The 126,111-nt window shown below is 43.9% G+C and overlaps 2 protein-coding genes across 4 annotated transcripts; one reads left to right on the forward strand and one right to left on the reverse strand.

Annotated features, from left to right (window-relative positions):
• Positions 1-20,333: 20,333 nt before the first annotated feature.
• On the forward strand, positions 20,334-61,675 carry LOC308463291 (uncharacterized protein; the record flags this gene model as incomplete). Its single annotated transcript, XM_080981553.1, has 3 exons — positions 20,334-20,354; positions 57,475-59,516; positions 61,670-61,675. Exons 2-3 carry the CDS (start codon positions 58,107-58,109, stop codon positions 61,673-61,675), a joined length of 1,416 nt encoding a protein of 471 aa, XP_080837679.1. The 5' UTR covers positions 20,334-20,354; positions 57,475-58,106.
• Positions 35,377-101,610, reverse strand: AGPS (alkylglycerone phosphate synthase). Of its 3 annotated transcripts, none has more exons than XM_080971067.1 (20): positions 101,453-101,610; positions 74,427-74,516; positions 72,076-72,166; positions 69,873-69,993; positions 69,692-69,766; positions 67,382-67,453; positions 66,988-67,067; positions 65,780-65,860; positions 62,225-62,350; positions 61,816-61,924; positions 54,896-55,023; positions 53,605-53,656; positions 51,610-51,686; positions 50,234-50,346; positions 46,762-46,831; positions 45,378-45,439; positions 43,629-43,718; positions 42,343-42,442; positions 41,654-41,711; positions 35,377-35,526 (listed from the first exon to the last, which is right to left on the reverse strand). In XM_080971067.1, exons 1-20 carry the CDS (start codon positions 101,593-101,595, stop codon positions 35,405-35,407), a joined length of 1,860 nt encoding a protein of 619 aa, XP_080827193.1. In that variant the 5' UTR covers positions 101,596-101,610; the 3' UTR covers positions 35,377-35,404. The 3 variants fall into 3 exon arrangements, with proteins under 3 accessions (XP_080827193.1, XP_080827194.1, XP_080827192.1); XM_080971068.1 differs by having other exon boundaries at positions 101,449-101,510; XM_080971066.1 differs by lacking the exon at positions 101,453-101,610 and adding an exon at positions 86,803-87,068.
• Between the last annotated feature and the right edge of the window lie 24,501 nt (positions 101,611-126,111).

Consider the following 126,111-nt stretch of genomic DNA (forward strand, 5'->3'; position numbering starts at 1 on the left):
ACCCCCGGACCTTCGAGGCCCAGGACCCAGTGTACGCAAAGAATTTTGGGGCAGGCCCAGCATGGGTACCCGCCACAATCACCAGGGTCACTGGCCCCGTGTCGTACGAGGTGCTAACGGATGGGGGGCAATGCTGGCGCCGCCACTGCGACCAGATACGGCGACGATTCCCGGGAGAAAACCAGGAGGAGGACAGGTCAGAGGAGTCCCAAGGGAACAGCGGGGCAGTGAGGCCCATAGAGCAGGAGGGGCCAGCAGGAGAGGCAGAATCAGTAAATACAGAGAGGACCCGTGAGGCCGAAAGGACACCGGAACCAGAACCACGACTGAGCGAGCCGGTTGCACCAGACCAAACAGCCGCATCACAGCCAGCATCCTTGGAACACGAGCCAGAACCCGGAGCCCGGACCAGGGAACACCCCAGGCCACAACGCACACGTAGGCCGCCGGCATACCTTGAGGACTATGAATGCGACCTCCCGGGCAGGACTGGAACTTAGAGGGGAGGGGTGTTATGTACTGAGTTGAATAGGATCCAAACTGTAGCAGTCTGATTGGTCCTAGAACAATAGGATCCAAAAGGCAGCAGTCTGATTGGTCCTAGAACAATAGGATTCAGAATGCAGCAGTCTGATTGGTCCTAGAACAATGCAGCAGTATGATTGGTTGGCAGGAACCACCCAATCCTGCTCCAGATAGAAGTGAATCCACAACCTGATTGGCTTACAGTAGAATTCCAGAATTAGCCAATCATGTGCAGCCCATTGTGTAAATAATGTATATAAAGCAGATACTGTGAGGGGACATTTATTCATTCCTCCTCACCACTATGAGCTGAATAAAGAGCATGAAATCACTTTGCGACTCTGAGTATATTTCAACCACTTTAGCTAATGGGGCCTCCTGCTGCTGCCATGCCGCCGGAGCACGATTTCTGTTCTCATCCTGAAGCAAAGTTCTTAACCCGAGGTACTATTTCTGGGTTAGCGGAGTCTGCAGCCTGAAGCGTCTGTAACCCGAGGTACCACTGTACAGGTGTTATTAAACCTCAAATCAGAAGTGGATGTACTGACTGTGTACAGCTGAGGAACTGGACTGATGCTGAACCTGAGACTAGTGAGACTTGCACCATGCAGGGAACTCCATGATTACATTTCTACTTGCTTTTGGAGTGGGGAGGTCAGGTACTCTGAGTTGTATCCAGCGAATGCCAACTCGGAGAAGACCATGTGAAATTAGTGGTTCTGGGTTAGCCATTTACTTCAATGGTTCTACACTGGGTATGACTAACATTGGCTAAAACCCTCTGTGTAGGTCCAAAGGCTACCTTCATGACCATGTATATCTTTTCTTTTGGCAAGGCACTCTGAGTAGACTGACTGCAGTGTCTGCTTTATTGGAAGGCATTGAAGGAAGTGATATGCTTAGAGTCTTCCTGACCCTTCAAGCATCAGGCAGGCAGCATCGTACAGTTTGATTTACTGAATGAAGACTGGGGGGGGGGGGCACTTCAGGCTTCTGATATATCTGCTCCCTGATATATCCATTAGTTCCACTGGAGCCATTGTGGTTTCTGAAAGGGCAACACACACCTACGTTTTATTAAAGGGCAACACACAAAATGGACACACTTCAAATCTGTCGAACTGCCATTATGAGCAGTCAGATAATATAGATCACGGTGAAAAGGTTTATAGTGATTGCAGCATGAAGTTGATCAAAGTTTCTGGGCAGATTACTTTAAAAAAAAAAAAAAAGAGGTATGGGGGAAGCCAGCCCCTTTCCACAGAGTTGCCATTTTTCAAAAAGTAAAACTAACACCCCCAAAGTTGGTTGAGTGTGTTTTTTAAGGAAACCACCAAAATTGTTGAGCATACATCTGGGTTTTCCCTGACATTTTGCCGATCTGGCAAAATCCCCCCCGACGCCATTTTTACACCCGAAAACAACCAGGACATGCCAGGAATTTTCCTAACGTATGGCAAGCCTAGCAAAACATTAGTGAAATCTATGAGACTCCCCAAAGACTCAAATATTGATATATACATAGCATATACACAGTTATGTACTGAGTTGAATAGAATCCAAAAGGCAGCAGTCTGATTGGTCCTAGAACAATAGGATCCAGAATGGAGCAGTCTGGTTGGTCCACAGGAGCCACCCAATCCAGCTCCAGGTGGAAGGGAATCCGCACCCTGATTGGCCTACAGGAGAATCCCAGAATTAGCCAATCACGTGGGGCCCATTGTGTAAATAATGTATATGAGGCAGACATTCTGGGGGAACTTCCATTCCTCCTCACCACTATGAGCTGAATAAAGAGCATGAAATCCACTCTCGACTCCGAGTATATTTCATATACACAACCTAGAATCATAGAATTGCAGTGTTGGAAGGGACCCTGAGGATCATCTAGTCCAGCCCCCTGCAGTGCAGGAATATGGTTATCTTCAGGGTACAAAGTGGCTCAGGTGTATTTCAGGATAATCTCTATGGAAATGTGGAGTAGTGGCTACTAACTGAATTAACCATTATGTTAAGCACGCTGCCAAGATCATCAAACCAGTCTTTGTGTGGAAAATGCTCTGGTAAACAACAATGGCGGGCTTGTGGAATTCAAAGATACAGACACAAGTATTAGTAACATAGGCTGCCCTCTTCCTTTTCCAAAACACTATTGTGCCTCATCTCAGGCTCATTTTTCTTAACCACAAAAGCTTTAACATTACCACAAAAAAAAAAATAAAAAAATTTAAAAAAGCATTTCATAACAGTTTAGCTTCAGCAGGATTGTGAATAATAATAAAGCAACAAGTGAAACGTTATCAATTCTAATTCCATTTCTCAGTGGAAAGCTTCTAGTAACAGCTAATAACTAAAGTCAGACCAATCAACTCAGTGACAACATCGCTGAAATATGCAATGCAACATACTTTCAGATTCCCCCCCCCGCCCCTTTTTTCTTAATGGAATCTACATGTTGCAATCCCCTCACTTCATGGTTGTAAAATTTTACAGCCCACTGTGCCTGTTGAGAATTCAGGTGTTTAACCATTGCAGTCTGCCTCAGCTGAAATCTAAAGTAACAGCTAATGCTATCCATGTGCTAAAATATATGAATATTTCAATCAGGCAAGCCAGTAACTTTTTCATAAATGCAGGCATACATAATGCACACAGTGCCTCACCGCTGCTGTCAATGTCACGATGTAATTTTGGCGCGCGTGTTCCCTTGCTTCACATCACAACATCAGGCCCATCTGGATGAATGGACAGGGATGGAAATATATTAGCAACAAGAAGGAAAGAGCTCTTCTGTTTCTACAATGCATAAGAAAGAGGGTGGGGTAGAGAAAGAGCAGTGTTGGTGAAGAAAAGCATACAAGCATTATCGTGCAAGCTGCCAGGGAGCGGGGCTGCTACAGTATACTAAACTCATATGCCTTTTAAAAGGCTCTGGAGCTTTCGTACTCTGCCCAGCGACTAAAAGACGGAGACATTTTACAGCGTTTACACATAAATTACTTTCCAGTCCAATTTAAACCCACACATACCTCTTTAAAAGGCACTGGCAGAATGGAAAGGGATAAGAGTATTTAAAGTATTCGCTTAAATAACACGTTTATTTATTTGCTTATTGCGCTGGGTTTTCCTGCAAAGCACATTTTTGAGAATGGAAGTAATAAGAAACATGGCCCTCTGACAACTTGACCCACTCTATACTGTTAAGCTGTGAAAGTGCAGGGGTAAAGTTCCTGGTCTGTTCAGCTTCACACGAATTCAACCAGGTTTCTCTTGAATTTGGGACCAAAGGTATTGAAAGCAATGGGGATAAAATAGCTGGAACTGGGGGTAACTTGGTTCCTACGTTTGGTGGGTCTGTGTGCTTTTTAACACTCAGCTGCGCTCGAATTGGCTCTGACACATGGCCGCTCAGAAGTTCAATGGTCAGAAGTACTCCGAGGCAAGTGTGTATAGATTTGCAAAGTTAAAGCACCAATGTAGACTTAGGGGGTACATCAGCCTTAAACTGGCTGCTTAGATGTAACTGAGCGATGCCTCAGTAACACAGGGAAGCAAGTAATGTGTCCGACCATCACTCTTCTGTTACAAAAGTTGACATGCATTCAAATTCATACTCCTCCCCATCTTTGCAGCTTCATAAATACACAAACCTATTGTATTTCCATGTTTAGAACATAACATTCTTCGTGGGTGACAAAATTGGAGTTCTGGAAAACACCATCACATGAGCCACTGTCCCCCCACTTCATTCCCCCCCATTTTTATTTATTTATTTTGACAATGCAATGATCATAAATAAATAAGAATAAAAATGTGCACCCCACCGCAGAGACCATTCGATTGTAACTACCCAACCTCCCAAAATTTCAACACCTCTTGCGATGGTTTGACCCCTTTCCATTTTAACAGTACAAATTCTACAAACACCTTCCATATCTCCTCAAAATCATTTCACCTGCGTATTCCCCGTCTTACCTTAATGGCACATGTTAATTTATAATTAGTAGCTATATCCCACACCTCTTTATACCATTCTTCTATTTTATATTCTGATTGCTCCTTCCACTTCCTAGCTATCATAATCCATGCAGCTGTCAATCAATTTGTGAGCAAGTCCTTCATAGCCCGCGAACCTACCACCCCATCGTAAATTGATAATAATGCTACCTCTGGACTTTCGGTCAGCTTTAACCCAGTGATTTCTGTGTTCCACCCTCCTTCAAATCCAGGAATTCCACCTTTGCTGATTGGTTGGTCCAAGGCGGGAAAACTTGCATTGTGTTGACTTGCTATTGGGTAGCCCCTCATAGTGAGTAACTGTAGTGCAGTGTCCAGGTGTTTGGGGATGCCAACCAGTGCCAAACTGGAAAAAGTCACTCCATGTCACTAATACTACTGAAATCTAGAAGAAACCTTAGACTGTGCACCCGCTCTTTCAGAGGAAGGGCAACCCCCGTCTAGAACAGCCCACCTTCCTATTTTCTGGATGTGGGAACCACCAATTCACAGTACCTCCATCTTCCCAGTACCAATGCAAAGAGGAGGATAAGGCTGTTTTCCAGTTGACTCAACACAGCAGTTTCATTTAGCCGCCTGCAGAAATCTGGCAGCATTGAGTTTTCTATACAAATGTACATGCATGCCTCTTGCCTGGATACCAAATGGAGTTGATGGCATTGTCTAAGTCTTAATGTGCCTCTTGTTTCCTTTAAACAGCCCAGAAATAAAGCTATCTGTTATCAACTATATTAAAAAAGCAATATGGATTCATAGATGAACTAAATATTACCAGGCACATGAGGTCAGGCATGCCTTACATCTGCTGCCACACTAGTTTAAAACATTTATGAAATGAAATGAGTGATGGAGAAGGGGAGGTGAAGCAGACAGAGAACATTTGGCCTGTGTATTCAGAGCCAATAAGCGTTTCTGCATCTTGCCTGCTTCGTCCTCATTGCCATATTCAGAAAGTGCTGTGGTGGCCAGAAGGTGTGATTCAATTTGTTTTTAAATTCAGTTTTGCCACCCTGTAAATGCTGTCATTGCTGCATGCTCCATAAAATATAAGCAACGAGTCGGCAGGCATGTGCAGAGATTCCCCCCTGGGATCAGTAAATATGAGATTGACCCCCACTTCCCACAAAAAATAAATAAAAAATACATATGAAAGCAATCCCTTCCCCACACTCACGCATGTACTTCCCCTTCAAAGTGCATGTAATGTTTAGAGAAATTTCTGTGTATCTAGCTGTATAAACCTCTTAAAATTATTGCAGAAATATTAACATCTAAGTAAGGGACGCGGGTGGCGCTGTAGGTTAAACCACAGAGCCTAGGACTTGCTGATCAGAAGGTCAGCGATTTGAATCCCCATCACCGGGTGAGCTCCCGTTGCTCGGTCCCTGCTCCTGCCTACCTAGCAGTTCGAAAGCACGTCAAAGTGCAAGTAGATAAATAGGTACCGCTCCGGCGGGAAGGTAAACGGCGTTTCCGTGCGCTGCTCTGGTTTGCCAGAAGCGGCTTAGTCATGCTGGCCACATGACCCAGAAGCTGTCTGCGGACAAATGCCGGCTCCCTCGGCCTATAGAGCGAGATGAGCGCTGCAACCCCAGAGTCGGTCACGACTGGACCTAATGGTCAGGGATCCCTTTACCTTATTAACATCTAAGAACCCTCACTTGTGGTGTGTATGTTTGTACGTGTATAATATGTGTATAATACAGTGGTACCTCAGGTTAAGAACTTAATTTGTTCCGGAGGTCCGTTCTTAACCTGAAACTGTTCTTAACCTGAGGTACCACTTTAGCTAATGTGGCCTCCTGCTGCGGCCGCGTGATTTCTGTTCTCATCCTGAAGCAAAGTTCTTAACCTGAGGTACTATTTCTGGGTTAGCAGAGTCTGTAACCTGAAGTGTCTGTAACCCGAGATACCACTGTACAGGTGTTATTAAACCTCAAATCAGAAGTGGATGTACTGACTGTGTACAGATGAGGAACTAGACTGATGCTGAACCTGAGACTAGTGGTCAGGGGAGACTGCATCTTGCCCTGAGCCTGATTTGCCCGAGAAGTCAGTTATCTTCTGCTCTGCTGTGCCTGTCCAGTGGCACAGAGTGGTGTGCCAGGTGGGAAGCCATAGATGTTGGTTTTGGTTGTTTATTTGGTAACAGTAAAATAAGAATTCCCTAGATGCCTCGATCCAGGTTTGGGGTAAATGTTGTCTTGGTGAGAGAAGCCCAACAGCAATTTAAAATCACAAAACATACAGAAAAGTACAGCATGGAAATATAGGCCGTTAGACTTTTAAAATGCTCCTTTTTAAGTCACTCCTAAAGCTTCCCCTTTAGCATAGAAATAGACCATACACAGTTCGGCAAGTTAAAAATGGTTCACTTACAAACTGTTCAAAGGTTAGATTCATGTGCTTTTCCATACAGCAGCAAGAAAACACAAGCAGTAAAACGTAGCTTTCAACACATAGATGACTTGCTAAAACCACATGGTCTAGGTTTAGAGCAATAAGCCTAGATGTCCTTTCCGGTCAGATTCACATGGTGGAAAAGAGGGAGAGCAAAGGCTTTGCTAACCCTTCCTCTCAAGGTGAGGAGGCACCACCTAATTAAGTCTGGCAAAACAGCTTACTCTATTGTCTGAACAAACCCCTTCATGCATAAACTAGAGCTAAGAATGCTGGTTATATGAGGTTGATTCATCCCACAACAGAAAGGAGAAGAAACACTCCTCCTCAGGTCAGAGGGTTGGGCTTTTAAAGATTCAGACTCTTCAGACAGGGAGGTGGGTGGCAGAAGTAGACTGGGTGAAGTGACTCCTAAGGTCTCAGGCCATGCCTTCGTTGGGGCAACTTGCTTTCTTGGAGCTTTCCATGGTGCTTTCCTTGATCAGTAGACAGAACCTTTTTGACACTGTCAGTCAATGAAGTAAGAGGTTCTCCAGTTGAGAGTTTGCTGAATGATGGAGAGCACAAACCAACCAGATCCGCTTACGACCAAGCTTGACCTCTACCCAATGCACAGTACCGCCCTGACAGCCAGTGTTAACATTTGTAGAATCGCCTCCAATGGCCTGCAGGCTTTTATCAATGCCTTTCTCCTCCACGAAATCTACAAGATTAATAGCAATAACTTCAGCTGGTTTTTCCTCTCTTTGAGTCTTTCTCTGGAGTGAAGGAGTAGATATAACTCCCACCTGGCTCACTGTACGCAGAATAATGCTGTTCTGTAATGATGCTGCGGAACTGCTGATCCGAATTATCTGCTTTCAGCCTAACTTTAGTTCTGTCTTCATTGCCATCAAGGAAGATGCAGTCCATTTCACCCTTCTAACAAAGCTCATCAAATTCCTGATCCAGGGATTTAATAACTTTTTATTGAGCCCTCTTGACTTCATTGTGATCAACTACAAATCTCTTGTCGTCTTCAGTGATCACGAAAGAATGCATAAAGGCGGCAGTGGTAAGGGCAGCTGTGGCATGCAGGCCAGCTCTGTATCTGTTGCTCTGCATAGCAATATTATGTATTTCTAGTTTGCTGTACTCTGTCTTTTTTTCATTGAAGTGGTACTTGGTTTTCCTAATGCCAATTCGTAACTTCTATCATTTCTGTCCTGGGCATCATCTATTTGTTCTTCATTTTCATCAGCAGAGAAAACTATTCCATTTGAGGGTATTGAAGCATCCTGCTAACCTCTCTGCTTAGATTCAGCAAAGTGTCTTCTTGCTGCTTCTGCTTTTTGACTTGTTCGTTATGTTCAGGCAGATCTAGCAAGCCAATCTGATATGGTTCAATAAAACAAGTCTTCTCTCTCTGACCTTTAATGAAAGCAAGTTCCTTCGCAGGGATCTTTGTCTCCTTAGGGCATGTGCAGTTAACGTGAGTTTCCTTTTCTCATAGAATCATAGAATCATAGAGTTGGAAGAGACCACAAGGGCCATCGAGTCCAACCCCCTGCCAAGCAGGAAACACCATCAGAGCACTCCTGACATATGGTTGTCAAGCCTCTGCTTAAAGACCTCCAAAGAAGGAGACTCCACCACACTCCTTGGCAGAAAATTCCACTGTCAAACAGCTCTTACTGTCAGGAAGTTCTTCCTAATGTTTAGGTGGAATCTTCTTTCTTGTAGTTTGGATCCATTGCTCCGTGTCCGCTTCTCTGGAGCAGCAGAAAACAACCTTTCTCCCTCCTCTATGTGACATCCTTTTATATATTTGAACATGGCTATCATATCACCCCTTAACTTCCTCTTCTCCAGGCTAAACATGCCCAGCTCCCTTAGCCGTTCCTCATAAGGCATCGTTTCCAGGCCTTTGACCATTTTGGTTGCCCTCCTCTGGACATGTTCCAGTTTGTCAGTGTCCTTCTTGAATTGTGGTGCCCAGAACTGGACACAGTACTCCAGGTGAGGTCTGACCAGAGCAGAATACAGTGGCACTATTACTTCCCTTGATCCAAATGCTATACTCCTATTGATGCAGCCCAGAATTGCATTGGCTTTTTTAGCTGCCGCCTCACAATTCTCAACCAGCTTCTGCAAGGCAGCCAAATTCAGAGCAGAGAAAAATTTCACACTGGGAATTGAGAATGTCAAAAAGCCTGTCCAGTTTTGAGCTGAAAACTTCTTTGACATCTAGCTTTCCTCTACCTGGAGATATGTTTTCAGCTTGTTCGCAGCTCTCTGGGATCTTCTTTAAAAATGTGACTCGTGAATTTACAATGGAGGCAACGAAAGAACGGTTGGTTCGTTCAGGGCCGTCTTAAACATATCCTGTGCCATGGTGCAAACATCCCTCCGCCGCCCCCCGTTTCCCAGAGTTGTCGACCTTTTTTAGGGGTGGAACCACTGGACTTACTCCCAAGTAAGCAGGTGTAAGATTGCAGCCTTGTGTGCTGCTTCTCCTGCATTCTCCCTGTTCCTTCTCCTCACTTTCCTCAAAATGTGAACTCCTTGTGCCTAATTGGGGGGGGGTGGATCTACTGACAGGGTTAGGGTTAGGGAGCTCACCTCGTCATGGGGATTTGAACCACTGACGTTCCAATTGGCAAGCCCAAATTAAACGACAGGATTGTTATCTCACAGGTAAACCGGCCCCAAGTTGTTAAGAGCTTTATATACTAATAGTAACACCTTGAACCTGATGGCGGTTCAAGGAGGAGGAGGAGCAGGAGCCGTGTGTGTGTGTTTGTGTATCTGCACTCCAGGAGGGGGGAGAGAAAGAGAGGAAAGGGGGGAACCCACAAACCCACACCACCCAACTCCAAAGCAAGGGAGGGGGCGGTGGAAAATGTCCTCTGCCTCCTCTACCGCCGCGATCCCTGGCGTGGCGGCGGCAGCGATCAAGCAGGAAAACGTGCTGGAGGACATGCTGTCCGGCGTCAGGGCACCCGCTTCCATCCTAAGCCTCTGCAGGGATCGCTCTCCTCCCGCGGAGGCTTGGGAAGGAAGCTGCACGCCCACCAGCCATATAGTTTGTGGGGTGCAGCTGGTGGGTGTGCAGGGAAAGGGGAGGCAAAGCCGCGCAGCTCCCCCACTCACTGGGGCACCCTTGAGAGGCGGCGCCCTGGCGTGACGAACCACTAAGACCAATGGGAAAGACAGCTCTGGGTTCGTTCCCACTTTTCAAGCACTTTGGGGTAAATGTCCTTTGCAAGACTGACTGCTGGGTAGTTTCTGACATCCTTACCACTTTGTTCTCATAGCAGTAGCCCACACCTCATAATGTCTCACAGAGCCGGGAATTCAGAAGGCAACAACTCTCTGCCAGTTCCAATTAGGATGCTCATATGCGTGAATGTCTCCAGTCTTGTCGTCTGTTTAGAAGCCACTGTAAGTGAATTCCCACTGGTCAGGGTGGTAGTAGCAGTAGTAATTTTTAACACACGGATGAAAATTCTTCAACCTGTGAAAGAAGCAAATGCAGCTACAGCACAACATTAGTGAACTCTGTGAGTGTGTACGCAATTGTAATATACAATTTAATATGAAATATGTATAATATATAAATAAAAAATAATATTAATGTACTGCAGATACATGGCAATCATTTTTCATGATTTTTATGCAACTTTACAAATATCCACAAAACATTCACAAAAACATAATAATAAGACAAGTTTAAAATTATTGGAATTTCCACAAAGGTGTAAACAAGTCAATATTTTTTATGTAGTTACTTACCAAGCAAAAGCTAATTATATTAGTTTAACCCAAATGTTTTTTGTATGCCTGAGTCATATTCCGACTTTTTAACAACCCTCATTTGGGGAATTTGAAAGCTGAAAAGTTCAACATGCTCTCTTGCCTCGTGGGGAACTGCTGCAAATGGGGCAGAACAGGTGTGGTGGTTGAGTCATTTGCCACTTCAGCACAATTTGAGAATTGCATTACAGTGTCATAGGCAACTTTTCAAGGTACCGTATTTTTCGCTCTATAACACGCACCCGAACATAACACGCACGTAGTTTTTAGAGGAGGAAAACAAGAAAAAAAATATTCTAAATGAAATAGTGGATATATGATTTTTGTGGTTCATGCTGTGGCCACAGACATGTGATCTGACAGTGGGTTTGGATTAGCCCAATGCAAAAATCTTGAGGATCCATGTGGATCCATGCTTTGTAACCACGGAGGAGGGAAGGAAGGGGAACCATGGATCCTCTGCTCACGACTGCAGCAGATCCCCCCCGCCACCCGCAGGCATTCGCTCCATAACACGCACAGACATTTCCCCTTACTTTCTAGGAGGAAAAAAGTGAGTGTTATGGTGCAAAAAATACGGTATTTTGGGGCACACCTCCTGCATTTTTCAGTGAAGCTGCTTGGGACATCCCGGGCTTTGATGGAGCATGCCATCTTATTACCATTTTAACATATGACCTAGCTTTGAGGCTTGGGTTAAGCAACCTGTTTGTTTGCCAAAGCTTAATCCTGCTGGGAAATAATTTCATCTGCATATACATCAATTAAAAGAAGAACTATACATCAATTAAAAGTTAAGATACCTTAACCATGTCCCAACATTGCATAGGCAACCTTTTAAAGAAGTTGCAGGCCTATCTGTCAGGAAGCTTTTGCACTGCCACCCCAGAGACGAAATACCCTAATTGTGATTTGAATTAATTCAACAAGGGTGGTTCCTCTGTGTGTGTGTGAGAGAAATATATATCGCAGATATGGCCTCAATGGAACATGGGATAAAAAGTTATCACCGTGAGCTGGGATCCAAAAAAGCAACTTTAGGACCAAACTAGATGTTACATGCAGTTGTATCCTCTTATTCCTCTCTTCTGTTATAAGAATTTTAAAGTCTCAAATATAGAATAAATATTCATAAATGCACACATATCTAAATATATGAACCACGTGTCTGAAATAGTATGGGAGAGCAATCCTTAAACCATTTTGACTTTCCCAGTGACCTCAAATACTCCTCTGCAGTAAGGGAAGGCAAATGGGGAAAACCTTCCCATTGTCTTTTCGCTTACAAATCCTGTCTTAAGGGCATATTTGTGTATTAGTAGGGTGAGCCTGTGACCTGGATTCAGGAACTAAAGTATTAACCATCACAAAAGAATGGCCAGACTGCCCAGGTAATGCAATCAGTGACCATTAACAGGTATCCTGGCAGACAGGATTTCTGCTGTAGACCACCTCCTTCTGTGATGTATGTATGGTGGGGGTTTTTTTGGGGGGGGTCTTGGGCTACAGGGTGGGCAATTTCAAAAGTCTATATTAGGGTTTGCGCACCATTGTTCAGGGCTCTCCTCCCTCCTGCGTGTGGTGAGTGGGGACCCTGTTGCAACAGTTCCTTGAATAAAGGTCAGGCTTACTAGCCGCTTTGCTTCTCAATATACTCTCATTGGCCTCTGTTTTCTACTACCAATAGGGAAACCACTTAAGGACTCTATACGGGCTCCATACCCCATAAGGGAAAGGGAGCAGTTTTTCTTATAACACTTCCTTTTAAATGAAAAGCAGCCACAGGAGGCTCAGAGTGGGCTAGGAGGAGTTGGGGTCAGGAAAGGCTTACACTAACTCTGGGGAGTTATCAAAAATATTGACGTACTTAAGACCACTATTATTTTCTATTTTCTTTCTTCCTTCTTCTCTCCCTGCCTCTTTAAGAATTTGTATGAATCGTGTTCGGCACAGATTATTTTTTTTGGTCTCATTTTTTAGAGTGTTCCAACTACAGCTCTGGCAGTCAGGTAGAGCCAGCAACACCCTCTGGCACCAATAGATACTTCATCACAGTGCTTTGGGTGTTGATGGCAAATGGTATTCGGAATATTCTTTCTCATCCAAGTACCTCATTCTCTCCTCCACCTGCACCTGGGTTTCTCAGAAGCTGTTTTAAGCATGCACAGAAAGACAAGGCATGACTAAGACAAACTCATAATATGCTATGAGCAACAGAGATTGGCTATGGTTGTTCCTTGTCAAGTATATTTGTGGTAGTAAATCTGGGCATGACAAAACAAAGGAATGTGAAATGCCCCACAGAACCACATAGAAGAGGCACAAAGTGCACCCACCAAACCTTTATTCATCTAGTGTTGACAAAATCCTCTTCTTTTAAACCTTGAGTATCCATATGACTTTATCTCAAATTGTTGCGTTCTTGTGCTTTCTCACTGCTACTGCTTTCTGAGGAAAAAGAAGCTTTCGGCAGTGCAAGGGCTGCATAATTTCCTGTGTGAAATAGCCATGGAACTATTGCCTTGCTTGGTGTGACAGAGTGGTTGGTGACTTTAGTGTCGTCTTAAACACTGCACACCTCTCTGCTCATATCATCACCTGCCACCAATTCCCCAGTGACGCTGACAAGGGAAAATATAAGGGGTGAGATGAGTGAAACAGGCCTGTCTTGTCTTAAGCACTGTCTTACCAACTTCACGGGTGGCATGTCTGTTTCTTTTCTCTTTTGGTAAGGCGTAACACTAACTTTATGAACCAATTTTTTTAAGGAAAGCAAAACCCCTTTATTAAGGAGCTGAAAACCACAAACCACCGACCCTCATGTGAAATTCACAGAAAAGAAGGTTTTCAGGCTCTGAAAGGTCAGAAAGGTGCAATGCAGAGAAGGCGGCACCCAACCCTTCTACTTTAGTTAGAAATCATTCATTGGATGCCTGCATGAGGCTATGTAAACTCAGGTGAACTGCCTCAGGGGCAGGCAAAAACAATGGGAGAAAACAGGTGAGAGAAGACAGGCCTGGCTTAGAATAACAAGCTCTATCTCCCTGCTGCTTATTTTCTTTTACTTATTTTTTTTTTATCTCAGGCAACTCCTCTGCGCAGGCAGGAAGAGATTCACTTGGCTCCTAACTTTCTTTTCAACAACTCGACAGAATTTCTTCCATGGAAATGGAAGACTCTTCCATGGAAATGGAAGACTCTTCCATTTCTCCCTTCCCTCTACAACCACTTGTGTCCCCTTCTGCTCCTGGGGTTGAGGGACCCTTTGGAATAGTGATGTTTATGAAAAGGAGGGAGAATGAGTAATTTACCTTCCAAGGCAATATGTTTCCCAGTGCCTCAAGGACAGGTAAAAATGGTTAAAAGAGAAACAACTTGAGCCAGCACCTACTTTCTTCTCATCCCTGCCACCTAGTTTTGCCCTAGGAGGTTTCTATTTGGGTAAATAGTTTCTCCTTGCACAGTATAATGGGATAGTGGTTGTTGCTGCCTCCCAACTGTGCCCTGCTTACCTGGTGTGGGCAGATATTTGCTTGATAACTGAGCAACAAGTACGTATGGATGGCAACAAAAAGCTCTGTGTGGTTTTCTGGCACCAACACAAGTATGTGATGTGCAACAACAACAACCCACACCTCCATTATGTCGAAGCAACCAAACACAAGTGCCATGCCCCACAGGCTAGCTGCCTAGTGAAATCAGAGATGCAAAGAGCTTCTTCCAGTTCTTTTATTTAAATCAACAGAATACAAACAGAGAGAATTATGCTCTCTCAATTTCAAGACACTGCTCAGAGTGCCTGCTCCACACTCCCTGCTTGCATTACGTCCTAGCTTCCCAACCCCTTCTTACTACCTAGCTGAGCCAGTGTGGTGTAGTGGTTAATCTCGTAATCTGGGGAACCGGGTTCACTTCCCCGCTCCTCCACATGCAGCTGCTGGGTGACCTTGGGCCAGTCAAACTTCTTTGAAGTCTCTCAGCCCCACTCACCTCACAGAGTGTTTGTTGTGGGGGAGGAAGGGAAAGGAGAATGTTAGCCGCTTTGAGACTCCTTAAAGGGAGTGAAAGGCGGGATATCAAATCCAAACTACTATTCTTCTTCTTCTTCTTCTTCTTCTTCTTCTTCTTCTTCTTCTTCTTCTTCTTCCACCTATGGTGGCCGGCAATGGAATCTTTCTGTTTCTGTTTGGCTCTCTGCTCTAACATAGGAAGGAATTGCCTGGTCCTCAGAGAAAGGAGGTTCCATCAGGCTTTCAAGTGACTTAGTGTCCACTGTCTGCTGTACTGTTCCTGCCACTTCAGAGTCCTGTCTCTGTTCAGGACCAGAGCCTTTGCTAGCTTGCTCCTGTTCCCAACCCCTTGCTTCTTCTTCTTCTGAGGAGTGTCCTCTTCACCACCACCACCACCATAATATCGTCATCTTCCACCTGCCCAGAAGCCTCTTGAGATGGAGGTCTCCACCAGTCCTCCTGCTCATCAGGCCAGTCCCTGACAACAAGTGGCTCTAGCTCTGCTCATGCTCACTACAGTTCTAACATCTGCTACTGCTGCTACTTGCCAATTGGAAGGTTGGCGTTTCGAATCCCAGCTCCTGCCCACCCAGCAGTTCAAAAGCACGGCAGTGCAAGAAGATAAATAGGTACCACTGTAGCGGGAAATTAAACGCCATTTCTGTGCGCTCTGGTTTCCATCATGGTGTTCCATTGAGCCAGAAGTGGTTTAGTCATGCTGGCCACATTGACCCGGAAAGCTGTCTGTGGACAAACACCAGCTCCCTCAGTCTGAAAGCAATATGACCGCCGCATTCCATATTCACCTTTGACTGGACTTAACCATCCAGGGGTCCTTTACCCCCCCTTTTTACCTTGTGTGCAGGCTACAAATATTTCCCCTGCCATGTGATAAGGGAAGTGCTGTCGTACGCTGAAACATGAGGAATTCTGGACGAAATGTAGGCATGCCTCATTTTATTGCGCTTTGCTTTATCACGCTTTGCAGACATTGCTCCTGGTGAGGATGTGGGTATAGCTGCAGGTAGCCCAGCTGCTTCCAGAGGAAGGAAGACCCAGCCCACCCTCTTCTGTCCATGGGAGTGGAGCTGGTTAGAGATGGAGCCAGGTTATATATATGTGTGTGTGTGAGAGAGAGACATTGCAGACACCATTGGATTCATTAATGAACCCAAAGAAGGTTCCTGTGACTTTAACAGCTACAGAACTTCAGCAAGCACAGTGTCTCTCCTTACAGTGTATGGAGTGGCTGCAGAAATCCCACAGCTAAGCCTCCCCACAAAGAACAATAAATACGTGGATACCTTGTCTAGTTTCAGTTCAGGATGACTAGGCTTACAAAGAGCAACCAAGGAGTCATGTGGCCAGTGGCGGAGCTTCATGCTCCAGCATCGGGGGGCGGAGAGCAGGTGGGGGCAGGGTGGCAGCCGCGATGGCACCCTGCCGGGATCGCGCTGCCGGGGGCGGTGCGCTCCCCTCGCACTCCTCTTCCTCCGCCAGTGCATGTGGCATCTTAAAAATGGCTGCCGCAGACTCACTAAAGAGACACCAAACTCTCTCATAATGGATTGAGTATGAGTTTACCTCAGCAACCAGCCTCGCTGCAGAAATTGCAGCTGGAATAAAAACGAAGCAAATGGCCTAGCAGAACGAATGTGATAAATCTCCCATAAAATACAACTTTCTGGCGAACACCGACGAGCCTGTTCCCTGAACTGCAGGAAGCTTGTGGATTGCTATTCCAGATGAAACACTGTTTCACCCATCCGTTGTTTCTCAGGGGAATTTAGCAGACTGATGTCAGCCAAGGAGGTTTAGCATAAAAGGCCACATTGAAAGTGCTGAAAATGAATTTTGGGTGTTACAGAATTGACATTTATAGGAGACATTCTTTCTGCTAAAGGTGTAAAACCAGAGAGAACAGGAAAAAAAATGTCTGCAAACATGATGCCACGTCCACAGTCAAAGAAGGGTGTTTGGATATTTTTTTGGGGGGAGGGGTGAATTATCTTGGAAAATTCTGCAATCCTTTGAATGAATCCTTTATTCTGCAATCCTTTGAATGAATCCTTTATTCTGCAATCCTTTGAATGACAGTGCTTTACAGAAGCAACAAACAATGCTCAAATGGCAGAAGTAGCATTTGGAGGCGACATAGACAGCAGGAAACATTTTGCTCATTGTCGATGCACTTTCAAGAGCTGTTCCCCCACATTGCAGTGGGGGACCTTAGGGACAGAAATACAAGTTGGGAGTTGCAGCTGGGAAGTCCCTGGCAGATGGCCATCAAACTACTGCTTGGGGATGTCCAGTGAGGGACAGTCAACCACCTTCTGAGCTTGTTTGTTCCACTGCCAGGCAGCTCTTGCCATCAGAGGGTTTTCCCTCGATGTTTTGTCAGAATCTCTACCACAAACAGGCTATGAGATTCTGTGCATCACTTTTTCACTGACCCTAGCCCAAGTGTTTGCACTAGACTTCCGGGGTGGCGCCATCGGCAATGGCGGACTCCCTCTGAACTGGAGGGACTAGCTCCGTGTGAAACGGGTCTTCTCCGCTACGGCGAAGCGGGGACCCTTTTAAAAATCACAGGCGGATTAAGCAAGTGACCATGGGACTCGGCGGGCACCTTTAGCGCCCCCCCAACTCGCAAAGGAACCCACTAACGGGCTCCGAAGTGAAGAGGGGGAAGTGGCGCGGTGCTGTGAGTCAACTGCTATTTCCGTGGAGCGAAGCCGCATAGCCGTTGCCGGAGAGCGCTGCCTTTTTCCTGGGACAATTTGGACTCTAAAATAAGCACCCGTGAGTACTTAAACTTTGAACAACTGGACCTTAAATAAGGACTTGCGAGCAGAAAGGAATTGGATTTTAAAAATTTATTTTAATTTGGTACTGAACGGGAAGGTCTAAACAGGAAGTCAGCCTTCCGTTCTTTTGTAGACAGAATAAAGCAAAGACAACGTAAACTAGAGCTCAGAAAATCGCCTTTAAAGGATTGGATTTCATCATTTAAAATTGTGGAACCCCCCTTCGACAGCAGGAGAAGAAGGGGGATCTTTTTCGGACTGTTTAAAGTGAGTTTAAAGTAAAGCAACTTTCCTCCGTCCTGATCCTGGAGCGGGGTGTCAGGACTGACGTTTGAAGCTCATTGACCAGAGACAAACGTTTTTGACAGATAGCTAAAAGAAGAGAAACATAGTGATTCCATTGTTTCCCTTCGCATTTTAAAGGAACAAATATTGACAAAATATCTCAAAAAGGGAAACTTTGTTGCAAGAACAAATAGAAGTTTTCCCCCTAGAGGGAGACTGTGAAACTGTAACCAATTCCAGGGAGCCGGCAGCTGTTACAGATTACAATCGTGGGAACAGACATTTGACCTTGCAGGACAATGTATTCAGAAGCTCTGTTGTGTGCTTTCTATAAAACAAATGCCCTACTGGAACAGTTACATGAGAAGATGAATTTGATGGCGACTTCGACTAGAAATTTTGAACAGGCAGTGGGAAATTTTGAACAGACAGTGGGAAAATATGTGGAGCCCACCCAGGAATTAAATCAGGAGTGTGTCCTGACAGAACAGGCCCAACAGGAATATGAGCTTTCGGATTTGACAAATGAACTTGGAAAAAGCCAGATTTGGAAAGAAAAAGTTTGGTTTGGCTTGGAAATGGGGGGCTGGATTGACCCCCCCTATGCTGGGATGTTTGGACTTTTCAAATCTGGCAATGGGCCGTGAGATGTTTGGGATTGCGGGGGCTCTTAATTTTGGAGGGTTTTTGAAACATGCTTTTAAATACCATATGGAATTTAGTGTTGAATATGGAAAAGGGGCTGATCTGTCGAGAAGGGTCAAAAATATTGCCAAGCTGGAGTTACCACGAGCAGGAGACAAGGGAAAATACAGTTACAAATATGAAGAAGAGCTGCGGAAGGGACATGGAAGAAACTAGAGGGCCTCGGATATAAGGTTGCCAGGTTAATGGGCTAGATCGATGGGATAATAAGGACTGACAAAACCCGGAACCAGGAGGAAGGGACGCTGGATGAAGATTGGATCTGTTTGTATTTCTTTTTTTACCATTAGGACTGTTTTATAAAATTGATGAATGTTAGAAAAATGTTGGAATGAAATTACTCGGCTTTAGTAAAGATGTTTAAAGAATTATGAAAGAATATTATGGTTATAAGAAGTTGGTAAGGATAAGATTTAAGCTTTAAGTTTCAAGGTTGTTTTTTTTATAGAAAGATAAGATTAAAACAGTTTAAGGTAATGTAATGACAGAATATTATGAAATATGGAAAGGATTTGCTGGGATAATAACTAGGATACAAAGAAAGGGAGGAGGAGGAGGTCAAAGAAAGAAGGTAATGACAGTTGAGGATATGAGAATAATGAATTTGTTTTTAAATGTTCTTAAATGTTTGCGGTGTATTTTTGGTTTTTTCTGTTTTTTTTATTTTTGAATTTGTATTCGTATTGTTGGAAGGGGCTTGTTTTTCTCTTTCTCTACTTTGTTAACCATTTTTATTTTGTATTTTCTTCTTTTTTATTTTTATTTTGTAACATTTTGAAAATTTCAATAAATCTCTTATAAAAAACAAACAAACTTCCCAGCATGTTGCTCAAGGGGTGGTATTGCCTATGCCAAATTACACCATGTGAACCAGGTTTCTACCCTCCAATCATGTGGTATATTCTTTATTTAGATTTTTAGCTGCCATAAGCTTTGCTGCTGGTATAAGGTTGACTAGTATTTCTTGATCGCTTTCCGAGATCGCATCCTTCAAATAACCGCGGTTAGAACTGAGTAGGGGATGTATGGAGTATCCTAACCTATCTGAGATGTTGGTCTATACCAAGTTCCAAAATGTTTGTATTTGAAGGCAGTTCCAGAAGACGTGTATATAGTCTGCTTTACTTAATCCCTATCTCCAACATTTGCCTGACTCCAGTCCATATATGACGTTAAATTTACGAGTTGTCAATACCATTGGCCAAAGTTCCTAAAGTAATTCTCCTTTAAATCTGCTGAAATTATGTAGGTTGAGAAATTGTCCCCAATCCAGTCCCTTTGTTTCCTAGTCATTCTTTGACTCATTGCTGTTTGTCGTGTATGTATCCTCATTCTGTTAACACAACTCCTATATTCCATAGCTCCATAGCAGCAAAGTTGTTGACTATGATAATTATAACACAAAGCCAGTGACGGTCTTTTGCAGATCCAATATCTTGCTCTCTCCTTGCCTGCAGGTGCAGCTTTAGTACTTCAGAGATCTGTAGTGGACATCACTCCAGTGTGCTAACATTTTGTGTATAGTGGCTGAGAGCCAAACTTTAAAATGAGATACCCAGCTGTCTGGAATACTTGCATGCCTAACTTTTTTTGACCCACTCTTTAAAGCTTTGTGTCCGAGCACTCTTTTGGGGGGGATGGGGGGGGACTCCAGAGCTTTCCTCGCAAAAACCTGCTCTTTTGAGCTGAAGCACAACAAACGGAAATTTGAGTTTTCCACAGGGTTGCTGTTTGCTCCAATTCAGCTTTAAAGAGCTGAACTGTTTTTGTGGGGAAAGCTCTGGAGGTGAAAAGGAAAAGGAAAAGGAAAGTGTTTGGACACAGAGCTTTTAGACTACGCTTGGAAAGCACGGAGGAAAGTTCAGTGTGGATACGCCCTAAGTTCTTCTTCACTTAAAATCAGGACTGTTTTTTGCACCTTAATCAAGGCTGCAAAATCACAGACATGCCCATTCAGATAAGTGGTTATTTGAGTCATGTACATAGTGTTCCCTTCCTGAAACTGATTGTCTCAGGACTGCTTCTCCTTGCTTCAAGCAGACTTACGCATGAAGACGGACAGGAGAGAGAATGCATTGCATAGCTGCATAATACATATAAGTGAAAGTGTGTGTGTGTGTTGTGTTGTGAGGTGAGGTGAGGTGTGAAGCAATACATTGACTTTCACATCACCTGTATTTGACAAGTGAGATCAAACACACCCCTCAAGCCAATAATAATCCCTAATTTAGCATGCAAACTGCTTCCTGAGCAGCCTGGCAGCATGCCCTGCCGTATTTTCCTATGACCTAAATGCCTGTTGCGTAAGTGATGAATTTCCAAAACTACTTGGGTAGGGAGTGAAGTGGGGGAGGGGGCACGCTCACAACCTTGAGCAGTGCAACCACAAAATCACAATTGCCAATACTGTGATAATTGTGACCTTTTGTTTGCCTCTTCCAGAGACTGATATCGTTGGCAAAATAGCCAGGAGAGCCATTTGCATGCCTGCACTAGTGGATCTGTTTATCAGTGGTCTATGCGCAGAGAGTACATTTAAAAGGGCTGCCCATGAGCGGCCACCATAGAGACTGCGACAGGACTATTTGATTAAACCTTTATCTTGCTATCCAGACAAATGTTGTCTTTTAAAAGCTGCTCACATCAATTAAAAAGAAAAAGAAAAGAAAGGCCCTGGCCTCAGACTTACATACTAAAAAGACAAGACACAGAGAGGCAGGGTTTGGTGAGGAGACAGTGGACAGTGTTAGAATAAAATCCTGATTTGTATGCCATTCGTCGCCTTTGAGGCAATTTGTGTAATTCTTCTCTCCATATCTGAATGAAAAGCAGCTGCCAACTCCCTTTCAACTTGCTCTAACTCTAAAAATGAAGGTGCGGAAAAGGTGTTTGTTGCAGAGTTAAAAGACTTATCTCAGGTTGTGCTATATTCCATCTTTCAACATTCCTCTTCAAATTCCACAAGGCTCGGTGTAGTGTATTATGGACTGTGAAATGCGCATGCTCCTCCCTAAAGTCTTTCAACATCCCTGTTAAGTTTTCATCCCTGTAAGCAGTCAAACGACACCAGTGCTGACAGTCTGCTTTGGGAGCAAAGCTGCGAGAAAGCTGCTTTCTAAAAGTGGAATAAATGAAAAAATGGAGTGAAAACACAGGCCTCCTGTAAGTACTGTGCAGCCCCAGTCACAATCTTAATCTCCCCTTTGCTCTGCATCTAGTGTGCTCCCATTGCTGGTTTGGGAAGTTGTGTATACACACACACACACAGAGTGTTAGCCACAATCCATATTTATCCTGGATCTATCCTGCCATTTTTTAAAAAGGAAATACTACTGCATTTCAGATGCCCCCCAATACCAGCTTTGATCCAAATCGAGAAAAAGATTGGCCTAGCAGCCTTTGTGTATGTAGCTTTAAAGGTAAAGGAAACCCTAACCATTAGGTCCAGTCGTGGCCGACTCTGGGGTTGCGGCGCTCATCTCGCTTTATTGGCTGAGGGAGCCGGCGTACAGCTTCCGGGTCATGTGGCCAGCATGACTAAGCCGCTTCTGGTGGACCAGAGCAGCACACGGAAACACCGTTTTCCTTCCCACCGGAGCGGTACCTATTTATCTACTTGCACTTTGACGTGCTTTCGAACTGCTTTTAATAAGACTCTTTTATTAAGCGTTTAATAAGACTCTGGGTGAAGATGTTGTTGTAGTTAGTGCAGCTTCAAGCACCGTGAGAATTTCGCCAACAGACTCTTCGTGGTTAACTGGAGGTATCTGAGGCATGCGAAAACTAATTTGAGGTAAGCTGAAGGATCAAAGCACTTAGAATTAGTCGACTCCAAAAACCACTCCCAGACAGCTAATCCCTTTCCACGCTCTTTGTTGTTGTTGTTTAGTCGTGTCCGACTCTTCGTGACCCCATGGACCAGAGCACGCCAGGCACTCCTGTCTTCCACTGCCTCCCGCAGTTTGGTCAAACTCATGTTGGTAGTTTTGAGAACACTGTCCAGCCATCTCGTCCTCTGTTGTCCCCTTCTCCTTGTGCCCTCCATCTTTCCCAACATCAGGGTCTTTTCCAGGGAGTCTTCTCTTCTCACGAGGTGGCCAAAGTATTGGAACCTCAGCTTCAGGATCTGTCTTTCCAGTGAGCACTCAGGGCTGACTTCCTTAAGAATAGATAGGTTTGATCTTCTTGCAGTCCATGGGACTCTCAAGAGTCTCCTCCAGCACCATAATTCAAAAGCACGCTCTACCACCTCCCAACTGTGAACCATCAGCCAACCCGGCCAGCTTTCATTCCTTGCAGTCCTCATTTTCTGCTTGCTTTTAACATTCCACACAGGATTTCCTGCCCCAACACCTCCAAACCCAAACTGCGTACATGGCACATTGCACTCCTTCCAGAAAACAAATGCATCAAAATGGCTCGAAAAATCACATTTAAGCAAAATATGAGAAAACACATACTCTATCTGCAAAACCAATGCTTTAAGAAACACTCGCTTTTTTTTAAGGCAGGCCTGCAAGTCCCACTGCCCCACTAGGGGAAAATATGAAAAGCCTTTATCTAAAAAACAACAACCCAGGCTTAACAGTTCACGCGACTAAGTAAGTACAGTACTAGGAAAAAAGTATGTATCTAATGTCTTCTTACCAAAAGGCTAACCGTCAAACTCCTACTGTCATTGTTGCTTAATATGAAAAGCCATTCTACATATTGTAGACAAAAAGGCAGATCTGCATCAACACACAATTTCATAAAAAGGACTAATCTTTGTCACTCTTATTGAAATACCGTATTTTTTGCACCATAACACTCACTATTTTCCTCCTAGAAAGTAAGGAGAAATGTCTGTGCGTGTTATGGAGCGAATGCCTACGGATGGCGGGGGGATCTGCTGCAGTCGTCAGCAGAGGATCCATGGTTCCCCTTCCATCCCTCCTCTGTGGCTCACTTTGAAACAGCAAAGCGGGAGAAGAGCCGCTGAGTGGGGAGGAGAGGGACAGAGAGCCTGCTTGCTTTAAAGGAGCAAAGCAGGAGAGGAGAGGAGCCTTCTCCTCTTATACCCCTCTTCTGCATTATTAACAGCATTCTTCTCCACCCACCCCACGCGTGTTCCTTGTCCCTTGAGTGCTTTTCCTTCCCTCCCCACTTAAAACGTGGTTACAAAGCACGGATCCACATGGATCCTCAGGATTTTTGCATTGGGCTACCCCAAACTCACATGTCTGTGGCCACAGCATGAACCACAAAAATCATACATCCACTGTTTCGTTTAGAATATTTTTTTTCTTGTTTTCCTCCTCTAAAAACTATGTGCGTGTTATGGTCGGGTGCGTGTTATAGAGCGAAAAATATGGTAATTAAGGCATAGAATCTCTACTGTAAAGCAGTTGTAGGGGCATATGACAAAGAATTTAAAATGACTGCCATCGGTTGTGATAGCATACCTGTCAACTGCTCCAATAAAACTGGGGCACCTCAGTTTTGGGCAGCATGCTCTCAGCATGGAGCCCCAAAACGCACAATCACAGAGCCAAAACATGTGTGATATTGTGTGACCTTGTGTGATATCTCGGAGCCCCAAAACACATGTTTTGAGGCTCCATGATATCACATGGGAGAGGGGCCATGTCCCAGATCTAAAGGTAAGCATGTTGAAGGGTATGTAACAGTTTAGACCCTTTCCAGTTTACCATACAAAGCTAACACTGAATTTAGGGCGCTCTGGGTGGTTTCCCTGCACAAGGCACCAAGCCATGGGGAAGCAAGACTGAGAAGATCCATAATTGAGAAGATCCATTTGGTGAGATTACCACCCCTGACACAGCTGGACACTTATGCCCAGAAAACCATTACCCCTCACCTAAAGCTGATATGTCTCCTACTGGCCTTTTAAAAAATAGTCCTCATTGCTGGTACCGTCAAAAGAACACACACACATTTGTATAACAAATTTAATAAAAAGTGAAGCATACAGTTTTAAAAACACATACGTTTATTTTCTGCAATTGGCCCACTAGAAAAAGCCAAGCCACCGCAGACTGGATCCCAAATCACTTTTATTAATAAATCTTTTAGTATGCTGTTCCTCTTAATTTATTCTATAGTCAGCCAGCTTGCCTGCCTTCCTAAAGTGGAAGCAAAGGAGGAACAAAGGAAGGGGATGAGTCCCCTGTTACAGCTGGAAATGTTTACTGCCAGTTCATGCTCAGACTGATGTGATACAGTGGTCTGAAAATAAATTAAATTCTAATGTCCGTTTTCAGGAAGCATAGAAAAAGAGAAGAAAAACAAAAAAGAATTACTGCTTCCAGAAAAGTAGGTGAAGGTAAAATATAGAGCAGGCTAGGCAGGCCCCCACACTTGGGATGTGAAGTCCACAGCTGTTAAAGAGTCAGCATGAATGGAGAAAAACTATTGAAGTGCAGAGAATGAAATAAATGGAAAAAAACACCATAAGTGAAAGGGTTTTGGAAAACCAGCAGCTATTTTCAAAAACTGAGATTTCCAAAGCTTTCAGACACCACTATCTTAAGCTTCTAAAAAGAAGGAAGCAGGCTTGCAGTTCTTTTGTTGACAGGGCCTTCAACCAAGGATTCCACATATATAGTGATGGTGCTCAATCAGTAATTTAGTGCTAGTCAAATTTTAAAGACTTGAAAAGCACACGAGAAGGCCCAGCATTTCCAATATATATCAGTAGCAACTTTTGTTCTTTTATTTCAATTTCTTATGCCTCACCAAAAAAAGTGCAAATGTATCATCAAAACAAAATGGATTTACACACATACACACAAAAAATGTGCATAAGCTACATGATTTGGAAATAGCTACTATAATTTAAATAGAAAACTGGAACCAGGTGACCTGTGAGTCAGCTGTTGATGGGCAACTTCAAAGCCCTTGCTACTCTCTTTTCAGGGGGTTCTTTGGTTTGCACATCAAAATAAGCCAAACTATGGCATACTGCAGGGTTGGGTAGCCTCAGGCCCAGGGCTAAATGCAGCCCTCCAAGCCTCCCTACTTGGCCCTTAGGCCACACCCCCTCCACAGCCACACCCATTTCCCCAGGCCATACCCCTCACTAGCTCTGGTTTGCACCCTTGTTTTTGCCTGGCTGGAATCTGTCTTTGGACCCTGGCAATGCCTCTTGCTGGTCTTAATGGAGGACAGATATGTAAGTGTGGGAGTGTGTGTAGAAACTAGCCTAGCATAAAAGATATGTTCATTTTTCTGGTTTTATATTATAAACTGCCCCATGATCCTCGGACGAAGGGCGGTGTGAAAATTTACATAACAACAACAATACAAAATTGATTCATTCCTCTGCCTATTTTCCCCTCTGACCCACCCAGCCATAGGTGCCAACTCCCCGGTCCCACGGAATTCCCCATAAAGTAAGGTTACCAGATTTTTTTCAATGAATCTGGGGACACTTTTCAACTTCCTACTAAATAGATGGATTTTGTCAGGGGACTCGATTTGTAAATCCGGGGACTGTCCCTGGGAAACGGGGACGTCTGGTAACCTTACCATAAAGGGCACGGGCACCCACAAATTTTGTTGCCAGGGCCATGCACACTGCATGGTACCCATGGTCACGGGGCCAGGCTGGCACTCCTGCCACCCAGCACCACGGAAGTTGCCCAGAAGAGAATGTGGCCCATGGGCTGAAAGAAAGGTTTTCCATCCCTGGCACACAGGGACCTACATGAATGTGCAGGCTCCCCGAGAGATGCCAACAGCCACTTTTATCCTCCCTGGTCTTTTTTGACTCCTGTGTTAATCACAGGCTGTGGTCAAAAATAAAGCAATAATAATAATAAAGATTTTATTAAAGCTTTTTCATAATACAGCAAGATAAAAAACTATCTAAACAAAAACAAGAACAGAGAAAGTGCAGAGTCCTCTCTCAAAGGTAGCTCTTAATTGTGGACCCCCCCCCCCCCAGCTCTCATCTGTTGGCTGCTATAGCCCTGTTTAGAGAACCTTTTAATGTTTAATAGGTTATTGTATTTTAGTGTTTTGTTGGAAGCCACCCAGAGTGGCTGGGGAAACCCAGCCAGATGGGCGGGGTATAAATAATAAATTATTATTATTATTGTTGTTGTTGTTGTTGTTGTTGTTCTTATTATAAGTGTGAAAGTGTTATTATTAGTGTGGAAGTTGCCCCATGTCGTTTGACTCTTTTTAAGTTATAGTTCTCTTTTCTCCCAGAAAAAAACAACCATTCAATACTTGCTTTCAAAGTTTAAAAGGAACATACGACTTTTGCTTGCTGTACTTGCTCTCGTCAGGTTGAATGTAGAAGAGAGGCAGGTGATACTTACCTTACTGAAACATATTTACAAGAATTTGTATCCGGGAACGGACTGATATTTACGGATTGGCTCTGAGGCAGGCAGCAGCAGAGCACAAAACGCTGCTCTCACAGTTAAAACTCAGTTAAAACTCACACAGCTGATAACTGAACTGAAAAAAATGCCTGTGTGTGCATGTGTGTGTGTGATCACAAAATTCTATACTACAGCATTAACCCTTTGCATAGTATTTTGGATGCACCATTCCAACATATAGGTCTCCTATCCCTGACCTACGCAGTCACTAGAGTTCCCTCTCCTGCTCTTTTTGGTTCTCCTTTCCCCTCGTTTGTGTAAGCACCCCCTCCTTTCAGTCTCTCATAAACATGCATCAGTTATACCAGCGGCACTGTTGTCGGAAGATAGCAGAAGACAAATGGCCTGATCAGAGAGACACGGTTTATGGACTTTTTACATTTGCAAGTGTTGTAATTGAAAGGTTGCCATGCTTATTGTGTGCTATTTGGGTGTTTTCTGTATCAAAACTCAATAAAAAACAATTAAGAGGGGGGAAATGTACTAATCACATTTTGAAAGCTATTGCTGCTGAGGGAGTTGGGGTTCCCTGGATCTCTCTATCCTAATGAAGTTTGCGACATGAAACCCTCGTCATTCTTGCCTTTGGGATAAAGGTCAATTGCTGTATTTGGCCCAGGTTGTTGCCTCTGGCTCCCTAGGGCTCCATCTGTTCAGGATTGATGAATTGCACTCGCATCGTGTTCCGTGTCAACATCAAGTGTCTGTTTTCCTTCACCCATTCCTGTGTTGCTCCTTCCAGACAAACACATTACAATTATCCAACTGTCTGTTCTGGATCTCGCCAGTCATTTCCCAGTGTAGTTATTTGGTGAGGTTTGAAGTTTAAACTGATATATTCAGTAGTTTATATACTATCAGCTAATAGGCACAACCGGAGCGGGACAGCACTCATACTTATTGGGATGGATTGATCCTGAACATCTTAGCAGCTTCAGTAATATAGTACTGAGCAGTGTTGCCTCCAGGATCTTGCCACCCGTATTTATCTACTTGCACTTTGACATGCTTTCAAACTGCTAGGTTGGCAGGAGCAGGGACCAAGCAACGGGAGCTCACCCCGTCACGGGGATTCGAACCGCCGACCTTCTGATGAGCAAGTCCTAGGTTCTGTGGTTTAACCTACAGCGCCACCCGTGTCCCTTGTATACTCTTAGGCTGCATCTAATCCTCGAGGATATTCTGTGTGAAATGGGAATGTTAGATTTGGGCTCGCCCGCAGAGGCTGATGGACCCTGATAGATTCCGTCAAGCCTTGCGGGACCTTGCTCCCCCTGGCGACTCATTGACTGAGCTTGTTGAGGGCTGGAATACCCAGCTCCTGGCAGCCATAGATGAGATCGCACCTAAGCGCCCTCTGCGACTCCGCAGAAACCGGGCTCCCTGGTTTACCGAGGAGCTTCGGAAAATGAAGCGGGACCTCAGACGGCTAGAGCGAGTATGGCGGGGTGCCCGTGACGGAGCCTCAAGAACATCTTATAGGGTTTTTATGAAAACCTATGAGATGGCGGTGAAGGCTGCTAAGAAGTCTTACTTCTCGGCCTCCATTGCATCCGCTAGCTCTCGCCCGGCGCAATTATTTAGTATAATTAGGTCTTTAACGTCCCTTGAAGGACAGCCAAATTTAAATAACAATCTGACACACAGCTGTGAGGCATTTGCGAGCTTTTTTGCGGAGAAGGTCCTGTTGCTCCGCCATGACCTCCCTGCCAATTTGGATACAATAAAGGAACTGGAGGCCCCTCGACTGTCCTCGGGTCCAGTATTGGACCACTTTGATCGGATATCCCCAGCCGATGTGGACAGACTCCTCCGAGCTGGAAAGCCCACCACCTGTCCTCTTGACCCGTGCCCGTCTTGGCTGATTAGAGCGTGTCCAGACGAGGTGCGGGCCCCCCTGGGGGATATCATCAATTTGTCCCTTGGCACCGGGATATTTCCAGGGGAATTGAAGGAGGCAGTGGTGCGCCCGCTCTTAAAGAAAACATCATTAGATCCCTTAGATCTATCCAATTACCGCCCGGTTTCGAATCTTCCATTCCTGGGTAAGGTGATTGAGAGAGCGGTTGCTGAACAGCTTGGTAGGTTTCTGGATGAAACATCGGCTCTGGGTCCATTCCAGTCTGGCTTCCGCGCTGGTCATGGGACCGAGACGGCTCTGGTCGCCCTAACAGATGATCTCCGCAGGCAGCTGGATCGAGGCGGGTCGGGGCTGCTGATTCTTCTAGACCTGTCAGCAGCCTTCGACATGGTTGATCACGAACTCCTGGACCACCGCCTTGCCGACGTGGGGATCCAGGGCACAGTCCTTCAATGGCTGCGCTCGTTTCTCTCCGGTCGGGGACAGAGGGTGGCGCTTGGGGGGGAATTGCCATCCCACCACTCCTTGGTGTGTGGAGTGCCTCAGGGTGCGATACTCTCCCCGATGCTTTTTAACATCTTTATGCGCCCCCTCGCCCAGCTTGTCCGGAGTTTTGGGCTGGGCTGCCATCAGTATGCTGATGACACCCAACTCTATCTGTTGATGGATGGCCACCCTGACTCGGCCCCAGACACACTGACCAGATGTTTGGAAGCTGTGGCTGGATGGTTACGTGGAAGCCGGTTGAAGTTAAATCCCTCGAAGACAGAGGTCCTCTGGCTGGGACGGGACGATATGGGATTGGGGGGGGCAACTCCCATCTCTTGCGGGGGTGCAATTAGTGCCAGCACCGTCCGTTAAGAGTTTGGGTGTAATCTTCGATACCTCCCTCTCTATGGAGGCGCAGATTACAGCTATAACAAAGGCGGCATTTTTTCATCTCCGCCAAGCTAAGCAGTTGGCCCCTTATCTCTCTCGCCCTGACCTAGCCACTGTGATCCACGCGACGGTCACCTCCAGACTGGATTATTGTAACTCGCTCTACGTGGGGCTGCCCTTGAGACTGACCCAGAAACTCCAGCGGGTGCAGAATGCCGCGGCGAGACTCCTTATGGGGTCTTCGCTGCGAGATCACATTCATCCGGTACTATACCAGCTGCACTGGCTCCCGGTGGAGTACAGGATCAGGTTTAAGGTGCTGGTTTTAACCTTTAAAGCCCTATACGGCCTAGGACCCTCGTACCTACGGGACCGCCTCTCCTGGTATGCCCCACAGAGGAACCTACGGTCTGCAAATAAAAACATCCTGAAGGTCCCAGGCCTCAGAGAGGTTAGGCTGGCCTCAACTAGAGCCAGGGCTTTCTTGGCTGCGGCTCCAATCTGGTGGAACGCTCTGTCACAAGAGACTAGGGCCCTGCGGGACCTGACATCTTTCCGCAAGGCCTGCAAGACAGAGTTGTTCCACCAGGCCTTTGGTCAGGGCCCAGCCTGACTCCCTCCTCTGGCAACCTGCACAGAACTTTGCTTAACGGTTGCCATTAATTTGATTTTAATTAATTTTTATAATGAAATGTTTTAGAATGTTGGATTATTTGATTGTTTGATTATTTGTTTGTTGTTAGCCGCCCTGAGCCTGGCTTTGGCTGGGGAGGGCGGGATATAAATAAAATTTATTATTAATTATTATTATTATTATTATTATTATTATTATTAGAGGGATGGGCCTTCTGCTGGTTTTGAGGCCTTTGTCCACTACACAACAACCTCCATTGCCTGTCCTGCTACTGAGTAGCAAAGATAAAAAAAGTGCAGGGACATAATAATCACACAGGCTGCATATAAGTGCTGGCCTGCCTGAACTAGGAGGAAGATATTAGAGAGGCTGATACAGTCAAACCTTGGCTCCTGAATGCCTCCGTTACCATACATTTCGGCTCCCACACACCGAAAACCCAGAAGTGTTCCTGTTTTCGAACGTTTTTCAGAAGCCGAACGTCCAATGCGGCTTCCACTTGAGTGCAGGAAGCTCCTGCAGCCAATCGGAAGCCGTGCTTCAGTTGTCGAACATTTCAGAAGCCAAACGGGCTTCGGGAAAGGATTAAGTTTGACAACCGAGGTTTGACTGCGCAGGTCACACACTATTCCCCTTTTTGTGTCCACCCCAAACAACTGCAGGTTTGCTTGGCGAGCCCACACTGCTAAGCCAAACCACCCCAGATCATATGTGCCCATCCATCTCACACACAAAAATCAAGTTTAATGCCAAAAACAGCATAGTTCATAGGATGTATTCCATTGTTGCACCAAAACGTACCAGGCTAATATAGATCCCTGGGGCTGCTATAGGGTAGGCAAAAAAGAAAATCTGAGAAATCCAACCACTCTTGAGGCTGCCTCATCAACCAAGATATTTAGTGACCACCAGTTGCTGGTCACTCTTAAAACCTGAAAACAGCTGTCTTCGTCCATGGTTACGCCTGGTCTAACCTCCTCCTTTCCTCCCCCAAAACTGAGCTTATATCTACCCAGTTAATGTTACAGAACCACGTCCTTAAGCTTTTTTATTTCCGTAAGATGCCCAAAGCTTCAGGTGCTGCTGTAGTCTCTCTGGTTACTTGGCAATGAATCAAAAACAACCAGCCATTTGAAAAAGTATTACCGTATTTTTTGCACCATAACACTCACTTTTTTCCTCCTAGAAAGTAAGGGGAAATGTCTGTGCGTGTTATGGAGGAAATGCCTACGGGTGGCATGCCTACGGATTTTACTCCTCTAAAAACTACGTGCATGTTATGGTCGGGTGCGTGTTATAGAGCGAAAAATACGGTAATTTAATCGGCTTAAGGAGAAATTTCAGGAACATTTTGTTTGATTAATAAGCTTTTATAATCTCAACATTATAACTGTGGTTGTACAATTACCTGTTCAGTATATGATAAACATGGTTTCCCGCTATGAGCCAAAAGCTCAATTGTATTTTTTTTAGTTGGTTAGTATTCTAGTGGACAAGACTGGTGAATTTCATCTAGGGCCCCAAAGTTGTTATGTTACAGAAGTCTTCGCGTGTGCAATAATAATAACAAAAATGCAGCTGTGGCAGACTCCGATTTGGACTGAGATTGCAGTGGTAGCAGAAGGGGTTAGCTCTCTACTGTGTTGCAGTCCAGACCTACATTGCCCACTCCACTGCCATTAAAAACTAACACTATGATTCTCGTGCATAGACACACTTAACGTAACCTGGTTTGGTCCTTAGAATAAGAGGCACCCTCAGTGTAAAACAATTCCTAAGAAGGAAACCCAACTTTCCCACAGATTTCTGAACCAAAAAACCTATGGACTGGCAAGAACCTTGCATCTAACCTTCTAACCCCATTGCAAAAAGATGTAACAGTCAGTAACATGTTTTACAGGTGTGAACTCTGCCAAAATAGAAAATGGGTTTTAGCCAGGACCTAAAGAGCTTTTTAAAAGCACACAACACAGCTCACGTAGCACCCGTGGGATTCTAGATTCTCTTCCCCTTCACAACACCACAAACTGCTATTGAAACTCCTAACAGATTTAAACAGATTGCAATTCTCCATGCATGCAAGCACCACTCAAGGCCTCAGGTGTGTGGAATAAGTTTCCTGGTTCTTTGGATCCTGCCCATTACTGTGGCATTGGAGTAAAACAGTAAATGAAAATATGGCCAACTATGCCATATTTCAAACGGAATTATGCTCTGCCCAGATATCACACTGACAGTTCACCTACAACGCTCAAATTTTAAACAGAAGATTAAAAAATCCTAGGAATCCAAAGAGTTACACTATGTACGTCCTGTGGGATTTGAGTCGCCCCTTATTTGAAGACACTCACAGCATTGCGCTGGGAATTCAGATTTGCCAATCAGCATGTAGTGGTGTGTTGTTGTTTTTACACATCCCCTACTTAAAGCAACCAAGAAAGGCTCTGCTTCACCATCTTAGCATTCAATGAGAAGTTCCAATGGTTTTAGCAAGAACACAGAATCTCTAGGTCACCCCTCTCGTTTGCTTCTGGTCAGATGGAAAGGCGGGCATGGAAAGCAGGGCTGCATTTTGCATGCCAGATCCTCCCTACCATGAGGCACTGCAATACTGCAGATATCTTGAACCTTCAGCAAAATGAATGGTCAGGAGGGTTCAGATTATGGCCAGGCATCCCAAAGCCAAGTGTGTGCCTCTAAAATAGCTTTATACCTGTCTCCATTTTTGGTCAACCTTTAGCACCACACTGGATGCTGATCTGGAGGGTTCTATGCCATCTCTTCCCAGATGTCACTCCTGAAGGCCAGAAGAATGCTGGCGTTGTGTATGGTTGCACATATATGGTCCTTTGGAAGCCTAGCCAAGAGTGAGTGGTTCAAGTCTTACAACGTCAGTCAAAAGATGCTAGGATGTTGCAACTCACCATTAGAGAAAGCTAAATGGATGTTCTTGCGCATCCTTCACCAATACTTTTGGCCCTGTTGGTGCGTCATGAATACACTGTAAATAGCTTTCCATTTGAAAATTTTCACTTTTTAATGAGCATCTCAGTCTTCTGAATTAGCACTCACACACTTGCATATGTTTTACAGGTGCTCTTGCTAACGCTCCAAACAATTTAACCATTTCAACAAGGAAGAAAACGAAATAAGGTCTAGCAAAATAGATGTAAGTAAAGCAATTTACAATATGTTCACAGTAATCTGCATTGTATCTCCCCCCCCCCCCGAAACCTATCCACTTCTTGCAGCTCCCCCCAGTTACTTCATTAGATAGGACAGTGTGAACAAGACACAAGTTTATACTTCATGATTTGAACACTCCTTGTCATCTATTTATCTATAAACTTATGAAAAATATCCCCATAGGGCATTTCCCTGTGCAATTTTCTGTAACAAAGGGTTAGGAAACCTATAATAATTAAGTAAATCAATTAAGCACCATAAGTGAAACTACACATTTGGAAATTGAATAAACTTGGTCAGAGCAAGCAAAAATAATCAGGAAATTAAACTTTTGCTATCAAAAAGGCAATTTTATTCCCTGAAACAAACATCTGATCCTAGATATGGTGCTCATTAGGCACATGAAAACACTCTTTTTCCTATCAAAAACAAAACTGAGTACCCTGGTGTAACCAGACTGATGCCAATGAGGATACCTTGTACATGGTTAAGAAACAAAAATCTTAATGTTGTGCTCAGTCTTAATGTTTACTATAGGTACAGACTTTAGTAGAGAGCAATTGTTCAGGCCTATCACGCTGCAATTTTTTTTTAAAAAAAACCTCTTGTGGATTAATTTTTTAAAAGGACTATCTGGATTGCTTTCATGAGTTCTGGTAAGACAAATATCAAACTGACAATCGTCATGAGGAGATATTATGCATTGGGTCTGTTTTGAAGGTGCTTTAGGGCATGAATGCAGTAGCTATGATTTGACTATACACTGCTTTGAGTTGACATGCTGGGTTAAGATTAAACAGCAAAAATTTAGTGGTCAGATTAGAACAGGATGTTTAACAGATCTATTCAGACTTCACATTTGTTACCAATTGCTAGCAGACATTAACATAAACGTTATTTTGGGGGGCGAGTGTCACAATTTCAGATATTTTTGTTTAAAGTTTTTTCAGATGTATATATAGAATAAGAACTGGTGCCTAAAAATGAAGGTATTTATAGACAGAATGAATTTTAACAATTCTAAGGTAGGTTTCATTCTAATGCTTTCTGATACTGTTTAGAAAAGCATGACATTTTATTTTTGTGGACTAAATGATTACACTCATAGCTAGCAGTCAAAATTTAAAACAGACTGTTTCAGAATTGAAATGGCCAAAACGCCAAATTACACTTCTGGTGAAACAGAATTAACAGGACCATTTGTCTACTTGGAAAATTTTGCCCTGTAAAAGAATCAGCAGGGCAAAATTATGAAAGCACTACACTTTGTTTAACAAAGATCAAGTGTGTTTTTCTGTATTTAAAAATAAATGTTTGCTTTTTGGAGTCAGTAAGTATTGTTCAGAACATTAAGTTACAAATGCTATTGAGACTACACTTTGTGAACTAATGCTTTCAGTAATACCAGATAGGGGGAACTAGGAATCCAAAATTATTTTCGGGTTTTGTTTTTTTTAAAAAAATTGCAGCATGGTATAAATTTCATTGCCTGTTTGTTTAAAATTTCAATAGAAAAGCTGTTTTATAGAAATATAAACCCATTTTTCATGCGCTTCTCAGGAGTGCTGCTTTGTCAAGAACGTCTCCTATGACAGAAACATTTAGTATCCGCCTTGGCTATTCTTGCACTATAGCAGGGGAAGCCATCCAAACAGGTTATCAGTTAGATTGACATTAGTATACTTTGGGCTGGTTGTGTGTGAGAAACGTTTTGGAGTACTCTGTGGGAAGTGTGCTATGAGTAAATTGTATGATCACATTTAACTGAAGAAAATTAAAGATGTAAGGAGTAAACAGCTTTCAAATTGGGTCCACGCTATATCTGGATACTGGGATAGCCATGAGACTCATAAACGATCGCTTTTTTTTTTGGGGGGGGGTAATTTCACTTTGGATAGTAACCAGGCTTATAAAAGGTTCCTGTTTCCAAAGACGTTATTGGGGTCCACAAATTGTTTGACAGATTTCAGCATCCCATAGCCAACATCTGAGATGCTCTCTTTCAGCCACTGCTTCCGTAACTTGCCCACTGGAAAGAAAAAGGGAAGGGGGAAAAAAAAAGTCTTTAATATTCACCATAATAGCAGGAGCCAATCAATCTTGTGACCATGAATGAACAAACACTGGGTGATAAATGCTTTTATTCAAAAATGAGAAATGTTTTGCTTTATTTGATTTATTGAGCCCACCAGACTATCAAGCTCATTAAGCTCGATGTACTCCCAGAGGAAGCCTGTGTTCCACGCTGCCTACTCTCTTTACAAAGTATGAAATTTAGATAAAGTTTAGGCCAAGATGGTGCGTCACATTAAAAATTAAATTAAAGCTGCATATATTTTGAACACTGTGAGCAGGATATATTGAGATACGGCAAAGGAAACACCAATCCTAAGGCTTACTCTTTTTTTATGTATACAAAAATATGTAGGCTTTCATACAAAGAGGCTTTTTAAATGTTGAGCACTTAAACATGCACAAAGTGGATGCAGCTGCAGGAAGTTACTAAAAAATAATAATCAAAAAAATCTGGCTAACAAGCCAGGAAGCACGTTTCTCACAAAAGTGGGTGGTTGAACTTAAGGCTGCAATCCTATAGCCATTTACCTGGAAGGATGTCTCCACTGAGCTCAATGGAACTTACGCCTGAGTAAACATATATACGATTGTGCTGTTAACTATGTGTACAACGAAGATCGCCATGACAGTTGCCAGGACTTTTGTGCGACTTAGTACTCATATTGCCTAGGATATCATAACTCAGTTTTCTGACTTCAACGATAATCTATTTATTTTATTAATTAAAATTATACCCCACCCTTTCTCCCCAAAGAGCCCAAGGGCGACCAATAGCAAGTGATGAAACAATAAAAACAATTCAAATACAGTTGTGGATCTACAACATTCAAACATAAAAGTACAGATTTTTATTATTATTAACCATCAGTTGTGTCTTTTAATGGCTGTTAATTACTTAAGTATTTTAATTATTGACTGAATAAGTCAAGGCAGACACCCGTTTGTATTTGCTAGCTTCAACCAGGGCTCCTTTGGGAGGAAGGCTGCGATATAAATGTAACAAACAAACAAAGGCCATGATCCATTTGTATAAGGCAATATGCCACAGCCCCTGCCTCTTCCAGTATTTGCAACTAAATTCAACCCATCTTGCATGGCCCATTCTACCTAAAGTGTCGTTCAAATAATTAATGATGGGGATTACCAAAGGAGAGCAGAGCATTTTTGTTTCTTCTCTCTGAGGAATACAAACCGTGTTGCAGAGCTGACTGAACAGCGTAGGCTAGGAGGAAAAAAAAGCCTGATCTGTTTTCTAAGTATTTGGCAAAAGCACAAGCCCATTATTGGCATCAAATTGATATGGCAACCTCAAACATATAAGCAGCGTGGTTTGGAGAGAGTATGGAAAATGCACGTTTCGTGAGACAAAGATGGGCCTTTTCCTGTGACCATATTCCTATTCTCGATTTGGCAAGGCTGACATTCCAAGGACGGCAGAGATCTCTCATGTCCAACCACCCACATTCCAGTTAGAGCTAAAGAGACAATGAATAGTCTATGCTATTATCTGCTATTATCCGTAATATTGTTTCGGCGAACGTATCCTGTGGTTATGGATGTAATTGTCTCAAGAAGACCAAAAACAACTGGTCCAACAAGATGGAGCACATTAAAGCCACAGCAGGATGTCCGACAGCTAGTATGCCTGTCTTCCCCCACCTCCAGTAATAATGCAATTCCACGAGGGACTGAACTGATCTCTCAGCCGCTGCACCAAACAGCCATTGCATATTTAATGAAGTCGCTCACCAAGTGCTTGAAAACAGAAGGTGCTCGGAGTGCATCATTAGTTCTGTCAGAGTGATAATTTACACATCTATCTTGTCACATTTTCTATGCTTTATACTTTTGCAATAATAAATCTAACATACATTTGATTAGCGAACCGGAAAGCCGGGGGGGGGGGGAGGAGAAGCCGTACAGCGGACACTGGTGGTCCTTTATGAACGCATTTGATGATAAAAAAAAAATTAACCCCTTTGTTCCATAAAGTTACAAAAGCTGCATGTCCTTAGCGCTCACCGCAACTATGGCTAACCAAGGTTTCGTTTAAAAAAGGAGCAACACCATTTTGTCTTCCTTGAGGAACAAAGAAAGAATATTTGAATCAGATGGCTCGCCGGTGTTTCCGGCCTGCACGGAGACTTTCTCATTCCTACCTGAACATGCCAAGGATTCTTGCATGCACAGCAAGTGCTCTACCACTGAGCTAGAGATATACAAACTTCCTGTCCACCTGGCTGCATAAATCCATGACTTCTCAGTGAATACGTTCTACTAGCAAACTCCCTTGGACCATTCTGGGATAGCTGATATGTGATGGCTATTTCACAGATCCAAAGTATCTGTTCATGCAGCAGTCACTGGGTGCTTGACATACGCAAGTGTCAACCAGCATGAAGGATTCATGCTCTGTGCCTTTAATCTAGATCTGCTTCTGTCTTGTAGGCTTTTCGCCTGAAAGTCAACCTGTAGCATAGTAATTGAGTATTTTTTTGCAATAATTAGTGTAGAGCCTATCATGACTGACAGGCTGCATTTAGGCTTATTTGCAGTCCTGACTAGTTATCCATTGCAATACTTGCTTTCACCTGCCTTCCCTGCCTCTTAATATCACTAGCTGGTCTGCTCTGATGTCATAGTTAGGTGACTTGAGACTCTAAACTACAATTGCAGGTTGAAAATGCACAACCACCATTTGTCCAATTAACCCATAAATATCACCTAAATGGGGGGCAATGGCTTTTAACCACAACCTTGTGTGCACAAATCAGCTGAGCAATCTGTTCAGTGGAAACAGGCACAAAATGATGACGCCTAAGACATTTTAATCCAGGCATGTCCAAAGTCCTCTTTGGGGACCAAATTCGGCCTGCCAGTCTGTTTAATCCAGCCCCTGTGGCAGTTTATTTCCTGGGGTAAAATCCTAAAAAAAACACCTCAACAACTTCAATCCTTAAAAAAGGTCAACAACTTTGGCCGGCCCTCATGGCCCATCACTTCATCAAATCTGGCCCTCTTTGAAAAAAGTTTGGACACCACTGTTAATCACTAACAGTATTTAAGAACCTTGAACTTTTGGTAGATTTTTGAGAGTCTTTTCACCACACATGGTGTTTTCCTTCTGGGCACTTATACCCGTAATACTCCAGGATCATCAATTGGAAATTGTGCTATCACATTCTGCTATGCTTAGCATAATCTGAGCGGTGCAATTCAACACCAAACTCTTCCAGCTTGCCAGATGTTACAACGCACACACACTGTTCTAGGCATTGTCCCAATCCCTTCCCCAAGCCAATTTTGGGAAGGGGCAGGGAGGAGAGGACTATTGCAGAAGCAGAAGTCCTTGCTCAGGGATTCCACTGATGGGACTGCTTAGGTGAATCCCCAGCACATATCTGTAGACTGGTACCAGCGACTGGCAACGCTGAGTAGCCTGTGGTTTGAAATAAGACTTGCTAATGCAAGCCTTAGACATAGAAAGGTTCGCAATCCACACTCCCCTATTTTTCTGGCATTTTGGAGAATAGTGATGAGGGCATGGAAGGGAAGAAGAAAAAGTCCAGACTGGCTCTACATGGGAGGGTGGAAAGTACACCCTAGTTGCCCCAATCGATGAAAATATTCTCCCACTGGATGGAGAGGAGAACATATCAGCGCCTGGACCCTTGGATGGAAAAAGGTGAGGAGAATTTCGCTGAACATTTTGATTCAAGCCCTTAGTTGACACTGCATATCCATTACGCCATGTTCTCTCTATCATTAGCTCTTGTTGAAGGCTGGCATTCAATGAGTTTTAGGTTAAACGAGCTACCTATATACTTAACCTTTTTACTGTTTACTTCATTGGTTTATTTGTGAAGTTTTTTTTTTGAAGCGACTTCTCTTAAGTGTCTCAAGTTTTGTTTCCACAGCAGGTGGCTGCTCCTCAGGAACATGTCCCTTAGAGTGAACAGTTGCTGCATGCGGAAATGGTAACTATTTAAGTTTCTAGAATAAACTCTGCTGTATAAACTATTCGGTCCCTTCCTTAAAACAACAAACACCATGAAGATTGAATTAAACAGGCTTTATATTCCTTATAGCCCCAAGTCTCAGACTACATCTGTTTTGTTTGATACACAAAACCGGAGTTAAAATAGCTCCATTTATCACAACATGATTGTAGGCAGACTAACCAGGCTGTCTGTTTCCAGATAGTGAAAGCAACTGTTATTAATCACAATTATAGGGCAAACACTGAAGAGGAATTGCATCAATATTCTTCCTCACAGAGGAACTAAAAAGCAATGCTGGGAATGTCATGGGAAGGCCTGAAGGTCAGTAAATAATAATAATTTTTTTTAAAAGGATACAACCAGTTTAATCCTGAACAGTAAACTCCAGGAACATTAAGATACACAGGAGGAATTTAACACACAGTATTAGATCAGATCACCACAGAAAAGCCATTGGCAAAGCAGGGGAATGGGAGTTTCAAGCTTGCTTCGTCATGTGATCTACGCCATAGAAGACGATTGCCACCATTGATTTATTAATTGCCTTCTAAACAACCATCTCAAGGCGATTTACAAGATGGAGGGGGAAAGCACCCAAGGTGCCGGGATTGTAGCCATTGACTTCATAATTCCTTGTACAGTGGTACCTCGGTTTTCGAATGTAATCCCTTCTGGAAGACAGTTTGACTTCCGAAACATTTGAAAACCGAGGCACAAAGGGCGGTCTGCCAAGTCAACAGAGAAAAGTGTGAAAAACAACAGATACGCAGCGGAAGCATTTACTTCCGGGTTTTCGGCGTTCGAAAACCAAAATGTTCGGCAACAGAGATGTCCGAAAATCGAGGTACCACTGTACACCATTCTAGTAAATTCTCCCACGTTCAGTTTTTGCAACGGTATTGCATGCCATATTTCTATCAGGACAGGCAACCGTAAGACATTTTGTATATACTTATATATTTATCCTGATTCTTAGAATCATAGGATTGTAGAGTTGGAAGGGACCACATAGATCATCTAGTCCAACCCCCTTGCAATGCAGGAATCTTTCACCCAACATGGGGCTTGAACCCATGACCCTGAGATTAAGAGTCTCACGCTCTACTGACTAAGCTATACTGTTCTCAAACACGTGTACAGAAATTCTCAAGGCTCAGCCCATTGGGTCTCATGTTTCTGGGGTGTGGTGCTCTCTGCTGTAGTGGTCAGGCTGTAGCCTTGAAGGGCCAGAGGAACCAGTGAGACAGCAGGGGCAAGACACCCACATGGCCTAACCCCAAAATGAATACTGCAGCCTTGGAACAGTCAGTGACGGCTTAGGCAGCTCAGGGTATACTACTACCTTCCTTCCAAGACACTTCCTTCCCACTACACCCTCGCTAGTCACACGGACAGCACAGGGTTGATAGAGAACTGTCAGACCACTGGTTTTAGCATATTGCAGTTATAATGATGGCATATAGGAAAGGAGGGAGACTAGTGCCAACTAGCTACCGATGCTACCATATCAACTTGTGCTCAGAAACCATTAGGGAGTCCATGCAGATCCAGAAGCACTGGCTTAATGTGCTCCTGAGCCACCTTCCTGATGCAAAAAGGTTTTCATCGGCAGCCCCTTGGCTGGCGCGCAGGAGAATATTTCTTCTGACAACCACTTAAAATAGGCGTTACCTAGAGTTGGAAGTATCGGTCTATTTCTAATCACTTAGTTTCACAGATTTGTTCAGTCATATGTCTGCTCCATCCCGTTTTCTACTACTTAACTGTGTCGCAACATTTGGAGAAGTGTGCAATCTGAAGGATAGCTATGTGTTATGGCTCTGGGTATTAGGGCATGAAATGCAAATCAGATCAGTTCGCTTTAAAACATGGACTGAACCAAACTCAGGATCATCACAGAAGTTAACCACGTCAAAACCTTGAAAGTCGTGTTCATAATAAGTCTCCCAAAGCTCTCCTGCATAACACGAGTAGCACCACAATGCTAGGTTTAACCGCACAATGCTAGGTTAACCACAATGCTAGGTTTAACAAAAACTGGTATCAAACACTGCTTATGTAAGCAACTGGAAACATTACCTCCATGATGATGTGACAGGCTTCCTCCATTAGCAAGGATTTCATCTCTAGCTGACATCTAAAGAATGCAAATAACTTAATTAGTCACTAAGCTCAATGTTGATGTAGCAATCTGGACAATTACACACCTTTCACTCGTTTTAAATACTAGCAAACAAACAACACAATGCAATCGAGATTATTTACACATTCTGCCAAGTTTAGAATCGGCTTGCGTATTGCAAAATAGTTGTATCCCACCCTCCTATTGGGGGATAGGTTTCCACCGCACGTTACTGGAAGTCTACATAAATGAAGGAGGTACAACTCCTCTCAAAGGCTGGCAAAGATAAGGAAGCATCTCAGCTTGGAATATTGACTTATACAGGGTTGGAGCCATCTACAAAAAGGGCTCCTTCTGTTCGTGGAATTGAGGAAAGGGGTGGGGTGGGGGACAACAATTCCACACACTTCTCCTTGCTGACCTTGTTCTGTAGGTTTCCCCAGCCCTCTGGAGCAGCTTCTCGGGGTTGGGGGGGGGGAGCAATCGGCAGAAAGTGTTCCCCACTTTTTCCTGGTGGGAGGATCTCATGAGCGGAACCTCTGACCACAAGGTGTCTGCCTCTAACTTGCAGTTTTACTTGTTATAGTGAATGAGTTACTACAGCCAAGTATTACATAACATGAAAGCGACAAAGAGTTACAATTACCTCTATTTCTTCATAAACGTGAACAGGGTCGTTTAATCCTCTGTAGTTAAAGCCCAAATAGAAATAGACACAGGCGCCAGCATCGTAGGTCTGCGTCACCCTGTGAGTTGGTTTTTTTATATATAAAAATGGTATTTGTTAGATCAAGTACTACACTGTTCTATACATAATAACATAAGCCGACCCTGCTGGATTAGGCCCATTGAGTTCAGCATCCTGTTCTCACCGTAGTTTACAAGATGGCCGGGGGGGGGGGTAGCCTGCAAGGTGAACATCAGCACAAGGGCACCCGTCCATCTGCGATTCCCGGCAACTGGTATTCAGAGGCCCATCACCTCCTACTATGGAGGCACAACATAGCCCTTGTGGCTAGCAGTTGCTGATAACCTTTGCTGAATGCTCTTTCCAAGATATCTAGTTGGGTGCCCATCACCGGTAGGCGCAAGCTCCATGATTTAACTATGCACTTGCTTTTATCTTCCAACATTCAGCTTCACCACATGCCCAAGAGTTCTAGTGTAATGAGGGAGAAAAACCTTTCTAGATCTGCTTTCTCTGTGCCACGTATCATGTTATGAACTCCAATCCCCAGGACCGTTTTGCCCTTGTCTGAACCTTTTTCAACTCTACAATATACTTTTTGAGGTGCAGTGACCAGAAAGGCACAAAAGCTGCCTCTTAAAAAACGGAACCCACAATTTCGTTTCAACACATTAAAATACTCAAGGTGCAAGAAGGGGAAGGACTATGCTTGAAGTTTAATTGTACACTCCTGATGAAGACCACTATGGACCATAGCTGTCAACATTTCCCTTTTCTTGTGAGGAATCCTATTCGGAATAAGGGAATTTCCCTTTAAAAAAGGGAAACGTTGACAGCTATGCTATGGACAATGGGAATATGAGATAGTTTTACTAGGTAAAAATAGCTATCAGCACTCACTAATAGGGCTAAAAGGGGGGAAAATAGCAATGCAATGAGAAATACAATTCTGATATATATTTTTTACCTAGGTAGACTTCTGCTTCACCAATGCCATAATGTACATGCTGTTACACTTTGGTATTTGCATATGTACAGGGAAAAAATGATAAGCCACCAATCCTGGCATTGGGTAGCGGGAGAGGGTGGATCTATCAGACAGTATGGTCGTGGTGTCCCAAAACCAAGATCTGGCCCTTTCCCCCCAACCACCTCAAATCAAAAGAATATCAAGACTGCTATTGCCCTTAATTTAGACTGATTTCATTCAATTTCATAGGCAGCTGAAATTTAATGTGTCTTACCGACAGGAAATGAAAGGTGGGAACTGAACGCCTCTTTCTTTGCATTCTCTTACTATTCTTTCCTTCACATTTCGGCAAAGGTCTAAAACCCTGAAACAAAATATAACAGAGAAGTACACTTATTTTGTGTACATATTTATTAGAGAGTTATGTGAGATTTATATTGCATTTCAGTAGTGTTTTGTTTTTTAAACAATTTATGTTAAATTGAAGCACATTTTGTTTCGTTAAAAGAAATGATTCTAAGTTTAAGTCTGTTGTGCAATTTTATCTGTCAGCACTGTAAGTTTATATGTGTTAAGGAGCCAAGGTTAAATTCAGCTTGTTTGCTTTAAAACACAGGTTGCCAGAAAAGAATAAAGTTTAGTAGGATTCTAAATGCAATGTTTAGACATACTAACGTTTGCAATGCAAAAAGAAAATGGCTGAGTATACAGAGGAAAAGAAATGCAAAAAGTCACATAGTTCTCCAGGACTAATGGTCTGCTCCTGGTGGAGAAAGAGTTTTGAACACAGTGCTGATGTGTGTGTGTGTGTGTGTGTGTGTGCGCGCGCGCGCACACTGTATTTCCTTGTTTCTTGAAAACATTTCCTTCTTTGTTACAGCTGTGGCATCTATTGCAATATTTTGCCCAACAGCTCACCAATTAGGAATCCTCTTCTAGTTAGGTGTATCTACTGCATAATCTGACAAAGCAGATACCGTATATTTCTGCCAAGCTCCTCCTAACGTTAATCCTGCAACAGATAACATGGCCCACACTTACTTTGTAAATGCTCCTATATAAGATGTCGATATAGGGACACAGGTGGCACTGTGGGTTAAACCACAGAGCCAAGGACTTGCCGATCAGAAGGTTGGCGGTTCGAATCCCAATGATGGGGTGAGCTCCCGTTGCTTGGTCCCTGCTCCTGCCAACCTAGCAGTTCGAAAGCACATCAAAGTGCAAGTAGATAAACAGCTACCGCTCCAACGGGAAGGTAAACAGCGTTTCCGTGCGCTGCTCTGGTTCGCCAGAAGCAGCTTAGTCATGCTGGCCACATGACCTGGAAGCTGTACGCTGGCTCCCTCGGCCAATAAAGCGAGATGAGCGCCGCAACCCCAGAGTCGGCCACGACTGGACCTAATGGTCAGGGGTCCCTTTACCTTTAAGATGTTGATGGGCATGGCTTGCAAACTGTTTGCATGGGATGCAAGTATTTCACGTGAACTAAATCTACATTTGTTGTTTCAAAACTGCCATGATCCTGAAGGAAGTCAAAGTTATGTAATGTACGGTACAGATACAGAGAAGCTTCTCACAAATGGAAGGCCCAATCCAGAAAATTGTGTTTATGCATGTTGTAGGACATGAAAGTTGTATTTGGAAAATGATAACAGTTAAGAACAATTATGCATGTGGAACATGAAGCTCTATATACTATCTGAACCCAACGGCCTCCTAGAATTGTAGGACTAGATTTGGATGGTCTTCGGAAAACAGTTATGTATACAGGAAGCCATTCACTTGCTTATCAGCTGACAGAAATTAGCTGTTTTCTCAATATATTCTTGGATAAAAATCAGTGGCTTGTTTAATTCAACAAGAACCCTCATTAGAAATTCTACTTCTAAAGTAGGTCACACATGGCCAGAAAAATGTATAATCTCACCTTACTAATTTTGGAAAACTTTAGTGACCCTTTTCATATGGTGCACAGCTTTTACAACTTCAGACAATGCAAAAACAGAAAATGCACTGGTTTTACCTGTCCCAGGGAACAGACGTTTCAAACGATTCTCCTATTATATAATGATCCATGCCCAGGTCCTATAGAGGAGATCATTTGCAGATTAGAACTCCTAAAGTTATGTATCTATAGGCCTCGAACCTGCTATTTTGTATAATTACAGAACCCAAAACTTTCAAGTGTATTAATATGTCAAAGAGACCTAGCATACTCCCAGGACCTACTGCGTAAATTTGTTTATTCTACCAACTACCGTATTTTTCGCCCTATAGGACGCACCGGCCCATAGGACGCACCTAGATTATTTGGGGGGGGGGGGGAATAAAGGGAAAAAAATTATTTCCCCCCCCCAGGCGCAGGGCTGGGGCGGGGGATGCCCGAGCTTCCCCCGACCCCTGCCCCCAGAACGGGTGCCAGAGCGATGCCAAAGCTGCGCGCAGCTTCGGCATCGCTCTGGGAGCTTGCGGGGCTGGGGGGATAGCTTCCTGAAGCCTAGAGAGCGAGAGGGGTCGGTGCGCACCGACCCCTCTCGCTCTCCAGGCTTCAGCGAAAGCCTGCATTCGCCCCATAGGACGCACACACATTTCCCCTTCATTTTTGGAGGGGAAAAAGTGCGTCCTATAGGGCGAAAAATACGGTACTTCAAATTGCTATGGTCTTTTCAGCCTTTAGACATCAGGAACACAGCTGACATGTTATCAGGTCAAGTCATGGTTTTTTTTAATCAGGAAGAGCTTTGCCACTGAGAGATTTGCCACAGTCCCTAAAGCAGACTAAGTGATGCACTGGGCTTTGAGAAGGAGGCGTAAGGCTCTGCCAGGATCCTAGAGCCCCCCTACCTCCTTCCCCAAACTGGAAAAGCACTAATTGGGCTTTGGGAGGGACGACTCTAGGACCCTGTCTTCCCCTCACCTCTCCTTGATAACAGCGCAATGGTGGGGTCAGATCTGCTGCCAAAAGCAAATGGCCTCACCTCATTGCTGGCCTGTTCCTGAACAGTGCCTACTGACCTTCATATATCTACCTAATGAGATGATCAGGGCTAGGTAGCTGAGAGATCTTTCTTCAAGCTGTTTTGGGGTGGGGTGGGGGAAGAGAACGTGGATAGACCTGGATTCAAACTTCCTCCCCATCTAATCCTTCCCAAACTAAAGCTGACCAATTCATTTGTCATGGGGTCGGTGTGCATCCTGTAGGCAAAATTCTGCAACTGCACAAATTTTTAGGAAGTGTAACAAGAAAGCAGAGCAGCCCAATATGCATGTTGTTGTTTTGTATATGAAAAAACTCTGAACCATTAAAATATGCAACACCTTCCCCCCCTCCTTGTCTCATATACACAACAGCACAGTACATAATGGGAAACTGAGTTTAAAAAAAAAAAAAAAAATAAGATACCTACCCGAAGGTAAGCAATGACAAACGTTAGCATGTATCCTCTCTGTCCATTGTCTTCTCCAGCTGCCAGACCACTATAATTTAAGGACAGTAAAATATCATAATACATCAGTTGTTCCTAAAGCATGAAATGGTTTACAGCAAGGTTGTTTCCAATCAAGAATTTAGGCAGGTAAATTAAGTTCTGTTTAAAATGCCCCATTTCAATTGATTTTTATGGAAGCTGCTCTGGGAGCCATTTTGGCTGAAGACTGGGGTACAAATGCTCTAAATAAATACATATTAAGTTTAAGTGTGTGTGTATTTGAGAAGCTGACCCAAAAAAAATAACAGAGTGGCAGGACTGCCTAAACTCATTTTCTCTGAAGAAAAAATAAAATACAAGGCATGTAGGAACAAAATAGCAAAGTGACAGGCAATCATATCTCATTTACTTTTATTATTTTAAAATTCAAGTAGCAACAATCACCTATACCCTTCTGATTCTTGCTAGTTTGGTAGGTTTAAAGAACAGGCACACCTAATTTAGATTTTGTCCAGCTTCCCTTCATAATCCTCATTTAGTTTTAAAAATAGAGCTCAGGCCTCCTGGAGATCCGAAAGAGACAAGAGGGAGGGATTTTTGCTACCTGGCAGTATGAAATAAGACTACCTTCTTCTTTCTTTCTTTGGCGATCTCTCATAGCCAAGTAAGATTGTCTTTCCATACACACTGTTTTAACAATGAAGCCGTAAGTGACTGTGGAGGCCAATTCTGGATCCACATGTCCTTCCACAGTGGGGACATTGGTTTCCAGGCGGAAGTTGATTGCGGTGTGGATTTGCCATGCATGCCTTCCTTTTAGCACATTTCTCCCTTGCGTCCTGAGTTCAAGTGTCTTCAAAGCCCATGACACCTTTGGTAAAGGCTGTTCTCCAATTGGAGCGCTTGCAGGCAAGTATTTCCCAATTGTTGGTGTTTATACTACATTTTTTAAGATTTGCCTTGAGACAGTCTTTAAACCTCTTTTGTTGACCACCAGCATTACGCTTTCCATTTTTAAGTTCGGAATAGAGTAGTTGCTTTGGAAGACGATAATCAGGTATCTGCACAACATGACCAGTCCAATGAAGTTGATGTTGAAGAATCATTGCTTCTACACTGGTGATCTTTGCTTATTCCAGTACACTGGTATTATTTCGCCTGTCTTCCCAAGTGATGTGTACAAATTTTCGGAGACACCGTTGATGGAATCTTTTGAGGAGTTGGAGATGGCGGTTATAAGTGGTCCATGTTTCACAAGCATACAGTTAGGTTGGTAGTACAAAATGTTTTGTAAACAAGCATTTTGGTTTCCCTGCGAATGTCCCGGTCCTCAAACACTCTGCACTTCAGTCAGAAGAAAGCCGCACTCGCAGAGCTCAGGCGATGCTGGATTTCAGTATCAATGTTGGCCCTTGTGGAAAGATAGCTGCCCAGGTAGGAGAAGTGATCAACATTTTCCAGCGTTACACCATTGAGTTGAATTTGTGGCGCTGCAGAGGGGTTATTTTGTACTTGTTGGTGCAGCACTTTGGTTTTTTGGATGCTGAGTGATAGGCCAAGATTTTCGTAAGCTTCTGCAAATATATTTAGGATGGTTTGGCAGTCATCCTCTGAGCTTGCACACACTATGTTGTCATCAGCATACTGAAGCTCTATGACGGAAGTTACGGTAACCTTACTCTTTGCTTTCAGCCTGCTCAGATATAGCAGCGTGCGATAGAAATTGTGAGAGAAATGTCCGCTATTTTCATCAGCATTTTCTTTTAAGAGCTTTTCTCAAATACCAAATGAAATGAATGAAAAACAGCAGGCAGCTTCAACTCAGAGACCTCAGGGGCCAAGGAGAACACTTCTATGCAAACAGCATGTAGGCATGGTGTTTGTTACATGCCTGTTTCCCTCAAGTGAGGGGCCCCCCAGTGAAAACCGAAATGGCAGCTTAGCCTGGCTGTGCTGCTGGCTATATAGGCACTTCACCTGTAAGCTGACATTTGTGCTTTCAGTTTCACTGGCACATTTGAGGCAGAGAAAACTCTGAAACCCAACCAGGCATGTGCAGCCTGGCAGTATTCTAGCTAGCCATGGGCAGCAGCTGACAGCTGGGGCAACATGGTGGGGTATTCTTGGATAAGCTGACAACACTTTATCCCCTTGTTCTTCTGGCAGAAGAGCAAAGGGGCAGCAAGTACAAGGAAAACACCCTCTAGGTGAACAAGCTGAGTTTTGGGGTTAGTAGCCAAAACAGCTAACAGTGGCTGTCTGTTCCAGTTCTCCTCGTCTTCTAGCTTCAAGGTTAGCAAATAACAATAATAATAATAATAATAATAATAATAATAATAATAATTTATTATTTGTACCCCGCCCATCTGGCTAGGCCACCCCAGCCACTCTGGGCGGCTTCCAAAAAAAATATTAAAATACTCTAATACATCAAACATTAAAAGCTTCCCTAAACAGAAGAAAAGGATGATGGGGCAGAGATGTTTGACCAAGAATGCCAGACAGCTCCTACTTTTTAAGCTGCCAGGCTGTAATTGCTTAATGTTCACAAAGTATCTATATTTCAGAAGGTGTTTTACTTCTGTCCCCTATCAGCCTGCCCCTTAAATCTCAGTTCACTGCTTCTTGAAAGGACATTTTGCTGAGAATGGGAAGTTGAGCGTTGTAACATGTCATTCAGATATTAGGTTAGTGAACCTGTAACGCAGAACATTTGCAAAGTGTCTGTTTTTCCCCATTAAACACAGTGATCTAAGTAATAATTTGCTTAAATGGGAAATAAAGTTGTGGCCCAGACAAATATCTTCACCGTGGTTTCATTGATTAGTCCTGTAATCAATCAAACCAGATGGACACAAACCACCCTATCATTACTCAGCTTGTTATTAAAGTGAAATGTTTTCTGTTCCTTTGTAACAGCACAGAGCAATCAGTGACAGGAGGTGGAATACATATAATTAATCAAGTTCTGTTGATTAAATACAATTTCCTTTTTAAAACAGGCTGGCCTGAGTCACAGCTTTAGTCAATAATGCACAGTATTAAGGTATAATGCTCAAAACAATGCTCTCCTTCAGTGTGTTAAGATTTGTTTGTTTAGTGTCACAAAAGTCCCTTTCGTGTGCTACAGAGAAAAGGAAACAGCCCTGACCTCAACTGGACTATGGCAAAATGGATTCAATTTCGTATCACAGTTAAGTCCCTACAAACATTTCTGCTCAAGCAAATTCAAATGACTCTTGTGTTTTCAGGTACATTTTTATGCACTAACCTCTTAGTTAATGTCTACAATTTCATTCTCACTTTCCAAAATGGTTTTGTATTATTGAAAAAATGCATGATACCTCATGATTTCCATAAATTTTCATAAAAGGCCTCTGGTTTTCAGCTCTACAAAGATTTTGGACTTTTCAACACATTGCTTAACTATTAAGATATGAAGGTTTCATACCCAAATTTTGCAGCAATATCGTAAACTTGCTTTTCATGCTGAAGAACCTTCTCTCTGTCTCCCTCAAAAAGTAAGGTGGTGACACATAGCATATTGGGATCAAATCCTTTGAACTGTGGAAAGACAGGCATCTCCATTATATGAAGGTAGTACAAGAAGATGCCATTATTCATGTTGATCCACCATTTTAAGTTATTTACAATATATTCATGTTCCTAACTTATTTTGAACACAATACTTCTAAAGCAGATTCACAAGCATTTTAGCATAAACAGGAGGCATATTTCAAGGTAACATGGCACAAATTTGAAAGGGCAATACTTAAGAGAAACGCTCAAGAGGATGCCGTCAAGAGAACCAATCTGAAAATTCACTTTTACAAATGCAAGGGGGGGGGGGGAGAGCAACCAAAGTGTTGTAAAGCATCCATTATTTTCTATTCTGTAACCATTTACAACTACTGCCATGTTGGTGTTTCTGATAATAAGTGAATCTTTATTCTCTGAACACGAAATTTCATTTTGAAACTTTCCAAGTTCAACAAACTTCTGCTGCTAAAATTATGGAGGATACAGAATTAATATGTTGGCATCAAGATTAGCAGGAACAGCCTATTGGCGTGTAAGGTTTCGCTTTTTTTTCTCCCCCACCCCTAATGGTAGAGGCCAACAAGTCAATGAAGAGATGTCTTGCACACGCAAAAATATTTCTCATTCAGATAAATGCAGGAACTCTGACACTAGAAGTTCCCACCTCTCTTCCCCACCTGTGTTGTGCTACTAGGTAAAGGGAAAGGGACCCCTGACTATTAGGTCCAGTCGAGACGACCCTGGGGTTGCAGCATTCATCTCGCTTTATTGGCCGAGGGAGCCGGCGTACAGCTTCCAGGTCAGGTGGCCAGCATGACTAAGCCGCTTCTGGCGAACCAGAGCAGCGCACGGAAACACCGTTTACCTTCCCGCTGGAGTGGCACCTATTTATCTACTTGCACTTTGATGTGCTTTCAAACTGCTAGGTTGGCAGGAGCAGGGACTGAGCAACGGGAGCTCACCCCGTCGCGGGGATTTGAACCGCCGACCTTCTGATTGGCAAGTCCTAGGCTCTGTGGTTTAACCCACAGCGCCACCCGTGTCCCGTTGTACTACTACTCTCAACTAAAACAGCTGGCAGATGCTGTTCTGCCATTTGCACTCTTAGACTCTGCACTAGTGTAAACATTAAGTACACTTCTTTTTTTTAAATCCAGGTTAAGATTTGGTGTGGGGGAAGAAGAGAAGACCTAACATGCAATTTTATACAGTGTGCTTTTGCAGGCACGTGGGTCCAAAGCTTTTAGAATCTGAATTAATTAGAGGCCGAGGATAAAAATTAAATACCTTTGTGATGTAGAATTTTTTCAACCCGTCCAGAAGCGATGTAAAAATTGAAGAAACCTGTGGTTTAAGAGCATGTCCTTGGCAAGAGTTAGGAAAAAGGAAAAAAAATGTAAGACAACTATATTAATGGAGTTCAGAATTTTATTTGGAAATGTGACTGAAAAGCTGGAGCTTAAAGTTTTTTTATTAGTAAGTGCTCCATTTCTTAGCAAAATAAACTTACTACTAACACTGTTGCAAGGGACTTATGGGAACCCTGCACGTTTAGGCATAAATGCAAGAAATCTGAAAACTCGGTGAAATCTGTCAAGTCTAATTCTTTGCCTGCTTACAAAAGTATATCAAAATAGGAGTCTGTGATTCTCTTTCCTACAGAATGACTACCTCTGCACTACAGAGAACAGATGTATTTGCTACTCCCCAGTCCCGTCCATAAAGTCAGGTAGATTCCCTATTTTTGTTTGTTTAGAAGCCACTTCTATATTCATGCATTCAAAAGTTAATTTGGCTGCTTATTTTACAGATTACAAACACACACACACACCGATGGGAGAAACCTAGCGCTGAAGTTCTGTTTGTGGATCAGCTTTTCATCTAGTGGAGACGTTCACGTAAGACATTTTACACAACTACTTCTGTAACAATCTTAGACTTTGACTCAATGCTATCTATAGTAGAAGTGCTAGGAGATGTTTACCTAGTCTCAGATTATTTTTGCCTACATTATCTAGCTTTTGCTGACAAGTCAGAATGGGGTGGGAGATGGTATTTCACGCCCCCAATGCAACAAAGAACCCTTGTTCACTAAGGCTGCTCCCACAACTCTAGAACAATCAAATGCTCTTCTTCATTAACTGCAGCCCTAAGTCAACTTCCTCAGTCAAGCTCTGTCTGCCCAAAAACGTTCTAATTTTCTTAAAGAGAATAAACCAACAAAGTAGTGGCAGAAGGAAAGAGATGTAAGAATCACAAGATGGTTCTTTTTATTATTTCAACAAGCTTTAGGGGGAGACTGCTAGTACAATGACTGCTGCTGCACTTTATGGGGGTCTATTTTTTGTCTTGCTTTTAAGCTTTCTCTCTTTAGGGACACCATCCAATCAAAGAAACTGAAAAATAATGTGAATTTTAATTGATTAAACCTACGAAAGTATGCATACTAATAAACAGAATGGAAAAACTAAGTACGCTCTGTTTTCAGATGATGCGTGTGTGGAGAAACATTTCTTCTTGTGCGAGAGAAGGTAGGAATGCCTCTAAGATAAATGAGACTATATATGTTTTAAATCACTTAAAAATGTGTTGTCTAATTAAGGTGCCCCTGATCAGTTGATCAAGAGGTTTTTAATTAAAGGGGGGGGGAAATCAATAAATTAAGACACTACAATCTTAATTTTGAAGAATGGTTTTGACTGCATTTGGATTTTATGTGAGTCACTGAGAGCCCAGTGCAGTCAGCAGAAAGACAGAAAATAATCAAAGTATCCATACTGCATAATCAACTCCATCTGACGTCAGTGATGAATGGCACAAAGGAATGAACTGAAAACATTGGAATTAGTAACCAACTGCAGATCATGCCCTCGTCCCTTTAAATTCTGATTTCAAATGTTGGGTTAGAATTAACCAAGTCTAGATTCAAAGAGGTCAAGGTCTTTGACTTTTTTCCTTGACAGCTGACAAACCAACTTATTTGCAAAAGCTGTTTGCTAGGCAGCAGGGGATGCTCAAGAACCACAAGTCCAAAACTGCCTTAGCCATGCAGAACTACCTGAGCAGGTCTCTAGATATTGGTCACTACAATGAACCATGGTTACTGGCACCAAAGCTGGGAGAGGCAAAAACTGGAGAATGACAAGGGAGTATGGGAAAGAAGGGGCACATTTTTAATTTTCAATCCCCTATCGCCAAGGTCACAGAATACCCGCTATCAGACCACAAGGTTCGGCGCAGGTTTACAAAAGCAAATCATGAGCAAAATTAGTAAAAACTTACCAAATTGAAATTGATTATTGTCCATAAGGCGAATGGATGCAGGAGCACATCGCTATAAAGAGACAAGTTGCATGTGAATAAAGAACACCGATAGAAAGTAAAGCAATTGTGTAATTTTTTTTAGAAAAATCTGGCATGGGATGAAATACAGTCAAATACTGAACCTCTATAAAGGAGTTACATCATGCTGTAAAAAAACACATTCGGTAATCTTAACACAGAGGCCCAGACTGATTAAGATTAATGTGGTTTGCAAAATTTGCATTGTATTACATTAGGTCAACATCTGGCCTTTGATAGCATACCCCTGTTTGTAGTCTGTCCAGCCTCAAATACATACATTTAAGATATAGAACCAGCTCTCTATGGATCAATGCTATGTAAGGTTTTAGAAACTACTTGGAACAATGGGGGAAATATTCAAGTTTAGTGGGGGGAGAGTTGGCGCACCTTCTAGGACCTACTAATAATGCCCTGTCATTGTTAAAAAGAGTGTGTTCCCCATGTCAATTATAAAATAGAAGAAATTGTAAGCAAATGGTTTTATATATATATATGTTGGGTTGTTGACAATGTTAGTCATACTAAGAGGATACCCACTGAAATTAATGGATATGACTACACTCTGAGTAGAACTTAGCTGGATACAACCATTAACTGAGAAAGACGGAACAGAACTTATATGCAGTGCAAAAGATAATTGTGTGCAGACAGATGCACACACATTTTGTGTATACCCAAGAAACTAGGTATTCTAACAAAGGGGGTGGGGGGAAACAAACAAAGACTGACCTATGGAAAAGGTACAGAATAAGGGAATTATTTATTGGACTGACTGGGGAATATAATAAAGAAGAGGGAGAAGGATGTAAAGGGCAACATTTTTACAATGAGTCATTTGTTAAATAAGGACACTGAATACTTTAACTGGCCCAGATCTCACCCTGAACTCAGTATGCTAGCAATACAGTTTCCCAAGCCCTTTTATGCTAATTTGTAAATGTTTTCAAGTTTGAAGCAATAGCTGCTGCCTAATTACAGCGGGGGGGGGGGGGGATACTAAATCCAGGAAAGCAAACCAGAGAAATATAAAATCTTAACATTCGATTTAGCAATCTCCCAGAAGCTTAGTGGGACATTTCCCCTTTAAGCATATTGCCCAGCCTCAAGAAAAAGACAGCAGAGCAGAGCATTAGCATGCCATCTAGTGAAAGCATTTTGATACTACTCTTCTTTATATAAATAAATAAAAAGTGCAATAAAACACAACTTGAAGATAAGGTTACTTTACCTGCTTTGCTACTTCTCTTAAACAGGCCACCCCTTTCTCAAAGTTTGGAAATACTATAGACCCATACTTTTGGTATTCAGGGATTGGTCGAATTTTTATTGTAACTTCTGTTACCACTCCAAGGGTTCCTTTATAAAAAGAGGGAAATGGTCATTTTGCTATCGTCAAAAGATTTACAAAAATCATTTTGTGATTTAATAGGCAAAATTAAGAATCCCATCTTTGTTTATTTTGAAAACCATGCCCAATTCTTTAACAAATATTTCCTATTCCAGAACCTCCAAACGGCAGTGTTCAGTTAGCGCAGTAATGTTCAGTTAATGCAGTATTTATCAAACTGCGAGGATTAGCTTTCTAATTGTAGAAATAAAATTCGTAAGATTAAATATTGATGTAATTTCAAAGTTCCATCATAATGTGAAGAAAGCTTTGCTCTTTCAATGTAGTGTAGTTAAAACTATGATATAAGCAGTGCTTTTTTCTGGGGGGATGCATACCCCTAAACATTTTGTGAATCTATGTTTGGCCTCATTGAGGGGAAGTATTTCAATATGAGTAGGAAAATGAGAGTACCCCCTAAACATTTTTTTAAGAAAAAAAAGCACTGGAAATAAGCACCAAGGGCAAGTTATAACTAGTGTGCTAGGTGTTTTTCTTCCAAAAGGACCAATATAGAAAGAAATTGTTTTGCACTGTTTAGTATCAAGCAAAACATCAAAAGAGGCTTTCTCATATTTTGACAGCACCTGCCAATCATTTAAACAGAACAGGAAAAAAAAGTACTGGGAAACAAGGCAGCGTGTGCCCAGCAATCAAGTGGAAGTGTGCTGAACAGAAAGAAACTGCAAGCAAACCAGCAGCTCTGTAACTATGGCTGCCTTGTATGTTTGGTAGTCAAAATAGTCTGGGTTCTAATCTATAACTAAGTCAATCCATGGTTTGGCACCATGCCCGAGCTACTGCATGTAGTAAATAAAATGGGTCAATGCACTACAACACAGAGTGCCTCAGAATTTCTTCATAGAAATGTATTGTGCATCACTGTGTATCAGCATCAATTGAAGCCCAGTGCAATGGCTTCTGGGGAGGTCAGGAGAAGGGGCTGGGAGAGAAGGAATTGTTCTGTCCAGCAAGCTGATACGCTTGCTCAGACGGGATAGGCTTGCACAGATTTTGTAAAATGACAATGTAGACTAAAAAAAGGGCAATTTCACATTATCTGTCACGTGTCCATCACTTTTCCCTTATTCCAAATGAGAACTCTAAAACGGTTTTAATAAATTAGTTTAACGCTTCAGCAAACACAGCGCACCAGAGTTATACTGTCCCTACTTAATCCCGACAGAGAATTTTCATCTCTGTACTCTTGTAATCCAACATTTAGCTGGATGTCCACTGCAAATGAAGCACCTCTAGGAAACTAGGTACTCTGTACTGTAATGCCCTATTGAATAACAGGGACGTGATGGCGCTGTGGTCTAAGCCACTGAGCCTCTTGGGTTTGCTGATCGGAAGGTTGGCAGTTCGAATCCCTGCGATGGGATGAGCCCCCGCTGCTCTGTCCCAGCTCCTGCCAACCTAGCAGTTCAAAAGCAAACCAGCACAAGGAGATAAATAGGTACTGCTGTGGTGGGAAGGTAAATGGTGTTTCCATGTGCTCTAGCTTTAGTCACGGAGTCCCGTTGCGCCAAAAGTGGTTGAGTCATGCTGGCCACATGACCCAGAAAAGCTGTCTGAGAGCTTGCAGGGCAGCAGTTGAAGAAGGAGCAAAAAGGGTTTTCTTGTGTGTGTGTGTTTCTTTGTGGCTGATTAGCTGCTCTCCCTGTGCAAAGGTCAGAGGCCTAGTGGCGCGCGCAGTTTGATACATCTTTTAGATTTAGGGGAGCTAGTCTCAAACGTTTGTTGAGGGAGACCTAGGAGTTATTTGTCCTGTCTTCACGCTTTTTATGATGGAGGACTGCTGTAGCCACCCCCAACGACACGTTCTCAAGATGGAGGGGGAGGGAACAGCTGCAGTCGCCTGCGGTTCCTGCGCAATGTTTGCCATCTTGCCAAAGGTTGCAGGCAGCTTTACCTGCAGCAATTGCATGTTGATTGCCCTCTTAAAAGACAAAGTCCAGCAACTGGAAGAACGTGTAGCTACGCTCCAAAGAATTAGAGAGCTGGAGCTCTTCTTGGAAGCAACAGAGCACACCGTCTCCACCAAGGAGGAGACAGGGGACTCCCCTGAGAAGGAGGCTAGTTCACCAACACAGGAGCCAGATATATGGAGAAACGTGACTCAAAGAAGAAGGAGGCCCAGGGTTCGCTCTGATTGTTTAGAAATACACAATCGCTTTGAGGTCCTCTCCCCTAGCATGGAAGACGAAGAACAGACTCCATTTGAGGATCTCCCCCTCATTACAGTTGATCAGGTAAATGAAGACGAGCAGCAAAGTCAGTCCTCAGGGAATGTGCAGGCGACCTTAGAACGGACAGCTCACGGAAGAACCCCGACCAAACCTAAGAGGAGGCGTGTAGTGGTGATAGGGGATTCCCTACTGAGGGGAACAGAAGCAGTGATCTGTGGGCCTGACAAGATGTCTCGGGAAGTGTGCTGTCTCCCCGGGGCTAAGATCCAAGATGTAACTGAACGACTGCAAGGAATCATAAAACCCACTGACAAATACCCCTTCCTCTTGGTTCATGTGGGAACCAATGACACTGCAAGCAATAGCCTCCAGAAGATCAAAAGAGACTACGAGGCTCTGGGCAGGAAATTGAAGCAATTAAATGCACAAATTGTCATCTCATCTGTCCTCCCAGTTGAACGAAGTGGCCCAGGGAGAGAGGGAAAAATAGTGGAAGTGAACAGCTGGCTTCGCAAATGGTGTAAACAGGAATGGTTTGGATTCTTAGATCACGGACTGCAGTTTCTTGAAGATGGACTTCTGGCAAGCGATGGGCTGCACCTCACAACGGTTGGGAGGAATGTTTTTGCCAAAAATCTCAGAAACCTCATCAGGAGGGCTTTAAACTGACTAATGTGGGGGAGGGAAACAGTGCTCCTGAAAGTAGGAGTCTATCAATTGATGAAGATGATCATCCAAATGTCATAGACCAAATGGAGCAAACAGCACGCAGACCTAGTGGTGGGAGGAAAAAATCCTTAAATAAGAGACACGGGGGAATGATTAATGGACTTCAATGTCTGTAAACTAATGCGCAAAGCATGGGAAATAAACAAGATGAGCTTGAGCTCTTGGTACAGCAAACTAAATATGACATAATAGGCATCACTGAAACCTGGTGGGATAAGTCCCACGATTGGAATGTAATAATGGAGGGATACAATCTATTTCAGAGAAATAGACCAGACAAGAAAGGAGGAGGAGTGGCGTTATATGTCAGGGATGTGTATACCTGTGAAGAGATCCAAGATTTAGAACCTCAAAGCCAAAGTGAGAGCATTTGGGTCAAAATTAAGGGAGAGAAGAATAACAGTGACCTCATTGTGGGAGTTTACTATAGATCCCCAAGCCAAACGGAGGACATAGATGATGCCTTCCTGGAACAGATGGCCAAGCATGCAAAAGGAAGGGAGATAGTAGTAATGGGGGACTTCAATTACCCGGATATTTGTTGGATGTCAAACTCAGCCAACAGCATAAGGTCAAACAGATTCCTCACTGGCCTTGCAGACAACTTCATTGTCCAGAAAGTGGGAGAAGCAACAAGAGGAACAGCCATTTTAGATCTGGTCCTAACCAATGTTGATGACCTGGTTAGTGGGGTAGAAGTGGAAGGATCATTAGGCGCGAGTGATCATGCTCTTCTGAAGTTTACTATACAGCGGAAAGGAGCAGCCAAGCATACTAGGACTCAAATTCTTGACTTTAAGAAAGCCGACTTCATAAAACTTAGGGAAGTGCTGGGTGAGATCCCATGGACAGTAATACTAAAAGGAAAGGGAGTTCATGATGGCTGGGAGTTTGTTAAGAGGGAGATAGTAAAAGCACAACTTCAGGCAATACCAATGAGACGGAAACATGGAAGGTGCCTAAAGAAGCCAGGGTGGCTATCTAAAGAACTTTTAACTGAGTTACGATTAAAAAAGGATGTGTACAAAAAATGGAAAAGGGGGGAAACCACCAAAGAGGAATTCAAACAAATAGCCAGCACGTGTAGACACAAAGTCAGAAAAGCTAAAACACAGAATGAACTCAGGCTTGCTAGACAGGTTAAAAGCAACAAAAAAGGCTTTTATGGGTATGTTCGTAGCAAAAGGAAGAACAAAGAAACAGTGGGGTCACTCAGAGGAGAAGATGGTGAAATGCAAACAGGGGACACAGAAAGGGCTGAACTCCTCAATGCCTTCTTTGCCTCAGTCTTCTCCGATAAAGAAAACAATGCCCGACCTGAAGAATTTGGAGCAAATGATTCAGCAGAGGAAACACAGCCCAGAATAACTAAGGAGATAGTACATGAATACTTGGCTAGTTTAGATGTATTCAAGTCTCCAGGGCCAGATGAACTGCATCCAAGAGTATTAAAAGAACTGGCAGATGTGATCTCAGAACCACTGGCAATCATCTTTGAGAATTCCTGGAGAACAGGCGAAGTCCAGGCAGACTGGAGGAGGGCAAATGTTGTCCCTATTTTCAAAAAGGGGAAAAGAGAGGACCCAAATAATTACCACCCAGTCAGTCTGATATCAATACCAGGGAAGATTCTGGAGCAGATCATTAAGCAAACAGTCTGTGAGCACCTAGAAAGGAATGCTGTGATCACCAATAGTCAGCATGGATTTCTGAAAAATAAGTCATGTCAGACTAACCTGATCTCGTTTTTTGACAGAATTACAAGCCTGGTAGATGAAGGGAACGCAGTGGATGTAGCCTACCTTGATTTCAGCAAGGCATTTGACAAGGTGCCCCATGATATTCTTGTAAAGAAGCTGGTAAAATGCGGTCTTGACTATGCTACCACTCAGTGGATTTGTAACTGGCTGACTGACCAAACCCAAAGGGTGCTCATCAATGGTTCCTCTTCATCCTGGAGAAGAGTGACTAGTGGGGTGCCACAGGGTTCTGTCTTGGGCCCGGTCTTATTCAACATCTTTATCAACGACTTGGATGATGGACTCAAGGGCATCCTGATCAAATTTGCAGATGACACCAAACTGGGAGGGGTGGCTAACACCCCAGAGGACAGGATCACACTTCAAAACGACCTTGACAGATTAGAGAACTGGGCCAAAACAAACAAGATGAATTTTAACAGGGAGAAATGTAAAGTATTGCACTTGGGCAAAAAAAATGAGAGGCACAAATACAAGATGGGTGACACCTGGCTTGAGAGCAGTACATGTGAAAAGGATCTAGGAGTCTTGGTTGACCACAAACTTGACATGAGCCAACAGTGTGACGCGGCAGCTAAAAAAGCCAATGCAATTCTGGGCTGCATCAATAGGAGTATAGCATCTAGATCAAGGGCAGTAATAGTGCCACTGTATTCTGCTCTGGTCAGACCTCACCTGGAGTACTGTGTCCAGTTCTGGGCACCACAGTTCAAGAAGGACACTGACAAACTGGAACGTGTCCAGAGGAGGGCAACCAAAATGGTCAAAGGCCTGGAAACGATGCCTTATGAGGAACGGCTAAGGGAGCTGGGCATGTTTAGCCTGGAGAAGAGGAGGTTAAGGGGTGATATGACAGCCATGTTCAAATATATAAAAGGATGTCACATAGAGGAGGGAGAAAGGTTGTTTTCTGCTGCTCCAGAGAAGCGGACACGGAGCAATGGATCCAAACTACAAGAAAGAAGATTCCACCTAAACATTAGGAAGAACTTCCTGACAGTAAGAGCTGTTCGACAGTGGAATTTGCTGCCAAGGAGTGCGGTGGAGTCTCCTTCTTTGGAGGTCTTTAAGCATAGGCTTGACAACCATATGTCAGGAGTGCTCTGATGGTGTTTCCTGCTTGGTAGGGGGTTGGACTCGATGGCCCTTGTGGTCTCTTCCAACTCTATGATTCTATGATTCTATGAAATGCTAGCTCCATTGGCCTGAAAGCAGAGATCACCATCGGACACCACGGTCGAATTTGGCTGGAATTAATCATCCAGGGGTGTTTCACCTTTGGCCTATTGCATACACAGGGCTACCTTGTTACAAAATGCTGTGGTGTTCCATTTGTTTTAGTTTTTTCACCTTACATAGAACACAGAGTTTCTATGATCAGAAAATCCAAGCTATAATGACTTTTAAGAGGAGTGGCTAAAGCAAAAAGCACCCTAGATATGCTTACTCAAAGTTCCACTGTGCTTAGTGGGGCTTACTCAATACAGTAGTACCTCGGGTTAAGTACTTAATTCGTTCCGGAGGCCCATTCTTAACCTGAAACTGTTCTTAACCTGAAGCACCACTTTAGCTAATGGGGCCTCCCAATGCCACCGTGTGATTTCTGTTCTCATCCTGAGGTAAAGTTCTTAACCTGAGGTACTGTTTCTGGGTTACCGGAGTCTGTAACCTGAAACGTATGTAACCTGAAGCGTATGTAACCTGAGGTACCACTGTAGTGTGTTTAGAAATGCAGTCTAAGATGCAGGAGAGTTAGTGTTAAGCAAGAGGCATTACTAATCTGGCACTGCTCCAAGAAAAAGGCACCAGCCTCTTCCTTAGCAGTACAAATTATTACATCACACCAAAATAGGTCTACAGCTATATGTACTGTGTTGAAATTGCACTGCATCTAACGGCATCAACCGTAGAAATCTTATTCTTTATGGCAAAAGGAATAAGCCCTATCAAATCCAATGTCTTCCAGTTGTTTTGGACTCCTTCCATTAGCTGCAGCCTGCATGGCCAATGGTCAGGGATGAGAGGAGTTGTGGCTCAAAACAACTGCACACAAAAACTGCAATTCTATTTTGATGCATACCTTCAGATCCTAAAATGAAATGATGGATGTCAGGTCCTGTTGACATACGCGGTCCTTGACAGCTTTTCTGTATCACACCTCTTGGGGTTACCATTTTTATATGAACCACCTGTATAATAAAATATATTTGCCTAAAAATTACATACGAATTGAAACATACAAAAGCATGTGAGCATACCAAAACCATCATTAGCCTAAACCCAAATATACCACTATTGATCAAAACATTTAATATTCAACTTTGCCTCTCTAAGACTAGACTGGGGTTTTTTTTTAAAAAAAAACTATCTTTGGAATTTCAGAACAACCTAAGTTTCCACTAACTGACAAAAAGATTAGAACTAGAACAAGCATCAAACACCGATGAACAGTAATGAGATCATTTGCTGGGGGGGGGGGGAATTATTACCAGGTCTTCAATGTTTCCGTAAATGTTTTTCTTCATGCCTGATGCTCGCGTTGCCACCCAGCCTCCAAGTGTACTGAATTCCATTGAATCTGGTTCGTGGCCCATACAGTAACCGCTTTCACCCAGCTAAACACATGAAAAGACGACAGCATTCATGTAACAAACAGCTTTCTAAGGAAATGAAACTTGAACTCCAGAATTTGGTTTTGTAGATGCGTGTCTTTCCAGAGACGGGCAGGAAAGCCTGCTGTCTTGCACCAATAAAATAAAATCTGCTTTCATTAACATGGTTACTCCAAACAGAACCGTACTTTTTGCTACCAAGTTTTCACCACATAATCACCCTCCGGTATACAGGGGCCTACAATCATGCAGAAGTACACAGACGATTCACCCATGAGACAATTCGTTAGCATTAGCTGTGATTGCTGCATCATTTGGGGGGGGGGAGGCTGGACTAGATTACTGTTCCGAGTCCCTTCCAACTCTACGATTCTATCATGGCAGTACTTTTAACACCGCCCTTATTGCAAAAACAGTTGCAAAGCCACATACCTCAAGCTGATGTTGTACAATGCCCATGACTACACAATCAGAAGAGGGTGAAAAACAGCCAAAGATTATTGTATGATCTGGACACAGGTCTCAGTAGCATGTATTAAATGTAGCTGTTAGCTTTGCCTTATTTATCCCCACAGTTCAAAATACCTAAATATGATCCCTTATTAAGAACATTTGATGAGACACAATTTTAGCTTGAAGACTACAGCTCAAAAGATTTCACTTAAAAGACAATACAGCAAGCACTTCGTTATGGTTCTGGTAATATGCAGCTGGGTCTCTAGAAATCCTGAGCAACCAATTATATTCCATTCGTTCAAGAAGAGGCAACTTAATATACAACCATCTGGCTGGGATTTCTATGTGCAATACTACAGTATATTTGCTATGCAGATGAGGAATTTCTACACATTTGTCACTGGTTTCATTTTTCTTTATTAGTTGGGCTTTGCCATCTGCACTGCCTCAAAAATGGAATGAAATGCCTTTATACATTGACCCCCAAAGCTCTCCCAATGAAACTGCTCAGCAGAACAGTCTTTTATGTCAACTGGCACAGGAACTGGTCACATGGGCTTGTGTTTGAAACCACATTATGTGCTGAAAACATCTGAGAGATGGATTATTCAAGAATGCCCTATGGGGTGGAATAGCTCCCAAGTGTTTTCTGGTACAACTTCTATTAGTAAAATAATAATAAGAGTAATATGCAATTGTGTCCATCCACCAGAACACACCATTAGTTAAATTGAATCACACACTGTGCCCCCTAAATAATCTGCTCTGGAGTATTGTGGGGACAGTATGGAGCAGATTTTCAGGGTGCAGGAGTGGGGAGAGGAAGAGCAAGTCCACGCATGCAGTGTTGCTGCTCTGCGTCTGGAATTGCTTAAACGCAATATATATATCTGCCCATTTCTTCTGCTTTATTACATGCTACAGTATGGTCACCATGACATTTCAACGATGCAGGGATTGGCATTCCCTATCTTAAAGATCTGATAATACAGCAAGTCTTGAGCTCTTAAAATGTAAACCACAAGACTGTGTGCTAGCACAGTTTTACTTATAAATGTATACTATATACTGCCCTCTCATAAAACATCAAGAAGCATCCCCTCCAAACAGCCACATTATATGAGGGTTATGTTTAAATCACTAGCAGGGTATATGAATTTATTATTAGAATATGAAACGTAAGCTTTAAAAAATAAAATAAAAACCACTCCAAACCCCTAGCATCCTCTGGACAGATTGCAAGCATAGGCACTGCTGGAGCTTCTGTGGACTAACACTGTCAAATGTCAAATTCCCTTGCTATGCAAATTCTTTTGAACAAGATCACATATTTCTGCAGAGGAACACCTACAGGACCACATGACCCACTCACAATACTTGAGTATATACTCTTGAACATGCTTCATATGTTTACCAAAGTGCTGTGAATATGTTCTGATTATATAAAAATATACACTGAGTAACAATCTTTGTGATCCAGAAGAAGCCCCCCCCCCCAAGAGAAATGGCAGGAATTGCTTTGGTTTTAAAGAAAAAAAGCTGCAGCAAAAGAAGCTATTATGCCTTATTCTAGTGGGACAAGAGTCTGTGGCATTTCAAGAATGGAACAGTTAGTGAAACATCCGAAGTTACTAGCCTGGAAAAATGTCATTTAAATTAAGAGAATATGCTCTGTGCATTTTAATTCCAACCTTTTTTAAAAAAAGCTACAGCTCTGGAAAGGTTAAAATACTACATCAAACAGTAAGAGGATATAAAAATAAAAAGTATGAAAGGCCATCTCATCAGAAAGTGCTGTGTTCGTAGTTTGCAACAAAAATCATTTCTTTGGAAAAAGCTACAGAACCCTTTTAAAGGAGGACCACTCATCTACAGAAAGTCTATTACTAAGTATTGCAAGTAGTTAACGATTCAAACATATTTTAAAGTATGTAGGACTTGAGAATGCTTTTAGACAAGTTCCACAGCAGTGCTCCCCAAATGTGTTTCTGGACTACAATTCCCATCATCCCTGACCACCGGTCCTGCTAGCTGGGGATGATGGGAGTTGTAGTCCAAAATCCGCTGGAGAACCAATTTTGGGAAACCCTGATCTACAGCAATCCTTTGTCACCTTCCCTTTAAGAGCGATGTGAAACAGGGCTGTATTCTTGCCCCAACTTTGACATATTCTTCTCCCCGTAGCTCTCATATGCCTTCAGCTCAACTGAAGACAGTGTGTACATCCATTCATGGAGCGACAGGGCTCTATTCAACCTGGCCTGCCTCCACACCAAAACGAAAGCGTGGCGGGTCCTTATCTATGAGGGGTTTTTTTGTAACAGCCTTGACAACACACTCTCAGGAAGCTCTACGGAGTCTCACCAACCATTTTGTCCCAGCCTGAATGGAGTTCAACCTTACCACCAGCCTGATGACGGCCAACATCCTGGGTCAGGATGTCGCCTGCACTCCACTGGTGACCACATGCTTGAGGTGGTAGGCGGTTTTGTCTACCTGGGCTCCACCATAACCAGCAACCTCTCCATCAACACCAAGCTGGATAGGTGTACTGGCAAGGCAGCTACAGCAGTGGCTCACCTCTCCAAAAGCATCTGGGAGAATGTGATGCTAACAACCAATCCCAAGATGGTCCCACCAGGCTTGTGTGTTGGGCATGCTGCTTTCTGGCAGTGAGCCAAGGGAAACTTACACCTGTCAGGAGCGATGCCTCAATGCCTTCCACATGCGCCACATCAGGAAGATTTGAGGCATCACGTGCCAGGACCAAGTCTCAAACAAAGACGTGCTCTCCCAAGCTCATTTTCCCAGCATGTTCACACTACTATCTGAGCAACATCTACCCTGGCGCGGTCATGTCTGCAAGACACGAACCGGTATAATGATTAAGACAGAGCTGACTCAATAACCTGGAAAATATACACAGTACATTTGGCAATGTAAAAACCGAAAGTAATTTTCAAAGGAGTAAGATACCTGTCTTTCCAAGTCTTGTCCAACAATGCCAGCTTCAACATGAGCGGTTAAATTTTTCTCATCTATCCAGTGAATCCTGTTCTATTACAAAGAAACCAAAGTAAGACTTGTGAAACAATTTGACAGTTGACAAAAACAACAGCGTTTAGCCAATTCCACACACTTACCTGAAAGTAAGCCCCATTAAACACAATAGGGCTTACTTCCAAGCAGACATGTATAGGATTGTGCCTTCAGGGGCTGGAAATAGGAAGGTGTAAACATACATATTTTTTGCCTGTCTAAACTATTACTGTTTCACACAGGAACTAAAATTGTAATGATGTAGGCCCAATAGCCTAAAGCAAAAATATCCACAGGGAACTGAGGCCCATGGATTCATATAAGAACTATGCATCAATTTACCAATGCAATCAATATGGTCTTAGCAAATTGTTTGCAGATGAAGTACTCAGAGTAGTAAAGGATACAAGAAGATTAACAGGTGATTTTTTTTCCCTTACTCAATCCTGCTAGAGGCTAGATTTTTTAAAAAGGAACAAGATGTGCTTGTGCCTACTTCAGATATTAATTGCTGAACCTTATCCTGTTTTCTACTGGGGCACCTCGCCCTAGTTGAGTGTTGCACTATGAACTGGGATTGGGCAAGTATGGCAAACGCCACACCAGAAGGGGATATTATACAGAAGTTTTAAGAGAAAGGATTCTGGACAAACTGATGATCAGTAATGACATCTTTATGCTGCACGAATTCACTGAAATAAAGATGGTTGACCTTGATTTGTATACAGAAGGACCACAGTGTTTCTTCCCACCCCCTCCAAACTTAGCTGTTAAGTTATTCGAAAGCTGAAAGCTCTATTTCATGCTTTATGAAATCAATTAGCTATCTAACCCAGTGGCAGTCTTTATGCTCCCAACAGACAGCCAATGTGACATAATGCTTAGAGTGCTGGGCTTGGGACTTGAGAAAGCCAGGCTCAAAATCTTCACTCTGCTACCAAGCATGCTGATCCTACAAAATACTTAACTTTTTGGATAGGAACCAAAAATAGCCAAGGCCTTATAAAGATGTCCATTGTCACCTTCCCCACAGTCTTTGTTACCGTGTGAGGGAAGTCAGCTTAAGTTATGTTTTTGGTATTTGAAATACTTTTTACAATCTGACATTCTACACAGTTTTGCCTGAAAATGCTTTTTCCACATACCATTTGTGAGGTGTCCAATGAAACAATCGTTCTTTTCTCCTCAGCAGGACACTCAAGAGCATTAGAAACATTTGTTCCTCCTGCAGATACAAGAAACGCATTGACATTATTTTTCGTTCACGTGCCTTCGTGCTAGTTCTCAGATACTTAACTATGGGGCTCAAATCATTTTAAAAATAATAAACAGTGCTACATTTGAACTTGGGAGGAGGCTTCCTCAAGCAAAAGGCAACATAGCAAGGGAGTCTGCTCTTCAAAATAAAAATAAAAATAAAAATAAATCCCACTGGGCATACAAAAGCCATTAGCTATATCTGAAGCAGCACTTTGGATTCTGGCCACTGAAAACAAGACAATTATTCTCCTTAAGGCATAAAATTGCTATGTAACTTACCACCATATGGTATAATACAAACATTATGCTTGCAGGCTATTTCCACAATTTTAACCACATCATCATGGCACTCTATAAACAGAAGTATAAATAGAGAATTAACATATATTAAGACAGTGATCTCTGTTAAAATTTAAATGTACTAAAGTATTTCACAGTGGCTTGCTGTTACATTCATGTCAGAGGCCACAACTATACTAGAGTTAAGGAAGTGATGTCTCAATGTTTTGGACACTTTCACTATGAGATGAAAAGGAGTCTCTGCACCACCAATATTGGGACTCAGGGAAGAACTATATGCAATACTGGCTGGCAAAAATGGATTGAGCCCAGATCATCTATTTGGTTCTGAATTTTTCACATGTTCCTCTTAAACACTGAACCAAAGTTGCTTACACTTTGCCTTTTTTAAAAACAAAACAAAACACAAAAAGCTAAAACTATCAAAAAGAACCTTACAACAAAATTACAATTCAAGTAACAGCAAATTACAGACTTAGCAGATGCTCAAAAAAGCAAGGCCGTGAAAATAGAAGTAACACAGGAGGAAAGTAAAACCAACAGCCAGCCAAAAGCCTTTCTACAAAGTCAGGCTTCAGCTTGGCACCTGAAGGTCCAAGATGATAGTGCATAATGGGTTCTTCTGGAAAAGTCATTCCGTAAGGTTGATGCCACAACTGAAAAACGCCTGCTTCTAGCAAAAACTGCATGAACTTTGGTGAGGGATTGCAAGGCAGGACCTCAGACACTGAACAGAGTGCACAAAGGAAAGGCATTCTATAAGATATTCCAGTCCCCAACAGGGCATTCAAGCAGCAAGAATCAGCATTCAAGCCCCAAAATCAATAGGCAACTGGTCTGGTCCCACTCTGTAATATGCTCTGATTGTTGGTGGGTGTTAGTCCATCTGGTGGCAGGAATCTGCACTAACTGAAGCTTCCAAAAGCTTTTCAAGGCCAGCCTGGTGTTAAGTGCTTTATAGTACTCAGGTCTGGAGGTTACTGAAAAGCAACCCTGGCCAGATTCAGCTTCTGGAGGAAGGGACATTGTTGGTGCACCAGCCCAAGCTGGTAAAAACTCTAGTGCTTGAAGTAGTTATGGATGCACCAAGTGTTATGAGATGGAGGTGCAAATAAGTACTGTACTCTCCCATCGCCCCCAGCCATGCCACTATCCGTGTATTGGACGACCCAAGTTTTTTGACGTGATTTTTGAGTCAAAAAACCTTGTCCAATACACGGAAAAATACGGTATATCCTACAGACAACAAAGTATGGGCTGGATTCAACCAATGAATCATCCCAGGAGCAGGAGCTTGCACAAGGACTCCACTGGCTTTGGAGAGGTCATGAGAACCCCCAGAATGAGGGGGCAAGGAGAGAGGGGATTATTTTGCCTGGAAATCTGAAAAGCTTACATAGCACTACATTCCTCCCTATATATTTCTGCTAGTTTGAAACAAGTTGAAAATAAACTAGCAAGAACAGTCAATAGGAAAGGTGTCCATGTCTTGATTTAGAGCAGTGGCCTGAATCCATCTAAAGTGGGTCATGAAACTCTCCAGTTGGTTTCGACTAACTTGCTATGTTGGTTTCAATGGAGCATAAATGAAGCAGCTTTGGTTTCTCTGGAAAATGCTCAGAAAGCACCCTAGCAAATATTCTGGTATTAACAACTAGAAATAAAAATAAAGGCTACTGAGCCAAGTCTTCCCAGCATCTAAGTTGCACAGCTGGAAGGAGCCAGCTGGGTAAAGGCCAGTAAATCACAGAAACTGTAAACAAGAACCAATGTAATGCATTCTGAACAGCAAATTACGTGTACTTGAAATTGCTAGCATGGCTCAGGTTTCTTTCTTTAGCAAGAATCCGTTGCCCGTGAAAATCTGGTTGAAAGCTTACCATATGAGAACTTTATTTCATCTTCAGAAAATTAAAGGTTTGCACACACTGAAAAAAGCTTCCAAGTCTTTCACGCGTTTGTATATTTTGATCCTGTGCCCATGTTGCATCTACCTTTCAAATTTTGACACGGTTTTCTTTCACTTTGGAGGAAAGTGACCAAACAAGTAAAGCAGAGCCTCTGTTTTGCAAAGGCTTTTTCACCAGGCTGCATAAGCGGCATTCTTGGCAGACTTCCAAACAGCATTCCTGGACCAAGTACTGGATGAGATTCTGTACTCTGCCAACATCTGCAAGTGCTTTCCAATATCAAGTTCATCCCCCGCCCCCAGATTTGTATTTTGCTATATTGGACTTCAGGGTGGGGGAAAGCCTTTGAAGAATGAGAAAAACATTCTAAAGAGCTTACCTGGCCATACAACTACATCAGGAACTCGTTGAAACATTCCTTCCCTGAGCTTATATAGTTCATGTAAGCAATGACCTAAAGTACAAAAGGGGGGGGCGATGTTTACAAAGATGTCAAGTTAAAAAATAAACATACAGTTAAAATGCACTGTGTGTGTGTGTGTGTGTGTGTGTGTTCTTACCATGAGCTCTGAATATCCTAGCTTCTGCTTCTTGGGTATATGATATTTTAGCAGCTTGGAGGTCTTTGATAAATTCTTCATTTGCAATAGAAGGAGGCACATCACTAAGATTCAAGGATGCCTTCAATGTAAAAGAAAAACACAGCACACATATTCAGAAGAATAAACTCCCGCAGAGAGGCAAGGTACTTCTACAAGAAGAGAAATGCCAAGCTCTTGGGAAACCAATTCGTTTTTGTGTTGTCCCTTTTCAAACTATTTATTTCTCTGTATTACTGCACTTATATAGCACCTTTCTAACAAGGCAGCCAGGGCGATACACAATTCTGAAATACTAACACCAAAAAGTGCTAGAGAATGCAGTCTTCTTAAGTTGACTGGAAGCTGATGGCAATAGCTTCCTGGCCTGGCCTTCCTTGTTTCAGCCATTCCTCGGGTCACAAAGGTTTTAAATAGTCCTAGGGAAGGTGCAGGAAGGACAAACCATTGATGGTTCTTACCAGAGGCCAAAGGTAAAGTATGACTCAAACCCATTTACTGGTGTTGAAATTGGGTAAAACCCTTTACCTTTCTTGTGGTCAGCGTTCAGCTCATTCAACATCACTGTTATATTTCAAAGGACTTTTATTTCCTGCTACCTGTGTCAACACCTGGGTTGCCCAAACCAATGGTGTTAAAAGAAAAGGAGGGTACCATGTCTATCTCACTTGCTTTCTCCCTGCTTCATTTCTGCCTGCCTGAGCTACAGCCAGCTGAGAGGCACTAGCATCAGACAGATTTCTACTGAAAAAGGGATATTCTTCCGCATGGTGCTTCTACTCTAGCCGTCAAGTATCACTGACCTCTAAAATATTGGTCTGAAGTAGATTACACTTAATGAATGGAAGGTAAAGGCTCTAAGAACTGAAAGTTTTAATTGTATTTATCCAACTCACTTCCATTTAACTCTAGTAGAAATGCAAGTCCTTTTTAGGAGATCCTTAGCTCAGGCTATACTTTATTACATTCTCCTCCTTGGGAAAGACATCTACTTCTCCATTTAGGTTTGCCCCAAACGCTTTAACAATTGCACTGCAAAGCAATTGTTCTAGACAAGTTCTACTGCAATACTTAGAAATGCAGTTTAGCGTAAGAATGCAGGCAAAACAGTGGGGCAGGATTATACCTCAACAGCAACCAAGTTGTATCATGTCAGCTTGCTTCCCAAACTTCCAGCTGACAACCAGGACACACTTTCCCCTGGATTTAAAAGCATGCTTTACAATCCAATCTCTTGTAGGAGATTTAATATACATTTAAATTTGTGCCAATGTTACTAGCTAAAAATAAATACGTCCTCACCTTCGGTAATAAAATTGCTAACCTGTTGCATGCGTGGTTTGTGGCACTTGTGGACAAGAGTAGGTGGTGCCTGTATCCCAGCTATGGCATGGAGAGGACTTCTCTGCCTCCCCCCATGCTAGCTGAGTCAAACTGTCCCAAAGTAAAAGGACTTGACTTGTGGCACACTTGCTAAAAACGATGGAGACCAGTGGTACAGGGAACAATTTCAATGCTTCACAGCTAACTAGGGCATCTGGAATTAGCAGGTACCTGTGCTGGAATTTTATTAACTTAAAAGTGTGCCTGCCCATCTATATTTGATCACTTAATTGACCAAGTATCTGGAGGGCAGGTGTAAAGGTACTGATCAAATGACTAAACAATTAGTGACCAAGAAACCTTGCAGAAACATAGTATTAGTATGTTAGCTATTCAATATTTATCCCAGCTTTTTTATCCACAGAGCAACTGAGAACTAGTAAATCGTAACATTATAAAAAATAGATTAAAAAAATAAAAATATAAAATACAGAAGCAAAACACTAAAAGTCTGTTGAAAGAAAAGGATTTTCAACCTGTGTCAAAAAGGAAGCAATGTAACATTACTAAGAAAGGTTACAGAGGAAAGAAACCTAATCAAATCAGATTAACTAAGGTGCTTCATTTTTAGACACAGATTCACACTGAACCATATAGTAAGGAACCACAGGGCATTGGTAGCAAGCTTGGGAAAGGCCTCTGCCCAAGTTCTCGGATATCAGATAGTACAAAAAGGACAATGGCAATGGATCAGAGGTTAAACCTTATTCCAACTGCATGCAAAGGAATCTTAGAAGTCGCACTGAGTTATACCAAATTAGATGTTCATTTATATACTTACTCTAGAAGTACTTTTATGCTCCAGACTTCCGCTCATATATTTCTCCATCCAGTCTACTAAAAAAGGCAACACCGTACCACCTAGCCGATACCTGAATTCGAAAGTATTTTAGTCAGTTCTTTCTAGCCTGAAGCTAGTACAAATCTAGTATTTTATTTGTTCAAATATACACAAAGAGTATGTAATTTCTGGAAGGCTGGGACTGAGGATCCAGGAAATTATAGATGTGTCAGTCTCGCCTATCCAGCTAAGTTGCAAAGAGTTTTAATATGAGCCATTCTTAAGCAGAAAGAAGAATCAGCCTTGTGGGTGAAGTGCCAGAACAGCTTCTGCAAAGGAAAGTATCGCTCAACAACCTTTCATAATCCCGAGTCAAATAAACACCCAATTTTGTACAGTTATATACTTCTGAATTGTCCAAATGCTTTCTGAAAGCCCATCAAAGATGAAGAAAACATAGTAGTAGGTGACAAGAACCCTATTACAGATAGCAGTTAATTAAAATCTTGAGCAGAGAGTAGGGTTGCTGTTTTTGATAGTAACACAAAGTTTGGTATTAGGAACAGTGCTATTTAACTTATTCATAAATTATCTGGTGATTTGCGACATAAACTACTTGTTGCCTGAGAAGGTAGTTAACAGAGCAAAGTCTGAAGCATATTAAGGAGTTCTCACATATTTCTCTGGTCTGGGTAAATAAACAACAAAATGGCTGAATGGGACTGAAATAAAAAGCCACAATTGCATTCATTCATGGCATGCTCACTTTTAGAATATTGTGTACAGTTCAGGATGCCCCAAAGACAGCATCTAAAGAGAATTAGTGCAGAGCTGCCAAATACAGGACAAATACAAGGATCAGAAGTTGAAGCCTATTTCCTTCAAGTTTTCAGGGATTAATCTGAGGGAAAGGCACCTAAATTAGACTGAAAAATTAAACAGTAGCTGAAGAGAAGTTATTCCTTCAAAAACTAGAAGTCATCATATTAACTGACATCAAGTTTACTACAGGAGGAATTACAAATACTGTATTTCCAGAAAAGAAGAATCCAAGCACTGCAGTACTTTAATAAAAGCGGTGTGGCTAAATTTTGAATACGGCATGAGGTTCTTTTGAAGAAAAGATGACTAGGAGACTTCAGCTGGGGAAGAGAAGACAAGGCGAACAGGGGTTAGAGCATCTTTCCTATACGAAAGAGCTGCAGCATTTGTGGCTTTTTATTTCAGAAAAAAAGACATGGATGTAGTTTTTAAAGATAAAAGTTATGCAAACTGTGAAGCAAGTAAATAGAAATAAGTTTGGCCATCTCTAATAATACTAGACCTTTGGTTTACCCAATGAAATTAATTGGGCGATAACAGGATTCACAAAATATGCAGTACACCTTTTACGTGCTCATGAAAGTCACCATCGCATGATCTGGCAACAGCCAGTGGCTTAAATGGTTTTAGCAAAGTATTAGACAAATGAATTCAGGATTAGCAAACCGAAAAAGCTGATGAAAGTCACCATCCTACGATGTGGCAACAGCCAGTGGTTTAAGTAGTTTTATAGAGGATGATTAGACAAATTCATGGAGAAGTCTCCTCTTATAAAAAAGGTATGAGAACTGATGCCAAAAAAGCATCTCCATGTTCAGTGATCATCCTTGCCAAGTAGGGTTACAGGGTTTTTGGAAGCATCTATACAGCTGTTATACGAAATGGGATGTTGGATGAGATGAGCTCTTGGTTTGATTCAGTAGGGTCCCTCTTACGTTCACATAAAGAATAATTAACTCATCTGTATACATAATAAGGGTAGGATTCCGACAAATCCTCTGGTGCTTGTAGTTAACTAACCTGTGGCTCTACAGACATGACTGAAGCACAGCTCTCATCATCCATGACTTTTGGCCATGGTGGCCGGGGTTGATGGGAGCTGGAAGTGCAGCAGCAACTTGCATCTTGGCTCATGTAGGATGAAGCAACAGACGTGCATAAGGGAATAGATCACCTATGGGATTGGAGTTATGCTGGGACAGGGGTCAGACAACGTCCCGAGTATCTGAGTCTGGGTGACAAAGCCAAGCCTCAAAAAACTACAGTCTAGTAGAAGTGGCCAGACACGCACTCCAATCCCCCCGCCCTTTCTACAAATCCACGTAACAATCAGGGTAACAGCTTTGGCTTTAGTCTGCCACCGATGAACTATTCACATAAAGGTAACCAACAGACCACATACCTGACAGGGGCAACCCACCCAAAAGCCAATGATATTACTTCACCTATTATTTAATATCCATTTCGTGCTTTTAAATTCCTCCTGCCCCCCATCTCTTAGAAATATTATGTATCTACAAGGATGTTACCTTTTCCCTGTGAATTCTGCTTGTCCCTTCTTATTGATGATGAATTTTGAGTCATTGTAACCCCATCCGTTCCACTTAAAAACTTCTTGCCTAAAAGGGAAAGGAGGATAAAAAGAATATGACTTGTTAGTTCACTATGTTGTTTGCTCATTTTTGTCAACGTTATAATTCTAAGATACTGTCCATTCTGACGAAACATTACATCGGCTTGCATGATTATATAACTGATGTACAAAGCTGTATGTAGCCCCTTAGCTGCTTATAAACACTCATTTTTGTTACATTAATGCTTCTGTATACCAAAAATGACAGCAATGCTTCTGAACACCAGTTGCTGGAAGCTGATGGGGAGAGACAGCGCTCTTGCGCTTGAAGGTTTCCCACAGGTCTGGATGCCACTCTTGAGAATAGGATGCTTAATGTTCTTTATGTGCTTATGTTAATGACATTCTGAAGGAGGACATTATCCAGAACCTGATTTACTTAATGAAATACCCAGAGTTACGACATAGGTGTGTAGGTATGTTGACATGTGACAGCTGAAACTGTGAAGCACCACATGCTATTGTTGTAAATGAAGGGAAGATTTTTGTTTGTCAGCAACTTGCTCCCACAAATTAGAAGAGTCTTAAGAAGGGGACAGGTGAAGCTAGAATGAAATTTGTAGATGCAACATCTGCATCCTGAAGCGAGGCTAACTTTGCAACAGAGTGCTGGGTATATGCCAGGGATGAGGAACCTTTCAGTTTGAAGATTACATTTCCTTCTGGGCAGGCAAAATTGCAGGCACACGCGGGTGGAGCAATGAATATAAACTTTACCTATGTACAGTAGACTAGCTTCTGCACAAATTCACACAACCCTCTCTCACCCGCCATCCAGGAAACCAAGATGCATTATTGAAGTGCACAGACTCATTCCAGCCAGGGAAAAATCACTCTAGGCGGGTGTGAAGCAAGGCTGATGAAAAATATGGCTAGAAAAGTCTCAAGGGCCAGACCAAGGCCCCGAGGGCCACATTTGCCCCCAGAGCCTGAGTTTCCCACCCTTTAGGTGTGCAGAAAGACCCGTTGTGAGAATTTGCTAGAGCAAATGTTCAATAAAGGCAATCCTAACCTAGCTAAAATAAACTAGAATTGCAACTGTGTCTGGTGGTTTAACTTTGATAAGAATAAAACAAAAACTCAAGTGCACTACACATCTGGTGTGACAGTGACAGCTTGCTCCTTCGATGTATTCCTCTACAGTGTTAAGAAAATCACCCCCAAAATGTTTCCACAGAACCACGCTTAGAAAAATTCAAACTGTGAGAACAGCATGTTAAAACAGGATGTTAAGTAATTCTAAAACACTCCTCCATCCAAAACATACAGCTTTATGATTTGCGCTGCCAAATTTAAAAGAGCACTACTCATATTTCTTTACAAAGCAACAAAACTTACAACATATGCATCCCCCCCCCCCATTTGAGAGAGGAGACATTCAGGGGAGAAGGATCAAAAGTCTGGGAAGATTATTTGTTCACAATCCAACAACGGATGTTATCAGGAAATGTTATAAAGAGGGAGCTATGGCACACAAAGCACCACCCACAAGGTGGCAATATTTCCATGTATTTGAATGAGGCAGGCAATCCTTTTGTAAGATCTTCATATCAAAGCAAGCAGATATTACAAAAAAGCCATGTAACTAGTGTTCAACTTCATTCATCCGCAAAAGGTTAGAAAGTGTCTTTCAGCCACATTAAATGTGTGCTTCTTACATGCCAATTGTCATTTGGATTTCTTTTCTGGACCCTACCACTTCATACAGATTAAGTCAGGGAATAGTGTTAGAAACTCATATATAAACTAGATGCCAAATGGCTCCTTAAACCAAAGTTGCAATCGCCAAAACAAAATTTCTAGTTGCCATTTTGGGGCACAATGGCTTTAAAATCTTATTTTTCAAATGATGGGCTGACTGGGATTGATTCTCAGTTAAAAATCTAGCTAGTTCAGATGACAACTGTGAGCTACGTTAAGAGCTTTGAGAACTTAAAGAAGAAAAGTCACTTGATTCAGGGACAGTCCACATATATATTGGCCTATTCAAACCTCTTTTCCTTAATGATGACTTCTGCTGAGGCTAAACAGAAAAAGCAATTTGATTCCAGAAATTCATTCTGATTGCGCAGATAAAATATAACTGATAGAATTCTACAGGATGGGGTATTGGTGTGTATGAAAACAGTCCAGATCCACTGATCCCCAGATAGTGGAAATGTCAGGCACCATCCTTGCATGATGGGGGCCGTTCATTCTGACATCAAGAATGCCCCCCCCCCATTTGTCAAAATTTGCAGTGAAATTTGGGTCACCACAAATACATCTCATACTCTCTAGCCAGTCTGATGAAGCAGTTAGAATGTGGGACTGGAACCAGGCAGACAAAGCATTCGAAGGTCACTCAGCTAGGACACTCACTGAATGAACAGTCTCTCAGCCTAAGCTTCCTCACATGGTGGTTGTGAGGATAAAAGTGGAGAGGGGAAGAAATATGTATTGGCCACCTTGAGCTCCTTGGAAGAAAGGTAGTCTATAAAGGTAATACTGAAAGGAATACTAAAAGAAAATAAATGAACGAATACTGCTGCAAGAAGCCATCCTATCTAAAGACATCTTCTTACCATATCCTTTTCAGAGATTTCCCCACTCTATTAATCGTGCCATTGAATCTCACATTCCTAAATTAAAATGTGTGACTGGTGTCCCCTAAGGTTTAAGGTACACATTGACAATTGGCTTCAACTCTGGTGATGTTAGTGGGAAGCTGTCCGTTTGAAAAAAAAATGCATGGTTGAATTAGTAATCTAGCCAATGGAAATAATACAAAACAAATATGGAAATTGGAACAGATTGTTGTCTAGTCATTTAGTCGTGTCCGACTCTTCGTGACCCTGTGGACCAGAGCACACCAGGCACTCCTGTCTTCCACTGCCTCCCGCAGTTTGGTCAAACTCATGTTTCAAGAACAATACTAGTTAACTACCACAACTGTAATTTTAGATACATATATTTTTAGATAATTATTTGAGCAGATTAATAGTTTTCAGTACCTTCATATCCCCCCCCCCAATCTTTAAAATCTAAATCATAGGTAAAATCGAGTTTCATGTAGAACTTCCCTCTACTCTCTGCAGCTGACTGGGCAGGCACACAAGGGAACTGCAAGGGGAAGGAGATGAAGGGGAAGTCCCATTGTTCAAGCAAAGTGCATCCCGCTGGCAGACAGATGTGTATACTATGGAATTGTTTGAGCTTAATATATAAATACAAGAATAAAATAAGGAGAGCTTTTAGAAGTTTCCACCCCTCAAATTGAGTATGTGAAGTATAGTCCCAGCTAAATCGAAAACAAACCATCACGGATTGCCTTCTGGACAGAGAAATACTGACTCCCATTAATTAATCTGAGAATTTCTAACCTACCCATGCAATGCATACACCACAGTGGTGGTAGCTTAAAATAATTAACACCTCAATTCTCAAAAACACATTTAAAAGCACATAAAAACAAATTAATTTAAATGACATCCATTCCAAACACCCACACCAGCAGACTGAATGAACTTCCTTCCTCCTTGCTAATCCAAGTCATTTTCATTACTATCTTATTTATCGTATTTATATCCCTTCATCCTTCCAAATGAGCCCAGGTTGGGAAACATGTCACTGATAAATTAACACACAATTAAAATATCTAAGCACATCTACTTATAAAAACAATTCCAAATCTGATGCCACCTTTATTTAAAAAGACACACAATTTCATGGTGTGTCTACCACCCACATCATTAATTACTTGAATCTGATAACTATCATAAATACAGATGTTACACCATAGCTTAACAAACAACTTAACACAGTGGTTCTCAAAAGGTGTGGTGAGCCCCACTGGAGTAGCAGGAGAGGATGGCGTGTGCGGGAGGAAGATTAAAGAATAAAAAAAAAAAATTTGAACACTCCAGTGTACTGTATAGTATCAAAATCACTTTCTTTATTTGCAGAATATGGATAGATATCTTTTTGAAATGAGAGCATGAGCATCAAGTGATACTGAAAGCAATCCTAGTTGTGATCCAGAATCACCATTCAAACAGAGTACTGGAGAAGACTAGTTTAATTCAACGCCAGTAGCAGGTCTAAGCAGACCTCCAAAAAAGAAAGTTAGTCAACAATATGTGGATAGCTATTCAAGTCTCAGATTCACATGGATTGAAGATGAAAATGTCCCTCAATCTATGTGTCTGATCTGCGGTGAGAAGCTTTCCAATTCCAATATGGCCCCCAAACATACGAAAATGCAGTGTTTCAGTATTTTGAAAGGCAGTTGGAACAGTGGAAATGCCAACGATCATATTTCGAAAAATGAGTAAAGTCTCAGGTAAGATGCAAATTATATCTTACCAACTGGCTGAATTGATTGCTCAACAGACAAAGCACATACAGCAGCTGAAAAACTGATTAAGCCTGTCTGTTGCTTGATTGTGAAAAATTTGTTTGATAAGGATGCTGAATAAGAAGTTATGGAAATTCCTTTGTCTGGTGATAAAATTAATGGAAGAATAGTTAATGTCAAAAAATACTGAGGCACTTCTGTGAATTGCAGCAATACAGGACTGACACTGAATGAGGAGGAGGAAATGGCCTACATTTTGAGCGATCACAATTTGAAAATGAAACACAGAAATATGTCACTGAACTCTTTTTGGATATACAACCAGAAACAATATCCACAACTCTCTTGAAGAGCATTGGCTATTCTTCTATAACTCTCCATGATATATTGCCGTGAACAAACATTTACAACTCTAACAAATATGGAAGATCAGAAAAGAGAAAGAAGAGGAGGAGTTTGGATTTGATATCCCGCTTTATCACTACCCGAAGGAGTCTCAAAGCAGCTAACAGTCTCCTTTCCCTTCCTCCCCCACAACACACACTCTGTGAGGTGAGTGGGGCTGACAGATTTCAGAGAAGTGTGACTGGCCCAAGGTCACCCAGCAGCTGCATGTGGAGGAGCGGGGAAGCGAACCCAGTTCACCAGATTACGAGTCTACCGCTCTTAACCACTGCACCACAGAAAGGCTTCATCGTGTTGATAAGGAGATGACAGTTCATTCGTCTCAAATTAGACCTAATATAACAGAGATTACCTGGAAAAAGAAAGCTCACACCTCTCACGGATTACTTAAGAGATGTATGCAAAAGGCACTATCTCTCAAAGTTTTAGCAAAAAACAGTGCTGGAGGGCTCAGGCCAAAGGCTGAAATATAATAATTAGTAGTAGTAGTAGTAGAAGAAGAAGAATAATCAGAGTTGCAGAGCTGCAAGGGTCCTCAAGGGTCATCTAGGCCAAGCCCTACAATGGAGGAATCTGAACTAAAGCAACCATGACAGATGGCCATCCAACCTCTGCTTAAAAACCTCCAAGGAAGGGGATTCACAACCTCCCAAGGGAGTCCATTCCACTGTTAAACAGCCCTTACTATCAGAAAGTCATTCCTGATGTTTAGTTGGAAGCTCCTCCCTTACAACTTGCAGCCATTGGTTCAGGTCTTACCCTCCGGAGCAGGAGAAAACAATCTTGCTCCATCTTCCATGTGACAGCCCTTTAGATACTTGAAGATGGCTGTTTAATTTCCTCTCTTCCAGGCTAAACATCCCCAATTCCCTCAACCATTCCTCATAAGCAGCATTTGAAATTCGCCAGAGGCATGTTGCACCTGGCTATCAGCCACTTGCGACCAAGTGAAGATGCCTGGGTGCCAGAATGGCACCTGATGCCTCCACCATGTGGAGGTGCATGCCTGGGTATCCTTGGAACTTGCCTGTTTTCACATGCTAACAACACATCCTGTAGTATTCTATTTGTGATATTTTATCTGCACAGAGCAAATTTCAAGAATCAAGAAGTCGTGTTGAAAAATACAACTTTCAAGCCTCCTGGCCCCAAAATGGCAACTAGACATTCCGTTTTGGCGACTTCCAAATGGTTTAAGGAGCCATTTGCCACCTAACTGATATATCAGAGTTTATACTGTTCATAAGTCTTGGTTTGCAGAGTCTTGATCATCTTCGTCACTCTCCTTTGCACACATTCCAGCTTGTCAATGTCCTTAAATTGTGGTGTCCAGAACTAGACACAGTACTCCAGGTGTAGTCTGACCAAGGCAGAATTTGTTGTTTAGTTGTGTCTGACTCTTTGTGACCCAATGGACCAGAGCCCGCCAGGCAGAATAGAGTGTTACTATTACTTCCCTTGATCTGAACATTAGACTTCTGCTGATGCAGTTTAGCATTAGCTTTTTTTGTTTTGCTGCTGCATCATACTTTTGACTCATGTTAAGCTTGTGTCTACCAAGACCCCTAGATCCTTTTCACATGTACTGCTAGTAAGCCAGGTGTCCCCCATCTTATATTTGTGCAGCTGGTTCTTCCTGTCTAAGTGAAGAGCCTTACATTTGTCCCTATTGAATTTCATTTTGTTAATTTGGGCCCAGTTCTCCAATCTGTTATGGTCATATTGAATCCCGATTCTGTCTGCAGCTCCAGTTTGGTGTCATCTGCAAATGTGATGAGCATCCCCTCAATTCCTTTATCCAAGTTCTTTATAAAGATGCTGAACAACAACAGGCCCAGGACAGAATCTTGTGGCACTCCGCTTGTCACTTTTTTCCAGGATAAGGAACAGTTATTGAGCACTCTTTGGGATTGGTCAGTCAACCAGCTATAAATCCACCTAAGAGTTACCTCATCCAAACCACATTTTACCAGCTTCTCTACAAGAATATGATGGGGAACTTTGTCTTACTGAAAGCAAGGTGCACAACATCCATAGCATTCCCATGATCTACCAGGCTTGTAGCTTTATCCAGAGAGAGAAGGAAAGAGATTCATCTTGCATGACTTGTTTTTGAGAAACCATGCTGGTTCTTAGTAATCACAGCATCCGTGAATCTCAATTCTTTTAAAGTAGCTAGGTGTGCCCTTTTATCTTGGGTTGCAGCTTATAATAATAATAATTTTGCTGCCATCTCACACTTTTCCCCAATGTCCCAGGGCAGGTTACAACAATTAAGACAGTATCAAAAACTTAAACTGTAAACAACTTACAACCCCAGAAATCTAGTGGGTTTCAGGACTTCCGGTGAGACCTCGTGGCTGGTTAGTCATCTCTGTCAAGACCCTTGGCAGAGATAATTAAGTGGTGATTAGTGATGGCTACTGCATCTTATTATATCCGAGGGACAAAGATAACAGGAATTAACTTCCAAATGTTCTGGATGGATTACTCCCTGCCGTGCGCCCAAGAAATCTTTGAGGAACGTGGATGAGTGACGGGGGAATGGAAAAAACATAACCTTGCCCAAACCCCACAATAACCCTGGAGTTCAGTCCCTAGGGCAAAGACCAGCAAATCCTCCTTTCTTCAATTATTTTTGAAACTCCTATAAATCACTACTGAGACTTTCTCTTGTTGGTTAAAATGTTCATTTGAAATATGATCTGACAGTTGGCTTAAGAGGAGATGCCATTAAGTAGCTGATAATGATTGAAGTAAGAAATGTGCTCTTGATACATACTGAAGAAAGTTTTTCAAACAGCTAAGAGATTCTCCAACTCTGAAAAAATTTCATCTTATTGTTTTCTATTTTTAATCCTCTAATGAATGTGTTGCTTGAAATGTGAAACTACATGGCTAAGACAATATGTACTTTGCTTCCATACAGCATCAAAAATTTGGCTACTAGAAACAATAACCGAGTACCAAGCCCACCCAAACTTAGTGGACCTCTAATATCACCCAAACAAAATATATGCAGCAGAACATTTTTCTTCTTTAAAGATCTGCAACAGAATCTACAGCCATTTTTTAAAAAAGTCTTTAAGGGAGACTTTGAAAGTAAGGGACTTTCAAAAATGCCAAACACTCAGTCTGAAGTTTCACTTGTAGTATAAATTAAGGGAGTCAATGAATGGATCTTGCCAACAATGTGATAATCTGAGTAGATGCACTGAAATCAGTGGACTTAAAACTGTCATGACTATCTTAGGACCATTTCTTCCAATGGGTTTGAGTATGACTTAGCATGACAACTCATTTGCCTAACGTGTAATGGGGGACCAAAAACACATTTCTTGCCAGCAGCTATGGAGTCTCAGTGTACTTTCTTGGTCTCAGTAGTTACAGCAAGCAGGACCCCTGACAGAGGAATGGGAATGTAGAAACACAGTAATAGAAGACACCAGTCCTCTTGCATGCCATGCCTGGTGCTGCTGAAATTTCCTGCTTTATGTCCCTGTTGGAAGTAAGCAGAAGAAAAGCAAATCACACACACCTGTTGCCTGTCATCATAAGACATAAGGCATGGAGATCTGGTCTTCCTGAACTAAGAACAGACATATTGATCTTAGTGCTATGAACCACAGCACTAAGAGATATGCCTCTGCTTCCTCTTTGATGGTAAAAGGAACCAATATAGGCTTGTCAACTGCGGAGGTATAGTCTAATGGCCCACAGAGGTTGGCTTGGTTCTGGAACTGATCCACCAGCTGGGAATTTCCCTCCACCCCTTTGTAATGCCAATGGTTTCTCCTTCTCCACCAGGCAACCTCCAGCTGCAGAAAAAAGAGAAGTGTGTGTGTTTAAGAACGTTGTTGTTCTTATTTCTCACTTTCACATATGCCCAAGGTGATGTCCCAAATACATTAAAAACAGTAACAGAACAGCACAAAACTAACGAAAGATGAATTTACAAGAAATACAGAATGGAAACCTATGCAGAAACCTATTCATCTAGCTGGAATTACTTATCGGAACAAGAATGTCGTTGTTTCCAAAAAAAGGGCATAAGGAAGGTACATGTCACATTTCAACTGGAGTGCCACTCCACAGAAGAGGCATAGCTCTCTGTTACTGTAGAGCAAGCTTTTGAGATCTTCAGAACTTGAAGGAGAAACGCTCCTGCAAGATGCAGTAACCTACTGGGTATATAAAGGTTAAGTCAGGGCAAGTAAACTGGGCTTGAGCTGCATAGGGCCACCACATTCTGCACTACCTGCGGCCTCGGGAACAACCTGAGCCCATCAATGCTGTCACGCAAAAGCTTACTTAATCATAGGAACAAGTAGGAGTCAAAAACTGCTAATGATCTCCTTGCCTATGGGCTGATCTCTCTCGGGCAACTGGCTTCTCATGACTGAAGATACAGTCAGTAGTACTTTAGACAGCAAGTCTGCTCCTGCCAGGGGCAAAGCGGGGGTTAAAGAGATCATGTGATAATATCTTAGCAGGACACATAATACTTAATGATAATGCACATCATTGTATACCGGGCTTTGCTGTCATTTAAGGTATGATTTTTCTGTTCACTTAATCCCAAGTCCTTTCACAGTGCAGCTACCCTACTCTTCTCTTGACACATTCCATGAACTCCTACTGCCCACCAGGAAACTCCCTTAACAAGCAAAGTAATTCACATTTTGTTTTGTAACCATTTGCCTCACAGTATGAATATCCTTACCTAAATAAAAGGTTGATTTCTTAAGAAAAGGTATCGGGGGAGAGGGAGCTGTTGGCACTATGCACTGAGAGTAAATCTAGATAAAGTCAACAAGTTTCTTAAAGCCAAACAAGACAAGATGCTTGAGATTCATAAGTGGACGTTCCACTGCTTTGAATTTCAGCAAACAGCAGCTGAAGGAGAATCCAATCCAGATCTGGGCCATGGCACTGTGGGAAGGAGGTTAAACCACTCTCCTTGCACTGCTTTTCCAATGAACTCTCCACAAAAATGCACTATTTCCTGGCGGGGAAATCTTATGCATACTGTATGCAATTTTAATTAAGAAAATTCTGTAGGAGAAAGAGTTACCACCCAACCTTGTAAGTATTTCAGTCACATTGCCCTGCTTGTTCACCAAAATTTAAACAGACAGGAGATTTGACTACCTGGCTATTCTACCCCATCCTGTTCATGTTCTATGGTGGTCTGTCAAGTATTAATTAGGAATACTAAATTTCAAGCATTCAAACAAGGAACTCTGGGTCTAACCAAGCAGCAGCTACTAATCAAGATGTCACTACTGTAGTGGCATATTAGTATAATCTTCAATAATGGAAATATGAAATACCAAATGCACTGTTAAGTTAAATAAATGCTATCATAAATAGGTTTATTCTCTACAGGTTCATAGATATATAAACTGCAAACACCCTACCCCACCGCACCCCCCATAACTCCTATTTAACTAACTTGGTCTTCAAGACTTTCATGTAACAGAAATGGGGGAAACTGAATCTGTGCTACTTTGGACATTACCATCAACTGACTTGCGCTCTCAACTTTTGTGTTTCTTGTCCAACACAGGAAGGTGGGTGGGTGTGTCTTCCCTGCAGTATAATGCACAAGCTGTATCCTTATACAGTGGTACCTCGGGTTACAGACGCTTCAGGTTACAGACTCCGCTAACCCATAAATAGTACCTCAGGTTAAGAATTTTGCTTCAGGATGAGAACAGAAATTGTGCGGCGGTAGCAGCGGGAGGCCCCATTAGCTAAAGTGGTACCTCAGGTTACGAACAGTTTCAGGTTAAGAACGGACCTCCAGAACGAATTACCGTATTTTTTGCCCTATGGGACGCACTTTTTCCCCTCCAAAAATGAAGGGGAAATGTGTGTGCGTCCTATGGGGCGAATGCAGGCTTTCGCTGAAGCCTGAAGAGCGAGAGGGGTCGGTGCGCACCGACCCCTCTCGCTCTCCAGGCTTCAGGAAGCTATCCGCAAGTCTTGCAAGCCCGGCGGGAGGTCCCGCGGGCTCGCAAGGCTTGCGGGCAGCAGCCTGCAGCCCAAAAGCTCGGGGGACAGCGGGGAGGCGCAGCGCCTCCACCCCGCTATTCCTCGACCTGGTCTGGAGGCTGGCGGGGGGGGGGAGAAGCAAGCTTGCTTCTCCCCCCCCCGCCAGCCCCACAAACTCGGAGGACAGCGGGGCAAGTCGCTGCCCCACGGAGGCTAGAGAGGCTGTCCCTGTAGGCAGAAGAGGGAGACGGAGCGCTCCGTCTCCCTCTTCTAGCTTGGGGGTGGCTGCGCAAACCTGGGGGGGGAAATAAAATTTTTTTCCTTGATTTCCCCCCCCAAAAAACTAGGTGCATCCTATGGGCCGGTGCGTCCTATAGGGCAAAAAATACGGTAAGTTCTTAACCCGAGGTACTACTGTATAGAGCTCATACCTTAGTGGGGACAGATGTACAAGTTCTTTATTTGGACATGGCACCTGAAGCTCATAGCAACTTCTGAGGCACAGGAACCACTCGCCCACAGTGCCTCTTATCCTGCCCGGATTCAAATGCAGCTTATATTTCCTTATCCATCTTGCCACTGCTTTCATGCAGATTGCAATGCTCTCTCCCAAGTCATATGTTATGGAGAAATAGAACTGTCTGTCATCAGCATGCTGCTGGTACCCTGTTTCCAAACTCCTAATGATTATTCCTGGCAGCTTCATATAGGTGTTGAACAACAATGGAATTAAGATAGTGCCTTGCAGCACTTCATAAAGTAACCTCCAGAAGCCTGGAAAGTACTTTCCCAGTCCCACTCTCCTTAGTCCCAGAAGCAGCACCACAATCATTGTAACACAGTGCTCCAAATTCCCATTCTTGAGCCAGTCAGGGAAGATACCATGGTCGATGGTCTCAAAAGCCAGAGATCAAGAAGCAGGATCAAGCTCACACACACCCTCTCCCACCCACTGCAAATATCATCCATTAGGAAGACCAAGGGCAACTCAGGCCCATGGCCAGACCTGAACCCAGATTAGAACAGATCTAAATAATCCGCTATCAAAACATGCTTGCAGCTGCCCCATCATCCTCCAAAAGGGTGTATTTGTTACTGGTCAACAGTTGTTCCAGTCTAAGGTGTTCAAAGTCGGTTTCTTTAGGAGAAGCCACACACCTACCTTTTTCAAGACATCAGAGACCATTCCCCCCGCAAGTAATGAAGCATTAACCATGCTCTGGACCCAACCAATCAGACCCTGTCGGCTAGATTTCTAATAACCCAGGCACTGGCCCGGGGCCTACATATGATCTCCTAATTCAGATGCTATGGAGAAATGAGACTTGAGTGTGCCCCCAAACTCTCTTTTCGAATTAAATGAGGCCAAAGGGAGGAATAGCGGAAAGCGGCAACGGCTTTTTCCTGCCTCTCCGTCCCCTTCTTCTTGCAAGGAAAAGCACCGGCTTCGGCGGGGCCTCGCCCCCAGTCTCGGGAAGCCCCCGTCCAGCTGGCGTCCCACTGGGGAGGAACCGCCCTCGCCCCACCCGCTTACCGCCTCTTGGGGAAGGTGCTCGGCTGAGGGCGAGCCGGCGCCGGCGCCGCCCGCCCTCGGCACTGGGCAGCGGACAGGTGCGCCTCCGGCGGCCCGCTCCTCAGGTGGCCCGAGAGGATCCGCAGCCTCCGGTGCGCAGCCGACGGGGAAGCGCCGCTCTTGCCGCCTGCCGGCCCTTCTGCCGCCGCCATCGCGCTTCCGCGTTGAGCCGTCAGCGTCAGGGTGAAAGGTCGAACACGGCGGCCCGCGGCAGTTATAGGCTGTCACGCCGCGCGGCGCGCGTGCGCGACCCCGCCCCCTACCCCTCCCCCCGCCCAAATTATCCACTGCATTATCCGTTAAGCCTGTTTAGGAGAGCGGGAAAACGATAGGAACCCGCAAGCGGTGGCTCCGCCCATCTCCCCTTCTGGCTCCTCCCCCTGCTTAACGTTGGAATCTTGGCCCTGGGCCTGGCCCATCAGCGACCCAGGCATGTCAAACCCTCCTGCAAAACCTCACCTGTACGAGAGGTATCGCCCTGATTGGGCAGCCTTGGTGGAATTATAGAACTGTCAAGTTGGAAGGGATCCTGTGGGTCATCTAGTCCAACCCCCTGCAATGCAGGAATATGCAGCTGGCACATACAGGGATTGAACCTGCCACCTTGGTGTTAAATCAGCACCCGCTCTAACCAAAGAGCAATCCAGGAATGTTTATGGCCAGCACAATTTATTAAGGCGCAGGGCCAGCTCACCCATGAGGCAAAGTGAGTTGGCCACCTCAGGCGGCAGGATCCACATAGAATCATAGAGTTGTAGAGCTGGGGGAGCCCAGGGTCATCTAGTCCAACCCCACAGGAATCCCGACATCCAGTTTGAAACCACATCTGCTGTGCTTTGGCAAGTTGTGATAGCAGTTTTATTGCTGCAGTCGACAATCAACAAAAACGATTTGTGAAGCAACTTCTCTTGATTTAACTGTCTTTTGTTTCCACAGCCAGAGGCTGCCCCTCAGGGACACAGCCGTTTGCAGTGAACAGTTGCTGCACACAAAAATGTTTTAAGTTTCTAGAATAAACTCTTTTGTATAAACTATCCAACCCCTTCCTTATAACAATAAACACTTATGTCAATTGAATTTAAAAAAGATTCATATTCCTTATAGCCCCAAATCTCAGATTACGTCTGTTTTGTTTGATATGCAAAAGCAGAGAAGAAATAGCTAAATTTATCACAAAATGATTTTAGGCAGACCAACCAGATATTATTCCCCCTTTGCTCCTGTTTCACCCAGCCCTTCTTCACTGGCAGGGAGGGTGGGCGGAGGCTGCAATTTTGTAGTTTGCCTCAGGCACCAAAATATCTGAGCCAACCCTGTTAAGTAAGACGTTGGTTTTTCGTGGACATGGGTCTTAGTTTGTCAGGTGCTCTCTATGGTGGTGCTGTGGGTTAAACCACAGAGCCTAGGGCTTGCCGACCAGTCCCGCTCCGGCGGGAAGGTAAACAGCATTTCCATGCTCTGCTCTGGTTCGCCAGAAGCGGCTTAGTCATGCTGGCCACATGACCTGGAAGCTGTACGCCAGCTCCCTTGGCCAATAAAGCGAGATGAGCGCCGCAACCAGAGTCGTCCGCGACTGGACCTAACGGTCAGGGGTACCTTTACCTTTATGGTTTGGGGAATTTTTATTTGTATTTTTAAAATGCTTTTGCAGTGGGGTTCACATTTCCTCTCAAATTAATTTTATTTCCTCTCAAACATCATTTTCAATAAGACAAAATAAGGTGGTTTTCAGAAGTTTAGAGTAAAAAATAGCATGTGACAGTACGTAATCAAAATCATCATTGAAATCATTTGAAACTGACTTCATAAAAATGGTGGCAGCTAACATCTATAAAATCCTAGGTTAATCAAAAAGCATTTTAAGGTCAGTTTAAAGGTAAGCACAAAGGACATGGTTCCAAAGATGTGCAAGCACTACTGAAAAGGCCCGTTGCTCTGGCCAAGATGAAAAATCCTGAGGGCAGGCCACAGAGTAGATGCTCCAAAGCCCATTTCAGGGCCCGGCTCATAAGGGTGCACATGGTCTTTTAAATAACCTGGCATCCAAAGCAAGGGAGGAACAGTCAAAAGCAACACTTTAAATTGAGCTGGGAAAGTAATAGGTAGTTGCCTATGCAACTGGAACAATATGGATGTAATATAGTCATTATACTTGACTTCCAAAAGCTTTTGGCTGCCAGCATTCTGTGTTGCAATTGCAGTATCTTTAGATTAAAGAAGATAATCTCTGGATAACTGCAGTGTCAGCTCACTTTCAAGCAGTGATCGTTTATTCCAGCAGTAAATTCAAGATAAACTCATCTCCATTAATGTCTGCATTGCTAACTCTGATGCTCCGCTCTGTACTGACAAGTGAAGACAGTACAGTGCTTTAAAACCACTGCTTTTTTTAAGAAGATGGGGATGTATTTGCACTTGTTTCTTCGAATTCTTTTGAGCAGTGCATCCAAATCAGGTTATGCCCTCCAAAGTAGGGCACTATGGGGAACAACTGTCGTACCAGTGAGGAAGTGATGCTCCCACTGATACTGTTTCCTTAGGTTCCACTCCCAAACAGGAACCCAGCAGCAGACTTAATGACTATAAAGAATAGCCCCAAACATGCTCACGGGTAAAACTGGTGTGGACCCCATCCACAAGGTCAGCCCAGGAAATGGGCTACAAAAAAACGTTGGAATAACAGCTTGTTAAACAACTTGAGAGCCTACGGCGTCTTTAACCTGTAAATGAAGCAGACTTGTACAACAGCCCAGATTTGGGAGGGAGACAGCGCTGAGAATTCTTATTGATGGACAACAACATGTCTTAAACTGTGTTCCGGCAGGCGAATGGACATAATGATTTCTTTAATATGAGAGGAGATATGCACCGGCGACTGAAGATATTTTGAGAGGTTAAGATCGGAATTTGGAAACGGGCATAACAACAGCGAAGAAAGCGGGGGGGGAATGTGTGAGACAATTTCTCCAGACATCCAGAACGTGGGAAGCCCCTCTGAAAGGTTCTTTAATTTGAAATGTAATTTGGTCTTATCTGTTTGTATTGTGATTGGATTGGATTTGTTATCAATTTGGGATGTATTTATTTATTTAGAGAGAGTGGAGAAGGCAGTACCCTTGGTGGAGGGCGGCAGACCACCACCTGATGCTGAGAGTGCCCCCTCAAGTAGCAGTAGTGTTGGCAGCAAGACTAGATCAGTTGTTGCTGTTGGCACAACTCGTGAGATGTGGGGTTTGGGGTGAAGCAGTTGGTGGGCAATGTGTCCAGTGGCATTAGAGATGCTGCAAATATTTGGTCCTCCGCTGAGCTCAGGCACTTTCTGCTGGCTGTTGTTAGTATCAGTCAACACTGAGCCGGGTTTGGATGCAGCGTATTGTAAGCCATGGTTTCCCCAGTAGTGATGTATGGAAGTGAGAGCTGGACCATAAAGAAGGCTGATCGCCAAAGAATTGATGCTTTAGAATTCTGGTGCTGGAGGAGACTCTTGAGAGTCCCATGGACTGCAAGAAGATCAAACCTATCCATTCTGAATGAAATCAGCCCTGAGTGCTCACTGGAAGGACAGATCGTGAAGCTGAGGCTCCAATACTTTGGCTACCTCATGAGAAGAGAAGAATCCCTGGAAAAGACCCTGATGTTGGGAAAGATGGAGGGCACAAGGAGAAGGGGATGACAGAGGACGAGATGGTTGGACAGTGTTCTCGAAGCTACAAACATGAGTCTGACCAAACTGCGGGAGGCAGTGGAAGACAGGAGTGCCTGGCGTGCTCTGGTCCATGGGGTCACGAAGAGTCGGACACGACTAAACGACTAAATGACTAAACAACAATATTGTTGGCAGCCACTAAGCATACTGGATTGATTTAGTTTGGATTGCTGTGCCTGTATCACACTCGTTGTTTGCTCTGGTTCGACCTGTGTGCCTAGCTCTCTTGAGAAATTAAAGCGCGTGCACACACACACAATTATTATTAAAAGATTTCATTTCCACTTCTAACTACCTTGCTAAACAAAGTGTTATGAAATTTTCATGTAGTAATCCTTAATTAAAACCATTGCCCTCTCCCTGAATGAAAACATTCTTAAACCCACAGAAGGATTGTCAGAATGGACATCAAAGTACAATAAACAATACCCACAAACTGTATTTACATGGTGATGCAATGACTTGATGTAAATATAATCCTTATGGTGAAATTAGGCGGAGAGTTCATTTGAATGAGAATTGCAAGAAATTCTTGGGATGAAGATAAAGCTTGTATTTTCATCCAGACGGGCACATACTACCTTGAATAACTACTTGGTCTCATAATGGTTGGCTGGTTATGTAGGCTGCAATCCTTCACTCATCAGTATTTATCAGTAGGATATATTTCTGAGTACGTGTAGTTGGATTGCACTGTTAGTTTATTAACTTTTTCTAAAAAGGACTCAAGGGCTATTCATTCTCTCAAGCCTTTCACTTAGAATCATAGAATCATAGAGTTGGAAGAGACCACAAGGGCCATCGAGTCCAACCCCCTGTGTACTTTGACCTTCCAAAAGAATGTGTAGCCTCCTTTTTCTTCTATCTGTTGTCCCTCACCTGCTCTTTGAGTCTCTTGAAGCACGGCAATATCGATGTTAAAACGTCACAGCTCTCTTGCAATGATGGCAATTCTGCATTCAGGACACTCGCTATCTGACAAAGTCCATATATTCCGTGTTCCACAAGTTCAGTTGTCTTTTACGACCACTGGGTGGTGACCCCACTGGGCGTGGTAATCCAGTCAGGGAAAAAGGGAGACAGACTATGTTTAGGGCACCTTTTCTAGCCCCTCCCCTTTTCAGAGTTAGCAGAGTGGATCCTAAAAAGGGCTGCTCAGTCATGGATACAGCTGCCAAGCTGCTCAACTGCCTCGTTCCTTGAGTCAGAACGACTGAATCTGTATCCGCTGCCCATGTGCCGGTTCATGACTAGGGGCTTCCAGATTTCACGATCCTGCCCCCATTGTCATTTGTTGATCGCCATGGGACTTTTGGGGTTTGGGTTTGGGATGGGTTTTTGGAAGATGCCTGTGCGTGAATTTGTTTTATGTGTGTAGATCAGTGCACGCTGACCAACACAGAGTCTTCACAGTAGGGCTCTGTTTTGATGGCATGAGAAGTCACGACGACCGGCAGATTCTTATCTGTTGCAGCCTTCATCCGCCTTCACAGCCATTGTAACATACCGCTTGTTATCATCTGCCTGTTCTGCCACTGAGGACTTCTTGGATCATTCTTTGTCTAGCTCCTTCCCTTTGACCTTATTGCCTTGGGTGACCCTGTTGGGAGTACGAGATTCCTTATGGCTTTGCTCACAAGGGTCATAGGAACGTGCAAGCCCACTCACCACGACAAGGTGATGATCCAGCGAGTGAGACACAATGTGTAGGGAGGAACCAAAGGGATCAAATCCTGGTTCAAAAACGGGATCTTCCACCCACCTATCATAAGCCACAAGCTGACCTAGTCACTCAAGTCACATCTAATTCAAGAAGAGAGCATGTGTGCTGAAGAATCATGTCTCAAGCAAATAGCTCTGGGTAATCAACCTAGTTTCACTGGTATTAATGAAACTGGAGCATTGATTCCAATCTACAGCAACCTGAAGGAACACCTAATTTCATCACAAAAAAAGATTTTAAATTGCCATTGTACCATTAAATGTTTCCAATAACAGTTCCCAGTATTAATTTTAATGATTTCAAGATAGTCACTCCTCATATACAATTCAAAGGGGCTGCCTTTGGCCTTCAAAGGCCATGTGAGAAATACTGCTGCCATAAATCACAATATAGCGTTAGCTTGTTCTCCTTTGGTCATCCATCCTCAGCCTTTCTGAGATAAGCTCCTTCTCAGGTTTCTAGCCTGGCTGTTGCTGCTCAGGAAAACACAGCAGAGTCTTCCTCAAACTGTTTTGGTCATAAAAGCAGCAGTTAAGAGGAGAGTCGGTGGCCCCATTCCTGACTGCAACCCTTGCCCTCTCACACAATCTCTCTCTTTCTTTCTGTCCATCTCTAAAAGCCAGGATGCCTCTGGAACCGCCACTTGGTTTATTTGTATCTGTTTTTCCTTCCTCAAAAAGACAACCCATTTACACTGAAGCAGAATTGTATAGGGAGCGTAGGCTCCTGTCAGGGAACTGACATCGGAGCCAGAGGCGGAGGCTAGGCTCTCAAGTGATGCTGGAGAAGGGCCCAACAGGGGGAGAGGCAGCTCACCAGCTGGGGAAAGAAATCAGCATAACACCAGGGATAAAGGGGGGCAGATGGGGGAATCGGCGAGGGGGCTCCAGGACTCCTCGCCGGAGATCAGCGAGGAGAGCACGGGTCCTCCGCTACCCACGCCCTCCCTGCGCAGAAGGCTTCCGCGCAGGGAGAGTAGGAGGAGACTTGGAGTCAAACAACTTTTATGCTGGAAAAGGTTTAAGAAACGCCCACTGACGGATTCTGCTAGCGACTGAACAGCCATGAAGTGCAGGGCTGTCCAGATAGAAAAGGTTTAACAAGGCAACCTAGCCAGGAGTGGCACCAACTTGCGCACGAGCAACCCCTACATTTATTACAGCTCCCATGGAATCCCAATGCAACAAACTTCCTCTGGTTTTTTAAAAACAAAACAGTGAAGGCAGTCAGCAGTGACGGAAACAATGGAATGGCAGGAGTGCAGTCAATAATGCTGGAGAATAGAAGAACATCTTGTGTTTTAAGAATTCTAAGGTCTCAAATATAGAATAAATATTAATAAATGCTGACATATCTAAATATACTGTAAACCATGTGTCTGAAATTAGTACAGGAGAGCAATCCTTAAGCCATTTTGACTCTCCCAATGACCTCAAATATTCCTCTGCGGTAAGGAAGACAAATGGGGAAAACCTTCCCATTATCTTTTCGCCTACAAATCCTGTCTTAAGGGCGTATTTGTGTATTAGTAGGGTGCTATGGGTTAAACCACAGAGCCTAGGACTTGCTGATCAGAAGGTTTGAATCCCCGCGACTCGGTTCCTGCTCCTGCCAACCTAGCAGTTCAAAAGCACGTCAAAGTGCAAGTAGATAAATAGGTACGGCTCTGGTGGGAAGGTAAACGGCATTTCCGTGCGCTGCTCTGGTTCGCCAGAAGCGGCTTAGTCATGCTGGCCACATCACCCGGAAGCTGTATGCCGGCTCCCTCGGCCAATAAAGCGAGATGAGCGCCGCAACCCCAGAGTCGGTCACGACTGGACCTAATGGACAGGGGTCCCTTTACCTTTAGGGTGAGCCTGTGACCTGGATTCAGGAACTAAAGTATTAACCATCACGAAAGAATGGCCAGACTGCCCAGGTTATGCAATCGGCAACCATTATCAGGTATCCTGGCAGGCACGATTTCTGCTGTAGACTGCCTCCTATGATGTGTGTATGATGAATTTGAGGTGGTCTTTGGCTAAGGGGGTTGAGCAATGTCAAAAGTCTTTAAAAGGTTCCTGCACACTTTTGTTCAGGGTCTCTCTCTCCTTGGAAGGAGGGGATGGGACTCTGCTGCAACAGAAAAAATAAATACCTGCCTTGCTTCCCACTGCATCCTGCCTCCATCCATTCTTCTCTGACCGATCGTGGACTTAGTCCCATGGGGAGTTGGGCAGCAAAAGCGAAACCCCAATTTTTTATAACACTTGCAAGGAGAAAGAGGAACAGACAGTCCAGAACGAAGCCCTTAGAAATGAACATTGAAGTCAAGCTCTTTGTTATTATATGCACTCACAATAAAAGTGCTGTCTGGAGGGGGCCTTGGAGAAGAAGCAGGAAGGAAGTAAAGCCTGAGAGAGGACAATCTACAGGCAGCTACTCAATAAGGAATCAGTAAGGGAAGAATAGCTTGCCTTTCTGTCTGTTGCCCCAAGCTGGTTCAGGTAAGTTATTACACTTGTTCACCTCAACAAAAGTCCCTTCAGCAGTTGGTCCCTTCAGGTGCTATAATGTATGAAGTTGCTTTCACAAGGAAATTAAGGCCCATCCTACGCACGGAGTGTGCCAGACTGTAACCTTTTCTTAAATCTGGGCCTCCTGCAATAGGTTTGTGTCCATCTACATTAACACACCCACACATCATTAGTGTAGTGGCAAATTCAGAAGTGAGGGGCCCTCTCATGAAAGTCATGACCACATACCTCTCAGCCATGCCCCTTCTTAGATTATACAATTTAGATTATACAACAAACATATAATTATACATCCTTAGATTATACAACTGTCTTACAATTGCACAATACTTCTAATTAGGGATCCATTGCAACAATCACTGCAAATCTCCACACGTTGCCTTTCAGCTAGATCTGTTATGGTATTTTCCGTGTGCATCCATGGGCCAATGATTTGGAGCGCTCCATTGCTTCCATTCCGAGTGACTTGCACTGTGTTCTCCACAAAGTTCCACAGTACACAACAACTTGCACACTCCTCTATTGAAGCACCTTGCGTTTTCAGAGTTCCTAAAAGTCTAGCTTTGGAGAATGCAGTGGCTAAAAAAGCCCCCCTTTCATGCCGACTGGGCATGAAATAGAACCGCTACAAAAATAGTTCCGGGTCTTTCATTGTCCATTACCCCACTGCGTATGGCAGAGAGGTACGTGTAGTTCAACTCAATCAAATATTTTAAAAAAGCATTTCTACCCCGCTCTTCAGCCAAAAGTCTCAAAGAGCAGCTTACATACAATTAGATGTCCTTTACAAACTAAAAAAAAAAGGCACAAAAGCGGTGAGGGGGGGAAGGGAAGGGGGGATAAGCAAACTCAGATGTCAATCCTTAAAGAACAGTTTTTTTAAAAAAATAACTTTTTATTGGGTTTTATACACAAGAATAATTTTATACAAATAAGTATACCAAGTTTTCTCATGTCATTTGTCTATCACAAAAAAGCATAATAAATGTGGAGTAATATCTACAACATATGGTTTATTACAGTATTAGTGTTCAGTGTATAAGTTCTTGGTTCATGAATTGGTTTAAACAAAGGGGGAACAGGATAGAACAGAGGGTTTTTTTAATTCATCAAGCATTTATTTTTATTTATTTTTTGTTAGGAAGAAAAGAGGGAAAGAGGGGGAGAGGGGAATGGTAAGTGGGATGGGTTCAGATGGTTATGCTTCTGTTCTTCTGAAAGAACAGTTCTTACAATGACCATCTCAAATGGAATCAGCTGAAGGAGAAGGTACCTGATGGAGCTGGTGTTGTTATAATGACTCCTTCCCAGGAGGCAGCCTGAATTGTAGCTACCAGATGACAATTAATCCTCTCCCAATGTGGGGCTCAGACCCACAAGCCTGAGATCAAGAGTCTCATGCTCTACCAACAGAGTTATCCCATCGAGGAGGCTGGATGGAACTAGCCTTTCAGTGGAACTGATAGAATGAACCCAGCTTCCCAGTCCATCCACTGCATTTTAGTTGTATATCTGTAATTTTGACTTTTTTCACCTATAGGAGGACAAGTTTACTCCCTTGTAAGAGTGTTTAGGATTGCAGCCTGAGTCATTCAACTAATTGCCCTTGGATCAATACAGTGCTAATTGGAGCATAATTACTTGGGTCCATCCTGCTAGCTAATTTCTTCCATACTGCATGATTAATGTCAGTAGACCAGATCCTTCCTAGGGAAGTTCTTTTGAGAACTCTTCAGTGCGAGATATACCGACTGAAAATGTTTCTTAGCGGGCGCCAATAAGTACCCTCCCTAATTACGCCTGGATCATAAAGTAGTTAATCATCATTATATGGCATTATGAATGCATTACTCTCCCTCTTTCCAAATGAGAACGGAAATATTTATCAAACACTCCTTCCTCTCCTCTACATCGCTATTTAAATATTCATATGCCTATCTAGTAATGACCCTATACATTATTATTAGGATTTCATTTGTTCTTGGGTACACTTTGAAAAACTCCAGTCCATTTTTGGTTTTCAATCTCATTTTAAACATAAGGGTGATTATTTCAAAATGAAAGGGTTTGGTTTGGCAGGGGGGGGGTTGAGATATTTGTACAGTGTACACCAGGGGTCCTCAAACTATGGGCCGCGGGCTGGATCCGGCCCGCCAGCCTCCTAAACGCGGCCCACCCGAAATGCACAAGTACTGGCAAGGAGAACGTCCAAAATATTACTGATGGCGCGGCCGTGTTGTTACTGAGCTCGGGCAGCGCTTTAGTGCCCTTGCGCATGCATAAAGCGAGGAAAAGCAGGCAAAACAGGCACAGCGGGCAAAACTGGAGCTGAGCCTTTGTGGTGGGAAGAGGAGGAGGAGGAGAATATGGTGGCCTGATTGGTCCTTTCGGTGTGTGCGCACTGCGGTGTTTGTGTATTCTGGCTGCATGGTGGCGACAGCGCCAGTGGCTCTGGGGGAGGAGGTGAAGATGGCGGCATCCTCACTGGAGAAGAAACTGTCCCGCGGTGCCATGGAGAGAAAGGCCCCCCCAGAGAAGCGAAGGGGTCAGGAAACCTGGGGTGCGGAAACAAGGGGGCTCTTGTTTACCACGGAGCCTGGGGGAGGTGGAGGCCCAAGGCCAGGACACATCGGGGCAGGGAGAAAGGAGACCGAGGGAGAAATTGCTGATTCGATTCACCAAATGGAATTGGCCAAACTACAGGATTGTGATTCTCAGAAAGACACATTCAAAATTGTCCAGAGGCTGTGCTTGAGGTCTGTGTGATGCTAGGCCGCCTTCAGCATGCAACAATGGCGACAGGGACTGCTTGCAGTAGGCAGAGCGCAGTGGGGTGGCTGGATTAAGTCAGAAACAGATGGAAGGCAGCAAAGGAGAGAAGCAAGCAAGGCTTTTTCACCGGCTCCCTTGTCTTTGGCTCTCCTTCAGCTGGTTTTCAGAGATCTTTGGCGCTCCTTCTGCTGTCACTTAGTGACAACTGTGTATCATGACTTGGATCAGTGATTCTTGGAGGGTATGGCACCCCGCAGTGCTGTGGCAGTAGAGCAGGGGTCCTCTCACTATGGTCCGTCAAGGTCCTAAATCCAGCCCGCCTGGCCATTGCAGAACCCTGCCGCGCTGCGCCGGTCCCCAACAGTGTCTGAGGGACAGTGAACTGGCCCTGTTTTAAAAGTTTGAGGACCCCTGGTGTACACCAACCACATAGTCTATTTGGCTTACAAAACGAATAACTGTCACCTATTGGTAGAAGACGATAATTACACTATCCAGTGATGTCACCTTATACCAAGTCAAAACATTTGTCCATATACAGTGGTACCTTGGGTTACATACGCTTCAGGTTACATACGCTTCAGGTTACAGACTCCGCTAACCCAGAAATAGTGCTTCAGGTTAAGAACTTTGCTTCAGGATAAGAACAGAAATCATGCTCTGGCGGCGCGGTGGCAGCAGGAGGCCCCATTAGCTAAAGTGGTGCTTCAGATTAAGAACAGTTTCAGGTTAAGAACGGACCTCCGGAACGAATTAAGTACTTAACCCGAGGTACCACTGTATCTCAGTACTGTGTCCTCTGATTGGTAGCAACAACCATATTGCACATCACCTGTTACCTTACCAGTTTTTGAAAGGGGGGAGGGGAGAGGAGATGCCAGGAGTTGAACCTTACACATCCTACAGGCAAAGTGTGTGGTCTACCACTGAGTTATAGCCCTACCTTCGAAAAAGTCTTTATGATCTATAAAGCCTTATGCAGCTCAGAACCGGATTACCTCAAAGACCACCTATCCCCACATGAACCAACTCAGACCTTGCATTTGTCATCTGAGGCCCTACTTTGTATGCCTCCTCTGAGGGAGGTGCTGCAGCTGGTGACACAAGAATGGGCCTTCTCAGTGGTGGCTCCCTGTTTGTGGAACGCTCTGACCCGGGAGACACAGCTGTCACCATCCCTGTCTGTTTCTAAATGCCGGCCAAAACCATTTTAATCTACCCATTCTTTTCGCCCTTATTCTGCCAGGTTTATTAGTTATGTTTTTGTGACCATATTTTTTAGCGTGTTGGGTTTGGATCTGTCCACTCTGCCCTTTTACATTTATGGATTTATGGATTTACATTTATGGATGAGCATAATCCCCAACATTGCAGAAAATGGCCACCCCCATCTTCTGAACCCTAGGGCCAAGTTTGGCAATGATGTCTCAAGAGGTGTCTCAACCTATAGCGAACAGGTGGATAGATGCCTGGACAAACCACTTTTCAAATAGTTCTGACTTAATTTTCAGAACTTGTTTTTAAAAACAATTATTTGTGCTTAGGAGCAAATCATTTTGAAATCCCCACAGAAAGATGATCTACCCGTGATACGACTATTATGTGCAAGCAGATCACTGTAACTTAGGCGTGCCACTGTGCAATGTAACGCAACATCTGTAGGATAGCTCAGTTGGTAGAGCATGAGGCTATTAATTTCAGGGTCACAGGTTTGAGCCCTATGTTGGGCAAAAAGATTCCTGCATTGCATGGGGGTTGGACTAGATGACCCTTGTGGTCCCTTCCAACTCTACAATTCTATGATCTAACAAGGGCTTTGAGTGTATTTTGAGTGACTGTGGAGGATGATACTAAAAGCTGAAGAGCAGAGCAAGCAAGTTTCTCATTCTCCTTTTTTCTCTCCAATTTTTTTATTGATTTTCCATATAAACAAACAAACAAACAAACAAAAATCTTAAGTATAATAATTCCATTTTTCATTACATTGTTGGGTGACTTCCTTGACTCCCCCAGGCTGAATTTCAATGTGTATCATTGTAACAGTTTTCCAAAACTATTTTCATGTGTAATTTACTTAATCGATTAACATCTTTCTTTCTTTTCATTTTTACTTTAAACATATTATTCTGTAACATCACTTATTTAAATCCTAGGCCAATCTGGTACTTGCAAGTATTTCTATTTAAATTATCTTAGCATATTTAGCTAAATAGTTTTTAAATTTCTTCCAATCCTCCTGGTACTCCTCCTCCTTCTGGTCACGGACTCTTCCGGTCAGGTCGGCTAGCTCCGAAAAATCCACCATCTGCCATTCCTCCACTGTTGGTACTTCTTGTGATTTCCAATTTTTGGCCAGCAAAGTTCTAGCAGCAGTTGTGGCATACAAAAACAATCTAACATCTTTTTTGGGCAATTCCAAACCTATTATTCCAAGAAGAAAGTTTCTCATTCTCCTTATTGGGATCACATTTTGCATGAACCAATCCCACTTCTTAGACAACGGTAGCTCCTTTCTGACGAATGCAACAAGATTTATGGTAGCCCTGGTCCAGGGGTGGATAAATTTTCATCCTCCAGATGTTGTTGGACTCTTAACTCCCAATAGCTCTACCACCATGGACAGTGATCAAAGAAGATGGGAGTTGTAACCAAGATCAGGAGATGCAACAGGTTCCACACCCCAGGGGCCCTAAAAAGGGATGGCCAATGCCTTCTAGCACACTCCTCTGCCTGTTTATTCAGAAATAACACTCACTGCTTTCGTTGGACTTACTTAAAATGTACGCAGGACTGCAGAATAAAAGGCACGGTGGATGCAGATCACAAATGGGCAAACTGCATAGCTCATCAAAATGTGGGTCATCATCTCTGACAATCCCATCATTTTACTTGCAAGCTAATTTACAGTGCCTTGTTATGTAGCGATATGGCTCCCTTGTGTGTTGATAGGGGGAAGGGTTAAAACAGAAGCCCTGACATTGGACAGCAGTACTATTGCTTTTGCGGGCTGCAGAGAAAAGGGGAAGACAGCTCCTTTTGTCTGCTGGGCACTGCAGTATTAGAAACACAGGCAGAACACTTGAAAATAAATGAATAGATAGAGGAAGGCTGTACCAGGCTTCAGATGCTACTGGGGAAAAGCCATTACAGCTCTGAAAAAGGAACATTCAAAAGGTTTGCAAGGCCATTGTCCATTAACTGCATCATAATGTTTCCAACCTAAAGGCTGTTTTCCACATAATGAAAACTGGAAGTGACTTCCCGGTGCAGATATATCCTTGCTGTGATTTATGCATGTTAATTCCAATATAGAAGAGTTGTGGGTGTGTGTGTGTGTGTGTGTGTGTGTGTGTGTGTGTATGTGTATGTAGGGGTTTGGGGATATTCTGCAATATATAAAAACCACCTGAGGGCACTTCCAGACATCATTTTTATTGTGTATTCATTATGATTTGTGTTCATGATGTTTTCTTTTTCTAATAGAGTCACAGAATTGTAGAGGAGGAGGAGTTTGGATTTGATATCCCGCTTTATCACTACCAGAAGGAGTCTCAAAGCGGCTAACATTCTCCTTTCCCTTCCTCCCCCACAACAAACACTCTGTGAGGTGAGAGGCTGAGAGACTTCAAAGAAGTGTGACTAGCCCAAGGTCACCCAGCAGCTGCATGTGGAGGAGCGGAGACGCGAACCCGGTTCACCAGATTACGAGACTACCGCTCTTAACCTCTACACCACACTGGCAAGACCCAACCTTATGCTTCATCCCCAGTTCACAGTCCAGCCAGACAGTTCAATATATAGAATCACAAAGGCTCATCTAGTCCAGCCTCCTCTTTGCCCAGTGTGGGGCTCAAACCCACGACCCTGAGATGAAGAGTCTCATACTCTACCTACTGTTTCCATCCACAAAGGTTTTGGGGTGGACATCGTGCTTCATTTCCCATTACAGCATGTCCTGTTGCTTCCTGCTGAAATCCTGAAACATAAAAAAACATCAGTTTGGAGGGGCTCTGAATGGGGAAAACGATCTGCTCCATCACAATGAGAAATTAGCATTATGACAGACAAGAGTGTTTTGTGACATCACATACGGTAAAGGCACACAAGGTAAGACAAACAAACTGTTAAGTTCTGGGTGAACATATCAGACGACACAGTGATTCTTCAAACAGTTCTTGTTTATTCACAGGCCAGAACAGAACTGAACAGCAAACAGGTCAGCCGGCCTGCTTTTATAGGCAGCCGGCTGTCAACATTGTAGCAACAACAACCCAGGGTTTCCCGCCTAAAGTAACTGATGTGGACCTGAGTGAAAACTATATACATGATACTCTTAGTGGCCAGGGTGAGAACTTCAATACATAACACCCCTCCCCTCTGAGATAAGGCATTAGTTACAATCATAGTGGTTCCATTACATACAGCAATGTCTTTGATTAGGCCATCACCCTCTGCGTCAGAGATGCAGTTGATGCCGGTGCGGACAAGGCAGATCTGGTGTCAATCTCCATGTCACACAGAGTTCCTTCGATGAGTACGGTGACATGTAGCTTGTGATGCGTAGGCGAGTCAGTTTGGCCAATCATGGTTCCGGACAGGCAGTGGCAGTTGGTGAGGGCGAAGCAGCTTCCCTTGGCGGACCGGGGAAAGACTTGGACTTGCGATATAGCGAGGGGGGGTGTTGGACGGAGCCGATCGACAGACCTTAGCGATGTGGCACCTCCTGGAACATCGCCGACAGATGGCGTCTCTGAACCGACACTTGGCACGGGAATGGTTCCCTAGCAAGACGCGGATTTCCTGGGCAGAGAGTTCAGCAGTTTCTGAGGCCACGGCCTCCTCAATGGCTTTCTGCAGCGTGAGGTCTGGCTTGGCAAGGAGACGCCGTTGCAGACAGATTCGATCCATCAGGGCATCGTCTACAGTGGATGGGGAACCAAATACTGAGCCATTATGGGCCATTGGCAATGCAAAACAACTGTCCCCGCAGGAGTTGGCAGGGACAGGAGAATTGGCAAGTTGCCAAGATGATGGAGACATAACGTCATGGGAAAATTTGTCTTTTTTGAAACCTTAAATGTTTGCTGGGAAGGAGTGGGGCAGAATTCCATGGGCTGCTGTGGAGGCAAAAAGGAAGATCAAATACATGGTATGTAGGATGTCTCAGAGTGCAATGCTGGTTTGCGGAGGACAAGATGCTCCTGCGATAAGAAAGCTGCAAACTGTGCACTCCCTTCATCTACACCCAGATTGCACATTTATGCTAATAAATCATATTTCAAAGATGCTGCAGATTCTGCCACACCTTATTTCTCCCCAAAGAGACATAGACCCTAGTTGAAGGCCAAGACCCCTGGAATCTTGTGCACTGCTCAGTGGAGATTAGAGTGGCTTGCAACGGTACTAATAGGTAGTACAGCAAAGTACCCTACTTCAATTTTAGATATTGGCTCTTAAACTTCTTTCTCAACTGTTAGTGGCTTTGAAAAGTATAGTCTTCCAAGTCTGAAATGAAGTTAACACTTCCGCATATGCTAAAAGATTATATGCTTTAATGTTGCAAAGATATTATCATGCCCAGATTTCAAGCAACAAGAAATGAAGCTACCCATTAATTTAGGCAAGTGCTTGCTGCTCTGTGGGAGCTGTGGTGTGGGTTGCCTGTGCCCCGTGGCCGCACAGAGGAAGGGGGAATGTGCATGCACATTCAACTGCCTAATGGCGTCCATGTCACCCAGAAGATCACAGCTGCAGAGATAAGAAAACATGACTGGCTGGGGCAACCCAGCCAGATGGGCGAAGTGTAAATAATAACATTATTATTATATGAGTTATTCCATTGTCTGGAGACGTCACTTCCTGGTTCGCATGGAGAAGCTGCTTTCAATGTAGCCCAGTGACAGAAGCAGGCAGCTGTATCAAGGCAGCACTGGGGGTTGAAATTTTGTGCCCCCTAACAATTTTGCATCCGGGGCAACCGCCACTTTGCCCCCCCCCCAACACTACGCCACTGTGTGGGAGAATTGCTCTGCCCTCTTTAGTCTCTGTCCTCACCCACCTTTTTATGTGGCCCCTGGAAGGTTGCGGAAAAGCAAATGTAGACCAAAAAGTTTTATAGATATTTCAGCTTGTTAAGAACAGTAATTAGCATTTCTCATCCAATAGTTTTCCAAGGGAGGGGGAGAACAATCACAGTGCTTTCATTTTAAATATATTCAGAAGGCCAACTTAATTCTGATAACAAGACAATAAAATATAAGCAGAAGCTTGCTTGCTAACAGTTTATAGCCCCACAGATGGGAATACTAATAGGAAAGACAGCTTTGTTTACAAAACAGCACTAATTTGAATTTTAAAAACTAATTTCTTTGGTACTTCCCCCTCCCCAGGGGAAATTTCATTCTTGTTTTCCTAAAAGAGAGGGCTTGTTTAGATACAATGCATTGCAGACTGTGGTTGTAAGTGAAATGTGCTTTGGTTGTAGCCCAGTCTCCCTCTGGTTCTCCACACTTAAATTTTAAAATATAAAATAAACTTTTAGTAAGATTTTAGATCAGAGACTCTTGCCCTGTACAATTATGTAGACTAACACACACAGAGAGACACAGAGAGAGAAAGAGCTATAAGAATGTCATTGCAAAGCCCCATAGGAGGATTTTGCATGAAGTAAAGATTAGGTTAAGGGAGCAAAAGGGAAGGCCAGTTGCACAACAGCAGTGGCCATGACATGGGAGCAAGAAGGGAAGGACACGGAAAGGGGAAAAGTAATGGTTTAAAATGGTAACAGAAGTTTAAGTAAATCAGGGATGGAGGGAACTGAGAGGAAAATTGTGATTTTGAGAAATGGCTGAGGTTTGTGCCGGGCTAGCCCAAGACATTTTTTGTAGCACACAATGGCACTTCCCCAGCCAGAGAAGGAGGATTCAGTGAAGATCTACATCAGGAACAAGGAGGGAATAAAGATCTACATCGAGAACTTGGGGTGAGTGAAGATCTACATCAGGAACAAGGGTGGGGAAATCAAATAATAATAATTTATAGTTATACCCCACCCATCTGGCTGGGTTGCCCCAACCACTCTGGGTGGCTTCCAACACACATTAGAATAATAATAAAACTTCAAACATTGATAGTAGCAAACAGATCCTATATAAAAAGTCACAATAATTCTAACATAAACAACCTACATCAAACAAAGCGATACTCAACAATCCATTAGGATCCAATACTCAACAGCAAAACTAAACATCAACAAATAATAATCCAACTTTCAGGTACCGGTAGGTAGCCGTGTTGGTCTGATGCAGTCGAAATAATAAAAAAATTGTCCAGTAGCACCTTAGAGACCAACTAATTTTTTTCTGGGTATAAGCTTTTGTATGCATGCACACTTCTTCAGATACACTGAAACAGAAGTCACCAGACCCTTATATATATTAGCAGGGTGGGGTGGGTTTTTTCTCAGAAGGGTAGGAGATCACCCATCGGAGAAATGGGTTTCTGAGGAAAACCCCACCCCACCCTGCCACTGAAGAAGTGGCCTTGCTAGCTAGGGGTGATGGGAGTTGTAGTCCAACAACATCTGGGGACCCACAGGTTGAAAAAGGCTGCTTTAGAGGCCCTGAGCACTGGAAAGATTATGGTACCCTTCCAATGAAATTCAAAATAAATAACAAAAAGAGAACAGAACAGAAAGGGGCAAGAGTGTGTAGTGGAAGGCAAGTAAGTCTAATAAGGTTTTATTTTTCCCCATGTTGACTTATTCAATGCTTTTTAAAAAGTCAAAAGTAAATTCCTTTCAAAAAAAGAATTCTCAGTTTTTTGCACTCCTATTTTGCTAGTGTTCTAAGCATATGCCAAGTCTGCCTATTGGGTAATCCAGCACTGCCTAAGAGCATGGCTGAAAGAAGTTCAACACAGATCAACGCAAGGAGGACAATCTAGGAAGCTTGGAGGTTCCTCTCACTATCTACCCTTTCTCATGCAGATACATCAGCCGAGTCACACCTTGACACTTCCAACAGAAGCACAAGGTGGTAGAATTGTAGACTAAGCCACTTCAAAAATGCAGCATGCAAGTGCAGTATGTATATTTTTTAATGCACCAACATATAAAAGCCATTCTGCATAAGATGTGTTAAGGGTTGAGTTAAATCTTGCTCCCTGGTGAACTACATGCAGAGTTTCCTCCCTCCCTTTGTAAATGTGAAGGGTCATTCAAAATTATCACTCACCCTCACAGACACAATATATTATATGTAATATATTGGAGAATGACCCAGGGATCATCCTTGGTGAGGCCAATATGTAGTTTGCTGGGCTGAGAAATGTATGGATAATGAATGCACCTACGATTATGGGGCTCCATAAATTCAGGACAGACATGAACTCTCATGATGCAAACCAGTGGCTGATCATTAATGGTAAAGAAGAAGAACATTCACATCAAAGTACTGAGGCGTTTTTCTTAAATATTTTCATTGCTATTATTATTATTATTTTTACTTTCTCCATAGCATATGTTTGACACTTACGTTGGGTCACAGGGCTGCTAGTGCAGTTTCATTTACCGTATTTTTCACTCTATAGGACGAACCCGACCATAGGATGCACCTTGTTTTAGAGGGGGAGAACAAGAAAAAAAAAATCTCCCCTTCTCTGCTCAGCACCCCTTCAGCGAAGCGGCAGGAGAAACGGAGCCCCTTCCATTCCTCCTCCCGTTTCGCTGAAGGAGCGCTGCGGAGCTCTCCCTCTCTGCTGAAGCCAGGAGAGTCTTGCTCTCCCGGCTTCAGCAAAAGGAACCCGAAGCCTTCAGAGCGCAGCGGGAGTTCCCGCTGCGATCCAAAGGCTTCAGGCGGCTATCCCTGAAGCCTGGAGAATGAGAGGGGTCGGTGCGCACCAACCCCTCTCGCTCTCCAGGCTTCAGCGAAAGCAACGCGAAGCCTCCGGAGCGCGGAGGGAGCGCTCCCTCTGCGCTTTGGAGGCTTCGCGTTGCTATCGCTGAAGCCAAGGAGCCTGCATTCGCTCCATAGGACGCACACGCATTTCCCCTTCATTTTTGGAGGGGAAAAAGTGCGTCCTATAGAACGAAAAATACGGTAATTCAGGGCGCTGTTCCAGTTTCTGTATGCCTTTGCTTTCCATACCGCAGCATTCCTGACCCCTTTTAATCAGAGCGAACTTAAGTTCAGTTTACTTTTTCTTCTTTTCCTCTCTCTGCACTCCCCTTACATCATAAACTTACTTGAACTTGGCACAATTTAGAGTTAAAATGTTCCCAAGAAATGCAAACAACATTCCTGTAAGCAGATTTTCAGAACAAACCTGGTTTTCTTTACTAAAGAGACGGGGGAGAGTAAAGAATCGGGTTGCCAGTGAATGCTCATCACTAAATGTGGCTTAAGCTGGTTGCATTTGAAAAGAAAAGAATGTAAAGTGGATCTGACAGAGGCCTGAGCAGTTCTGAATTCTAAAAGATCTATGGAAGTTACTTGATCATAGGAACACAGCCTTCATACAATTCCATTACCATATTTTATACAATAGCCTGTACACAGACTCAGCCCTTAGCTGTTAAATCTGCTGTGTAGTTCATTCCAGACATGGAGCTCCATTCTAGCAAGGAGTACCATTTGTACAGAGAAATCTGTTAAAGATATTCCGGCAAATTCTATAGACTGTGGAATGTAGGTCCAGAGGGTTTTGCTCAGAGGCTAGCCATAGTCGCACACTCATATATGCTCAGCGCAAAAAGAATTAGGATTCTAGTCAGCTCAGGACTGCAGACCAGGTCATATATTACCTACAGACACTAGGATATTAAAACACTCAAGCTATTTTCCCCCCACCAACCAGTGAAATGAAGTAATTCCTTAATACAATTACCTCTGTATAATTGAAAGTTAAATCAAGGATGACTGTATGATTTGAATATTAATTTTAAAAATTTCATCTTTATTGCGCTATTCCGTTTGTACATTGTACTGCCAGATGGGTTATTCATTTCCTAGTTGATTCTGATTTGCATGTGTATGGTTTAACAAAGGAATACATGAAGCCCTTTCAAATCGCCAAGGGGACTGGCTGAAATCCTGTTAATTATCTGGGCCACAGTTCACAAACCACTTATTTATACTTGTCCCTTGGCATTGCTAAATACACAGCTTGTACAGTTGGTGAATTGCAGCCTTATACTGAGCAGATATGGAAAGAACACATTTTTGCAGTGCATACCGCATAACTGGAAGTCATATGGGAGAAAAAAATAATAATGCATGAACTAAAGCCCCCATATACACAGCAAAGATGGAATAACCATGACTAGCGTTTAGCTTCCTTAAAAGGACCCAGTGAGTGGTCTGGAAACAGGCTGTATGATTGCTGAGAAGATGCTGGGTGTGGGCAGTGATATTTTTCCAGAAAAAGAGGTGCCAGAACCAGTGTTAAGTTGTGGGTGAACATATCAGACGACACAGCAATTCTCCAAAAAGCTCTTGTTTATTCACAGGTCAGAACAGAACTGAACTGAAGGGGTCAGCCAGCCTGCTTATATAGAGCTCCAGTACAACATAACTGTAACAACTTTCTGTAACTATCCAATCACTGAACGTCACTTTCGATCCCTTATTTGCATATGTGGACTTGAACTATCTACAGTATCCCCCTGCTGGCCCAGGGTGAGAACTTCAGTACATAACACTCACCCTGGTTCTCCTATAGCTGTAATGGCGCCCACCTGAGAGGTGCTGCAACAAAGCTCTGGCAAGTTCCGGCTGAAAAAAAATGCCCTGCGGTGGGCCTGATCAGTACATAAATGGAAAAGCTCAGAATATAATTTGAAAAAGATCTCTAGATAGCAGGGCTTGATCTTTTAATCGTTACTGTAAGGAAGCCTTTGTAGCTTCTTTCCAACACCTGTGCTGAAATCAGCACATCTGGTTAAGGCTGGGTGTCGATGAAGCAGGAGGAGAAGGAAAGAGTGGGTGCTTGCGTGTCTCTTATTTTTGTGAACAATTGTGAATATGCAGGCATACACAGCATCTGATACAGAGAACATTGAAGTTCCAGCATGCAGAGATTGGCTGATAACCAACCATAAGCCCCAAAATAAAGGGATAAAAATCTTAGGAACTTGAGAAAATTTCACACAACATCCAAATTCATTCCCCGTCAGATGGTATAGTACCCTGTTATGTACTGAAGTTCTCACCCTGGGCCAGCAGGGGGTACTGTAGATAGTTTTCACTCAGGTCTACATATGCAAATAAGAGATTGAAAGTGAGGTTCAGTGATTGGATAGTTACAGAAAATGGTTACTGTTGCATTCTAGTGGAGCTCTATATAAGCAGGCTGGCTGAACCCTTCAGTTTAGTTCTGTTCTGGCCTGTGAATAAACAAGAGCTGTTTGAAGAATCGCTGTGTCGTCTGATATGTTCATCCACAACTTAACATACCCCATGCCGGTCATTTTGGCACCTTAGGCACTAAATCACACAAGTGCATCTCCCCACATCCCAGCAAGAAAAATACAACAGAGTAGCAATGTATTATATAATAATAATGAAGTTTCTGGAGTGGAAGCCTTTGGGCAGGCTTTTTCCACAATTTGAATTCCTGTCACTACTACTGGTTATATTTGTAGCTGAAGTCTGTAATTTGTTTACTGGTGTTTTGATTTCCCTGTTTAATTTTTATTTAGATTGTGCATATTTTTGCCCTGGGGCCTTTGGGTGAAGAGATTAGAAATACTGTTAATGTATAAGGAATCAGCTGCTTGAGACCAGGCAGTGATGCTCATGAAACCTCAAGATTCCAGGAATCCTTAATAATAATAATAATAATAATAATAATAACAGCAGTAATAATAAAAAACCTGCTTTAACCCTTTCCCTGCTCACAATAACCCTCACCTTGATTCATATTCAGCCATCTAAGACGCCTCTGAAATGATCCGTTTTCTTGATGCAATGAAGAGATTCACAAAGCCACCCACCCTCTTGTTCTGATATCTTTGGGAGAAGAAATGGCTGAGGGGTAAACCCTACACAAATCCAAGTGGAGTCCCTAAGGTGGTTGGATAGTGTCTTTTACACATCTTTCCAGCAACTCCTACAGCCAAGCTGGTGCCAAACGTATTGCTCTGCTTTCCTTTGAATTACAGTTGTACCTTGGTTCTCGAATGCCTTGGTACGCGTACATTTTAGCTCCTGAACGCCGCAAACCCAGAAGTGTTCTGGTATGCGAATGTTTTTTGGAAGCCGAACGTCTGACACGGCTTCCGATTGAGTACAGGAAACTCCTGCAGCCAATCAGAAGCTGTGCCTTGGTTTTCGAACATTTTTGGAAGTTGAGCGGACTTCCAGAATGGATTACGTTCGAGAACCAAGGTACAACTGTACTCTATCCAGTGAGCCATACTGCACATCACCTGTTACCTTACCAGTTTTTGAAGGGGGAAAAAGGAGACGTGCCAGGAGTTGAACCTGACACCTTCTATTTATTTTTATTTACTTATTGCATTTATATACCGCCCTATACCTGGAGGTCTCAGGGCGGTTCACAGAAAAGATCACAATATATAAAATAAAAATAAAAACAATAACCCTATAACACCCCCCCAAAAGAGCCGCATTTTAAAAGGGTACAGGGTGTCGATCAGGTCAACCAAAGGCCTGGTTAAAAAGGAACATTTTTGCCTGGCACCTAAAGGTGTACAGTGATACCTCGAGTTACAAACGCTTCAGGTTACAAACTCCGCTAACCTGGAGGAGTTACCTCGAGTTGAGAACTTTGCCCCAGGATAAGAACGGAAATTGTGTGCTGGTGGCGCTGTGGCAACAAGAGGCCCCATTAGTGAAAGCATGCCTCTACAGTGGTACCTCGGGTTACCGACACTTCAGGTTACAGACTCCGCTAACCCAGAAATAGTACCTCAGGTTAAGAACTTTGCTTCAGGATGAGAATAGAAATCACACGGCGGCAGCGGGAGGCCCCATTAGCTAAAGTGGTACCTCAGGTTACGAACAGTTTCAGGTTAAGAGCAGACCTCTGGAACATATTAAGTTCTTAACCCAAGGTACCACTGTAGTTAAGAACAGTTTCAGGTTAAGAATGGACCTCTGGAACGAATTAAGTTTGTAACTAGAGGTACCACTGTATAATGAAGGCGCCAGGAAAGTGTGTGTTCTCAAAGTGTGTGTTCTACCACCCCGGGGAGCTCACTTTGGTGCAGCGGTTTGACCCCCAGAACAGTGGCGTAACGTGGGTTGTCAGCACCCGGGGCAAGGCAAGTAATTTGCGCCCTGTTATGTACTGAGTTGAATAGGATCCAAACTGTAGCAGTCTGATTGGTCCTAGAACAATAGGATCCAAAAGGCAGCAGTCTGATTGGTCCTAGAACAATAGGATTCAGAATGCAGCAGTCTGATTGGTCCTAGAACAATGCAGCAGTATGATTGGTTGGCAGGAACCACCCAATCCTGCTCCAGATAGAAGTGAATCCACAACCTGATTGGCTTACAGTAGAATTCCAGAATTAGCCAATCATGTGCAGCCCATTGTGTAAATAATGTATATAAAGCAGATACTGTGAGGGGACATTTATTCATTCCTCCTCACCACTATGAGCTGAATAAAGAGCATGAAATCACTTTGCGACTCTGAGTATATTTCACTGGCGACGAAGGTGGGATCCCGCTGAGCTGACTGCCACACACAGCACCGCAGCACCGCCAACTGCCGCACCGCTGCCTCGCACCGTGTATCCAGGCTTCAGCTCCGGGGCACAAGGAACTCAGAATGGCAGCCAACAGCAGCTTCTCGCCATTCAACCCAGCATCTGGAGACTGGGAAGCGTACGCCTCCCGTTTCACCTTCCTCCTAGAAGCCAAAGGGGTCACCGACGAAGAAGACGCCAAGAAGAGGGCGATATTCTTCAGCGTCTGCGGAGAGGAGACGTTTGAAATCGCCCGGGCTCTCCTTGCGCCTGAAGACGTCGCTACTGTTCCATACAAAACAATAATGGAACAGCTGAAGGGGCACTTTTCGCCGCAGCCCTCAGTGGTGGCTCGTCGAAATGCCTTCTACGCAAAGCGGCAAGCCCCTGGGGAAACCATAACTGGGTTTGTGACCTCTCTCCGCCAAGCCGCCCGGTTCTGCAACTTCTCAGAGCTGGAGAACATGCTTCGTGACCGCCTCGTCGGTGGCCTGAAGGATGAGAAGCTGCAACGGCGCCTCTACGCTAAGAAGGACCTAACGTTCCAGGTCGCTCTGGAGGAGGCCCTGGCAACAGAAGCTGCCGAGAGGTCGACCCAAGAGGCACGGCCGAGCCTGCCATCCCAACCGAGGGTCCACCATGAAGACCTCACCGACGACTCAGGATCCGACAGGGAGGAGGTGCACCGAGTACAGCAGCGCACTCAAGCAGCGCACAGACCACAGCTGCCTCGACGAGAAGGAGGGAACTGCGCAAGCTGCGGGGAGAGTCACGAGAGGAGGACCTGCCGTTTCCGCAACGCAGAGTGCAGGCAGTGCAGAAAATCGGGACACATCGCCCGGGTGTGTCGGGCTCGGCCCACCCGACACCAGGCATCAGATGACCAATCCAAGAGCCCCAGGTCCCGGGGCCCAACGCACCAAGGCAACTCGACGGAGCTCACGGACTTCCAGGTATACCAGTTGCCCCACCCCAACGTAGAGAAAATTTATGTAGAGGTACAGATAGAGGGGGCCCCATGCCGCATGGAGCTTGACACGGGTTCAACTCTATCCATAATCTCGGCAAGGACCTTAAGGAAACTGTGTCCCACTGGGGGTCCCAAACTCAGGCCGGCCCCATTCACCCTCCGGGACTTCCAGAAACGTAAGGTCCCCACAATGGGGGTGGGGACCTTCAGGGTGCAATACCGAGGGCGGACGCGGCAACTGGACTTGCTTGTGGTCAAGGGCCCCTACATTAGCTTACTGGGATTGGCATGGTTTGGACCACTGGGGCTAGCTGTCACCGGGGTGAACCACACTAGCTTACAAGTGGACGTGGACGCCATATGCAAGGAATTTCCAGGGGTTTTCGATGGGAAATTGGGACAGTATACGGGCCCCCCCATTGCGCTACAGCTTGACCCCGCAGTACGACCGGTCAGGCTCAAGGCCCGCCGGGTCCCGTTCGCCTTGAAACCCCGTATAGACGAGGAATTGGACCGACTCGTAGAGCAAGGAGTGCTGGAGCCGGTGCCTAATGCTCCCTGGGAAACCCCAATCGTCACACCCGTCAAGCCTAATGGTTCGGTCCGCATCTGCGCAGACTACAAATGTACCATAAACAAGGCCCTCACGGCCCACGCATACCCAGTGCCAGTGGTCAGCCATGTCCTTGCCACCCTGGCTGGGTCGAAAATTTTTGGCAAGCTGGACTTGGCCCAAGCATATCAACAGCTGCCAGTAGATGAGGCCACAGCAGAGGCACAGACGATTGTGACGCACAGAGGAGCGTTCAGGGTAAAGCGGCTGCAATTCGGTGTCAGCGTGGCACCAGGCATATTCCAGAATATAATGGACTCTCTCCTTAAAGGGATTCCTGGCGTCACCCCCTTCTTCGATGATGTGTTGATTGCCGGCCCCACACCAGAGGAGTTTGAGGACCGCCTCCGCACCGTTCTGCACCGTTTCCAGACGGCGGGTCTCAAGGTGAAGCGGGAAAAATGTCTACTAGGAGTGCCTCAGGTGGACTTTCTGGGATTTATGGTGGACGCAGAAGGGGTCCACCCGACTGGGGACAAGGTACGGGCCATTTGTGATGCCCCAGCGCCCAAGAGCAAGACTGAACTTCAGGCCTTCTTGGGACTATTGAACTTTTACCATTCCTTCCTTCCCCACAAGGCGGCGGTAGCGGAGCCCCTACACAGACTCCTGGACAAGCGGGCCCCTTGGGTGTGGGGCCAGCGCCAGGAGGCCGCATTCCAGGCAGTCAAGGACTTGCTTGTCTCAAACTCGGTCTTGGCACACTTCGACGAGAGGCTGCCGGTGGTGCTAGCATGCGACGCCTCACCCTATGGCATTGGAGCTGTCCTGGGGCACCAACTCCCGGATGGAAGAGAGGTACCGGTGGCGTACTTTTCCCAGACACTCAACACAACCGAGCGGAACTACTCGCAAATCGACAAGGAGGGTCTGGCAATCGTAAAGGGAGTAAAAAAATTCCATGATTTCTTGTACGGGCGGCCCTTCACCGTGGTGACTGACCACAAGCCGTTGCTTGGCTTGTTTGCCCCCGAAAAGCAGACCCCCCAAGTGCTGTCTCCTCGCGTCCTCAGGTGGTCAATTTTCCTTGCCAGCTACCAGTATGCACTGATTCACCGACCTGGGAAGGCGATGGGCCATGCGGACGCCCTCAGCAGGCTACCACTACCGGAAACAGGCCCTGACCCAGCACCTGCACAAGAGGTTATGAGCCTGGAGCTGCTTCCCGACCGCCCCATTCAGGCACAAGAAGTTGCACACCATTCCAAGAAAGATAGGGTCATCTCCCGGGTCCTGGACTGGGTGTGGAGGGGATGGCCCAGCAGCAGCCCCGGGCCAGAATTCGCCGGCTACACAACCCGCAAACATGAACTGTCGGCCCACAAGGGGTGCCTGTTATGGGGAAGCAGAGTCGTTGTTCCCCAGCCCCTCTGCAAAAGGGTCCTCACAGCCCTACACGAGACACATCCAGGGGTAGTAAGAATGAAGGCCCTTGCCAGGAGTTATGTGTGGTGGCCGGGGATCGATGGAGAGATAGAGGCCTGGGTCAAACACTGCCAGGCCTGCCAAGAATCCCGCCCAGATCCCCCAAGGGCCCCAGTCCAGTCCTGGGAGTCCGCCCGAGCACCATGGTCACGCCTGCATGTGGATTTCGCTGGCCCCTTTCAGGGGAAAACATTCTTCATAGTGGTGGACTCCTACACCAAATGGCTGGAAGTCGCACTGGTACCGTCCACTTCCACGTCCGCAGCCATCCGGGTACTACGCAGGCTGTTTGCAACCCATGGGCTCCCTGACACTCTCGTCTCAGACAACGGGACTGCATTTACGTCAGGAGAATTCCAAACCTTCACAGCGCAGAACGCCATCCGCCACATCCGTTCGGCGCCGTTCCACCCTGCCACCAATGGCCAAGCAGAACGCATGGTGCGGACCACCAAGGACACCCTTCGCCGCATGACGCAAGGGGACTGGGAGTACCGCCTTGCCACATTCCTTCTAGCACAGCACAGCACCCGCAGCTCAACGACTGGCCGGAGCCCCGCTGAACTACTAATGGGTCGGCGCCTTGCAATCAGATTGGACCGCCTTCACCCCGATAGAGCTCAGGATGAGGTAGTGGTGGGGGAAGGCAGGAACCCCCGGACCTTCGAGGCCCAGGACCCAGTGTACGCAAAGAATTTTGGGGCAGGCCCAGCATGGGTACCCGCCACAATCACCAGGGTCACTGGCCCCGTGTCGTACGAGGTGCTAACGGATGGGGGGCAATGCTGGCGCCGCCACTGCGACCAGATACGGCGACGATTCCCGGGAGAAAACCAGGAGGAGGACAGGTCAGAGGAGTCCCAAGGGAACAGCGGGGCAGTGAGGCCCATAGAGCAGGAGGGGCCAGCAGGAGAGGCAGAATCAGTAAATACAGAGAGGACCCGTGAGGCCGAAAGGACACCGGAACCAGAACCACGACTGAGCGAGCCGGTTGCACCAGACCAAACAGCCGCATCACAGCCAGCATCCTTGGAACACGAGCCAGAACCCGGAGCCCGGACCAGGGAACACCCCAGGCCACAACGCACACGTAGGCCGCCGGCATACCTTGAGGACTATGAATGCGACCTCCCGGGCAGGACTGGAACTTAGAGGGGAGGGGTGTTATGTACTGAGTTGAATAGGATCCAAACTGTAGCAGTCTGATTGGTCCTAGAACAATAGGATCCAAAAGGCAGCAGTCTGATTGGTCCTAGAACAATAGGATTCAGAATGCAGCAGTCTGATTGGTCCTAGAACAATGCAGCAGTATGATTGGTTGGCAGGAACCACCCAATCCTGCTCCAGATAGAAGTGAATCCACAACCTGATTGGCTTACAGTAGAATTCCAGAATTAGCCAATCATGTGCAGCCCATTGTGTAAATAATGTATATAAAGCAGATACTGTGAGGGGACATTTATTCATTCCTCCTCACCACTATGAGCTGAATAAAGAGCATGAAATCACTTTGCGACTCTGAGTATATTTCACGCCCCCTAACCCGGGGCAAGGCAAGTAATTTGCGCCCCCTAACCCGGGGCAAGGCAAGTAATTTGCGCCCCCTAACCCCTAACCTGCCGCCACTGCCAGCTTCTTCTTGCTGCTGCCTGGGCTGGTCTGGTGTGGTTCTCTCCCGCGCTCAGCGCTGCGCTGGGCGGCCGCTGCACTGTCCCTCCCCCAGATAGTCCCTCGCTCTCTCTCCGCACCGCACGCCTGGCACCCACCCCCTCCACAGTGGGCGGCAACCCAGCGGCTCGGATCGGATTCGCACAGCCAGCACTGCAGTGAGAGAGAGTGAGTGAGCCAGGTAGGGGCAGAGAGCTGCGAGTGCGAGTGCGCCCCCCAGATGTTGCGCCCGGTGCGGCCGCCCCCCCTGCACCCCCCACGCTACGCCACTGCCCCAGAAGCACACTCCATTGTGTCTAGAGACAGACGGATGCCAACAACAAAGCTGGGGATGACATGCTCTTTGTTTGCCACGAGGTGGCAATATCCATCAGAAATCCAATGGTGGGGCTCTGGAAAAGCAAAACTGTGATTATACAACAGTAGTCTCGAATTACATTTGCCATACATCTGGAATTTCCCGGACATATGCAGAATAGAGCAGCCGGAAGCAGGGTGTGGGTGGAAACAGTCTAAATGTTCGGGAAATCTGGCAACCAATGACTTCCCTTAAAAAACGTCCCTTAAAAAAACAAAACAAAGCTCAACAACTTTTTTACTGTTTGAAATATGGCAATCGTACTTAAGTCTGCTTGGCAGCACAGGGAAGCCTTTACAGCAAGATACATGAACCATGTATTAGAAGGGCAATGCACTGAAAACAAACTTGTTATAATGCAAAAGGGCCTTGTGGCACCTTACAGATGGTGGCTGCATATACGCCATACATTTAAAGCACACAAACACCAAGTATAGTAGGAACCGTAGTATGTTACGAGTGCTGGTAAATGTAGTTCTGGGAGGAGTAAACTACAATTCCCATGATTCTTTGGGGTGGGGGAAATGTGCTTTAAATAGGTTGTGTGCATACATAAATTTATTGTGACCTTACTTTCCTGGAGTACAGTCCACTTCAGTTTGGTGACCTCCAGTTCACCAATTGATTGAAGACCTACCCTGATTTGTTTGCACAAAGCTTACGCTGAGGTTAGATTATATCTAGTGTTTAATAAGCAATTGTTCTAATTTATTGCGGTTATATAATGGGCATTCATCCTGCATTCAATACAGTTTGTTTGCTGTTCACATATCTTTCTGTTATTTGTTCACACAATACTTTTTAATGCATTTCCCCATCATTTTCCAAAGCACGCTCTATACCCTTTTGGTATTTTAAGACTAGAATTGTTGCACCAGGGCGGCACAAGTGCTTTGATCCACTTTAAATGCTCAAACTAGTACCTAACTCCTGCAAAACCCTTGCAGTCTGGAGCTGCTCTTTTCAGTTGCATGGAGTGATTCTCAGTTTTCAGGTATGTAAACATACAGTGGGAGGGTATAAACAGTCAGGTCAGGTCAGGGGAAAACAAAGTGCACAAAAGTACAGTAATATTTACGTAATTAGCGGTGGTAGTTTCTATGTTCAACTCAAAACACTACTTGGGTGGATTTTACCTCAGCCTTCCTCATTTTCAGGCTTCCCTATTTCACAAGTTTTCACACTTCCTCTCAGTTTTGCAAGAACCTGAACTTCCTTTATAGAAGTCCCTTGGTTTCCATGCTTAACGTTTTCTTAACCTAATGCCTTGGCGTTTGTTTCTCCCAACTAGTTTCTCTGTATTTTTTTCATATCAGATGAACGTAACGATAAAGTATTTTCATCTGATGCTAAATTATTCTGAAACTTATTCCCCATCATGCAGTGCCCCCTCACACATTCTCTCTCATTCTATCTTCCTTACACAATGCCACCTCCGTTTTAAATAAATCTTTGACTCCTTTTAAAACACACCTCAAAATCAACGCAAACATGCTCTATGGCCTCAATACTTAATCTTCTATTTCTGTGAAATAACCTAGGCCAGGTTGTTTGCTTACATTGTACTTGAGTTTATTGTACTCAGTTGCACTCTGTTTGGGCAGAACAAACAACACATTCTGGGTAGTTTTACATTCTGTAATTGTTTTAAGTTCTGTCGTTATTTTACCCATGCCTTTCTTTTAATATTGAAAAGCGGCTTCATGTGGCTTCATGTTGAGTATGGGAGACAGACAGACAGGCAGACACACACACACACACACACACACACACACACACACACAGAGAGAGAGAGAGAGAGAGACACACACACACACACACAATTTTAATCTATCCTTTTTCATCCCAGCCACATCTTTTCTCTTCAGGCAACACAAGATGTGGGGGTTGACAGAGTTTAGGATTACAGAAAATAAAATGGCTTTGCTATAGCTAGAGGTATGAATATGGAAAAACATCATGAGGCTTCTTTCATCATAAAGGGGACTAAAATATCAAGGAACAGAGCACCAGGGAACCAATTTCGTTCCGCTGTGCACCTAACGTAGGGGATATTTTCCTATAGACCAACCTGCCGTTTTTTATTCCTTTACCCGCCGAGTGGGAGCTATTTCTTTGCTGATAACATGCAGTGCCCAAAATGAAATACTTCCTGACAGATTTAATTGCTCTGGTATTCCAAGCTCTTACTAAAAAATTTAAAGAAATCAAACGATGCACCACTACTTATATTACTGCTTATCAAAGTAAGAGGCCAAAGACGGTCTTGCAGTGATATGTTCTGATTTGGGATCAATGGGGTCTGTTTGTTCACATGTAAGCAAAATCTTAAGCCTGTCAGGGTCAAACTCAGGATTTTCAAATTTTGGATTAAAAACCACAGGCCCTCCTGAAGGCAATGGGAATGTTGTTAAAATAGCGTTTCATCCCATGATTTGCTTATTGCTCTAATTAATTTTGCACTGTATATGTAACTACAAACAAATAAAGGGAGCTATGTTGCCTATCTTAGCGTACAACCAATTCAGCTGATTTCAGTGTTCTATAAACTGCACAGCTGCGTCACGTAAGCACATGAAAAATCATTTTTAGGCAGATGTTTGTATGCTGTTGTTAAGCAGGCAGCCTGGAGGTTGCAGCGGAACCGCTTGAAACTATACTAAAAGAACTGCACAGATCCCACCCACTCCATTTCCCTCTAATGTTAGCAATCAATTTGTTACCTACAAAATTGCTAGGATTAGCAAAAGAGAATTCTGAACTTGTTGTTGCTGTTTAGTCGTTTAGTCGTGTCCGACTCTTCGTGACCCCATGGACCAGAGCATGCCAGGCACTCCTGTCTTCCACTGCCTCCCGCAGTTTGGTCAAACTCATGTTGGTAGCTTTGAGAACACTGTCCAACCATCTCGTCCTCTGTCGTCCCCTTCTCCTTGTGCCCTCCATCTTTCCCAACATCAGGGTCTTTTCCAGGGAGTCTTCTCTTTTCATGAGGTGGCCAAAGTATTGGAGCCTCAGCTTCAGGATCTGTCCTTCCAGTGAGCACTCAAGGCTGATTTCCTTAAGAATAGATAGATTTAATCTTCTTGCAGTCCGTGGGACTCTCAAGATTCTCCTCCAGCACCAGAATTCTAAAGCATCAATTCTTTGGCGACCAGCCTTCTTTATGGTCCAGCTCTCACTTCCATACATCACTACTGGGAAAACCATGGCTTTAACTGCACGGACCTTTGTTGGCAAGGGGTAGACGGGGCCTATGCCCGGAATGCCAGCAAGCTGAGGAATTCCTCCAAAAAGCGCAGGGCACACAATTCTGCTCCCACGGATTACAAACATCACCCCATGGAGTAGTTTTGGCTGAGAGCTCCAGGGTTTGGCTGAGTAGGGATCTGATTTTGGCTGTCCTCCCTTCTGCCAATATTAATCTGATGCTTACCCTCCAATATTTCTCTGATGGAAATAGGGACATCCTATTCCATCTTCATCACCACCACCACCATCATCATTTTTTTTTTATACCTCACCCATCTGACTGGGTTGCTCCACCCACTCTGGGTGGCTTCCATCATATATAAAAACATAATAAAACCTTGAAGATTATAAAAAAGCTTCCCTATACAGGATTGCCTTCAGATGTCTTCTAAAGGTTGAATAGTTACTTATCTCTTATCTCTTTTATCCTGTGAACCTCCCTGAGACCTGCGAGTATAGGGCAGTATATAAAAAAAAAATAAAATAAAAAAAAATAAAATAAAATAAAATAAAATAAAATAAAAAAATAAAAAACAAGCAAGCAGGCAAGCAAGCAAACAAACAAATCTGTCTCAGGGGTCACATAACTCCATACCTTCCAAAAAATTTCTGATGAAAATAGGGACGTCCTAAGGAAAAGCATGACATTTGGGGATCAAATCAGAAACTGGGACAGCTTCTTTAAATCCAGAACTATCACTGGAAAACAGGGACACTTGAAGGGTCTGCTCATGATCTTACGACTACTCCATGTGAAACAACTATTTTTATAAGAAACTCTCACTTTCAGAAAAACCCATGAGAACATGGGGTTTTCTATGACAATACTGTGCATTTCACCCAAGAATTGCAGGAACTGTAGTTTACTCCTCACACAGCTACAATTCTCAAACTACTGGGTGAGATTCAACAAAACTGTTGCAAGTGTGGAACAAAGTCAGCTTGTGCAGCAGGACTCCCTTCCCCCTTCCTTCTGCACACCCCATAAATCTGCTCTGGATCTGTGCAGGGAGTGGGGGCGGGGTGGGGACGGGAATGGGGATTCCCATTGCATACTATGTTAAATTCAGCCTCCAGTCCCCAAAATTCTTTGAGGAAAGTCATATGCTGTAAATGTCTGGTGTGTGTGTGCAGCCTTAGTCTTTGCCACTCATCTCATGATCTCAGCCAGGTAGCAGAATTTCAGGATGAAGCATAGCACAGGAATATCTCACTATATTATATACACTATCTTAATATGCTAAAATACAGTGGTACCTCTGGTTACGTACTTAATTCGTTCTGGAGGTCTGTTCTTAACCTGAAACCGTTCTTAACCTGAGGTACCACATTAGCTAATGAGGCCTCCTGCTACTGCCGCGGTGCCACCATTTCTGTTCTTATCCTGAGGTAAAGTTCTCAACCTGAGGTACTACTTCTGGGTTAGCGGAGTCTGTAACCCAAGGTGTTTGTAACCCAAGGTACCACTGTAACCAGCGAGGTACTAGACTATTATTTTCTACAACCAGAAACAGAAGTTCCAAAAGGAGCTGTCTGAAGCTCTATAGTCCATAGACAAATTGTTGTTGTTGTTGTTGTTGTTGTTGTTGTTTAGTCATGTCCGACTCTTCATGACCCCATGGACCAGAGCACGCCAGGCACTCCTGTCTTCCACTGCCTCCCGCAGTTTGGTCAAATTCATGCTGGTAGCTTCGAGAACACTGTCCCACCATCTTGTCCTCTGTCGTCCCCTTCTCCTTGTGCCCTCCATCTTTCCCAACATCAGGGTCTTTTCCAGGGAGTCTTCTCATGAGGTGGCCAAAGTATTGGAGCCTCAGCTTCAGGATCTGTCCTTCCAGTGAGCACTCAGGGCTGATTTCCTTCAGAATGGATTGGTTTGATCTTTTTGCAGTCCATGCAAAAAGTCCATAGACAAATAAAGCGTCTCAATTTTAGGCAGGTTTATGGAAGACAGGTGTATCGGTGGCTATTAGTCACAATAGCTATGTGGTACCTTCATTTTCAGATGAGTTATGTCCTGTAATAGCAGTTGCGGGGGGAGGGGGAGTAGAAACAGGGGAGTGGTGTTATCTTCAAGCCCTACATGTAGGCTTCTTGGAAACACCCTCGCTGGCTACTTCGTTTCCTGCTTGGCAGGGGGTTGGACTCGGTGGCCCTTGTGGTCTCTTCCAACTCTATGATTCTATGATTCTATGGAAACAGAATGACTCCTGGATGTGTCCAGACAAGGCATTTACTCCAGAAAAGCTATATAATGTATTCACTTGCTTCTTAGGGGCCATCCACATGACATTTGAGCCTTTTAATACTGCAAAAATGAAGTGGCATTGGAATGATTTTACACAACACCAGAGAGAGTGCTGTTTTCCTTATGCACTGCAACATAGGTTTAAACCTGATTTTACAGGGAATTAGAGCAGGGGCACTTCCTGAGTTTTTTTTAATTAAATAATTAGTGCAATTTTGCTTTAACAACTGGGCAACAGACCAGGAAAGGAGACTTCCCAGAAAACAGGAAGTGCCATTATCTGTTGCCACACATCCAACTGCTCTAGCCCTCTGGGATCCTGTGAACTGCCTTGCCTCCCCAACCCCCTCTCCCTTCAGCACCTCTGAAAAACTGCAAGATATCTGCGGAGGAGAGCGGGAACTCACAGGGACTTACCGAAGTCTCTCTACCTCTGGCTGGGCAGTAAATCTTTTCTCTCTCTCTTGCCCAGCCTGAGGTTCTGAAGAACCAGAAAATCCAGGCAACCTGTACTGAGAGGTGAAGCTAGGGCAAGACTGGGGTCAAAAGAGAGGAAGGCAACCACAGCTGCTTTTACAGTCCAAACTTGTACCTTTTCTCAGAAGCAAGTCCCACCACATTATAATAATAATATAATAATAATTTATTATTTATACCCCGCCCATCTGGCTGAGTTATTTATACCCCGCCCATCCAGCCACTCTGGGCGGCTCCCAATCAAATGTTAAAAACAATACAGTATTAAATATTAAAAACTTCCCTGAACAGGGCTGCCTTCAGATGTCTTTTGAAGATAGGATAGCTGCTTATTTCCTTCACATCTGAAGGGAGGGTGTTCCACAGGGTGGGCGCCACTACTGAGAAGGCCCTCTGTCTGGTTCCCTGTCTGGTTCCCTAAATGAGGTTTATTCTTATGCAACTTTGTGGGAGTAAAGAGACTCAGCTTGTTTATTAATACATGGTGGTGAGAGAAGCAACCCACTATTCCAATTATGCGTAAGCTACTGATAAGTTAGGGAATTAAGTCAGGAGCTATTTTTACTGCATGATTAGCAACCATGCCTGTTTCTGTTTTCTATAATGCACACTCAGTAGGGTTCTTCCATGTCTTATCAGGATCACAGCACACAGGTTTAACGCTGGGCTCCTTAGCTGTGATCCCAATGAAAATCCCCTCTGTGGCAAATAGCATTAGGGGAGAAGCAACTCTGTCATATTGGCATGTGTGATAGGGGGCTAAGTGCTTGCCAGCATCATAGTAGGACCACGCCATACAGATGTCCATGCTGGTCAAGTGACGACATGCGGCAATATCAAAGAACAATTACCCAGTTTGAACGCTCTGTGGGATATGCTTTACTTGCGTTGAGTCTGGTGGCATGCCTCACTGAGGATGTTCCGGGCAGGATGAGACCAGGAACTGAAGGTGTTAAAAGTGATATAATAGTGCTATAAGCCTGTGTTTTACACCACCATGTATATAAAAAGAGCACATTGGTTCATGCATTTAATGGCAAATTAAAATCCCAGGTGTGCATCCAGAGGATAAAACAGGCTGGCTGAAAGAGTACTAATTCATACTAAGAGTAATTTCAGGGACCTTGTAAGCCTCCCAGAAGTAACTCAGATTAACCAAAGATTAACTCCTTTTAACCAACCAGTCATAGATGTCAATAATGAAATTGGTGTTGTTGTTGTTGTTGTTTTTAAACAAGCCCTTTCCCCAATCATCGAACACACATCACATATGGTTGTTTCCTAAGTTTGTGTTGCAGTTGAGGTGGCACTAGGTTGCAGGTTCGATCCCCATACGGGACAGCTACATTTTCCTGCATTGCAGGGGGTTGGACTTCCAATCTACAATTCCTATGATCATGAGTTATACCAAAACTATACTAGCTGCCATAGAAATATTTCATATATTAAGTGGTGTGCAAATTGTGTTACTAAATACCGAAATTAAGAGACTTTGCCCTTCACAGAGATATAGAAAGTGCTCTTCACATTGACTTTTAAACTGCAAATCCAGTTCTTCTGGGTTAATGGGTCAAGCAGCATGAGGGTTGCTCAGCAGTCTACAGATAAGTTTACAATGGTGAGAACTCCCTCGTAAACTGGGTGGAGAGCCTTTATCCAGACCGAGGACTGAATTTCCATCTGGGGAATATTGGGTGGGATTGGGGGGCAAATGCCACAGGTGGGCAGGGCCAAAGTGGGCAGAACAATGAATGTAAATGTTACCTTCTTTGGGTTGGCTGGTTTCCTGCACGCCCCTCTCTTTCTTCTATCCTGGCAACCAACTGGCATTATCAAGAGTACAAGGGCACATTCCAGCTGGGCAAAGTTACTCAAGGGGGGGGGAGGGAGGGACAGGGCTGCTTAAGCTGGGGCCTGGGGAAAGGGGTGTGGCTTGGAAGGTGGTGTATTGAGGGAAGTGGCTAGTCACAGCCACTGCCCCAACTCACTTGTTTCCGCTTGGGAAGTGCAGCAGGCTGAGTCCCAACAAGCCCCACACTGGCAAGTGAGAGAGAACAAGCTTGCAGAGGCAGGGCCAGTTGCTTCTTGCCACCTCTCCAGCTGTCCTGCAAGGAATACTCATATTTACTCATATTTAAGGAAATGGATATACCTTATGATTGAAAACAGGCTCTATAACATAGCTGTCAACCGTCCCTTATTTGGCGGGAAAGTCCCTTATCCCAGTGCTGTGTACCACTGCTGTCCCTTAAATTTCCCGGGTTTCAAAGGAAGCAGCTCCTCTCCCTCCCTCCCTGCCGGTCAGGGAGGAGGGAAGCTCCAACTATGTTGCTTGGCTGCATTGCTCACCCAATAAGGAGTCTAAGAATGACTGGGGGGTGGAGCTTGCATGCCTTGTGCCAATCAAATCGGCCACATTGCCTGGGGACTCCAGCGGAGAGGGGACGGTGGTTTTCCTGGTTGCATCCCCTTTGCCGGGTTGCTGCGCTGTGGGAACCACCGCTTGAGGCTTCGTTTGGCTGCTGGCTGGGCTTTCTGCCTTTGCCTCGGAGAGGCTCAGAAGTTGAACAAAACCTGTGCTCTGAAAATCCCTTATTTTGGCTGCTGATCCCTTATTTTCGAGGCTGCTGGTCCCTTATTTTAAAATCTGTAAATTGACAGCTATGCTCTATAAGCAGTTCACAAAAACAAAGCTCTCTCTCTCTATATATATATATACCAGCAGTCAAACTAAAAACTTATGTCGATGCCTACATTTCTGAATAGGCATGATGGAAGAAAAATGTTTGCAGCCGGTGCTGAAAAAAGCACAGCAAAGGCTGATATCAATAGGCAGTGAGTTCCAAAGTGGGGTGCTGCCACACTAAAAGCTTGATTTCTTACAATTGCAGAATGAGTACAGTATTGTGCTGCACTTGTAACAGGGCCAGTTCAACCAATCAAAGCAGTTGAATAGGCACATACTGTACAGGGTAATCCAATTCTCCAAGTAAACTAGTTCCAAATAAGTTAAGGGCTTTATACTGCTAAAGACAGGTTTTAAATTGTTTTTTTAAACAACAGTAGAAGTTTGAATAAAGCAGGGATGGACACACAAAGAGGCTCTATGGGGATATGGAGGGGTGGCGACAAGGGGAAAGGTGGGGCTGGCAAGCAGGGGTTGCAGACCCGAATATAAGTTACTGGATTTGTATCCCACCTTTTTCTGCAAGAAGCCCAAGGTGGCATGCACACCCTCCTCCTGTGAAAATTGGGTTAGGCAGAGAGGCAGAGACTGGCCCAATGTCACCTGGGCCTTGAACCCTGGTCTCGCAAGTCGTAGTGGGATGTGAAAGTAGTAAACTTGTAGAAGAAGAAGAGTTTGGATTTGATATCCCGCTTTATCACTACCTGAAGGAGTCTCAAAGCGGCTAACAATCTCCTTTCCCTTCCTTCCCCACAACAAACACTCTGTGAGGTGAGTGAGGCTGAGAGACTCCAGAGAAGTGTGACTGGCCCAAGGTCACCCAGCAGCTGCATGTGGAGGAAGGGGATGCAAACCCTTGTAGGATGTCAAAATCATGGGATTCATATTAAGAACGCTATTTGTGCCATGATGAAATAAAGACATCCTAGATATTTTACATGTCATCGTCTGGTTTAGCATTCCACCAATATACCAATTCACCATTATTTATCCATCTAATTTGTAGCATTTCCTGCCCACCCCAGAACTTGCCAAGGCAAAAACACCCCCCTCCGCGACTCTGAAGGACACAAAAGCGGGGAGGGACCGGGCAGCAGCCCAGCCGTCATGGACAGGGCTGGGTTTAGGTTTGATGAGGCCCTAAG

This window comes from Podarcis pityusensis (genome assembly GCF_964106645.2).
Source record: "Podarcis pityusensis genome assembly, chromosome: 1".
NCBI lineage: Eukaryota > Metazoa > Chordata > Lepidosauria > Squamata > Lacertidae > Podarcis > Podarcis pityusensis.

Bases quoted from the DNA above. Each gene is read 5' to 3' on its own strand.
- AGPS (XM_080971066.1), bottom strand. From the start codon at position 86,993: ATGGCGGCGGCAGAAGGGCCGGCAGGCGGCAAGAGCGGCGCTTCCCCG. The intron at 69,767-69,872 runs GTAAGAACACAC...TTTGTACTTTAG, and splicing joins TAGGATATTCAGAGCTCATG to GTCATTGCTTACATGAACTA. The intron at 53,657-54,895 runs GTAAAGTAACCT...GTCTCTTTATAG, and splicing joins TAAGAGAAGTAGCAAAGCAG to CGATGTGCTCCTGCATCCAT.